The following is a 140,774-nucleotide window of genomic DNA, read 5'->3' on the forward strand; positions in this document are numbered from 1 at the left end:
AGCTGCTCCTGGAAGCCTGGCTGACCCAAGACACACCTTTGCCCCATTCAGAGCCAAAATCTGTTCCAAATCTGACCCCCAAAGACTGACTTTCTGGGTTTGCTTGTCACTGAGCAGCACTACACCACCCCTGCCATCTCCCAGATCTTTTTGTTTTACTGACCACATTCTGAAGAGGCTGGAGCAGCACCTCCAGCACAGCCAGGGGGGCTCTCTGCACCATGTTCTGTTACACAGAGCAGTTCTGTGGCTACAGGAGGGAGTTTCTGCTCCCAGATATCATTTATAGCACAAACACGGGCAAAATGCTGAAACACTCAGCACTGGTTTCTGCTAACTTGGTATTTTCCTTTCCCAGCTTGTTATTTATGTGACCTTGGTGAAGCACTTGTAAATACCTGCATGTTTTCATCCCTGGCTGGTGCTTTGTTACCTCTCCTTCCCAAAGCACAGTGCTAACAGCTGCCAAAGGGAGTAGAAAACCAGCCTGAGGTGAATAAAAACAGGTCTGTGAGAGACCATGAGTGGTTTTGTTATTTTATGGGGAGCAGGCAATTCATGATGTTTGTTACCTGACCACGACTTCAGGGACTGAGCTATGGCTCTGCCTGGGGCTTCTCACCCATGGGCAAACCCAAAAAGTGTGGCTTCACCGGCTTTGGGACAGAGCTGAGGCTGGTTATGGCCACCAAAAGGGGACCCTGAGCCCTGCACCAGGGACTGCTGGGGACAGAGAGCCTGGGGCAGTGCTGGCTCCTGTCTGGTGGGCACAGCTGGCCTGGGCACAAGGCAAACACGGTGCTGAACCTCACACTACCCATGGGCATTGCACAGGACATTCACCCAAATGCTTACTGCTGTTAACAGAGGGCTCGTTCTTCCAAATCTCTGTGCAAAACAGATATTCAATACTTGCATCAGAAATGCAAGCTCAGACCTTGAGAGAAGACATTCATCTCCCTGAAAACTGTGTAAGAACCTGCCTGTGACAGCATGTGCAATTCAGCAATTATTTACTGCTAACTCTACCTTTATTCTCACAATTTATCTGTGCTCTAGGTTTGCAGGGCAAAAAATAAAAACCAAAAAAACCCAAACGCAGGAGTGACAAAACCCTCATGCTAAAAGCAGTGGCTAGAATTAAAGGTTAAAATGTACCCTCTCTTTTTAGGCCAAATCTATATTTTCACTCCCAATCTTGCCTGGCAGCACTATCAATCAGAACAGCAATAACACAATGTCCAGGATTCTTCAAAAGGCAACAGCATAACCTCTGCAAGGAGCAATCACCTCCCCATTTATAAGAAACATTGAATTCAGCATAAGCAAATCAGATGAGAAACAGAGTCATCCTAGGAAACAATGTCACCCTTCACACTGAAATGGGGTGTATCTTTCTTTTACAGCATCCAAACCTTCCACAGCCCCACACCTTGTGTCCTCCTGCCACCAAAAGGTGCCCACAGGCAGCGATGCTGCAAAGGCCACGTGGCCACCTCCTCCTGTGCACATGGGGCACGTCCTCCCCTAACCTCAGGCTGGCAGCAGGTGCAAGGATTTCTTCTAGAGTTACTCCAGCTGAGCCCTGGCTGGCTGCAAACTCCTCTCCATCTGCAGCTCTTTGATGGCACTCTAATGATTAAATAGAAATTGAGACTCCTTCCTGCTGTGCTGGAACAGGGCAGGAGGTGCCCAGGGGGGCAGAGCACATCCCTCTGCAGCCAAGGACTTGCTGAAGGATTTATGGTGATCCCCTCCATCACAGGGGACAGACAGGGATAACCAAGGGGGATGGATGGCAAGGAGCTGCTCCTTGTCAGGAGTCTTGCTTCTCTGTCACTGAGGCCCTGACCTTTGAGTCGTGGGTCCTCCTGGGCTAGCAGCACTGACCACAACTCACACTGCCCCTTCTTCAAGGGGGAAATGTCACCTCACTTCATTTGCTCCAGCAGAGCACAGGGTAAAAACTGTGATGATAAATCCTGCCCTGGGAGAGATTCCACCAAGAAAGATTTCACTACTCAGCAGGTGAGGCCCTGTTATAAAACTGTCAGTTTTATAGCTTAGAAATTTATTAAATATGACCGAAAGGTACAAAGGAGATGGAAGAGCAGTGTAGAATGCAGAAATCTTCCCAGGAGTAGTGTGAACATACCCAGACAGCGCCAGGCAAGAGCAGGGAGCTTCTCCCCGGGCTCAGGAGCAACTCTCCTGCAATGATCCCAAAGCCCAGAAGATGGAGCAAACCTTCAGTGTTTATAGGATTTCCTACACACGTTTTGGGACGGGCTGGATCATGGTGGAGGCTTCTCCCACACCCAGGAGCTACAAACACTGCTGCTGCATTCTTCACACTTAGCTGAGCAAGTCCAAGATCATAAAGGAGAAGTCAGCAGAAACCTCTAAGAGCAACATACTGAGCCACCTTGGCCAAAAAGTTTCCTGTAAGTATAGTCAGGTGAATTTTAAAGATTAGTGATCTTAAAAGACTTTCCTGTGTTGGAGAAGGGGCTCCTGGTCTGAGCCTCGTCCCTGCTGGTCCCTTCACTGGAGGAATGTCCAACACAGCCTCCCACAGGGCTCATGGTAACTCCTATCAGTGCTTGTCCTCCCATAGCTCAGCATTTTTACTCAAAACAGCAGAAAAGAAGCAGACAGTAATTAAAAATATCAGGCACGGCTTATTTTAGCTCAGTGCCCAAATTCCTTTTTAAGGATTCCTGGCAAGGACTGGGTCTTCTTTTTAACTCAAAACACTCAAAACCACTCCACTACACACAGATTTAAGTGGGGTTTTATCTCCCCACCACACTCTCATCAGCAGCATCTACCTTCTGAAGAGAGAGATGTTTGTAAAATCAAACCCTGTGGGTCTGGTGTTTCACCTTGTTCACCTCCTGGCTTTGTTCTGATATTACCAAATAAGAATTTCTAGAAATTTCTTCACACTGGAAGGGCCAGGGAGGATTCCAGAGGAGCACAAGAGGCAGGACTGCTCCTCTCTTCAACTCTGCTGTCAGGCACTAGATGTCCTCAGTTACCCTGGTGAGGCAGGCTGTGGTTAAACAGCTACACACAGATGAGATAGGAATTCAAACAAAGCACAGGCAATTTGTATTTCAGCTGTGAACAAATAAGATAATGATTACAAGTATGTCTTTATTACCTCCTCAGCTGCAGTTGTTTCTGTGAACAGTTGTACATCTGCATCAAAACATCACTCCAGAAATGCAACAAAGCAAGCTGGGAATCTGCAAAGGGCAAAGTTAAAGGTCCTGGGGAACAACTGGCAACAACTGAGTGCAGCAGCAGCTCCCTTGATAGGCAGGAGATGCCACAGAGACATCGTGGTCTCCCTTTCCCTCCCACCCAAGACTGACCCTAAGCAACACCTGAGAAAAGTTGGATATTCTTATTCTCTTCTTTGGGGCTTCCTTCTTCACTTTGTATTTCCACCCTTCATAGAAGTTCCTAAAAACAAAACCCTTGTAGAGCCAGGCATGTGGAGAATGACAAGAGGGGCTTGAGAGCTACAACTCCACCCCCCCTTGCATTTCCAGCTCCTCTGCTCGGCTCTTGCTAACTGGAAACTGCAACCAGGCTCTGAACTCTGGCCCTAGAGGATTTATACACAATACTCCCAAATACAGCAGACCATCCTCAACCCAAACCCACCTCAAATCCCCATCTTCTCAACAACTTCATCCAAAATCACCCTGGTTCTGCCCCAGCAAGCCAGGAGGCCAGGCTGAGTGCCAGGGCTGTGCCAACACGGATGTGTTGGGCTGAGCTAAATCCTGAAAGCTGTCAGAAAAGCCAACACAGAACTCTGTGGGTGCAGCATTAAAACAAAGGATGGCAAACAAAGCTTCAAATGGGGAACAAGCCTTGTTACACATCTCCATTCCTTTTTGTAGGAAAAGCTTTGATAGTGCCGAATCCATGAGCCCTGGGTGAGGAACTGGACTTGGGACCACTCAGCTTCCTGCTCAAAGCACTGGGAGCAGCAGGGAGCAGTCAGTGCAGGAAGAACTTGCCAGCAGACAAACCTCAAATGCTGCTTGGAGAAATGCAAAAGTAACAGCATCATGGGGGTAATTTTAATAGGCACACCTGCAGGTTTTTTAAAACACCTATATTGGAAAAAAGAATAAAATTCAGTGGTGGTTGTAAAGTTTATGGACAACTCAAAAGGTAGGGAATGACAACTCTGAAGAGAGTAAAACTGAATAACTACTGGGTGACCAGGCTGCAGAAGCAGCTGTACACCTGAAGCCCAAGTCACTCTTACAGACAGGTGAGTGTCTCAGGGGGCACTAACTCCAAAGAGGACCCAGCACTCGAGCAACACAAACCCTAAAAGCCATGTTCCAAGTGAGAAAGGCCATGGCAATTCCTAAGTGCAAGGACAGATGAGCAAGAAGCATTTTCAACAACACAAGGACACCTCTGGCTCTGTATCACTGGAGGGATGCTGAGAGAGCCCAGCTCAGCTCCCTCAGTACAGCTGATGGAGAAGCAGAAATTCTGACCTGATATTCTGATGTTCTGGGATCTCTGACCTGCCTGGGGCCAACCTTCCTTTAGAGGAGACCACCGACCCTCTGCACCCCAGCCAACACACAGGCCAAAAGAAATCAGAGCACAGTGATTTACTTCAAAGCCCTGAAATAACACACACTGCACCTTCCCAAGCACTCAAGGAGAAACAGGAGGAATACTGAAGTGGTTTTGGTAGCACACTTTTCAGTTTATTGACCTATACAAAATAATAGGTCTAAAAAATTCAGGAGTAGTAAAAGAATAAGCAAAAAGAGCTTTCGCATTTCTAGAAGGCTATACAAATATGCAAAACCAAGGAAATAAGTTATTTTTTATTTCGTTTTTGTTTGTTTAATTCCAAATTGCGACTCTAATAATACAAACAACTAAGTACCAGCTTAACAAGTGTGTCCTTCTGTATATATTACATGCTCTGGAATACTGGTAAAAAACGTCAAAAAAGTTTATCAGAAACCTTTCTATTCACAATATGAACAAGGAGTAACTAATCTTCTGTATAAAAGAACAAAAGAGCACCATTTCTGGAATCCTGAAGCACAGTACAGCTGAGAAACGAGAGAGATTTTACCATATGCAGACGAGTCATCAGGAATCAGGCAGGATAACCCCGTGCCAGTTTGTTCCTACAGATGGATGACCTGAGGTAGGTTTATCCCTCTTGAATCAAGACTGCAGTCACGTGGTTTTTTTCCCTACACAAATGGTTCTGTGAAAACGCTGTTCTGTCACTCAGTGACTCCGCAACACACCTGGCAGTTCAGGTGACTCGCGGTACAATCCTAATGCCCCTCATTTTAAGGCACCCACTTGGCTGTTTGTGTTTGCATCCACCTTGAAATACTGGCCACTGCTACCAAATTGTTCCCTGGGGCTCCCCACTGTGGATCCTTGACCCACTGTGGCACAGCAACGTGTCACTGTCGCCTGCTGAACAGGGGTCACCGCGCAGCCATGGTGAAAATCTGCCTACTCCTCCACACAGTGAGGCTGTTCCATGGAAAGGTCATTAAATGGGCCATTATTAATTATGTTTTACCATGGAAAAGAGAATTCAAAGTTCACTGCTTCTGTTTCCAAATCCACAGCTAGCTATTAGTTTTACACCATGTATGTGTCAGCAAATTTTTTTTCTTTCCAGAACTTGCTTGTGGTGCTAACAAACACTCTTAACAACACCCCAAAAACTGGACAGACTCATTCAAACCTCCAAAATAAAAAAAACTCCAGCCTTCCTTCAAGTAATGTTCCAATACTGATTCAGTCACCCCTTGCCTCACTCACACACACAGATCTATCCTTCATAAGCCTATGAAACCTCTTCCAGGCCCTCATAAGCCATGGCAGAATAAATTTTCATTTTTTCTTCTTCTTTCAGACATCAGACTTGTGCTCTTGTAATTCCTGGTTTTTCCATAAGAGTCTCCTTTTCACATTTTTATTTTTTTTTCTCTGAGGTTTGCCTTCAACACCTTCCAATCTTCCCAAAAAGTGCTTGCTAAATATAAATATTTCAACCAAGTGCTGCATCTGGTCGTAGATGAACTGTGGCTTGCCCTGGGCTGTATGGATTCACAAAGAAACGCCATTCATGGTAGGACTCGGTCAGTTTGCTGCAGTCCCTCTTCATGCTGAATTCCACCTTTCCCAGCAGAACCAACAGCCTGCTTCCTCTTTTTGTTCCTTTTGCAAGTTCCCCCCGAGGCGGGCCCCGGAGCTCTGTGCAAGGCACGCAGGGGTAGGAGCGAGTGAGGGGCTGCACGGGGGCTACACCAGCGTCCCGGGCTTGGAGTCCTCGTGCCAGAACAGCCTCTGCTCACTGCTGGGCAGCTCTGCCTCCAGGCCATCCTGCTCGTCCCCTCCCAGCTGGCTCGGCTCCACGTAGGTCCTGCAACACAGACACGGCACCAGGGTCAGCTGAGGGTCCTCCCCAAATTCATGCACCTCAAATTCATGCACCTCAAATTCATGCACCTCCCTTGCGCTCAAAGTTTTGATGGTTATTTTGAGTTTGCCTCCAAGCACAAACACATTTTTTGTGCCGTAATCAGTGAAGTTGTGTGCAAGAGCAATCTCAGCTGCTCCAAACTGTCATACTATCACAGACTGGCTTGGCTTGGAGGGACCTTAAAGCTCACCTTGTTCCAACATCCCTCCCTGGGCAGGGACACCTTCCACTACATCAGATTGCTCCAAGCCCCATCCAACCTGGCCCTGAGCTCTGTCAAGACTGTTGGGTGTACTGTTTGCCATGATCATATTAAAGTAGAAAATACAGCAGATTAACAATCAGACAAGTGATTCAGAAAGTGGAAAATTAATAGCTAATGAACCTCAATTAGATAAATCTGCTAATACAAGCAGAATTTTCAAAGCTCAATTATGAGAAATGAAAAAATTAGTAGAAACAGTATTTTTAAACACTGTTGCCATAGATATTTTAAATCACTTCAGTAAAACAGCCCATAGCACTTAGCAAAAAAAAAAAAAAAAGGATCTAGCAGCAGCTTTTATGTATTCCCTTACACTTTCATTTATTTTAAAACAAACAGAATTAAAAATTCAGTATTTTCACACAAGTCGGTCTGGCAGCAAGCATAAACTGCAACCCACAAAGCAGGAGGCACACGTGGGGTACTTATTACACTGAGCATAAGTGTGTTTAAATGTGATGGCACTTGTGGGGGCAGAGCCATTCCCCAGGGCAGGAGCTTTCTGTCCTCACAGCCAAGTGCTCTGCAGCGGGGGGGACACATCCAAAGTGCCCTGCAGAAGCAGCCAGAGCTGCAGGATTTCCTGCAGGATTTCCTGCAAGGACCAAGCAGAGCCCGGGCTCTCTGCAGCCCTGGGGAGAGCCCCCAGGAGCAGGGGGTGTCTGCAAACAGCAGCACATCCCCCATGGCTCCCAGGTTCACTCTGCCAAGGGAGATGCACTTGGCAGGGGTGGTACCACCTCAGATATGAGGCTGGAGAGGTGTCTCCTCCCCTTGTTTTTTTCTAAACTTCACCAGCACAAGCACTACAGCTCCAGAAACCCAACAGGACTGTGTCCTGGGAAACTGCTGATGGGCTCAGGAGAGGCTCCCCAACCAGAGGGGCTGGGCTCACTGTGAGCTCTGCCTGCAACACTGCCCAGAGCATCACAGCTACCAGGGAGTGCAAGATGTTTCACTGTCCTGCACCAGCCACAGGAGAAAGTTGCGCAACCAACGAGTTCATCCTTCACTGTGAGGGCTCCCCACTTCCTCCAGTGCTGGGGTACAGTTAGTGGTGGCACAGCTCATCTGCTCCACACAGAAAACTGCCCTCACAACACCAATTTTATACATACTCTTCACCCTGGCTCTTTGAAATCAAGTTGATTTGCTCAGAATATTTAAGATCCTGTGACATGCAGGAGGAAGGGCAGAAAATCTTCATATATTCTACTCACCTGCTCTGCAAAGGAAGGTTGCCATAAACATTCCCATAACAGCTGGCATAGGAGGAATGAGACAACGTATCGTAGTCTGAAAGTCCCAGTGCAAGGGGGTTTCTCCAGTTCCCAGCAGTGTTTGTAGAAGATGCTGGAATTAAAAATAGGATTAAGAAGAAAGACTACACCTTTCTTCAGCTAAATCAGCTGAGGCAAACAAGACAATTCTCATCTCTGTGGGGTTTTGCAGGACGCAGGCAGACAATGCAAACACAAAATAAGATTTACGAGCCCTGTAGAGAGTCAAGCACTGTACAGGTGTATTCTGGAGCTCTTAAAGTGCTTTCTGACACATTCAGTGATTCTCACTGGACTGTATTTTGGAAGCCATCACAGCCACTGCATTTACATGGCATGAAGCTTTGTACACTGCTTCTAGCTGCTAAATATACCTGTCAAACTCAAATGCTCTTTGTCCTTTTCTGGGTTACTGTGCTTACACGAAGAGCAAAAGGCAGATTTACCCTTAGGAGAAGACAACAAGCAAAACCTTCCTTCCAAGAACAGAATAAGATCCTACTTGGCTCCTCATCCACACTTCAGGACTGACTGAGCTCTGCTGACTTGACTGGGGGCAGAGCTGACAGCACAGCGGGGACTCACAAAAACACTGGGCAGGGATGAAATCAGACATTACCCGAAGAGAAAGACGACACCCGACTGCTGGGCGAGCACGGCGTCTGCAGAGCAGCAAAGCCCAAACTCCTCTGAGATCCTCTGTCAGACTCAAAGCCCGCCTGCAGGCTGTGACCCTGCTCCTTCTGGCTGGAGGCACGCTGGTACCAGCCCCGGAGATGCTCTGCTACTAAGGCCTTGTGAATGTTTTTGGTTATGTGCTCCGTTTTAGCCACTTGCTTCCTGGGGAGCCTGAGGGTGGCGTAGGGGTTGTGTGGGACTCTGTCCACCTCGTCCTCGTGGCAGGAGCGGAATTCCCGGTACCGCTCGTACCCGTAGTGCGCCGATGAGCGGTACGAGGGGTTCACGCTGTACTGCCCCTCCGTGTCACTCTCGTAAACGTAGCCCCCGTTGTAATAAACATCAGGCTCAGCGTACGGGGAGTACCCAGGAATGTAGTAATTAGAGGAAGGCTGCTCCTGATTTTTGTGGAAGACACCAGTGCGGACGTCCTTATGGGCCAGGTTGGGCATGCTCCCCGAACTCGCAGCGGAAATGTTGTGTTTCTTGGAGCGCCTTCGGCCCCTGGTCCTGTTGTCGAGGGTCTGAGTGGTGTAATAGGGATTGGGAGTGGGTGTCACGCAGTAATACTCTGCACTCGACTGGCTGGTGTAGGATGATCCGTCGTCCAGGATCTCCGTGCTGCTGCTCCGCTGGGACTTGCAGAGGGAGAAGGCTGGCTTGTCAGCAGGAGCCTCGGACAGCAGGTGGGTCTGGGATTCCAGGCTCCCGCTGCGCTGCCGGCAGTGGTGTGGGGAAACATCTGGCCTAGAAGAACGCAGATGTTGGCCGGTTAAAGGCAAGTCTCACACAAATAAACACACAGAGCATGCAAGGACAGGTCAGCTGCCTCCCCAGCCCAAGCACAACACAAATCCTGCCTTATGTTTCCACACAGAGTATTTGCAACGCACAGAACTCGGTTTGGCTGAATTTTGTATTGGCTGCAACAGCAGGAGATCTGCCTTACAATAATCTGTCAGGCTGAGCAAGGTTAATCTGTGACAGGGACACACTGAGCTAAGGTCACAAACACAGTTTGGTAATGATTTACGGGAGGGCTCCCTCAATCACCTGCAAGTCTACTGCTAGTGATGTGCTCCATGGAGCTGTTCTAGCTCATAAAGTGCCCAAATGCCATAGATACACACAGCCAACACTAATGATGGAAGCTGTCTGAATCCCAGTAACTCTGCTTGTGAACAGAGAACCCTCCATCAGTAAGTATCAGAACTCTCCATCTCCATTCCTTTTTAAAAGGAAAAGCCTACACAAGTAACAATCTTGGAGCAGAACATGGGAAGATGAGCTTCCTTTGGATCTGTCTCTCAAGGCTGCATTACCGCACCAAACAAACCTTGAGCTAACATTCTAAGATTCTTAGCATCTCTCCTTCTCCACCATGGATTGGCTTCCCAAAGTAATATCTCTAACCAACATTCTGAAAGCAGTGGGAGTCCTTATGCTGGGTACAGCTGCTAGCAACAGATCTGACATGATCACACAGTCACCTGCAAGCCTACTGCTCTTGATGTGCTCCAGGGAGGTGCTGTAGCTCATAAAGTGCTCAAACCCCATAGATTTGGGCTGGACACACAGCTGACAATAATGCTTGTAAACGGAGAGCTCTCCACCAGGCCTCACATGAATTCTGCCTGCTTTGACAATGTACCCGCTGAAATACCAACACCCTGCTGTGGGAAAGCCGCACAGCCAACAACCCTCTGCCCTCCTAACACCATCTGCTTTCACTCTTGTGCTTCCCCAGCCAGGTGTGGCACCCAAAGCCCAGGTCTCTTACTGCAGGTGGCTGCTGCTGTAGGCGTTGCGGGTGAGCACGGGGGTGGTGGGCATGCTCCTGCCGCCCTGCGGCGGCGCCGGCCGCTCCAGCGTGCGGAACGGGCTGCTGTGCGTCGAGAGCACGTCCCTGCAGCAAAGGAGACAAACCCACTGAGGTTAAACGGCCCCCCACAAGTCACAGCACACCCACCACAGCCACCTGAAGTCTTGGAGATACAAAAGAAAGGGTGGACAAATGTAACTGGATGTGTGAGGAATAGAGCTGTTAAGCAGGAAGGAAAATTCAATCCCTTCCTGTGGGTAAAGGGAGGTATTCACAGGATGATCAGCAGGACAAGCTGCTGCCAAAGGACAGAACCATCGAGGAGAGAGAACAGGTAACAGAGAAGCAAATAAATTAGGCTTTCAAATTCAGCACATGGGTACGTATGGCTATAATTTGACTAGTGTTCCGCTAGTCTTGAGGGACAGATGAGAAAAAAAGCAAGATAAGGCATTGCTTAAAACTCTACAATGTTTTTAAGTGTGTCTTTAGCAGCCTGCTCACACACACAAGACAGTCCAAGAAATCTCAAAGTCACTGGGAATCCCTACATTAGGTACAGCTGCTAGTGACAGATCTGACATGACCACGCATGACATGATCACACAATCACCTGCTAACCTACTGCTCTTGATGTGGAAGCTGCTACAGCTCATAAAGTGCTCAAATCCCATAGATTTGGGCTGGACACACAGCTGACACTAATGATGGGAGCTGTCTGAATCCCAGTAACTCTGCTTGTAAACAGAGAATTCTCTATCAGGTCTCACATGAATTATGTTTGCTTTGATAATGTACCTGCTGAAATACTGATACCATCAGGAGCGATGGGTAGGGTTTGGTGCTGCCTGAATCCACTAAGCACAGTCATCAGGAAAATGACAAGTTGTTAAATGAAAACTGAAAAAAACCCAGAAACTGACACAAAGAATGACAGCACAAACAACTCCTTAAATGCAGCCCTTGCTATTATGTTTCTCACCCATCTCAAACCTCTTGACAAAAATTACACTACTCTTTGGTTTGAGATACTGTGTCAACTGCTTGTACACACTTTTGTTCCTAGCCAGGAAATTCAGCTCCCATCCCCAAACCCTCTGAGCTCTGCTGGAATGCTCAGCAGGGACAGGATGCAGCCCATGGCAGCAGGTGTAGCAGCAGTGGGATTTGCCTACCTGGAGTGCCTGCTTTCCAAGAGCTGCTCGTTTATGGATGACTTCCTGAGATGAATTCTCTCCACGCCAAGGGACTTTGGTGGGGGAAGTCTTGGAGAAAGCTGTGCAGAGCTGGGTCTCTGTGCTGCTGCAGGAAGTGATTCACTCACTGTTGGAAAGGAATATGCACTTTGTTAGAGCAAAACCTGTGATATTTTTGCCCTGTGTGCAAATCTGCGGCCCCCAAGGAGAAGCACTTTGCAGTGCAGAGACAATGCCAGGAGCTGAGGATCTAGAAAAGATTTCCTGCCTGCACTGAGCTCTCCCCACACAGACAGGACATGGTGGAGGCTCCTGCAGATCCCAGCAGCACCAACTCCTATGGAGACTACACCCAGCTTGGGCCCCTGCCAGATCACAGAATGGAACTTCCTGGGAAAACATCTGCTTGCAGAGCAATCCTTCCCAGAGCCAAGCAGACAAGCTCAGCCTCTGCAAAGGCCAGCTCCTCTCCCTCACCTTCCAGCTCTTGAAAATGACATTTTAAGAATTAATTTTGAAACACAACCTAAAAGAGACTGACTTCAAAAGCGACTGAATGAGCAAAGACAACTGACAGACACATTTGGCTGAAGGCAATTGGGAAGATGCTGGTTTGATCCTTGTTCTCACTTTGCTCAGGGCACAACCAGGTCCCGACAGAGCCAACAGGAAACTCCAACTAATACATATAAATGCAGGACAAGCATCACAGAAAACACATTCACAAGTCTGGCTCCACTTCTACTTGTAGAAGCAGGAATCAGGTGTAAATCCATTTTATAGCACCACCTGGTTTGTACAAGTCTAAAACTGGGACAAAGTGAGATCAGAATCAGGCCTGAACCGAAAAGTGAGTAATAATTTAGATAATGTTTGTCCCCAAATGATGATTATCTAGTTTAAGGGAGAGGCAGGCCAAGTCCTTTCCACCTTGTGGAACAGGGTGTGAGTGTGTCTGTGGGTGTGTGTGTGAAATGAGTAAGCTGAGCAAACACCAACCCATGCAAGATGCAAGCTCACTAGGGAACGGATAAACGTAAATAGAGCGTTAGTATCTGCGACTATTCCACCTTTCTCTAAGTTTTATGGTAGCTGTGAGGCCAGAAGGGCTGGGCTAATTCTCCCAATTTGTAAGTCCTTCAGTTCCAGGCCAGGCCCTAGGAACAACGAATTTGACACTCACAGTGTCCTCAGCTTCCAGGTTGCTCATGTTAGAACCAACTTCCTTCTCTAAAGATGACTCAGGTCAGCTCACAGAGCAGAAACTTCCAAAAACTAATCCATTAAGAGGAAGGACATTCCTGAGCAGCTTTTTTTTCTCCTCTGCTATAAAGCAATTTATCATCAAAAGCCACCAAAATTATAGAATCATATAATGACTTGTACTGGAAGGGACCTTAAAGCTCATCTCATTCCAACTCCCTGCCATGGGCAGGGACACCTTCCTCTAAAAGATTTTGCTCAAAGCCCTGTCCAGCCTGGCTTTGAGCACTTCCAGGGATGGGACATGCTGAAGGACATTAAGTCAAAGAAATATCTCTGAATGGACAAACTTATTGGGGAAAAAAAGGATAAGCATCATACCATCATCATAGGTGGTTGTGTCTGACAGGGAGCTGCTCTCGGATGGAATTATATCATCTGTGAATAAAAGCAAACACTTTAAGCATAAAAGAGCCAACATCAACTTACAAACATCTTAATACAGTTTATTTTCTAGTGTTTCAGAGCCAGCTGATACTTGTAACACTGCAATCCTTATTCTCTAGCCCCCACAGCCTGAAGACAGTCCTGGTGCATCATCATCACTCTGTGTGTTCACTGCAGTTCAGCAAGCGACCCAGGTAATTATCAAAGGAGATTTTTTTTTTCCTTTTTTTAATCTGCAGCAGGAATCAGGCCAAGATTTACAAAGGTGTTTTCCACCCCAATTCCAACAGATCTCACAGGGTGTTTTGGTGCTTCAGTAGGAGTCAGGAGCCTACACAGACATGTAGATCTTGGCTGTTAGCAGCTAATCTCCTCGAGGTACACCTGAAACCCCATCAGGTAGATACAAAAAGCCTTTTAAAATTTGGCACTCACTTTTGAATGTTTCATCAGTATCCAGATCCTGTTTCAATTAATTCAAGATCAATCCAGAGTAATTCCACTGATTTCTATCGAGGTATTGCAAATTCCAGCAACACAGAAAACAGGAACTGTTGCATGGGCATACTGATTTTTTATTTCTTTTACATTTTGTTGTTTACTCACAGCAGTTCACTGTACCTGCCTCGCCTTGATGCTGCACAATGAGAAACAGCCTGTCCCCACTCAGGTTTGGAGCAGACCACCAGCAGCAGAGAAATGAGGCTGAACTAGAGACAATTAACCCATAGACAGCTAAATTCCTAGGCTGTTTCTGGCACTGCTGGGGTAAAAAGCCTCCATGAATCTTCAAGCATGAGAGAAAGGAAGCAACAAAAAATGAGAGTGGCAGCCACTTTGTGCATGACACCTGCTTGTGCCCCAGCCACCAGGAGCACGTGCAGTGGACACTGCTCCTGCTGTCACACTTTGCTGCCAGGAAAGCTCTGGTTACAAGAATGCAGTAAACAGAGCAGCTGTTCAAAACCAGCAAAAACCAGGACTGGCCCCTGCCCTGGGGGGACCTGTCAGACCACCGAGGATGGGCTGCAGCTCTGCTTGCAACCTGACACTGGGAAAAAGCTCCAGGGGAGCCGATTAATGTGGATTTGACCACAGGGTGGTAAAACATGGAACTGGGCCCAGTGTGGGGAGGAACAAAGCCTGCTGAGGAAAAGAAAAAAGCCAGCCTAAAGCTACAGTGCTGGATTCAGGGGGGAGTGCAATGCTGACATATTCAGATATGGTGACATATCTGAATTTAAATCCCAGGTCAGTGCAACTCCCTGCAAAAGAGGAAGAAACTCTGGGCTAGAGAGAGAGGAAAGGGAAGAGAAAGTGGAACATGGAAAACAGTCCAGTATGTCCTTCACCTCCTATCCCTGGGGCTGGGATGGAAACAGCTATGGTTTGGTTCAATAAATCAGTGAGGCTATTTAACATAATACTTCCAACAAGTAATTCCCTGAATTCACAGACTCAAGTGACTCATCACTGCTCAGCTTCCTGAAACCCAGACCTGCAGCTCGAGAGCACCGCTGGTGATGGTGACAAGGTTACACATAAAATCAATTACTGGAGCAGGGCACAGCTCTGCTTCAGGTAAACAAACACATGCTGCAGGGTGAGAGCCTGGCACTGGGAGGGAATGCAGCTGCTTATTGCTGGCTTGGACAACAGAGAAATAAACTGCCAACAACAACAATGGCACCCATGGATGGATGGATCTCTCTGCTCACCAGCCTTCCTGGTCATTACCACACAGCAGGTGCCCCAGGTAATACAGGACCTTCCACAATCAGCATCCAGACTGGTGAGCAAGGGACTGCAAAGACAGATGTTTCCCTCCCCTCTGTCAATCAGGAACAAGCTGGGCCACATTAAATGCTGATCATCAGCCTTGCAGAATAATCATTTGTGATGATGGATGGCCCAGTGATGCCGTGGTGTGTCAGGGGTAAGGATCCAAAACTCCTTCAGCTGGCTTGGATACTAACAGGTTTTCACACATTACCTACAAAGCAGCAAGAATCTCACTTCCCTCAGGAGAAACACACTAAGAATGGAGGGACCAAGAGTATCTGCTTTTACTGTGCTCATCAGTGGCAAATGGACTTAGTCAAAAAAATCTGTTTGCTACTAATTGCATTCATAAACTCCTGAAGTTCATTTATGACTTCTGGGAAATCAGGAGTTTTGAATCAAGAAGCAATGCCCTCCATCCTGCAGAAAACCCTGCTTGCTCTGTTTCTGCTGGAACTGAAGCACCACAGGAGGGATGGGGGAGATGCTGCATGTGGCATCTCAGATGTACAACTGCACTCATCCCACCAGGAATTCAGGCATCAGAAAAGCTTCACCCAAGGTGTTGCTGCCAGTCTTTCTGTGCACAGCACCTTCAGCCCATACCTGGTGCTGAACTTGTCTGTGCTTGCTCCTAAAACTGTGACCTGCTCTGCCCCCAGCCTACACCAGTGCACTGAGTGTATCAGATGCAGCAGTTTCATCTTCTTTTTCTTATTTAACTGCCTTGGAGAAGATAAAACCCATAGAGAAGAGATGTAAACAAAGTTTCTAAGTCAGCCAAATTGCTCTTTTTCCCTCCTGTTTGCATCAGAACATGGGGAATTCTCTCACCTGGCAGAGCCAGAGTTGATTTCTGGGTTGGTTTTTTGCCACACTTGATTCTGTATTCATTTATGGAGTTTTCTATCTCTTGTAGCTTTTTTACAGCATCAGCATACTCTTGCTTTCTTTTCTTCTTCACGTTTTTGCAGAGGTCTGGCTCACTGGCAAGTTTCTTTGCAGCTTCCACCAGCTTTTGGTGTATCACAAAATTGCTCTCCAAGTCCTGCAAAGTAGGATCCTGCAAAATCATGAGAGGAGTTATTTCCCTGTACTCCAGAGAGAAATTATCAATGAAAATCATTAACAAAAATGGTGGTGATTAAGTGAAATTTTGAGCACAAAAATACCAAAGTTCATACACAAGACAATCTCAGCATATGAAAGTATTAGAGCTTATTTCTGACTAGGGTACAATTTTGAGATCTCTTGGGCAAGGTCCAAAGTTCTGAAGCCCAGAACATTAACACACACTCTTAAATTCAGGTTTAGGCTGCTAAACCTCCTGCTATGAGTCCAACCCTGAAAAGGGCACTCAAAATCCCTCCCTACTTCAGAGAATATAAAAATGGAAATTGGTATCACCATACCTACGTAAGAGGGAGTTTCAGGCTTTAATTAATTGTTTGCAAACTACTTTGAGAAGCTCAGATGAAAGGCACTGCAGAAGTGCTAAGCAACACGTTATTAAATCTGGTCAGCAGGATTTTGGTTTAATAGCATTTGAGCAGTCCACAAAATCACTTTGCTGCAGACAAGGAACACACCAGCCCTGTGAGCCAGGGCAGTGAGTTTCTGCTGAAAGACAGATGCCAAGTGCCCAACACCTACTTATTTGGATGATACAGCTTGTTAACAAATCTCACAAAGAATGAGGGGGAATGGAGTGTGTCCAGAAACTGCAACCATCTGAATTACTCTATCACTTCAGTCAGTCTCTGCCAGCAAAGTTCATTTTAGCTTCTTGAGCAATGCAGGGAGGTTTTACTCAGGTGGAACCTTCATTAAGCCACAGGTAAAACTCCTCCTCCTGTCACCTGTCACAAAACTATGCTCACAGATGATTTTGCAAGGGGGATAGAGCACACCCCTGCCATGTTCTGTGTTCAAACACCATCCCAACATGACACAAGTCATTGCTCCAGAAAAGCCATGGGCTGCCAAATGGCATTATGCACCTGACCTTCTCTAATTAGCAGCAAAACATCCATTAAAATTCATGCAGGGGTTCAGGCTGGGTGAACTTAAGTCCCATAGAAACAGCCAATTTCATGGTCAGTTCAAAGCGTGGCTGAAAGAAGGGCAGAACCCCCCAAACTTTCCCACTCCACACAAGCAACTGCCCCAGCTGCCTCCTCTTAAACCCCCCAGGGAAGAGCTGGATTATCCACAAGTGGCTTTGGCCACTGGCCTGGCCAGCCCAGCCCTCTGTGTGAACAAGCTGCCGTGCTCACCTCCTCGCTGGGGAGCAGGTTGTCATCCAGCTTGAACGCCGTGCCAACGCGCCTCCTCACCTGGGGAGGCTCCTCTCCAGCACCCAGGGGATACTCCTTGGGCATCTTGCCTGTCAGCTCCTGGGAACAACAGAGAGGGCTCCAGGTAAGGGCCAGTGGGAGAAGAGGGCTCCCACCTGCCCCAGCCCGGCGTGAGGTGCAGCTCTCACCGCCTCTCGCAGGCAGATCTTCTTCAGCTCCTCAACCTTCTGAAGCAGTTTTTCCTGAAGGAGTTTCTCTTTCTTCTTTAGTTCCATAATTTTCTCCTTCTTTTGCTCTTCACTGACCTCTGAATCCTGAGAGCCTGGAAAACACACTCTGTGATCAGAGGATTTCCAGGTAAAGGCCATTCTGTCTGGTAGTCTCGTTTCCCTTTTAACAAACAAGCCCCATTAAACTTGGCTACTCCACATTTATGGGCAGTATTACCTGATGAGATCAAACTGCCATTGCTGGCCATAATAAGCTGGTTCTTGGCCTCCAAAGTCACCAGCTTTGACACTTTTGGAGTTCCCATCTCTGTCAGATCCATGGCGATATCATCCAAACTTCTGGCCGACGGAATTTTTGCCTGAAGGAGTTAAAAAAAACCCCAAGAGCCTCACTGAGTTACCTCTAATTAACTTCAGAAGACAGCACAGAAGATGACATTTCACACATCATCTCCCACAAAATTAAGGGCTAAAGCAACAGCATCACACAGGTGCTTGTGGTACACAAGGGCTGTTTGGAGTTCCCTTCCCCTCTCCCCCAAAACCTGAACCATCTCCCAGCTCAAAATCTCTGCAGCTTTCAAAACAAACACAGGAATGGAGACAAAAGAAAAGGCAGATTAGACAGCCAGATATGGGAATTCCCTCTTCCATAATTACACTTCCATAGGCCTTAACTGCAGGCAAGCTAAAATGGATCAAATACCAATTCCACCACTAAGAGACTGCGCAAAAAGCTGACAAAAACAACTTGTAGTTTTTCTCTGGAGAGTAGTTCATCCATGGAAAAACACGTGCTGAAAGGTGTTGAAACCCATGCTTGCAGTAAAATGCCTCATAACTTACTTTGCTTTGCTTCCTGTCCAAGTAAAACTGGTGCTGACTGATTGCCATCACCCAGATGGACTTGATCAGGGAAGTGTTTGCATACCAGGTCTGCACCACCAGCCCACTCTGACCAAAGGTCCTTCTTGACACTGAAATTCTGAGGAGGTGAAAAGAAATGAAATTTCAAGACAGTTCTTTGAGATTTAAAGTCCACAAAGCCTCTCTCTTAACCAGGTGAGGCTCAGCCTTTATTTTCGGGATGCAAAAACTCAGATTTCCTTCATCCCATCACCCAGTGCTGCTGCAGATTTGGCCATGACAAACAGACTTTCCACTGCTCCAAGAACTCCCAGAATGGACACACAGGAATCTGAGAGGACACTCAGAGCTGTGACAGTCTGCCCCACCAAATGCTGGATCAGGATCAGTCCCAAAGCCCAGAATAAACTCAGGGTTTAGCTCTGAGGCAGCTCCCACCCCATCCACGAACAGGTGATGATGGGTCCCCACTGTGGGCAAAGATTAACCCCAATGGCAGAACCGCCTCCAGCCTCACCTGCGGGGATCGTGTACCTCCACAGCAAACTTCTTCTCACGGAAATACAGATTTTCCAGCTGTTTCCATTGAAAGAGCTGGGAGAATTGAAAGAGAGAAGCAGAACATGGTAACCAAATCCCCAAACCTCTCACCCCAAGGTGATAGAATTTTAGTGAATTACAATTCCTCTGTATCGTCAGCTATGGCATGGACTGAGCAATAACTACATTCATAACATCAATTAAAAGAAGCACATAAGTATAGGATGCCCCCTCCAGTAATTTCACACTCTTACAGACAATGTGTTGCAAATTGAGGATTTTGCCAGTGACAACATCTGCCTCCATCAATAGCACGTTTAATTTCACTGCTGGAAGTTCCCAGAGATCTTGGCAGGGCAGCTAAAGTAATTTTCTCTCTGATTAAACCCAAAAATCTCTTTACAAAGTAATTGTATAGACAACTATGGTCTACTTCCCTGAGTCAGAACATCCCCAGGGAATGGCAGCAGCTTGGAAAAAGCAAGACCTTCCTCTTGAGAAGACACTGTGTGAGACATCCAGTGTGACACTTTGGAGCAGAGGTACATCATGTACAGAACAGCAGCAGCTACAGGAGGAAGCCGCCCCCAGCACATCCTCCTGCTAGAAACTCACATATTTCCTGCAAAGTGCCAGCTGGGAGAAGAGATCAAAGTCAGCTGGGGCTTGGCAGCTGCACCCGTGGGATCAGAATTTCATCTGAATTCGCTCTCCTTTCGCAGCAGCATCAGCCCTGCTCACCCCCCTGGGGATGAGCCATCAGGGGCTGCATCTTCCCAGCCCAGCCTCGCAGGTTTGGGCAGCACCCCCTCCTGCCCCCTTCTCCAGCAGGGTCTGGATGCACATGGGGACCCCCATGGTGTCCCCAGGGATGTCCCCCTGACCATGATGGGGTGCACAGGTGCAGCAGCAGGCTGGAGTTTACATCAGCTCTTGCCAGAGCTGCAGCCCACATGGAGATACTGGGGGTGCTTCCACCCAGCTGGGCAGGCAGGGAAGGGTTCAGGGAGAGATCAGCCCTGGACCCCAGGGATCCAGCCAAGGCACCCAGGCCCTCACAGCAACTCCCTCCTTCCCCCACTGCAGCTCTTCCAAAGCCTCCAAGGGTGCAGCCACCACACCAGAAACCCCCAGGACACACAACATTCCCGCTGGCCTTGCCAAAACCTGACGTGCCAGGCTGCCTCCCAGTACAGAAACACTTCAGGTTTCGTAAAAAATGACGTATCAGGCTGTGATGCATCTGAAGCATTTAGAACACAACGAAACAGCCCAGCACATTTGTGTTTCAGGGGAAAAGTGGCTCTTTCAGCAGCCTCTGCCTCTGTTTAATTAAAACTTTCCGAGGACTACAACTGCCTATTAGAACCCGCCGTGGAAAAAGTGAAGCCAAGTGGAAATGCAATTTACTAGAATTAATAAATTATTTTCTCCGCGACTGTGGAACTTTCCCTTTGCTGCTTAAGTAACTTTACGTTTGTCTCACAGCCCTCCCGCCTCTTTACAACTCCGCACTGAACTTTGAAAATAAACACATTTACAGAAACACCAAAGGAAACAACCCGAGCAGTCTGTCAGGACATTGAGCAATAGGCGCTCCAGCAGCGATCCCAGCCGGGATCCCGGCACAGCCCCGGCTGCCTCCCCGCGTCCCGCACTCACCTGGCCGCAGCCCCGAGCCCGATGGCGGCTCCCCGGCCCCGCCGGGCAGTGTCAGGGCTGGCATGGGCAGGGCACAGCCGTGCCGTCCCTCTGTCCCTCCGTCCTGCCGCTCTGCTTCGGCAGCTTCGCCTCCCACTGCTGACACACGCCTGACATCACCACCCACCCGCTCCGCTGCGGCGCCTCCCACACCCCTTTCCCCAGATAATCAAAGGAAAACCCAACAGCGGAGCGAACGAGGAGGATTCTACCGAGGGGCTGCCCACCCTGGAGCCCCCCGGGTGCCTGTGCGGGCCAGGGGCGCGGGGTCCCCGCGGTGCCGGGTCCCGGCCCCGCCAGCCTTGACTCACACCCAGGGGCAGCAGGTTCGACCAGAAGCATCATCCCGGCGCTCCCGGCCGCCCGCTCCCACGCTCGTAAAAACCATGGGCGTGCTTCAAACATGACCTCTGGAAAAAAAAACTGCCTCGCTGCGCCTCTTATCGTGGCGGGGGATGATTCCCCGTCCCCTTTATCACTTCCTTTGGGTTTTTCCCCTCCGGATGCGCTCGGCATTCCTAAGGGTTGCGGGAAAACGGAGCATCTGTCCCAAGGTGAGGAGGGTCGCGTTTGGCAGGAGGGCAAAATGCAGCAGCCCCAGCACCTGGAGCAGCCTCCTGCTCTGGCAGAGGGACACGGGGTCTGTGCAAATCCGACACCAGGATCGCTTCCAGTGCCGGGAAAAGAAAAAAAAAAGGCGTTTGCATTTTTAAGAAAACCTGCATGGAACTGCCTCAGGATGTGGGTAGAGCTTTGCGCCATTTCCTCCCCACCCTGTGAGAGCCATCCCAGCCCAAAAGGAGCTGACGGGTGCCCCAAGCATTCACAGCTCGGTACATTCAGCACAAAGACATCTCTGCCTCCTTGCCCAAAGTCTGGGATAACTGCAGCTCCACAGCAGCAGAGATGGGAATTGGGGTTGTACCCAAGACACATCTTTGCTCTTGAGGACTAAAAAGTGCCCTGTCCTCAAACTATCTCACTGAAGAACAATATAAGCTCCTTAGCTATCACCTCATCTGACAAATCCTCCAAACTCAGGTCCTTGTAAAAAAGGCTGGTGATTAAATGAACAGCTTCAGAGTAAGTTGTGAGCCAGTAATATTTATACAGATGCAAATAAAAATAATCCTGAATGAAAGTATTACACTCTCCTGCCTAACACACTTGGATTCATGAAGAGGGAAAAAATGGACTCAATACAAACAAGGACAAAGCAATAAAGTAATCATTTTCCTCAACTGAAATTCTTCTAACTCGTAGTCAAAAGGCAACACTCAGGAAACAGTCAGTGCTCTAAAGATATCCTGCTCCCTTCAAATACTCTATCATGTACAGACATGTTCCTAAATAATTCCTAATTTCAATCTTACCTAAACTAAATGCATATTTAAAGACAAAAGAATGGTTAAAAAAAATCTGGAAATCTGGAACTGGTTTTTGAGGGCTGGAAGAACAATTAGGAATAATTAAAATGTTTTTGTGGAAGTTTTGCAATGTATGTTCCCTTTAACCAGATGATTAAGTCCACCTGAGCTAATTAATGTTTTCTTAATAGCCTTCCCCATCCATGTAGGTTGTCAGATCCTTAAATGCTCCTGAAAACTACTGAGCATCCCAGGGGCTGCCTGCCTGACTGAGCAGAACTTGGCCTGGTCAAGGTTGTTTTTCTGATTTTTTTTTTTTTTGGTAGAAGGCGGAGGTGCAGCTCTGATCACATCTCGTTACCCAGGCACCTCTGTGCACCAGCCAGACTCCTACCACCCAGCTGCTGCTTTTCCAGCCCACGAGTTTAGGCCCCCCTGTATTTCTGCTGTGATTCAATTCCGGATACCAGCACTGAACAAAAAAGGAATCGCCCTCTCTCCTGCTCAAAAAGAACCATAATGGTCTAAGGCAGCCCAAGGAGACATGGCATGCCTAAGTGCTGAAACACCTTAAAAGCAGCAGCTGGTTTTTCACCTGGCTGATCTTGCATCCAGTTTTGAATAAAATGCAAGTTTGTCCTGGTCTGACAGCAGGAGCAAACTGGCTCAGAAGAACGGCCCTGTCAGGATTGCAGGCAGGAGCTGGCAGAGACCCTGCCCAAAGGGACCTGCAGGAGAGCTGCTCAGGCTCCTGGCTCAGTATTGCTGGGAGCCTGAGGGATTTGGTTTAAAAAACGATATTTTAGTATTTTTTTTACAAAGTTTTCTATTTGCAACGAGGTGTAAATGTGGAGAGCAGCCGAGTGCAGGGGCTGTATGGCCACATGCTGCTGCACCAGCCCACCGTGGCCAGAACTGTTCCCAAGGTTAAGGACAAATTCTGACCGAGAGCTAAATTAGCCAAATCTCAGGCTTTCCACCCAGAGGGTGTTTGGTGAAGGTCAGCATGGAAGTGCAAGCCATGCCACAGCGTTTGCAGCAGCCTTTCCCTCGGGAAGCACTTCCAAAGCACCTCATGGTACGTGCAGTGCCTGCAAGGAGGCTCAGCAACCAGCACCTCAGGAACTGGCTGGGAACAGCGATCTGCAGACAAATCTGGCAATTCAGAGCAAGGAAACATAAAAGATTTCTGCCCACAGGAATGCACCCCACCCGAGGAGGGAAATTACCACCCTGGCAGCAGCGCTGGGAGCAGGCTGTGTTTCAGCCCCTCCGCTGCACTCAGCTGTCTGGCACGCTGCCCTCAGCTGGAATCCTGGGTTTCACTGCTGCTGTGCCTGCCCAAGGAGGGAGGCACCTGAGGAGATGGCAGCAGAGCCAAACTGCCCCACCTGCAGCAACTTCTGAGGGAAGGAGGCAGACAGCTCCCACCTGTGCCAGCATAACTGGCAGAGCTCACCTGCAGGCATCCTTCATCCCTTAAATATTAAACCAGTCCTCTAAAAACCTTCTCAATCATGTATTTTTTAAATACCTTAGGATGCTTTTGTGCCTGGTCCCCACTAGCACTGGCATCATAAGACTGAGAGATGTCTCAACATCAAAATACCCCAAAACATTTGTGCTTTGCAGCAGGTGACGTTCAAGCAACTTTTTGCACATCTGGAAAGATCTGAATTTCAGAGCAGCCTCATAAAAACTCTGTGTTTTTTTAAGTAATTATGTGAGCTTAGTATCTTCTATCTCAATCAATGGCTTGGTGAGAAATAAACACCATAAAAGAAATCTCTGCCTAATTAGAGCTGCCAGCTGAGAAGGCTGTTCCAATGCTGCTGTGTTCTGAACTATTCAGCAAAGCAGGATAGCAAATTTACATGAAATAAATGTTCTGCAAGGGAAAACTTTCAGCATATGTTGAATTAAGAAAGAAGTATCATAATACCTCCTCCTCACAGCTCAGGAACAACGCATCCCAACAAAGAGAAAGTAATGAAAAAGTGTCAGGACGCTTGCAAGGATCAACAAAGAGCTCCTGGACAAACTCAGTCACAAAAAGACCCCCTAAGAGGGCAGGAGAAATAAGAGAAATTGTCTGAGCAGCCAGGGGTCTGGTTTGGAAAGCTAAAGCCCTGAGAGTATTAAATTCAGCCAGTGGTACTGTGAGGGTGATGAGGCACTGGCACAAGGTACCCAGAGAAGCTGTGGCTGCCCCTGGATTCCTGGGAGTGCCCAAGGCCAGACTGGATGGGGCTTGGAGCAGCTGGGACAGTGGAAGGTGTTCCTGACATGGCAGGGGGTTGACATGAGATGATCTTTCAGGTTCCTTCCAGCCCACACCATCCTGTGATAAACACCCCCCATTTCAAAACGAGTACATGCTAACAAAAACACTTCTGAGAACACAATGCAGTCAAGACATCAAGCAGTAGAAACTATATTCTTGGACGTTTGAAACAATACCACAGCAAGATTAGTTCTTCTCTTCAGATAATAGAGTTAATTTATCACAAGGGAGTCGCCCACAGAAACACAATGAAGTGGGAGAACAAGTCAAAGAGCCAGCGAGCTGCCTTCTCCAGCTCTCAGAGGATCCTCACATACTGGCTGAACGCAGAATAAACTCAACTCATGCCTTAATACACCCTCCATTAACAAGACTTACATTGTTTATCTCACCAGTGAGAAGAATGGGGTAGAGATAAAGGGAGATCTATTCTGGCTTGAAATGACAAACAAAGTCCTGGGACCTGTTTTATACTTCTCCTAATTGATTCGGAGGATGCTGGGGACAGGATCTTGGCATGCCACCTCACAGCAAGCAGAGGCACTTCTCCAAGCAGGAGGTGACTCTCAATATTAACTGCAACTGAAAGAGAATATGTTTGCAAAGCAGCAGGACTGCAGAGCTAATCCCAGGTCTGAGCTCAATTCTGAACAAGAGTTGCCAAATCCAGTCTGTTTTAATGCCCTATGAGACTTCAGGATAATCAAGTGAGCTCAGTATGACCTCCAGCCAGTGTGGAGCCAGTGCTTTTATCTACAAAGACAATTTTCATAAATGATACACAAAATAATTCTCCCTTTTCAGTCTGTTACAGAGCTGGAGCACAGTGCTTCCCTCGGTGCCTCAGCTGGCAGTCCTGGGTGATGGGGAACACCTGGGCTTTTCTAGAAACTGCTCCCCAAGCAATACAAGCTCCCAGGAGTGACTTGGAGCAACAAAACTCCCTTGTCCAAACCATCTCAGGTCAACCAGCAAAATATTAATAGCTGGAGCCAAACCTCCCCAGCCAGCTCTGCACAGACAGACAGCCAGGGCAGGTTCTCCAGGTCCAGCCCCGAGTCACACACGGGCTCCCCTCAGCCCTGGCAGGGCTGGGTGATAGGGATCTGCAGATTGCTTCACCCAGGCCTCTCCTGCAAGTTCCTTCCTGTGAGGAGCTCTCAGCCTTGGACTCCATGCACTGCTGTTGATCCAATAACAAAATCTTGGGATAACCACTGCGCTCCAAGGCTCGGATTTAGGTGTCTTTGCCTGAAGACCTACTTGCATAAAGCCAAAAGATTTCACTTTTTTAAGAGGGTGTTCTATTTCTTTGGCTTTAACTGATCCTCCATTAATGGGTGCAACTAATGTAGATTTTATTTCTGTTATTAATAGTAAAATTTTATTGTAAATATGGACTTGGCTCTTGCAAGATGCCTGTGATTCTATGGTGAAGCAGACACACCTGAGAGCACTGGAGAAAAGACAGGGAGCAGAATAAATCCATAAATCCTCCTGATGTGAATTCACTGTGGTACAGACACGACTTCCTGTTAAAGCCTCCCATCCAAAATGCTGCAGCTTTCCCACCACAGCCAGTGTCAGAGAGGTTTGCACACTCAGACATCATTTGTAGCTTTAAAACTCAGGAAGGCCAACTTGGTTTTCATTGGACTCAGCCTTTCCCTCTTGTTATTCTTTATTTATCTATCAGCTGCATGTATATTTAAACATCACCAACTGGAGAAGTGGAGCACAATGATGATGCTCTTTCCCAGATGGCTGGGGATAAACACAACAGCAGTTTTGATCCATGGTATAAACAGCTGGATAACACCAGCACATGGCAGTTGTGGGTTTGGCTCCATTCCCAAAAAGCAAAGCAAGAAAATTCTGCTAAATCCAGCAAAACTAGCACTGCTGCTCCAAAAGACAAGAACAGTTTACATGCCTATTCCCCTCCTGCCTGCTGCTCCAGAGAGACTCCTGGGAGATTCAGGCAAGCTGTCCATACTCTTCTCTCTCTGAAATAAATTCTGATACGTTCATAAATATGAACAAACAACAACACTGATTAAAAGGAGCTTCTGCTTGCTGCATCACAGGCAGCAGGGCTGTAGGTACACTGAAATAAGCAGCAGTATCTCAGCATTTTAACTCCAGACCCAAGTCTGACTGTGGGTGCTCCTCTAGACCTGCTGTCTGCTTTTCCTCCCGAAAGTGATCTGATTCCAGTCCCTTACCCAAAGTGCTCTTTGTATTTCGAACCCTGAAACATTTTTCATATAAAGAAACTGTTTGTATATTTATTTGCCTTTGTTAAAGGCAATCATGGCTGAGGACAAGCTGTGGCTTGCATCATTTTTGTCCCTTTGCACCGACACCAGGAAAATCCTTAAGGATACCACAGCCATATCCATCCCCACAGTTTCAATGAGCTTACTGTAATTAAACCTTCCACCTGCATTTAGGCTCCTCTCTCTCACCTTCCCTTTAAATCTCTATCCTCTGTTGTTTAATTATAATTTCAGTGAAGCCAACAACTATTCTCATTCCCATTGTAATGCTTCCCCTGCAGAGATGACCCCTGGTTTTTATTTTATTTTTCTTAAACCCAACTCCTGCTGCATTCAAAGACAACGCCTCGTAACTAACTGTAGCAGGGTGTGACTTGGTATCTGGGCCCTGCTGACCTTAAAAAATTTTCTTAATCTGCCTGGTTGATGTTGTAAACTGAAATCCCACAAGCATAAAAAATGCTTGGCGAAGCAGAGCTTTCAGCCAGGCAGGCTCCCTTTTCTTGGAGAGCATTGCTGGTCACAGCTGGACATCTTGGCTGCAGAATGATCTTTTCCTGGCTGGAAAATCTTATAGATGTTGCCTAAAATCAGGGAAGTGCTTAAGGGCAAGAGGACCTCCTTGATGCTCTCCTTTGACATTAATAGCTTCATCAAGTTGACTTGATTTACAAAGGGTCCCTCCTGTGTTACTGTCTTTTAGTGCAGGCATGGGAAGAGACACCCTGGGATAAAACTCTGTATTTTACTAAACAAAGCAAAGGAAGGACATGGGAGCTCACTCTTGGACACACAGGTACATAAATACACCAAAAGAAACCAAATCATAGCCTGCTCTGGAAAAAGAGAAGATCAAGTTGGAAGCTGGAAGGGGGGGATTACTCTTTTACAAGGAAATTTTGGCACCAATACACTAAACAATATCACTTTGCAAATGTAAAAATTCCCTGGCAGGGAGCACAACTTCATGTGAACTCCTGCCCAGATCATTCCTGGGGAAAGAAGAACAGCAAACTCCCAGGTCTCCATCCCCTCACAGCTTAGATGTTTCAGTGAAGACACACTGGGAAACAGTGGATTGGAGAAGGAGAAGAATGAACTCCAGTACTTGGCATTTATTCTCAATTTCCCCTTAGAATTTATGGAAGCACACACTTCAACAAGCCTTCCATTTCATGCAGTTCCCCTCATATTCTGCCTGTATCAGTGGAGCCTTTTTTGTGCTTCGTGCACAAAAAAAACACCTACAAAAGTTAAGTGAAAACACTGCCTGAGTACAAGGCCTTGCAGAAACACAACAGCTATCCCTGGGGGCTGCCAAAAATCCCCATCCTGAGACCACCAAACTCCAGACACACGAGCCAAAGCTCCCAAAGGGAGTTTCCACTATCTAGGAGAGGGAGAGATTTACTGCCTCGATGCCAGCAGAAATCTCCTCCTGCCTCCAGCCTTTGGTCTTTTGCCCACCAGTCTAATAAGCAACAGCTTAAAAGAGTATATTGGGACATGCAACACCATACCAGGTTCCCCCCACAAAAAAAAAAAAAAAAATCAGATGCAAAAAAACTTACTTTTCTGGGCTTAACTTTGTCCTGTAAGTCGTACTGGCCGATTCCTTTGTAACTTATTCCAAGCCACCAGGGGATTCCTTGTTTATCCTGAAAAATGGGACGTCTACGTCAACCAAGAGCTACTTAAGAATGAGGCAATTCCAAGATTACAGCCCTTTTCACTCCGTGACAAGTACAAGTAGGTACAGAACAAGGATTTTCTGGCAAACAAATTGAGGTGAGGTGGATTGCTGGGTGGAAGGTGGAAATTTTCTCCCTCTGCCTTCTGAGGCAGAGGCTCAGACCCAGGTGGTGGCTGTGCAACGTGGGCAGAAAAGCAAGAGTGCTGCTGAAACAACCACGTGTCACTGCTGGAGGAGTGGCTGTGAAGGGGAAGGACAGGGGACAGGAAAAAACTGTGGCCAATGACTGCATCCACTAAATTCAGGCATGGACAGCCACGGGAGGAGACACCAGCACAAAACATCAGCTTCTCAGGTACCACAGTCATGGCCATGATTCAAAAGTAAGGAGACATCATCTCTGCTGGGCTCTTCTTGCATAAAACACTCTGGCCCCGGCTCTGCTCTACAAGTGGGAATAAATGGTGTATTTCCATCACTCTCCAGAAGCATTTCTCAGCACTTCCCCACTCCAAGCACGCACCACTAATCACCTGCCACTTAGGAGGAGCCTTTTCCACATTCTATTTTTCTAATCTTGATTAATGTCTCTGGGGAAACTATTAACTGCTTCAAGTCTAGAAGTGATATCCAGTTTAATTAAGATGATAGGAATTTAGCTCCTGATAGGATTACACAAGGTTTTACAAAAGATTCCTTTCTGCTGTCTGGAAACAATTTTTAAAGTACATTGAATGGGAAAAAATTACAGAGGTTGAAAAATGTGGGGTTCCATACTGATAGAAGGGCACTGAATCGTGCAACTGGTCCTTTAGGAATGCAATCCCTCATAATAAGCTCAGCAATCACATTATCTGTAGTCAGTTACTGACCTTTACTCCATAGTAATGAACTCCATATGTTGGCAAAGCTTCTACCACTTTCATGTACCTGCAGACAGATTTATAGCATATCAGATTATTTTCTCTGGAGGAAGTAATATCTATTAACATATTTTTTTCACACATACATCCAGGGCACGTCATTTATCATCTGCATATTTTGAGGGCCTTAATAGCTGAAGGCCCATATTTTCAGAAAAAACTTAACATCTTGGCTTGGGGAAAGATGGGGTATTTTGGCCCAGCTAAAGCAAAAGGAAAATCTCTCATACAACAGAAAATTCAATCTTTTATCAGAAGATCCTAGAACTGAAAGCAAAAATTCTGAACTGAACCCGTGAGCCTTTTGGGAAATGTTGGCAGTAAAGATCTGCCTATAATTATTCCATTATGAAACTCTGGTTACAAAGGACAGGCTCCAAATGAGTATGTTTATGCCATTGTAGAACTGTTTCATGAGGCAATTCAGAAAACCACTGAACAGACCATTTTTCCCTTGTTTCTACTGAAAAAAAGACCACAAATTATTGAGACAGATTTACAGGCACAGAGGTACGTGAGAAAAACTGCAAGGAGTCTGCACTGTGCAGTCATGGCCATCATCTCAAACATCTCATAACACATCCTACTGCATCTGCTTGTAGGAAGAACAGTAAACATTAATAGTAAATCAAAAATATAATTCCACTGGCTCAGTGGGAAGCTTGGAAGACCTTGATGTTTTGAAAGCCAAATTCTGAACATTTCAGAATTTCTTACAGGACTTAGGGTAACATGCATCCTTAAGAGTTTGGAGTGAAAATTAATTGATGGCAGGCAAGGTATGGAGAGGAGTCTTCCAATAAAGTAAATTCCAAACAATTTCTTTTGTATTTGAGGTACCCAAATGACTACACAAATGCTAAACTGCAAGCCTGTGAAATGTGAGACTTCAGATAATTCCACTTTGCAATGTAACTCAATAAAAAGAGAATCTGACAGATACAAACGACATCATTTGCAGGCAATAATGACCCAAAGAGTTGGCCTTGCCACTTCTCAAACAAAAAAAAGAACAGGAGAAAAGTAAAAATATCATCTTGACAAATTAACAAGTGTCATACTCACTGAACAATGGCTTGTCCTCTGGTCAGACCTTTAATTTGTGCATAATGCTCAATTACTCTGTCCTCGCTGCAAACCAAGCACAAAACCCAATTTAGAGGCTCAGTGACTTTGTTCATGTGTGAAGGCATCTGTCGAAGCTCAGCCACCTGCTCAGCATGCACACAAGGGTCACCCTGCCTGTTTCTTGCTCTAGTTTACATTCTGGTTCTTGCTGATTTCTTTCCCACCCTTCATTAGGCAGCGTGGAGCTGCCTGGCTGATCCCCACCATCACATCCTGCCTTCCAGACTCATTAACCAACCCTTTCGGATCAGCCTGTTCTGCTGCAGATGCTGCTGCAGAAGAATGGTGCTAATTGTGGAAATTCATCTTAATGTTCTAAAGGACCCAAACTTCAAAGGCTGGTTAATGCTCCATATGTGAGACAGAAGAAGTTCAACCAGAGCTGTTTTCATTCCCGTCTTTTTTCTCCCCCTGACATTTCATAGGTGAAAAAAAACCCCACACATTTGTCAGCAATGACCTTTTTGCATTTTTCCTGTTACATATTTCAACATTTTGTTTCGGAGGAATGTGAAATAAAATATGCATTTCTGTGTCAAACACTTGAAAGCAAAGAAAAACCCAGCAGTATTCATTCAGAGACAAACAAATAATAAGCAAGCATGGTATACTTGAAAATCCATCACGTACACATCAAGCCTAAAAAAACCAAAACAAATGAGGAGGTTGAATTTGCACAAAGGGCATAAATTCCAAGGAAACAATATCACTGATTCATCCTAAACGCTGTGCTCCTTTACAGCAAATCCAAGCCCCAGAATTGGAACTGTCTTTCTCTTTCCAGCCTTTCTAGATTATTTTCTTCCCCTGACCTGTGGAGAGGAGCTGGGTGGGCAGCTGGCAGCCAGCAAAGGTCAGCCCACCACAAAGGCTGCACTGTGTGACAGATGAAGACTGAGGTGCTCTCTGCAAACCCAGCCTGGCTGGAGTTCAGACTTCAGCTCCTTCTGTTGCAGGGTCCCCACAAACTCTGATCCAGCAGTTTCTGACACAGCAATTGAATTTGAGCAAACTTTCAAGGAGGAATTTGCATCAGATCTTGCATAATTTATAATCTTCTAAAAACTGGAAATGCTTGAACACGAGCAATTAACTCCATATCCTGGGCTGAAAACTTTTAGAGGAGTTTGCAAACTGCCCAAAAGTGATCTTCTTGTTATCATTCATAGCAATGATTTCCATTTTAAATTAAACAGCTCACCAGTAAGCAAGTGATGGATGCTCCTGCAGTGTCTTGGTAGGAAAGACGGGCAGTGTCTTCAAGTCTTTTCTAGTGTTCTCATCACTGAAAAAGCAAAAATGGCCCGGAGTCAGTGCTAGTGAATCAGAGATGGAGTCATTAGTTTGGGCAGGAGGAAGGGCTGTATTTGCTGCCCACAAACGTGGAGTGCTGCCCCATGTCAGGCTGTCATAGCAACGTAACTCTAGATGGCCTCTCACATGACAGTGATGGATATGGTGTCATGCTCATTATACACACACGTGATGCTCAGGCCACCACCGTATCAATATTTATCTTGCACACCCTCACTCTATTTGCTGAGTGCAGAATGAGCCCAGAAACAGCTGCAGGAAAGCCCAAAAGCAAGGCTTGCAGTGCTAAGTTCTGCTCCTTCTTTAACAAAACATTTCACGAAGCAGTGTGGTATTTGTTAAATGACAGAAGTTTTAACAGTGATCTGATTGAAAACAAAGGGTTTCGGTTCATCCACTTTCAAACATTTCCAGTGAAAATGGTTCTCCTGGACTGCTCAAATATTCTGGACTCTAGGCCCAACCTGAAATGAAATACAGGGGGGCTGATGTACGTGAATGCAATTTGTCACCACAAAACCCCGGCAGAATATTTAAAACCTATTTACAGGCATCAGTAAAATGGTTCATATTTTCTCCTCACATGGTCCATTAGTTAATCAGCTGAAACCTGCACGCCCCATCTGGGCAGGATTTCTGCATGCCTTCAGCGCCAGCAAGCACCAACACGACTTTTCTATGCAAAGAATGCACCAGTCACGTCCATCACCATCTGCCTCAACCTTGCCCAGGCTTTCCTTGAAGGCGTTCTTCTGCTCCCAGCCTCTCTTCTAGTCAGACTGAACTGTCAGGGTTTTCATCAGAGCTTTGTCCCCCTTTGCCACTGAGGATGGAGCTCTGCACATGGAGGACACAGCAACCCCCCCTGCCACGACTCCATCTCCCAGATGCCACATGGAAAAGGCAGGAGATGAAAGGTTTTTTTGTTTTGTTTTTTTGTTCCTCGGGAGCACAGGCTAATCGCTCTGCAAGGCTCTTCCCCAGCCCTGACAATGAGCCCCAGCCCTGAGTAAGGGGGACCACCTCTGGGGACAAGGGAACAGTTCAATCAACAGCTTATTTATTCTTCAAGGTCTTTGATGGAGCTGCCAAGAAGGGGTCAATTAGCACCGAGGAGTGCTGGCTGCTGCACTCTTCTGCCAGGAATATCCATTTTTCTTTGCAAGCTGGCCAGCACCCAAGTGCCACAAACGGGGACAGCTGGGTAGAAAATCAGGATCTCTCCTTACAGCACTCAAATACAGCCAATGCTCACAAAAGCTGAGTTTTATTCACCCCCTGCAAGCCCGTTTTGATGGGATCAAAAGGCTGCAGGACATCTCTTGCAGAGAGAAGGTAGATTACCGGGGGTCTGTAGGGTCACATGGAAATGCAGACAGAGGGCAGGTCTTCTGAAGCCTCAGAAACCAGAGCAAAGATTAAAAAACAAAACACAGAAAAACCAAACAACCAAAAAAGAAAAAAAAAAACCAAACAAAAAAACCCCAAACCAACCCCCACCACCACCAAAAAAAAAAAAACCCAACCCCCCACAAAAAAAAAAACCCAAAAACCAAAACAACAACCAAAAACAAAAAAATACAACATGGCCTGAACTCCGTCTTAAAGCTGGCTGGCTTGGCCCTCCAAGGTCCTGTCCAACCTTAATCATGGACTCACAGGATAATTGATAATTAAACCACAATTTTTTTCCTATTTTTAAACCTGATTTATCACTGCAATGGCTGCTCTAGCAGGCAGAGTTGGCAGGGAACTACAGTGAAGTAGGAGAGGTTTTGGAAGGAAGTACTAACAAAATAGCTCATTTTTACCAAACAGAAGGGCTGTTTCTGTAAATGTAGATTCTCAGCCTCGTATTCACAATCAGAGGTTTAATGGGTGGTCATTAAACCCTTATTTAGTGCCCTGGTTTTAAGGGCTAGGGCAGTAAGGAGGCTGATGCTGGGGAGCTGAACTCTGGAAGAACAGGGGACAGTTGACACCCAGCTGTCACCACTACACATGGCTGGAGAGCTGTCACCACTACACATGGCTGGAGAGCTCCCAAACTCTCCTTCCCCAACCATTACAGGGCCAGGAGCCTCCCCATCCCTGAGAGCCTGCAGAAATGCCACAAATCCTGGCAGCTGCATCTCCCATGCTCTGAAATGCCACCTTCTGCAACATTTGCAGCCTCCAAGAGCACTACTCGCCTTCCTGTTTGGTTTCTGGGCCCCTTGCCTCTCTAGATGTGGCTAAATAGGAACTTTATCCTCATCAATGCCAAAAGAAGGGTGCTGGTTAAGCCTGAGTGATGAGTAGCAGCTCATCAATATGAAAATGCCTACCACTGAATTTAAATTTTGAGGGCCAGCCAGCAAAGCTGCCTCCAAGCAGGGCCTGTGGGCTCTGAGCTGGGGCATGCAGTGATCAAAGGGCTGTCACCACGTCTGTGCCATGGCAGGGGGCACGTCCCTGCAGCACTGACCCAGAACCACAGCCCTGCTGCAGACTGCCACGGAGCTGGGACAGCTCACAGCAGAGCTGGGCCTTCTCTCTTCTTCTGCCAACCTACAAACCCATCCAATTTCTTGCAATAACACTGATTTTATGAGGCAAAATTGGCTCCTGGGACTAGTCTTCCTCACGGGACCCAAACTCACACCCTGAGGTTCGGACACCATCCCATCCACATGCACTGGGAGAGGTCCATCCAAATGCACTTATAAGGCCTGAAACTCTCTGAGAAGCAACAGGAGGATTTTTTTCACCCTGCATAATTGTAAGATCAAGCATGAAACAATCCTAGAAAAATGTAAAAGACCTGGGAGAGACAGGGCACAGCTCCGTGCAGGCTGGATGCCTTCAGACAGTGCAGGCTGGCACGCAGCAGCCTGGATCTGCTGACTGCACCCCCAGGATTAGCATTTGGGATGATTCACGGCTTCAGGGATAATAAAAGCCTCAAATGGTCCTCCCCCTCCTTCCACAGAGTCCACTATCACTTCATCTGCACCAAGCAAGTCTCCCCTTGACCTTCAGGATCACTTTCCCAAGCCCTCGGAGACCCAGCTGTTCCCCAGAGGTGACAACTCCCGATAGCAGGAGCGGGGTTTGAATTATGACCTGTTCCTGTTTGGTTTCACAAGGACCACGAGATGATAGAGCAATCCCAGGGCAGACAGCCCTGGCTCCAGATGTCCCACCATCCCCTTTATCTGCCAGCCAAACACCCAGTGCTGCATCTGGCACGTCCATGGTGGGTTCCCACCAGGAGGAGGACGTGGCTGTGGGGATGGGGAGGCCCAACTTGCATTTAATCCGACCCCTGCTGCAGGGGGGGTTTCTGGACTGGTGGTTTTTGGCATAATTTCAATACATAAACTGCCCAGAGTCAATGGGACTGAACATTTTTTGGCAAAAGGTTTGTTTATTCCCCAGGAGGAGAATATAGGAAACTCTCAACTCAAGTATTTTTCCACTATGGAGAAGAATTAAACAAAAGCAGCAGACAGACAGACCCTTTCCTTCCTATTCCATGCTCTAAACAGGAGTTTTCTCTCTGGCAGACACAAAGCAGAACTCGAATCAATCTGGGCAGTGCAAATGGAAATGAAAATCTGCATCAGAGCCTACTCACACTGAACCTCAACTGGCACTCCTGGTACTGCCCATAATTAATTCTCTGTCCCAACATGATCAAACATTGGGCAAGATGCTGTCCCCAGCACACCCTGCTCGTCAGTTCTAGCTCTATGGAGAGGGAGCTTGACTCTAAAATAACCAGATAACACGATTAAAAATATTTAATCGTGTATCATACTATCAGTAGGACTTCCCACTTGAAACTCCAGCAGCAAAACAGGACCAATCTCAGGAGCTTCCTACACCCTGCTGACGTTACAGTGAGATTTCAGGCATCTTGCTAAAACCCCCACCAGAAATCCACGAAGGAACCAAGCCAGACCATTGTGGCATGTTCTGCCTAGAGCACATTACTGAAAATTTAAAAAGAGTTACATATTTATGCCCCCAGAAAGTGCATCTTGACAGCTTGTAATGGAATGATACAACACTCCCTGCCAGGCAAAGATTTACAGAACTGTGCTAATTAGGACCATTTGTCAATAGGTTTCCCTGCACCTACTGTCAAAAACCAGCTTATGCCCCTTGCTAAAGCAGGTAAGAGCTTAGAGTAAGATGTGGTTAATGAGAGTAACGAAACACGAAGAGCAAGCAACACACCCAGCAGCAAAAGCCATATACTGGACTACAGCTCAGAGGCTTATCAGCCCACAGATTCTCTGTAAATATTAACAACTTGATGAGGACAGGACTTCAGACAACTTTTAACTGACTAAAGCAAGGGCAGGTGTGTCTGCCTCTGCTGAATTGTGTTTATAACACGTTATAAGGTACAAATTTATCACTAGGGAAAGTGCACTGTATAGCAACTTCTTGGAGTTCCTCGACCTCACACACTCATGTTGCTACAGGATCATTGGAATAAGTCACTCCCAGGTTCTCCTGAACATCATTATCTTAAGTTCAGTAAATTCTTGAAAGGAATTTTAGGCATAGCACAGGTAGAATTTAGAGTGACCTTGCCTGTAGAAAATGTTAATCAGCCTCTCAAAATTAACCTGAAAGTAATTTCATGGACACCTAAATATCAGCAAATTTGAGAATTACATATGAGATTCAGGGAAATGTGCAGCTGCACAGCAAAAGTATGGTACACTATTACCCTACATCATGAAGATGATTCAAAGCATTTCCATTAGGATTTGTCACCTCACTCTCTTCAAGATATTCAGAGCTAGCAAAATAAATACTCCAAAACAGTAAAAAATTAGAGCAGATGCTTGAAAGCTTGACAATCAAGGGTTTCAGAGGGTCAGATTATTCAGCTGATGTCAGTAACAGCCCTATTTCTTTAGAATGACCACCTTTGCACCAAGTTGTACAAGAACATCCCATGCTGTCCTCAAGTGACTTTCTCAAGTGACCAGACTCAGAGAAACGCCACCAAGGTCTCCAAGGTGCTCCCATTCCTTGCACTCAGAGATGAGAACCAGCAACATGGACCATCCCTTTCTAGCTGGGCTGCTTCAGCAACAGGTGCCTGCTCTGTAGGCTTTGGGTTTGCTGTGAAATAAAGAGCAAGGCAACCTCAGGGCCCCGTGGGGACTGCTCTGCCCTTCCAGGGACCACCAGAAACAGGTGTGAGGAGCAAGCAGAGAGGCAGTGGAGGGAAAAAATGAGCAGGGTTAAAAGTGCAGGAGAAAAGAGGGGAGGGGGAAGGAAGAGAGAGCAGGGGAGGTGCAGGGAGACACGATGGATTTAGCAGCTTTTGAGTATGCCAGAGCAGCAGGATCTTGGCAGCAGGATTTAGAAATGTGCTCTCCGACAAATCCTCCTTTGTGACAAATGCCAGACGTTTCCCATCATTTCCCAACCTTTCAGTTCATGGTCTGCTGGCCCACTCAGGAAAGTTATTTTGCTATTAAGGGGAGCCCAGGATGTGGAAAGGCCACGAACAAGGGGCTCCCATTGGTACAGGACTCTCAGAGCCCGACCCTCCCTGCAGCCCCAGGAGCTTTGCTGGGGGCAGGGCTGCCACTTGAGCAGCAGATAGCAGCCGCCTGCTCAGAGAGGTATTTGAAGGGGCATTTAAGAGCCTTCCAACCCCATCTGTGAGAAGGGCCCTGATAAGCAGTGCAGATGGCTTTTTCAACCCCAGCTCGTTGGACATTTAGGCTGAGGCTGCTCCCACCTTGTGCAGCTGCAACAGCTTTAGTTTCACAGCTCGAGGAGGAGCTGCACCAAACACAAAGTGTGGCTGGGACTGGACAACTATTCCCCACACTTGGACTCCCAGGCCTGACCTTGAGCTCCAGTCCTGTTTCCTGAGCCAAATTTCTCTGCTTCCCAAGCACTGTTCAACTCCTGGCAGAGCAGCAGCACCTCCTGATCTGCAGGTTTTGGTGACCCCATACGTGGGATTTTGGAGGACGTGCCAGGAGCACCAAGGAAAATGCAACATTTCTCCCATCAGTTGTATGCACACACCTCTCCATATGAGGAGTGGTGAGCAGACAAACAGGAGCGTGAGCTGCTCCCAGAGCCACCTTGGCAGAGGAGACAATGCCACAAGTTCCACTTTGCAGACAAGGAACAGGGTGCCGAGGAAGCAGCTCTTCATGGCTAGAGAAACTCTGTGACCTGGAGCTGCCCTAAATCCTCAGGTCTTCTCTTACAGCTCTTGATGTGAAACATAAATATTCTGAATATTGGTCCTTGGACCTACCACCTACAACAGGTGGTGGATCCCATCCCACAGACCTACTGTGACATATCCATGTTTAAGAGCTGCTTGCTCACACCCACAGCCCATGCTAGCAGTGCTCCCCTAGCAGACCAGACAAGAGCAGAATGGCTCAGCTTTACCTGGGGATTTACTGCCAAGCAAAGATGGATATTCACAGTTGATACAACGCTTGAAGGATCCCAAGCCCTTCCTCACAACAGCAGACTGTTATTTCTAACATTCACACTTTCTTCCTGCTCACACAAAGGTCAGCTTAGCCATATTAGCTGTGGGTTTTTAGCATGTCTGAGTACAGTAGCAAAGTTTAAAGTTTGTTATCACAGCCCGGCTGATACATGGAACCACAAGAAAAATAAAGTGTCCAAATAATGATAAAGACCTGACAAATCTGCAAAAGCAAAAAAGCTGACGTTGAAAAGCTGTCGCTCCATTTCCTCAAAGCACAAAGCACACCTCGTGTGATAGATCTCAGCACCATGGGAAGGAAAGGCAAAAGATTTACTTCTGCTTTTCTAGAGTGAAGATGTTGTTAGGACTCAGACCAGAGCCCAAACTCCTGCTCACAGCTGAGGGTTCTAGACTGGAAAAAATCCCTGTAGACCTCACAAACTTTTCCAGATATTGGACAAAATGGAGGTGAAATGTGATTTTTCACCATGAAATGTGATTTTTAGGATAGAAAAGGCCACATGATTTAATACTAAACCTGTACTTAAGGGGATTTCTAGGACAAGGGAAAAGCATCTTTTACCTATGGCTGTGGATGTCATGATGCTACCCCATGTGACAGCTTCTCCCCTGCATGGGGGACAAGCTGGGAGATGTTGAATTTTCTTGCACCTTGCTCGCCTTGTCTCTCATCTGTTTTGCATGCAGAGCACACACAAAAGACCTCTCTAGGTGGCTGGGTTGTACCCACTGAGTTAGAAATAATTAAAAAAAAAGGAAAAAAGAAAAACCAAAAAAAAGAAAGTACTGTGGAGGGACTATTAAGAGGACAAAACACAGTAACCCCTTTTCTGCCCCTATGGAAACTGTACAAACATCACGCTTATGAAATCTAAAAATCACTGTTCCTTACCAAACTGCCATAATTATGTGTGAATATTAAGAGTTACATTGCTATATACAAGTAGTAAATCCCAAGAGATCAGGTTATTAAATTACTGCAAACATCCTTTTTTTCCCCTCTTCATCTAATCCTTTTTGCTCATTTCCACCCACAGTGCTTCCACCTAATTAATCTGCTCCATAATAAGCATTCTATATGAATTCCCTGAGAGTCCTTACAGAACTGCTTTAAAATAGGAAATTGTAAAAAACCATTACAAGGACTTCATTGCAGACTGCATATGCTTTAGTCTGCCTTGAACTGGATGAATCTACAAGTAGCACCAGTGGAAAAAACCCTGTTGCTATGAAAAGTCTATACAAGAAATGGCATCTTAAGTACTTTTTCTTTGTATTTGCACCTGCTTCCCATGAAAAATAAAACACCAGGAGAAAACAATGTTTTCATTTCATAATTGCTGCCTTAGTGTTCAGGGAGATGGAGCTCAGCAGTTCCCTGCCTGGTTCCCCTCTGCCTGCTGCCTTCCCTCAGCTCCTGTTCCTCATGGCAGACCTGCAGGGATTCACCAAGGAAAGCAAAAATTTCACCCTGCTAGAGAAAAATTAGTGCAGTCTTCAAACAGCTTTCTTTGAAAAGGGTAAAAAATTCAATTAAGCTCCGGGGAAAGTGAGTATCTGATACCTGTCAGTAGGGTGATCATCATCATTGTATGAAATACACATGAAACATGACTTTCCCTAAACTTGCTTATTTACTACCTTGGTTCATCAGATGCTCCCATATAAAGCAAATAAATAATCAGCCCCCTCAACTAACAGGCTCTGAGTAAGCAGATCTTTGCTCATCTTGCCCTAAGTCAGCTGTTTATTGAAAAAGAGGGAGCTGAGGAAAGCACACAGCTGGGTTTGACCGAGAGAGAGTTAATGGTTCAGAGCCAGTGCCTCACCAGGTATTTAAAGAAAAAGTGCTGGGAGTCACAGCTGAAAGGCAAAGCACACAATGAGTCACTTGGCAAACAAGGGCCAGGAGCACAAGGGGCACCAGGCAGAGCCAGGGCTGAGCACTGATTTACAGCCAGGCAGACACAGCCCACAGGGAGCTGGGGGCAGCCTGCAAAAAGGGTCAGGATATCAGGGCACAGGCAGTTAAAAAGTGCATTTGCATGGAAAAGAACATCAGAAACTAAACTACAGTGCTGCTACAGGCAGCAGATGGACGTTCTGAGAGTGAATCCTCTGGTGACCCACCAGCTCTTTTGTACCCACTGACACAGGTGTGAGGAAATAGTTGAGGCTGAAACAGGATCCAGACTGGGCTCCAGTCTGTGGCTGCCAGATGAGATGTGCCCTTGTAACTCATCCCCAAACTTGTCTTCCTGCTCCAACCCCAGTCCTGGGGATGGCCACACCTGGCAAAATTCCCAGAAACAGGCTGGACAAGCCACCTCCAACAGACCTCAGGTGTGTCCTGTTCCTGAGGGTACCTTAATCTTGGGGTTAGCGGTAGAGTGAGCAGGTGCTTTGCTATCAGACAATTATTAACTTCTTCCCAACAGCTATTTTCTAGCACTGCCCACGTTATCTTTCCCACATTCTTTTCTACCAAGAGATCTTCCAGTATGCCTGGCAAAATATTCAGCTTCCCAACGAAATACTACCCAAAAATCTCACTCTGAGCATTCTTAATTAAGAGCAAATTGTTAATACTACTTTCTGCACCTAGATCGAGAACTTCACTTTTTTCCAAGTAGGATTTTAAAATTCAGGACTTTCTGAACGAATTACTCCGCAGCCTCAGTTGCAGGGCTCTCTCTCACCCAAACCTTTCCCTTTTACAAACTGCCTTTATCACTCCCATAACGATAAACCCCGGTGCCTCGCACATGTCAGCTATCAGGAATTCATTATTTTGTCTGTGTTATGTTATACCAGTCGGGAGTTATCTTTGCAGCCCACAGGCCAGAATCAAAAATGAATGTGTCAGCTATTTAAAGAAAATAGAAGCCCTCCTCCAGCAATTTAATTAACTTCCAGGGAGCATGGCTGGGTTTCAGTCCTGGAAATGGTACTGGGGAAAATATGGTCCAAGATTACCAGCCAGAAAATAAACTTCTTTTTTTTCCCCAAGTTGCTTTCCATATATAGTTGCTGGAGCTAATCTGATTTTGATAAACATTTTTCCAGTGCTAGGACGGCATTCAGGACTTCTCAGTTATAAACTGCCTCTCTCATCAAGCTACAAAGGAAAATAAAAGTATATAATATTTTACAGGATTTTTGAGGGCAGATGCTTAATTTGTAAACTAAATACAGCTAAATTGTTTATTTCCCAAGGAGGCCAGGCTTTATATGTTGCATATCTACAAGATGAATAATTAACAGACTGCCAAAACATTGTCTCTTTAAAATTCAAATAGAATTCCTAAAATAAACAGAATATGTATGTTTTTTCCCCCAAAACTGAGCCATGCCAGAAACTGCAATTTCAATCACATTACCTTTCTAAAAGCTTTGCATAGAGTTTAGAAACCAAGAATTCATAAAACCAGGCTTGCAGATTTTTCTGTTTCATTTGCAAATAGGAGAGTGGAGAAACGCAATTAACGCACGCAGAGTTTCAAAACTCCAATCAATGACTAATGCTTGCTTGGGCTTCCTATTGCAGGAGTTGGGCAAAAAGTGCTGGGAACTCAGCTGAAACACAGGAGCAGTCAACTGGAAGCCAGGCATGAGTCGTGAAAAGCAAACATGAGCCAGTGTTACATCCTTCCTCTTGAGCAAAGCACGCCCAGCGCTGCACGGGAAGGCAGAGGGGCTGGAATCTGCAGCATCCCAGCCCTCCTGGGGACAGCAGAGCTGCAGGACTGTCCAGCTCTGCTCAGGGCAGCCCTGACACCATCCCAGGTAAGAGGGACAGGGACAGCTTACTGAGCATCCCAGTGACATCATCACACACAGCAGGGAATTATCTTGGCTGGGCTCACCAGTTGGGTAAACAGGAAAAGGAAATGGGTACACGGTGGCCTCCTGCCACCTCTGCTCCTCATTCCTCCTGTGTCCCCAAGCCAGTCATGGCTGCTTTTGAGAATCTAGAGTTGTCCAAACCAGGACATGCTGGGGGTGCAATTTTGAAGCATGCACTCTAGTTTTATAAAGATGTCTTCAAAACCAGGGTCCTCTCAAAGCGGGACTTGGGTGTATCATCTTACAAAGTCTCTCCTCAAATAATAAGACACAAACTAAATGATCTTTAGGATCCCTTCCAACCCAAACCATTCCATGATTCTGTGAAACCCCTATCCTGTAAGAAGAGCCCAGCTCAGGACCTTGGGTACTACTGCAAAGCGCCTGCAAGGACCAAACCCCAAAGTTCCTGCTATTCCCACGCTGCCCATGCTACCAGACTGCAAAGCCCCTCCAGAGTGACCCTGGTGGTGCAGAAATCAAAAGTTTTTAACTTTCTCCAAGAGCCCACATGTCAGGTTTGCTCACTGAAAAGAAACAGATTTCCAAGGAATGCGCTCACCCACTCAGCATGAGGCAGGGGAGGGTGTTTCTCAGCAGGCTGCTGCTCCCTGCCATCAGGGTGTTATCTGGGAATTTGAGCAGAGGATTGGGAAAGAGGTTCCTGTAGAACCACAGGAGCGTGCCGTGTTCGGGCCCTGGTACGGAGCTGACGGCACTGGGAATGATCCCACCACAGGATGTGTCCCCATGGAAAAGCTGCCTGGGGGATGTGTGTGAAAAAAATCAGACAGGAAGAGATCCCCAGCATTGCCTGGGCTGGCCCAATCCTCACTTCCACAGAGCTAATCTCCAGGACTTGAGGCAATTCCTGTATTTACCCGCGTTCATTCAGCCCTAATCCAGTACTAAAAAATCAACCTGCACATTCTCACGGAAGCTGAGGTGGTGCAAGGGCCACATTCCAGAAGGTGATTCAAAGCAGAATGTCCATATGACAGCGAGCAGAGAGCACTCTAAACTCAAGGCACTGCCAAGGGAGGCAAATCCCACTGCACAGGGACACAGTCTGTGCAGCACAGCAAGCTGGGCAGCAGAGGCCAGCTCTTCGGGATCCTCGTTAAGATATGCTGGTAATTAAGCCAGTGCTTTATCAGCACTGGCCCAAAGGACCACTTGTGATATGTGACATGGAATTCCTTCACTCCTGGTGTGCTCACTGGGCCTGGGACAGCTGGCTGTGTTCATTTGCCACGGGGGCATAACATATGTTCAGTTTAACAGAGGGAACAATTGCTGCAGCTATTTCCATGCAACTCTCAGCTGCATTTGGAAATCAGTCTTGTAGCAGAGTGCTCTTCCCTACAATTTTCTTTAAATACTTCTGAAGGTAACCACGGGCAATCCACTCCTTGCAACATGTCCATGGAGAACAGCCACAGACACAGTTCCTGGGCTCGTGAAGACATACTTACAAACCTATTTATGGCATATGATAAGGAGGCTGTGTTAAGTTTAAACCACATAAGGGAGCTTTTCACCACTAAGGTGGTTTCTAACATTAACCTCTGTTCTTGAGAGTCAAGAAAATTGTGCCACCAGTTGCTACAGCTTAACGAGTTACTTATTGTGGAGTCAGCAGTGATTTTCTGGTTATCTGTGCCTAACTGAGCTAAGCTTAGTGTGTCCCTGTAGAGATCAGGCAAGATAAGGAGTCCTTCTGGAGAAAAATGCAGCGTACTGCAGGTATAAACAGTATACTGGGGGTCACAGAGCAGGTCTACAGCATGAACAGGAACAGGAATGGTCTGCACAGCCAGCCCACCCAGCTGATCAAAGACACCTTTTTCTCCCTGCAGGTGTGACAGCATGCCAACAAACAGGAGGAGGAGGTTTGATGGACTTCACAGAGCGTGTCCTTTGGCAGAGAACAGACAGGTCTTTGAAGGGAAGGGGTCTAGGGACTGGCACTGGCGTTTACTTGACAACTGCCCCCTCAAGGGAAAGCAGAGTCACTCTGGCAGTCAAACGTGACTTGCTCCCTGCATTTGGGCAGACAGCTCTGTACTGAAGGCTCTCCAAAGCTGCTGTAGCTAAAGTGTAAAACACACCTCTCCCCCCACATGGAAACTCAGCGAGCAGTAAAACATTAATGTGACCAAAGCCAATCTTCTGAATCTCTATTTGCTCAGTGAGCTGTTTCTAATGGAAGGTCTTTCCCCGTGGCTCCAGCAGGTCCAGGTGACCCCACCTGCTCCCCACAGCCTCTTACCACAATCAGAGCTGGGTAAGCAGCACTTCCAAGGGGAAGCCAGACCTGATGATGCAGCTTTAAGCAGCTCTAGCAGAGCAAGGGGGTCACACATCAGCCAGAACACAACTGTTGGGTCAGGTGTGGGGAGGGAGAGGCCCCGGGGCAGCTGCAGGAGAACATGGCTCATTGCTCCCAGGGCAGCTGGTGGCTGTCCCTGCACGTGCTGCCCCTGCACAGGCAGGGCTGTGGGCAAGGTCACCCACATGGACCCAAACACAGCTCAGCAGAAGCACAGGCAAGGGTTTGCTTGGCAAAAGTTTGGCAAAGCACGGGTTTTCCCAGCAGGGAAGTGTGGGAGCTTCCCTTTCTCCCACTGCGGCACCCACACTTGGGAGGGGAGCACAGCATGGTGGCCTCAAACACTGTTTTGACTCAGAGCTTGCTCACAAAAGGCATTACTCACCCTGCAGACTCAGATTTTATCCAGCCCAGCAGCACATTTCACTTTCTTCGGGCACTGCTCGCAGCTGGACTTTACCCCCATTTGTGATTGTTTGCAATACAATGCCAACACAGAAAAACACATCCATCAAGCACACCAGTATTAGAAAGGAAAATGTTATTACCTGGAATAGTCCCCTTTAGCTTCCTACAATTGAAAAACAGTGACAGAATTAAAACATGGTCTCTTCAAAACCCTCGGTTTTCCCAGCATTGTTCACTTCCCCACTCCCACAGCTCTGCAGGCAGATCCTGACCCCCACCACACTCCCTGCAAAACACAGAGCCTGCCTGCCTGTGCTCAGGAGCTGGACTTGGCCCCTCGTGCTCCCAGCTGTAGACAATCCACCCACAGCACAAATAAAACTGCTTCCAAAACAGGGATGAGTTTCACATTGCAAATCAAATGTCGCTTTTGCTGCACAAGAAGTGAAATACAATTCTCCCTCCTCTCCCATCCAGGCAAAGGTTGGCTGTACAGTCAGGTCAGCAGTTGGGAGGAATTGTGCTCACTCGAGATGAAAACAACTGTTCAGGCAGATCAAGCTGCTGCTGCTGCAGCTTTGCTGTGGCACTTTGTCAGTGACAATGCAACGGGGGAAAACCCGCAATTTTTTCAAGGTAGACTTTTGTTTCACAGAAAATGGTAAATAACTGGAGATTAAGTCTCAGTAGAACAAAACTAGATTAATGAGAGGGAAAACTGACACTGTATATTTTAACATAACAGAGCTATCAAAACCATATGCTCGGAAAAGAAGATTCACAGGCATAATATAGCTGACTTAGCTACAATATTTACACTTTTCTTCCCAGATCTCTGGAATGTATTTAAATTAGGGTTAAGTGATAAATTGAATGGAAACCTGCCCAGATAAATGACTTCCCTTGATTAGGGAAGTCTCTTTCAATCTAAAACTCCTCAAACAAATATTTCAAAATGAACTGCTATGTGTTCCAGCTTTCCCCTGCCCTCCCACAAACAACCCGTAAGGAGCGGGAAAAACCTCCCGTAAAGGAAACACACTGAGCCAAACCGAGCCGGGGGGAGACACTCACCTGGAGCACCAGGGCGGCCAACTTGAAGACGGTCTCGCTGTCCACCTCGATGTGTCCCTGTTGCGGAGAGAGCGGAGCGTCAGCGCGGCCGCGGCAGGCGGGAGGGGGGCGGCAGAGGCGGCGCCGGCCGCGCTCCGGAGCGGCGCTCCCGCCCCGTGTCCCCCGGGCCGCCGCCACTCCGCCCGTCCTCCCCAGCCCCAGCCCTGCCCTCCGTGCAAACCCGGCTCTTGCCGCAGCTCACGGGATGCTGGCCCGTGGTGCTGGAGCGGGGACGCGGTCCCGCACGCTGCCAGCCCGAATCTGCCGCGCAGTAAGCGAGGGATTTTAATGCACGCCGCATCCTCAGGGTGAGGTTCACAGGTGACAGGGGCAGGGACTGGGTTGGAATCATAGACTGGCTGGGTTTGGGACCTTAACAACCATCCTGAGCCCCCTGCCCTGGGCAGGGACACCTTCCACCAGACCAGGTTACATCCATCCATTGCAGGGATGGGGCATGGCAGCTACATGGTTGGATGGGACCCGGGACCCGGGAGCACAGACCAGCTCCACAAATAGCAGTATTTGACAAGATCTGCAAGAAAAGGTGTTTATTTCCCTGCTCATTTCTGTGCTCTGGAGATTTTGGGTGCATCTATCCACTGGGATAGCCCTGGCCCAGCCAAGAGAAAACCAAGGAACTATATCCATGTCTCAATACAGAGTTCTACTGCTTACAGTTTTAGGACCATTCCTTGTTTGTTGTGATTGTGGTACACAGCCCCCTGCTGCTAAACCAGCCATACTGATTAATCACAAGGGCAGCATAACTGAGTCCTTTGTCCTGCTCAGTCTGCATCCTACAGCTTTTGTGTCCTCTAACTCCACTGGAGCTCTAGAGCAATGTTCAGAAAAACTGCATGGACCCCATGCTGAAAATCTCCTGTGCTCTGAGCCCACCCCAGTTTTAACAGCACTATGTACTCAGAAACTCCACAGGTGCCAAAGCATCAAAATTACACGAGGATCCTTTTCTTTTTCTCCTGCTTACAAGCTTAAGTACAAACTTTCCAGGTTAGTTTCTTACCAGGAAAACCCCTGGCCTTGGTTCTACTCTGGGACCAGCAGTGACACTGGAAGAGTAAAGGAGATGAACTGACAGTTGCACTCTTTACTCCTTCTGCATCCTGCAAACAGTGGGCAAAGCACAAAACTGAGCCTGTGGAGCACAGGAACACAGGTTTTTCTTATTGACCTTCTGCAAATGCAGATAGTGGACATGATGCCTGCCTCATGTCACTGAGATCCCAACACATCCTTAGCCCCCAGGATCTGTTGGCTGAATGAGGAGACAAAGCAGACCCAAAGCTGAAATAATGCCAAAACCAGGGCAGCAGCAAGATCTAGAGAATTACATACAGATACAGGGAAATGACATCTCAAAATATATTAGGGCACATCTGGAGCTGAGCTAATTTACCACAGCTGCAGGTCTGGCCCGCAGAGACTAAATTCAAAAGTTGAACAAACAAATAATTCAATTTTCATGGAAAGGAAGTGTTTTTGCCAGCTTTGTCAATAAAACATTCCAGCAGCAGCACTCCCCCAGGCTTCTCTGACAGGCAGACCAAGAGGAATTTCCCTTTCCCAACAGGTGTGGCACCAGCTATGCAGGAGTAGCCCCCTAAGCATTCCCAGACATATTTTATTAGAAGAAGAGGAGGGGCACATCACAAGTTCAGAGAAAAAAAAAAAAAAAAGCTTGAAGTGCATCCTTCCTTCAGATCTCTTTCATGTTGGTGGCTTAAGAAAAGAGGCAAGACTGCAGCCCAAAAACTCTTCACGTAGGTGCAATTTTAAGGTACTTTGTTACTTCCAGGTCTGTATCAGGTTAGTCTTTGTCATGCACATCTGAGCTGGCTTTTTGAAAGCTTAAATTGCATCTGCCCAAGCAACCTCTGATGCCAGCTGTGGTGGTGAGAGGATTACAGGAGATCAGGTCACCCCAGCACCATGGTGTCCTTCACCAGCAGACAAAGAACTCAGATATGAGAAAATGCCATCACAGGGAGCCTCAGCTCAGCAGGAAAGGTGAGATCTGGCTCAGCAAAGCTGCCCCTGGATCACAAAATCAGGGAAGAGAAGGGGCTTTAAAAGCTGACCAAGACCATTGCCCTGCCCCAAGGCAGAGTCAGCTACATGGGGCTCATTGCCTTTTAAGCCTACAAGAAACTCCAGGAGATTTAACTCTCCAAAGCCCTCTTGATTTATTGCTGGCTCCCAGATAAGCTCAGCAGCACTCGATGAGCTGCTGCAGCAGTGTCTCAGCTGACCCACAGCAAGAGCTGCTGCTGGCCTTACAGGGGTGTTTGGGACTTAATAAACAAGCACCTCCTCACTTTTCATCTTCAAAGCACCTCACAGCCATTAACTAATTAGCAAGAGTAATTATGAGGCTGCTCTTCTGTGTTTATTTGCTTTTTCCTAGACACCAGCCTTAGAAACTCTGGTCACTTTACTGGCTGCTATGGCATGGCCACAAGCAGTAATAGTGATCCCACAAACCACTTCATTTAGGGTTTTGGGAGACCAAAGAGAGCACACAGGGGGACTGGCTTCTCCAGTGAGGAAGTTTCAATCTTTGCTTTCAGAGTGAGGCAGTTGCTGTGCCAGTGCTCTCAGTTTCAAATGCATTTGGGGTAGAAGCTGTAAAGAGTGAAGAGGCAAGAGGGTCCTCCCTAACTTCACCTCTTGGAGATGTTGCAGGTGTCTTGCCCAAGCAAAGGGGACAAACAGATCACCCCAGGGGCAGGGCTGCCATCATGTCTCTCCAGCAGCTGCAAACCTCAGAACAGGGTGGACCAGCCCTAGTTAGTTATTGCCACCATGCAGGAACAGTGGCAGGAGACTGGGGCCACTCTAAGCAAGGCTCAGGAGAAAAAAAAAATAAAAAAAGCCAACCAACCCTTTAAAGGGACTAAAACTCACAGAAAAGAAGGTGCAGGGAAGTGAAGGGACTGCCCTGAAGTCCTGCAGTAGCAAAGCAGCAGAGCAAGGATTTGAAGCAAAGGACGCCAAAGCCCAGCTCAGCCTGTATTTGACAGACTAATGCTCTCCAAGTGACAGTGTCTTGGGCAATTCCCTCTGAGCCTGGAAGTACTTTTTCATCATAATGTAACATTATTTGCCATCTGGCTTGCCAATTGGCCATTGCTGTAATGCAATCCAGCTCTGCCCTGGGCTGTCATGGAGTTTGGACAGCCCTTGGCTTGACACAAATCCAGACAGTGATATGTGCTGCTCTGAAGTGCAGGACCATGACTCTTCCCATTCACTCAGGCAATATTTTTATTTTATAATCATCCTTCAGCCTGGAGGTTGGCAGATGGGGGGTTCTGCCTTAGTATTGCTTTATCAGCAAGGTCAGATTTCAAAAATAGATGAGGAAAATGACTGTAAGAAGATTAATTTGCATTGCCTGCCATTGCCAGGGTAATTCCAGCAGAGACTTCAGTGAGCAAGTGGGGGGCCCTGAGAGCCAGGGCAGGCAGTGCTCCCACAGCCACATGTTGAAGATGAAGGTGGAAGGCTTTCCTAAATTTATCCAAGTGGGAACAAGGTCACGAGCACGAGGTTAAGTAGATGTATGTCATTCAGATAATGGAATCTGACTCTTCTACATTTGAGATGTAAATGAGTTTAAACAGACTGGTGACTGCAGCTCCAGGGAGGGGATGAAACTGATATTTTTCAATTAGAGTTTGCACAGGGGCTGATCATTTTAACCAGTGAGATAGATTCAACCAGGAGACCACTGGCTTATCTCAACACTGAACTTGGTCCAGCAGATTCAGGTGGTGGCTTTTGTCATCCTGATAAACATCAGAGTAATAAAAGGCTGCAGCAGGTGTCCAGACTGGTTGGGAATTACTGTAGAGGAGGAGTACATCACTATCTCAGCATCTGGTTAAGACCAACTCAACCTTCAGTGCCCATGGGCAGAATTTAGCCCCCAGTTCAGATAGGAGCTCAAGTCTTGCTGCACAGACATAGAATGTGATGAAAATCACAAGCTTGGTCATGAACAGAGCAGTGAACCCTCATTAGACACAGCAACAACACTAGAATTTACTGCCACAGAGATACAAGTCTGAAATCCTGATGGAAACTCAGATCAAGAGTGATGATAGTCAGATGAGCATTAACTGTGTTAAGCAAATCTTCAGGCTGTAAACTCAGATTAAAGCAGATTTAAAAAAATAGGCACACACAGGAACTGTCATGTTTAACTCTTTAGAGCCAGAGCAATAAGTGGAAATGGACATGGTTTGTTCAAACCTCATATAACCTCCAGAGGTTAAAGGCTGACAACAAAATCATTTCACCTGCAGATTTAAGAACTGAGATACCAACACACTTGTTCCCTCAAACGAATTCCTTAAAAATCTGTGTTAGCCAAAAACACCCCCAAAACTGCACACACCATGATTGAATAGCCTCGAGACAGCCACGAGAGTGAACATAATTACCAGTGATTACCAAAAGGTGATTTAAAAAAAGCTGAAAGAAGGGTGCAATTAGTCAGAGGGAAAGAAAGGACCCAAACATCTCCAAGACGTTCAAACCGAGGCAGGCAATTAGCTGGGTGTGGACGCAGCACAAGTGAACAAAGCAGCGCCAGCACCCCGATCCAGCAGCGCTGCGATTCCCACCAGGGATGCAGAATCCCTGCTCTGTGTCCTGGCAGCCACAGAGATGGGCTGGCAGGTCCCCGCAGTGCAGAAAGCTTAGCAGCTTTTCAGCGTTTAAGGCTTTTTTTTTGCCAGGCTGGGGAGGGCGGTGGGTGTTGGCCACAACCTGTTCCACCACACAAGCTGCGCAGGAGGAACTGGGTCAGGCAGCTCCTGTCACTCGCCCTGCCGGGGTGGCTGCGCTGGGGAATTAATGACTGCGCAGGGACAAACACCGGCAGCACACGGGCAGCTCCAGCTTTCAGCCGCCTGTCCCAATTAGCAGCACTCACACCCACGGCCGAGCCCCGGCGGTGTCACCTGCTGCTCGCTCTGCCCTGCTGCTGTCACTGCCGGCACCGTGCCGCTCCCTCCCGCATCGGCTGCGCCAGGCTTTGCTGAGCGCCTCAGCTGGCACTCAGCTCCCAGGGACAGAAACTGAGCTGAGGAAAAGCACAGCAAAGCAAGTGTCTGCCCCAGCACCTCAGGGAGGTGAAGCAAAGCACAAAAGCAGCAGAATACGAGATGCTGTCGGAGCAAATGGCAGTCTGCTCCTCCTGACCTTCCTCGGAGAAGCCCTTCAGATTTCCCCGTGCTCTGCATTTCCCCCACAGCCTGGGTGGCTCAGAAAGCCTCACAGCTGCTTCACAGCATTTAGATGGTCCATGATGTCTCTGTTTCATGCATGGAGCCCCACAGCCCCACACATCAAGCACAAGGGAGCACGGGCTGAGGCCAAACACAGCTCAGTGCATGTGCAGAGGCTGATGCAGCTCTTCCCTGGCCAGACCTGCTGCTTCCCACCTCAGGGGCTTGGGCCAGCCCAGCTCAAAAATAAAAGCTGCTAGTGCCTCGTGGTAAGGGACAGCTCCAGGTTTCCCTGTTACACCCTTTATTTTGCTGTCTCTGCCAGCCACTCTCATCCATTTCCCTCTGCCTTTTGTGCCTCAGCCAACACTTAGATGAAACTCCAGGGACAGGAGCAGCTATTCCAGGACTCACCTGCACAGTGTAACAGGAACACATTTACTGCTGCTTTCTGCTCATTAATACAAGAGCAAGAGCAGAGAATGGGGAAGGCATAACGACTTCCCTGGTTTGCAAGCCAGGGTACATAGCAAGTGTCATTAGCCTTAACATATAATCACAGCCTTTTGCTTTCCTACCCCACCATCACGGTGAGATATCAACACACACAACAACAGAACTGGCTGAGCTGTCACAGCATCTTTGCTCTGTGGCCAGGACATCAAAGGTGCAGGACTCTTCATGGCAATTAACCCAGTTGTTAGTGCCAGGAGGAGGTGACTACATCCAGAGATGTGAGGAACAGAACTCTGGCTGCAAATCAACTGAATCTTCATCTGCAATGGGCCAGCCCAGCTGGGACACAACCTGCACCACCCCAAGAGCCTCACAGGTCCCTGGGGCACGCTTCACAGCAGGACTTGGATCAACCTCAGCACTCTCAGGAGGCCCTGGACTGTCCCCACACCATGGCCAAGGCCCTCCCCAAAGCCACCAGCACAGCCCCATGTGAGGTCTCTGGGGGTACAGAGTGGGGGCCCATGGAGATCTGCCAAACTACATCAGCATGAGGTCCTGCCTCCCCCTCCTGCATTTATTCACAGACTCCATCCTCCTCATCTGCTGACATGAAGGCTGGGCCATGGAGGCGGCTGCCATGGCAGAATCCTCAGGAGAGAACAGCCCTGGAGGAGCAAAAAGCCAACTGCTCCTGCTGAACCTCAACCTGGGCTTCACACGTGCTGTCCTTGGGAGCAGAACAGCCAACTCAGGACAGAGGGTGTTTAACAGCCTTGGCTAGGATCAGACTACACAGTGCTACAAGGCTACATGGGAACGCTCCCCTCTCCCTGGAGGTGGGGGAGAATTAGGAAATATCCATTATAAAACTTTCGAGAGCTCTCTGATATATGACCACTTTGCTCCCCAGGAGCTGGGAACCAGCCAGACTTCATGCTCACACCAGGGGTCTGTTTCAACAGCTCTTCTTGGTAAGCACTGGTCTCCAGGCTGCCAAGTGCTCACAAGCATTGCTGTTCATGGAGCTATCGCAGACTCCTCTGAAAACTTACATTTCCTTTAGCTTTTCCCTGTTTTTTTCCCTTTTTAAAAGCAGTTCTTACAAGTCCTTGAAACAAATGGGAATTTAAATAAACCCCCCAACACCCAGAGATACAGAGGAAATGGGGAACACAGCCAACTTGACCAAGATCTTCGTTTACAGAACATATTTTAAGGCCTGGCAAAGACTCAACTGTATGGCTGCAGAGCTGTATGGAGGTTAGCCCTAATGCATAATAAACTTGACAGTGCTTTGCTAGCCAAGCAGGGTGTTATTTTTCCAAACTTGGCTGTTTCAAAAGAAGAAAAGACTAATTTATCTTTCCAAATTTATCATCAGCATGTGCGTGACCAGTTCTGACCCACCTCCCTGCAAGCATCCCAGCTATGGTCACGGGCTGTGCAATAACACACTGAGCACTCCACAGAGCTCCCTGTGCAAACACATCCCTTTCAGATACCCACTGCACCAGGCTGCCACTCTCCCAAATTCCAGCTGTACAGGGGGTTTCAGACAGCTATAAATCTTAACCCAGCTTCTTGAAGTCAGTGATGGGTGAGAAGGCTTTTAGACTGAAGTTGTCACCGCTGCAGGTTCTCAGGCAGCGATCCTCAAAGCCTTGGAAAAGAGAGGCACGTAAGAAACAAGAGCCCAGATGTACACAAAGCAACTGCAGCCTTTGCATTCTCCCAAAATACACATGGATAAACGAGTTTTTAACCAAGTCACTGGAAAGCACTTCCACAGACCTGGATATATAATTACCACCAGCTCCCACCTCCTGCTTGGTGGTCCAAGCTGTTCCTGGCAATGGATGTGACTTCTCCAAGCTCCAAGAGCGTGGATGCTGGAGAGCAGGAGCCAGGCAGCTGCTGGGACCACACAGCACTGAGAGGGCCTGCAGCACCAGGGCAGGGGGAAATGGGCAGCTTGACATGGCAGGAGGGCAGGGTGAGAGCTCTGGCAGCATTTGCTGTCTCAGCTGGATGCCAAGGTCCATGCAGTGAGGGGGCACCAACAGCACAGGTTCTGTTCTGTTCACATGCAAAGGAGGCTTCACAAAAGTGAAAATGAGGTCTCAGCCCTCTTGTGCCTCAGGCAAAGGGGTCTCCCCCAGCTCCCCACGGGCAGAGGAGACTGCACAGAGAACAGCACAGGTCACAGAGGATGCACAAACCTGGCACGTGCCAGAGGCACAAAGGAGCTTTGACTGTACAGAGGTGGGGGAGTGGGTGGGGAGTAGAAAGAAATAAAATTTTGGCAGCTGAGATTTTATTGTCTATCTTGTCCCTTCCTTGCCAAAATGTCTAGAGAGATTGCAAAATGCACAAGGCCCAGATTCCTCCAAGTCCTGGCAGGGTAAAGCAGTACCTGATTTGCAGAAAGGAGCAGAGAGATTTGCAAGAAGGAATGTGGGGTTGAAAGGTGAGGAAGAGAATCATGGCTGTGCACTGCAGAACGCCAAGCAAGGCTTCACCCTTTTCAGAGCTGTCATGCGGGCTTTGATTTCATTATTTATTACTCATAATCATATTTTGTAATATATTATGTAACTAAGACTATAACATGCCATAGTATTTACCCTAAATTTTTATTCACCTGTTACAAGACAGCCAGCACACACTGCCCAGCAGCTTCAGCCTGACCCCAGAGGTGCTGGACTTCTTTAGGGAGATTCCATTCTCTTTGATTAGAAACAGCCCCTTACAGGATTTCACGCACAGACATCTCAAAGAATACTGTAAACACATTTCTGATGCAGCCTCTGCACCGTGTAAGCCAAGGATAAATCCCCTCCATGGGAAGGGCTGGCACAGAGCTTTGCCATTGTGCTGGCTGGGCTTGCCCAAGCCTTTGCCTGGCTCTCCTGGTGTGCCCCACGTGCCAGCAGGAGCACTGGCATGCCCAGGGCACATGCAGGGCAGCATCACCCCCTCCCTGCTCAGAAAAACATCACTGTCCCCCAAAGACAGAAGCCAAGGGAGCAGAGGTACCCACACAGTGCTGTGCTGTCAGCACATGCCAGCGCTCAGGAATGTCACAAGAGCACTCAAGCATCAGGCATTTGCACCACCCTGGATTTGGATTTCCCCCATGGGGAAAAGCTGCAGTGAAAACTTTGGAAACACCTTTGTGAAAGCAAAGAAACACGGCTGACTTTGAAGCAATCTTAGGCACACAGGCCTTAGCACAGCCCAGGTATTGCAGCATCCATCCCAAACCACATTCCTGGCCCACACAGAGCACAGGCTTCATGCAGAGATCCTGGTTAGGATTTGCCCTGGCAGGCACCCTCTGGCACTGCCTGTGCACTGGGAGCTCTCCTGGGCACGTGGGCTGGCTGTGGGCTCCTGCTTTTGACACACTGGGGTTTCCTCACTCCAAGAATACAACAAGGAAAGGAAAGGGGAAAAAAGGCAAAAACAAAAAGCCAAGCTGAGGCAGGTTTAACCTCCTGGAGCTGGATTAAGGACTGAGAAATGCCAGGGAACATTCCTGGCTGTCATCAGTAAGCATCAGCCACCTCCCTCATGGAGCTGGGGATGCTCCTATTCAGACACCCCCTGGCTCCTTCCCTGCCCCACAAAGGAGCCAGCAGCGCCAGGGGAGAGGACAGGCTGTGGGAGCACATCTGGGGACCTTTGTGCATCCTCCTGTCCCCATCCCAGGGGCTCAGGATCAGGGTTGGCCCCACGTGCCCTTCACAACTACCTGAAGCCTGGAGACTGACCCCAAGCCTGTCACGTAGAACAGAATATTTTTACAAGAGTTAATTGGAAGGTTAAAAGCTACCTGGGAGTAGATGAACTGGCTCCTGCTGAAGGAGCCACAGGCTTGAGCTGGGCTGTGAAACTGCCAGCACAGAGAGGGCTGCAGGCTCAGCTTTCCCTGCGTGCTGAATCACCTGGTGCTGCCCAGAGAGCCTCCTCTCAGGAGGAAGTGATGCTCCTCATCCTCATCCCTGTGCTGCCCACAGAAACTGGACACAACAGACACCCCCTGCTTCTGGCAGTTTTGCTTGCAGGAACAGGGATGCCACACTTTGGGTTGCTACAAAGAGCACCCACTTTGCAAGCCATAGGGAAACAAAAAGAGCCAGCCTGCCTTCAAACTTTTTTAATGCTTCTCTTCTCCTCTGCTTTCCCACATGCTTTATACATACACATGAACACATATAGTGGCACCCAAAGGTGTTAATATTGGGTAGGGTTTGTTTCAACAGCAGTGGCATTTTCCATTTTTGGGATGGCATTTCCACATTCCATCCCAAAACCAGATCCATTTTCCAATTCCAAAATTATTTGTGCTGTCTTGTTAAACTGCTCCAGTTAAGGAGCAATTTAAGGATGGCTACAAGCTGCCAAGACCCTTCATTTTAAGTGGCAGATATGTCAAATGGAGACTTGCTTTTTAATAACCATAACCAGTGCGGCCCCAAGGTCTTGGAGCATCTTTCAAACTTCAGCATGTTGTAAAAATGCACCCATTTCCTTCACTCTTCCAGAAAGCAATTCCTGTACAAAGCACAGTCACAGCTCTGCCAGCAACCACTTTCAGGTTTCTATATGCTTTCATGAAACAATGAACACTGGATCCTCAATAAGAATCCTCCACAATCTGAAGCATGTTAAAGGTGAAAGCTTTGGCTGGCTACAGAGCTTCACCACCAAGGATTGTTTCCCAAGGAAAGGTTGTAAGAACCAAGTGACCCTCTCAGACTGATTGAACCATGAGTGAAAACAAAAGGCACCAGAGTTTGACATTAAGTGGAAAATCCCAGAAGCATCAGAGTAAAGTTCACTGAACAGCAAAGTTGGCTGTCACACCACTCTTATTTCAGAGCAAGAGGTACCTGCAGCAAATCAACCTTATTCTTTAAAATTTTCATTGCCACCTCCTGATGTGCCTTTTAAAAACATGTATTTTACCAACCTGAATATTTTAAGAAAACAGTGGAAGCTTTTCAACCAGAAAGTAAATACAGAAAATATTCCAACAACTGGTTGTGGTTGCTACTTTATAGGATTTGCTATTACTATTTACTGTTACATCTGTAATTCTCACTGAATTAAGTCACGAAGTAAAAGGATTAGGGACCAAATCCACAACACAGGACCTTCCTCACAAACCTTTTCTTCTTAAGACAAGTCTGGTTCAAAGTCAGTAAAGAGACACTTGCCTTGAGTGCTACACAGAGTGTGGGAGGATGCCACTGAGCAGAGCCTCCCTGGGAAGTTACAACCCAGATTTCAAGTAACTTAAAAGCTTTTGAGTATTTCAGACTCATTGTAGAGCACTGAGCACACAGCAGGGCTGGGAAACCATCATCAGCCTCATTCATGTGCATGAAGCATCAGCATTCAAGGCAAGGGGAGAGTCAGCACACTGAGATCTTGATACTTCAATTAGTTCTAGAAATCACACACAGCTCCTACCAAGTTCTCAGGACTGAGCATGTGGCAAAAGAGCAACAGAAGAAAGATGCACAAGAAGCTCCAAGTCTTACCTGGTGTACACAGGACTTGGCATTCAGAAAAAACAGCTCCACTGTAGTTTTGTCCTTGAGAAAGGAAATGCTTTCAATGTAGAACCTGAAAATTAAAAAAAGAACCAGAAACATGAGTTACTCTCTTGAATAGGTTTCATCTTCCTCCCAAGTCATTTTATTTCCTCAGTGTTTTGTTCTCCAGCAATAAAAAAGCACAGAGGAACTATGAGCTACTGCACTTAATTTCCTGCCTTTTAGGAGGGAACAAGCAGAAATCACAGCCTGACAGCACACAGGGAACAGGGACTCCTGGTTCAATAGACCCTGGATATCTGATGACTTTTCAAATGAGATGAAAACCTTGAATGCTACAGGAGCAAAGCCCATCTCTCCTCTGCAGGTGAAGTCACAGCAGTGGAAAAAGCCGCTCCAAACATGTGGCAGGTGGGGAAGCCTGTCCAACACTCTGCTGGAGGATGGCCCTGGGGGTGCTGGCAGCCCTGCAGGACCCCCTTCCCTCCAGGAGAGCAGAAATGTCAGTAAGAACCCCTAACTTCACGCCAGGTCCAATGCTCCCACTAAATACTAGGCAGGAGACAACTTTCTTCCAGCCAAGCAAAGACTTGGACCAGCAGTGCCTGAGCATTGCAGAGCACCCCAGGGCTTGCCCATGTCCTGTCCTTGAGAGCAGGGGGGCTGGATGACCCACACAGGGCAGTCAGGGCCAGACCAATCTCTCCCCCTGCCCTGTGCTGCCTCTGAGTCTCCTGACAAGCTCCATCCCCTGAATTTTGACTGAAGACCACCCTGGCATGGATGATCTGAAGGGCATTTGAACAGGCCCCCAGCAGCAGCACAGGGCACGTGCCAGGGAGCAGCGAGGCTGGGACTGCCACAGGTGTCAGGAATGCTTGCAGTGTTTATGCTGTGGCTTCAGAAAAGTGAGACATTAAACAGTAATTGCTTTAATATTTCACATTCCTGCAGCGTGTTCCATGGAATTAATGTTAAAGCACTCTCCAGAATGCCTCTGCAGATAATTTACCCATCTCACAGGCACGCAGCCTGTCCAAGGGGCAGCCCAGCAGCCTGCCCCAGACCTCTGGAAAGCTGTTCTACATTTCCATGACTCACCTTTCCCCATGAACTCTACAAGCCACAGGTATTTCCACCTTCTCTTGATCTCACCTTATATATTTTTTCCCCCAACAGCTTTGCTAAATTTTACTTTAAATACTCTTGAGTGTTTCTCTTCAGAATTGCAGAGCAGAGGGCAGGACCCACCCTCTGCATCCTTTCCCATCCTGCTGGAATATCTATTTTCTATGGATCAGACAGTTTCTATAGTGCTAATTATTTCTGTAACATCCTCCTCCTTCTCTGCATCTCACTGCCCACCTCCTTGGTTCTCTGTTTTGGATCTCATGACCCCAGAGTAGTCAGGCTTAAAATTCCCTTCTGAAAGTTGATCCTTCCAAGCCCACTCCTCACACATCAACTCCTGCCCAAGTCTTGCACACCCTGTCCTCCTGAGGACCATCTTGCAACAGAGAGGGCCAGAATGAACACCATGGGCAAGCAGAATAAATTCCAACCAGAAGAACGCTCAAGCTATAGGATTGCCTTCAGAGCTTTCTCAGGCAGCCACAGGTTTTGGCCTCCCAGATCCTGATCAAACACTGTAAACACAGTGAAGAGCCCATCACCCCTTCATAAATGGAGCTTTTTCTTTCTGCTAAGTGTGGAAGAGGAGCTCTGGACACCACCACACCCCAGCACGTATTCAGGCAGAACAAAGTGCCACTTGTTTGTCCCATTCCCCTGGTGACCAGTGGGGGCCATGGGGAGGCACCAGTGCCAGCTGACCCAGCTACACAAGAGGCTCTGCTTCTTTGGAAGTGCTTCAAATAATTAAGCACACCAGGCATAAATTTACCCAGATCTGAAAAGCAAATGAGGTCAGTCTGCTCTCACGTTCCCTCACAGACTGCAAGGAAAACAAAGACTCCAACAATATTAAGAATATGAGGCTTGATCTCTTCTGCCAGCACAGCTCTGTTTCGTAGGATGTGGGGTTTTTTCAGGCCCTTAACCAGCAGAGCTTTGCCAGCATCAGCCCTAAAGTAATGCAATTACATTGGCCAAAATCATCATTTTGTCAGGGATTTTATTCTTTCCTGGGGACTGATTAAGCTGTGAGCAAAACAGCCATCAGCAATCCCTTTAAAGTACAGACAGCCCTTAAGTAAACAGAAGGAAAAAAGTAAGTAAAATTGTTTGAATAAACTGTATTGATATTTGGCACACTCAACGTAAAGTCAGGCAAAGAAGATACTTAAAATACGAGGTTTTAAACAAAAAACAAAACCCAAACCCACCCTGGGAATCATGTCCTAATAAGAGTTTAAAAAGTAACAGGTTCCAACCTACTTTATTTCATAGTTACATACAAAAGAGAGCAGCACTTAGCCAGGGCCTAATCTCCTTCTAAAAATAACACATTGCTTTGACATTTATTTCCTTTATCAAATCTGTAATCAGCTCCTTTAAACAAAACCCCCTAGTGATAAATAAACCCAAGTGGTAATGTTTGCTTGGTGGAAACAATTACTCACCTAACGGCAAAGTACAAAGTTGCTGGCCCTGGTTTCTTGGGCAAGTCATGGTCCAGGACACGGTGATCCAGCTGCAGCCAGACACTCTGACCTCTATGGAAACAGGTTGGGGAGAAGGTTAAAAACTGGGATGGAAAATACAGAAATCGGCTCTTTTCAGTGCCCCCAATTACTCCAAGTGATACTATAAAAAGTTCAAGACTCAGCTCCAAGGCAGGCAAACACTCATGGAATGATTTTCTTTTTTTTTACCTCACCCTTAACCCTGCAAGGCTGAGCCATGGGTGCCCTCCAGAGGCCACACGCTCCCTCCAAGCACCCAGCCCTGCCATACACAGAGGCAGGCCCTGGAATCCCACTGCAGTCTCTGGGGAAGCCAACAGCTTTCAGATAATCCCCTGGCAGCACTTTCAGCCTCACCGTGACTCCGTGCCAGCAACCAAAAACATCCACAAGAATTTCGTGGCAGCTCTTCTGGGGGAAAGAACGAGCCAAGCACACACAGTATCCTCAAGGGATTTACAGAAGAGCTGGGGGAAAGTACTTTCCAGCCAGTGAAGGACAAGGATGTGGCAAAAACATTCCAGGGATAGCCCAAGATGTGAGTGGCTGGTAAAAATAACACAGTGCTGGGGTCAGGGCCCCAGAGGGAGCAGCTCCAGGGTGTCCCCAGGGCCACTCCTGCACCTGCAGGTGGGATGTGCCTCGGCAGGGTGGCCCCAAACACGGCTCTGATGGGATCTGTAGGTGCAGCCTTCCATCCAGGGCTGCATCAGAAGTGGCAGTGGAGAGCAGCAGGAAGCAATGCCATTCCCATTAGGCAAAAGGTTTATTTAGGGGCTGTTTCAGTGCTCCATGTCCCCACTGCCCTAAGCACCTCTGCTCCAGCTTTTTGGGGGAGATGAAGCTCCTCTGGAGAGGCTGGCCCTGCAGCCAGCAGATGTGGGGAAGCATTTCAGTGCCCTGCTGAGAGATGAGCCTAAGCACCAGGTGAGACTGCAGCTAATTAACCCAGCTGACTCTGGGTTAATGCCATGGAACAGATCTCCCACAGCATCACTGCCAGGCTCAGAGAGAGCAAAGTGGTTCTTGGGCAGAGAACCTCACAGCTCCCTCTGCTCGGGAAGTCTGGGGTTAAAAGGCTCAATAATATATTTGAGATTCAGGTGCAAAACAATTCATTTTGGAAATAAATGCAAAACCTTTTTGTTGTTACTAAAAGTGCAGAGCAGGAAAGCTGAGGGTGCTCACACGGGAAATTATCACTGAATCAGTTTTTTCACTGTGTGAGACAAATATGAAATGTGAAATCATCAGGAAAATATTTTACAAGGGTTCTCTGGTTTGGGCCCAGAAGATATTTTCCAAATATTTTCTGTTTTGTGCCTTCCCCTCTCCCCAGCCGAGCAGCACAAGCACAAGGTAGGAAAGCCTTTCTTCTTTGAAAGAAAAAGTCATTTTTCCATTATGCCAAGCTGCCACAGAGATAAGGTTTTACATTGCAATAATGACACAGCTGTTTAAATAAACACACTCACGTGTCATCGATAAATGTTATCCCAAAATACTCCTTTTCTTTCAGGTTGAAGTGTGAGGCCACCAGATCCAGTAACTCCCGAGACAAAAGTTTGGGCTGTTGAAAGAATAAAATTATTCATTTCAGTCCAGGCTTTTAATAAAAAATAAATTTTTTCTGTGCAAATACTGACATTTGAGTGCACATGGCCATGCTAAAACCCCGTTGTACAAGTGAATACAAAAGTGATATATCAGACTCAGGGTGTCTCAGTGGAGCTGTGTGGGATGTGTGGAGCATGGAGAGGCAATTCTGTGCTTAATCCATGACATTGAGCTGAAGGGCACAGCCTGAGTGCTGTTTTCCTCTTTCTGGGGGACAAGGCAGCATCCAGGCTTTCCTGCACTTCTAACAGGAAGGATTTTGCAATTAAGAAAAGATTGTGTAGTGGAGGATCTTGTGCTTTGAGTTCTGTTAGGGGAAAAACATCCTCATAACCACATAGTGTTCTTCCCATCTGAATGACAAAAACCACCACCACAAGGGGTGTGTTTAATATCCTGTATGAATTTTGGTGAAAGCAAAAAGTGAATGCAAAACTAACGGCAGATATTTTGCCCATGATGCATGGGGAAATCCTTCAGCAAATCCAGGTGTCAGGAGAAGCACACATTGCCTCAGCACACCTATTCCACTCTCCGAGTTTTTCTAGTATAACCTTTCTCCAACCCTCACTTCAGCCCCCAAAAGAAAACAAGCAGAGAAGCCTGGCACTGGCTGTCAGTCCCCAAAAGAGCAAGGTCTGTACCTGAACCAGCAGCTCCAAGTTCCTGTCATCGAGGAGATGCACCTGGCAGTGCCGGCCCTCGGTCATCTGCAAAGACAGCAGCACAGCCTGTCAGGAAGGGCAGATTCCTGCCCTGCACCAGGGCATGTGAGGCTTGGGGACAAGGGCAGGGTGAAGCCAGTGTCTGATTTTGATGGATAAGGGAATTGAGTCTGTACCCGAGCCGAGTCCTTCTCCAAGGACTCCATCTGGGCAGCTGCCTCAGCACTCGCAGTTCCTGTCAACTCCACGCTGGAATTAAGGGTGCTTAGCAGCACTCAGGATCAGGTAAAAACCCATAAGTGCTGTGAGAATTAAATGTGAGGATGAACCAGCCTGGCCAGTGCCACAGCCTTGGGCTTTTGCTCTGGTGAGGAGATGACCAGAGACCCAGAAAACCCAGATCCATCCAACCCTCCCTGCAGATGGGTCAGCCCAGCTCTGGTCCACTGACCTGTGTCCACCAGCACAGTCACATTTTCACTTGGGCAGCTGTTGAAAGTCATCACTTCCATGGGATTCTTACACAGGAGCTGCACACATCAAGAAGGTGCTTGAACTGCATCACTAAGAGTGGGATGAGCTTTGCAACCTCTGATGCTCTACCTGAACCACCTCTTTTCATGTCACATTTATCTCCTGCAAACTAAGTCTCTTCCTCCCTTCAGCAGGCAAGCAATTCAGAAATAGCTGCCCATTATGCCCTTTTAGTATCTGCCCTTTGAAATCTAATACATTTCAATGAAAGCTTTTACATTATTTAATATCTGTTCTAATTCTGGGCCTTTCAGCAGCTCCAGTGACGTCCAGCTTTGCAACACTCTCCGGGCGAGAGCTGGTGAAGGAAACCTGGCTTTCATATTTGTTCTCCCAGCCTCAAAGTAACTCATTTTCCTGACAGACAAGCTTCCAGCTGGCTATAAATTGTGAGCTGTGAGCAGAGGCCGGGGGTGTTTGCTTAGACAGCGGCTCCCAGAGGGATTAAACAGCAACATGCAATGGTTTCCCCTTTCACATCCCTCTGGCTCCGCAGGGACAGGGACAAGGACAGGGCTGAGCTGCAGTGCCATCAGCCCTTCTCATCACCTCCTGCCCCTGTGCACGCTGCACACCCGAGCCTTCAGAGACTTAAAAATAAACACAATTTCTAGGGGACCACAGCAGCACCGCAGAGAGCTCGCAGCTCTGCCCCCGTTTGCACAGGCAGGGCTGCCGAGACACAGCCACCTCTGTCCCCAGCCAGCCCCCTGCCCCCAGCACCCACAGCAACAAAGCTGCATTGTCCCGGCTCGCTGAGCTCATCTGGAGCAGGAGCTGAGGGAGTGCCCTCCCGAGGAGCTCTGCAGGCAGGGCAGAGATGAGTCTGCAGGCACAACTCCCTCAAGTGTCCCGGAAAACTGGGCTGCAGCACCATCAACTGTGGGCACTGCTGAGCATCACACCGCCCACCAAAACAGCAGTACTGCCACAAGGACTGCTCGCAGAGCGAGTCTAGGGGACAGAAATCCTTTCCTTTCCCCTGTCTTACTGCTGAAAAACGTGAATTTGTGCAGAAGTGGCAGATGAGCAGCGACACGCTGCACGCAGCGGCTCAGAGCGCCGGGCTGCTCGCCCCGGAGCCAGCAGCAATCTCAGAGCTGCATCCCCTGGTGCTGCACCCTGCAGAGCATCATCCCAGCACTCCCAGCAAGGTACCACCTCCAGCAATTCACCCCTTGGTTCTGGAAGCAGAGCTGCACCACCCCAACTCCAGCTTGCAGCACGCTCCCTGAGACTTCTCTGCTGCCCAAACTGTGCACCCAGAGCCCTTAAACCCATTGTGACCCACTCCCAGCTCCATTTGCTCCCCAGAGCTGAAGGGCTGCCATGGCAGGCTCCTAACTAAGTTGCCCATTACCATCAATTAATCATTTCATCAGCACACCCTTCAAGGTGGAGCAGATTTCTGGCTCTGGCACACTGTTACCAATCTGCCCCTGTTGTGAAGTGTCGGATCCAATTGTGTTTTTAAATCATTCCCCATCTGTTGCTCTGAGATAGCACGAGGGTTGCCATTATTTAATTGTGACTGCCTCAGCTTTCACCCAGTGAAATCACATCAATCACTTCTGTTTTAATTGCCTCAGTTGTCTGTTTTTAAGTAAGAAAGGTTTCTGATAGAGCAAACACAACCACAAAGCCTCGTGCTGAGGAGAAAGAAAGGTACCTGGAAGGATTAAAACAAAAGAAATACCAAGCATCATCTGTGCTTCAATTCAGCTATCCAAGGCAACTGCAAAACACCTTAAGAGTAAATAAAACTCATAACAGCCCTGAAGATAGGCAAGACAATTATCCCTGATTTTATTTATGAGACAACATAAGGAAACAGTTTAGAAGTCTCATTTACAAATATACACACAGAAAACATTTAAAACCTGAGGCACCAGGAATCCTTCCTCAGAAATCACACACCCACTCCCCAGAGCACTGGAAAGTTCAGTGAAGAGGTTGCAGAAAATGCCAAGGTGCCCAGTGACAAAGCAATGTGAAATGCCTTTGCTGGGACAAACCTGGCAGCCCCTACCTGCATCCCCAGAGCTCTGTGGCCACAGGCTCGTGTCACCCCAGGAACACTTGGGGACATAATCACAAAGCCACAGGACAGTGGTGCCCAGAGCCATGCAATGCCTGTGGCTGTAGCTCCAAGAAGAGCTGCTTGCACCCCTCTGCCCCTCCAGCCCACTCCTGAACACCTGAGGGCCACATTCCTGCTGAGACACCTCCTCCAGCCAGGATGAGACACAGGGATACTCACTGTGTGCCACCACAGCCTGCTCAAGGAACACAGATCTGCTGGTGTGACCATCAGCTTTGCATCTGCAGGCTCCAATCCCCAAACAAAGCCTGGACAGCCCGAGCCCTTCTCCTCCTCCTGTACACCCAAACTTCAGCCCCAGCACCCTGGATCCTGCAACTGTGCAGGAGCTCACTCCAAGCATCCCCACCCCATTCCTGATGGGGCAGAGAGCACAACACTTGGCTCACCCTCTCCTTACAATCTGAAGAAAATCACTCCAGATTACTACCAGAGGGAAGCACAAGCCCATCCTACATCAGGAATGTCGCCCACCAGAGGGGTCATCTCCAGGAGACAGCTCTCTCCTCGCATCCAGCTGCCTCCCTGTGCAGGCAGGGCGCTGAGGTACAGGGCAACACTCACATTTCACAGCCCTTTTCTGTACAGGAGGCAGAACCCAAAGCTTTGGAAGCTGTGGCAGCTGCAAGCTCGCCTCACAGGCTCTGGAGTGTCAATCCCCAGGTGTGACATGACTGTGGCACAGCAGTGCCACAGCACAGTCACAGCTACCAATAACCTGGTCCATGGAGAAAAGCTGGAGAGCTTCATGAAGAGGCTTCCATCACTTTCATCCATGGATTTTGGCAGGGAAAGGTGCCTCAAGCTCAGCAGCTGGAGACTCTGAGCTCCTGGAGCCAGAGCAGCAAAGGATTCCTTTTTAACTCCCCCAATGACACTGGTGTGATTTATTTGATTTATTCCCCACAGCACATCCGCTCGCAGGTCTGTTTCCTCAGGCTGTGGGAAGGGACTTGTGCTGTGTCCCAACTCCCAGGGCACCAGGCTCCTCAAAAACCCAAAGCCCTGCAGCCCTCACTGATACATTTTCTTTCATCTTTAATTCAGGACACCCTGCTAATCTGAACAATATAATTGATTTTCTGTGTGTTGGACCAATCCATCAGGAGATGAGCACAGCTGTCTGCCTCAGTCAAGAGCTGCTGTGAACAGTCTTGAGATATTTATACACACACACATCTGTTTTCAGCTAATTCTCATTGATTTGGCATTGTCTGTAAAATGAACAATTTTTGCAACATGCCCCCAAATTGGTCATCTTAGCAGTTATTTTTAAAAGCCTGCTAATATTTGAGCTATAATCCAGTAAAAGAAGTAGCAGCACAAAATTCATGAATCATCTCTGTGTCTCATCTCATTCCCGACAGGAAATTAGGAGAGAGACATTACACAGCCCTATTTTTGGCAAAACCATACTGGGAGACTGGGAAACAATAAAAATCCAGCATCCCAAATTCACTTGTATTTTCTATACACGAGTAAGCAGCAAAACCTCAAAAACTGAGAGGATTGAAAGCAGACAAACACTTTCCACTGTAGAAATACAGTTACACAAAATACTGCAGCTCTCCTAATTTACAGGCTCTCAGCAAGAATCTGATTCACCCAAATCTTTCAGTAAAAAAGGCAAACAATGAAGGGAAACAAACAATTCTCAGAATATTCATGTGTGGAAATTAAAGCATATGGTGAGATTGTAGCTCTACATAGAAAATTAGCATTATCATAAAGGTTTCATTAGCTGGGAGGAAACAACATGTTGTCCTCCCTTTTTGTCACCAAAAAATATGACAAATTCTCCACCTTAAATCATCAAAGCACATTTTCCAAAACATCCATCCTTTAAAAAGAAAATCAGCAAGGCAGAGAAAAAAACCTCTACTTTCTTGGCTACTTAGACCAATTCCCTACAATATCCTAAGCCTGAATGTTTATTTGGGAAAAAAGCACATGCAGGATATTTATGCTATTTCTCTTGGACAGAAACATCCTCCTTATGCAAAGCTGGTTGTTACATGCAATATTTTTAGACATCCATGTGTGTCATCCCGTTAGGGAAAAAATAAGAGTAATTAGACAGGGTGTAAACAGGAAATCTCAAAAAAAACCCCAAACCACCTTAAGCAAAAAAAAAAAAAAAAAAAATTGCTGTCAGAATAACACATCTCCTGAAGGGAAGCTTAGGAATGGAGAATTGTGGAGGGTCTGGGTCAGCAGCAAACCCCAATGTGCTGTATTCCCTCCAGGTCAGATCTCTCCCTCCCAGAACTGGGCAAGTTACAAAGAAGTCACTTGGTCTGTCACTGACTTCTATTTTTAAGCCTTTTTTGGTTTAAGGTCTAGAGAAAGAAAATAAAGGGAAAAAAAAAAAGAGCCAACAAAACCCAAACCCTACAAACTCTCTGGCCAAAGAAGAGAGGATTACACATAAGCTGCACGTAATTAAGACAAAACTGGGGGCTGTGTCTGCCAGTGATGGGCTCAGAGCCCTGTCCTGCATCCCAGCTGCTCTCCCGGGGGATGTGCCGTGGTTTGGGCTCAGCAGCCCATGTGTGCACACACAGTAAGTGCAGCCTGCCCAGGGACAGGGTGGCTGAGCCACGTAAATACTCATCAGCAGAGCTTTAAAACCACCCACATCCAGCAAGGCTTCACACCTCTAATGCTCTGAATTCCACAAGAAGTCTTTTGGACTCTCCCCCCGGTTCTCCTCCTTCCTTCCTCCCGAGATAAACCCCTTTGTTCAGGCCTGGGTGCTCCTGGAAACATCCCAGGGTGACACCAGGGATTTGGTCCCAAGTGCACTGAACTGTGCATGTTATTTCCATGAGCTCCTGGCAGGGTAACTATGTGAAATTAAACTTCACTGGCAGGTGAATAGCTCCAAAAGATATTTATAGGCAGGAAAAAATCACCTGTACTGATGCCTCCAGTGATGAGAGAGCAAGGGGAACCATTTTCACTACATAAATGGCCAGCACACAGCCTCAAACCTGCAGCTTGAAAAGTGAGAAATTGGACTGTGGCACATCATTAGTACATAGGTTATAAAAACTGGCTCATTTATTCCTGAAACAGGCACAGCACAGTGGCTCAGGCAGTCAGAGCACTGGAGAATAACACAGATAAAAAATGAAATTCCCTCTCCCAGAAGGCAATGCTGTCCCTTTGCACAGTGACTTCACAAAGCCTGTGCCAGGAGGGCATCCCAAAATGCTTCCATCCTGCTTTTGGCAGAGGCACAGAGGCAGCAGCTCTGCTTTCCAGGTGCACAAGCCTACAGCACCAGCCTGGATCTTTAAAGGATTCCATGTCCAAATCCTACCTGAGCTGCACTCTATCATCCATAAAAGCATCACCAGTAATTTCTTGTAAAGGCTCTGGTTTTTTAAATCTAAACTTCTCTTCTGTAACTCATAAGCCTGTAAGACATTTCAAAGCTTAATACTGAAGCCCCCACACTTCAGGTTTTTATTGGCATTGAGGTGGGTTTTTTCCTTTGGTTCTGAAGGCATTTAGGATCAGCTCCTCAGATCAGCACTGCTTCATTGACTTTGGTACAACCAGCCAGCTAATGTCTGGCCCTGAACGTGCACAGCCTGATCAAAATGTGAAATCACATGCAAGAATGTCTTGCCATAAGTAGCTGCCCCAGCCAGGCAGATCTCAGGAAAAGAAAAGCCTTTGCCTGTCCTTCTGGAAGGAAGGGGCCTGCATGCAGCTGGGGGGAAGAGGGAAAAAGTTATAATGGTTGAAATGACCTCAGAGTTTCCTGGTGTGTCTGTTGGGAGACCAAAGCTTCATCATGTTCCAGCACTTGGAGTCGCTCAGAGCTTGAAGGAATAAGCAGGAAAATAACAGACAGAAGTTTGGGGCTATCCCAGCATTGCTGTGGAAGCTTTTTAAACAATCTGCACAGATCTCCAAGAACACCATGATGCACATTCTGGGGAGCCTGTCTACAGCCCACAGGTCTGCCCTGACCAGCGTGGCTGCCACCACTCAGTGTCCCGTGGTGGGAGGTGCTCAGGGTGAAACTGATGGATGAGGATGGGAAACGCTCCACTCTCCCACGAGTGAAGATCTGAGGAGGGGAAGCACTGCTCCAAGCCACTGCCACATCCCACCCTGCTGTGTGCCTCTCCACCAGCTCCTCTGCCCCAGAGCAGTGCAGTGCCCTCCCCTCTGGGCTCACTGACACCTCCTGCAGTGCCCAGTGGGTCGGCTCTGGCTCCAAAACCTCGAGTTTCCCCAGCCAGTGGGTTCCTGCCATGGCACCATGTCTGGCTCACACAGACACAACAAACTGCAGTGATCCCTCCCAGGGCAGTGGCAGAGCTCCCACCAGCTTTATGGGGGCAGACCATGTCTCCAGACATACTGCCTCTCCTTCCTAATCTTCGAGTCATAAAGAAGCCTTTAGCTGAAGTCCTGTCTCCAGTGTAGTCAATTAATTTTGCCATTAATTTTAGTAGGGTCAGGGCTTTGCCTTAAATCATTTGTTATCTCACTATTAACCTTTAACAGAAGCCAGTATCTGCTTCATGTTAAATAGCCAGTGATGCTCCACCGTGGCTGGCTACACCTTTCATCCTCTGTGCCCTGGCAAACCATCCTGCAGGACCAACCAGGTGGCTCCAGGTGCCACCCCCATCCCTCCCAAGGGCTGCAGAGGCCACCTGGGCACTGCACACTCGTCAGATGTTTACCCACAGCAACTCAGGGACTGTGCAGAGCCATTCCCAGGCCTCAGGATATTCTCTTTCTCAGGACCAGCCAGGCAGGGACAGACACTTAAAGCCACAACTGAATGACAGGCAGAGAAATGTTTTAAGATGAGACAGGCAAGGGAAAAGTGCAAGCTTTGCACTTTGAAGCCCCTTTGATGATGCTCTACATGGAAACGTTGGCTCTGCTGAAGTTTGGCAATGAGCTGGAGATAAAACAGTGCCTGGAACAGGGGGCTGAGAGGCTGCCTGGGTTGCATGGCACCTTCCTAAAATAGCCATGAGAGCTGGAGATAGGATGAAAAAACTGGCTCCTGCAGAGCATCAACTGACTTTCATGTAAGCCCCACCAGCTGAGCCAGTGAAAAAGCCTGGCACAGGAACAGCCCAAGTGCTCTCCCTCACTGCAGGCACTGGGGCTTGGCAGGGCCACGTGCCAACTGACTTCTCTTTTCCCCATTTATTCTATTATTCCTCATCTCAGGGGATGGCAGATCTAAGGGACCCTTTCATTCACTCCATTGATGGTACAAAGTGACAGGCACAGTCTCTTGGGGTTGTTAGAAACATCCCACTCACCACAGCAGGTTGTGGGGCTCTAAATCTCATCCTTCTCCTCCAAAATCCTCAGAAATAATGATGAGCATGCTGTAATAACACCCCCAAAAACTGAACAAAACCAAAGAGCAGTGATAAATTAAAATCCAGGAAAGAAATAATTTCAATCTTCCTCAAAATGATAAATCCAGTAACCCAGCCAGGAGTTAAAGCCCTTTGCCAAGAGCAAAATATAAGCAGCAGAATTGCAGCTTCTTGCTCCCAACCAGGAGTGTGCAATGTAAAAAACTCACCCCTCTCCTCCCCATGAGGAAATCTTGCAGTGTGGCTGCCTTTCCTGATGGCTTTTTCCTGTTCTTGCCTTTGCTCCTTCCCACCTGGGGGTGCAGGGGCTGCTCACTGTGCACCAGCACAGGACAAAAGCACTCATGTGCACAGGCAGCAGGAGGCAGAGGGAAGAACTGCTGCTGCAGGCTGGCTCTGCTGGCCCCAGACCTTCCAGCTGCCCAGCAGTGCCCAGGCAGCATTTCACCTCTCCTGGCACTGCCCAAGGCCACGGGATCTCTCTGGCAGTGTTACCACAGATGCTGAGTCCCTCTGACACAGGGGAGAGGTTGGCCATCCTCTTGAAGGATCAGCACCTTTATTGCAGGAGAATTCTCCTTAAAGGTGCCTCAAGCTGAAAACTGAACAGGTCATGTCATTCCAAGGGTGCTGACATTCCATTCCTGCCACTCTGCAGTGTATTTAAAACAGCAGTGAGAAAAGAACAGGCAGGCAATGATACACTAATGCTATTAAAAAAAACTATCTGGAAAATTAATAGGAAATGATCAGTAGAAATCTGCCACAAATATCAAGTCAATGAAATCCAACATCTGCTTTCCTTGGCAGCACACAGCCAGCAAATTCGTGTCTGCTGGAGACAAACTTATCACCAGCAGTGCTGAGACACTGCAGGCAGGTCATTACTGCACACAGCCCACAGGGGTGGTTTGTTCCAGTGCAATCTCCTGGGAATTCAGGGGAAAAAGGTCTCCTGTGGGCTCAGAGTGCTTTCCTGCTGCTACCTGACACAACAAATGCAGGGGCTGCCCATGGCATCCTCTGTCCCTGAATAAGCAGTGCCCACAGTGGGGCAGGAGTGGCCACCTGCCCTCCTGTGACCTGTCCTGACCTTTGCTCCTCAGCCAGGAGGCAAAGCAGTTAAGCTCCAGCTTCTTTGCTTAAGTCTCCACAGCACCAATCTCAGGGTTTATTCTGTGCAGAGCTTCTGGTAACTCCTGAGTTTTACCTTACCCCAGAAGCCATCCCTGACCCACTCGAACAAACTCAGCTTTCCCTTTTACAGGAATAGATACAGAAGACGAAAAAAATACCCTTAGAGAAGAGTATTTTCACATCCCTGGAGACCCCCACCCTGCCCTTGATGCCTTTTTGCCTTTCTGCAGCCCTGAAGCTCTCCCCCCATTTCTGATGGCTTTTCACAGGATACTCCTCTGCCCCCTCCAGCCCCTCCCTGAGTTGGGTTTTTGAGGGAAGGCTCCCAAAGCAGGAGACACATGCAGAGCAAGCCCTGACCAAATAACTACCATCCCCTCCAAGCAGTATCTCATCCTCTGAGGTCATCTGGAATCTCTTCTTCTCCTGCCCCATCCAGGTCCCTGCACCCAGCATTCCCCCCTTGGACTTTTCCAGCCACTCAAGCTTGGCAACAGCCCCTCAGGAACAGCCAGCTTTGGACTGACATCAGGTAAGAAGGAGATGAAAAAGAATTTAAAAAGAAGGCTAAAGCACAAGTCCTTTAAATCTGCAACTCTTAAAAAAAATGCAGAGAGCAAATAATTAAAGCAAGAGAAGTCACAGTAGTGGGTATGGGCTGGAGCAGGCAGCAGGCAGTGTTTCTGTGGAGGCAAGGAGCCAACATCACCAGTGCCAGCAGCTCGCCAGGCACTCAGGGGGCTCATCCAGACGGTTCCACATTTCACTTTTAAAGCAAAACAAGTGCCTTGCATCAAAGGCTCTTTCTCAGCAGCCGTTACCCCCCAGCTCTGTGTGCACTGCTGCATCTCCAGCCACCTCTTCCCAAGGGTTTTTTAGGGGGGGAGAGAGGAGGGGACCTTATGAGGAGATATTTAACAGTTGCATGCTGAAAGGAGTTACTGTACCAGGCGCCGACCGCCTTTGCTCGAGACTCATGAATCTGTGCTTTGTTCAGGTTAAATCATATCTCCGAGCAGCCCATAGGGTAATCTCTGAAAAGGGGTTTCTCTCTAACCAGAAGTTAGAGATCTTTGCTCCAGCTGCAGCAAAGTTACCAGAATCCAGCTTGGATTCAGCCTTTTGCTGAAGTAGCCAAGGCAGCATTTCCAACAAAGGCAGGAAAAAGCAGCTGTAAATGCTGGGATAAACAAACAGCCCCTTATCTCCTCAATGGAGTGCAAGAGACGCAAAGAAATTTTTATGGACTGATCCTTTAAGGCGAAGGGAAGAGCAAGCAGAAAGGCTTCAACCTACCCCACCCCAAACTTTCTCTGCTCTGTGCTGCTTCCTGGCTCTCTGTGGCTCACAGCTCCGAGCTCTGCACGATGTTTAACTCGGGACACTCTGCAGGAGCACTAAATAACGTTATTTGTCACTGCTAAGCATCAGAAATTAAAATGCAGCCTCTTACCTCCACATTACACAGCCTGCTGGTTTAAATGGACTTGAGAAAGCCAAGAAGTAATCCCAGCGTGCATGCACTAAGCCTTCATGTTTTCTGTACATCTGAGCTGGGGGAAGAAGGGAGACACGATCCCGGACTTCTTCCGTTGCCATACAATCTGAAGGAAGTGACCTTAGTGTTTGTTGCTTTGATTACAGATTCAGAAACAAAAGCCCTTCCAGAGTGAGTCAGGGGACACAAGGGGTTGAAATGGGATTGTTAAAAATGGGAAAGCATTACAATCGTGGGTTGGTTTTGGGTTTTTTTCCCCTGTCTGTGAAATTAACCCCTTTATTATAAAACAAAACTGAATGAACAAGCAGGAGTTACTGACCAAAGGCACAGCACAGGTGCCAGTCCTAGGGCAGGGAGACACCTCGGTGTGGGATCATGGTCCCTGTGTCACACCAGTGGCTGAGGACCCCATGCTGGCAGCTCTGTGCCCTCTGGGAGCTGCCCTCACCCCTCCCAGCTCCTCCACCTGCACACTCCTATCCGGGGACAGGAGGGGCCTTTGAGTAAAAACTTGGCACAGCACTAAAACTTCAAGCCACCCCCAGCCTGAACCCTGTGGCAGCAGGGACCAGCCCATCTGAAGGGATGCAGGGACAGAGATAACCAGAGCTTTCTGCTCAGCACAGCCACCCTCACCCCATCAACTGATACCTCTCCAAAGCACAGGTCTGCTGCTCTGACCTGGGGGCTGCACTCAGAGATGGACACAGCTCACAGCCTTGGCCATCAATGTGAACTTGCTGCTGCCCCACAGGAGTGCACTTTGCTGCTGGCAGAGCAGTAAATCATCTACCTGCTGTCCTGCTGCTCCTCTGCAGGCTGCTCTCTGTGTGCCAAACACTGAGTTCTGCTTTGATTCCCTGATTCCTTCTCCATTGGCACATCAGCCCACCAGGCTGAACAAACTGTGTAAGTGTGTCAGGCAGAGCACAGGAGTCAAACAGCTCTCCTCAAAGAAAACTCAAACAACTGACAGTGCTTTCACTGAAAACGGGAAAACCAGAACAACCAAGAACTGTGCACCCAAATTCAGGAAGCTGGAACTTCCAGAACTCCAACCTGACCTTCAGGCAGGTACAGAGGAGGCACAAAGTCTCACATTTACACATGCAGTTACTTCAAAAATCTGAATGCAGTTATTTATGCTCTCAACTGAGCAGTCACTATGCACACAGAGGACAAACTATAAAGACTCTCCCAACCCAATTTTTAAAATACAGGGATCTATGTTAATAGAAAAAAAATTACGTTCAACGCCTGGAACAAACTGCCTCGCTTTTCCCAGGATAAAAACTGGTCAAACTTTGGACAGCAACACCTCAGAGATGTGGCTCCCTCTCCTGAGAGGTCCTGAGGCCCCTTGGCCCAGCTGAAGTCCCCCAAACAGGAGGCTGTGCCCAGTGTTTGAGGCCAACAGGTTCCACGAAGCTGCAGAGCACTGTGTAAGGACAGAGCCTTCCCAACAGTGCTGGGAGAGCATTCTCTCGCATTCTCCCTGAATAACCATCACTGCAGACACCTCCAGGGGGCAGCTGCCCCAGACACCAGGATGCAGTGAGGTGCCAGAGGTGTCTCACCCTCCTTGTTTAATTCAGGAGAACCAGCTTTGATCAAATAACCACCCCTTCAATAGCTGCAGACAAAAGAGTTGCCTTTTTTCCCGAAGTTACTTTGTAAAAGCCAACATTCTCATAGTCATGAGACTACAAAAGCTTTCCACTCTCTGCTCAATATCACAGGTTTCATGAAAAAACCATAAGCTGGCCCCACATCAGGCAGGAGGGTGCCAGGTCAGGTCCAGCCAGCTGGTCCAGACTGCACCAGCAACAAGAGACAGTTTTGGGAGGGGATTTCAGAGCAACCAACTCGCATTTGTCTCCAAAACAGACTCCAAAGCCCCAAAAATATGACAGAAAACAGACAGTGAGTCATGTTTCCTTAGAGAAACGATGTGAAGGTTACCTGGGTGGTGCCAGCTTCTGCCCTGCTGGGACAACCACAATGACAGGAATAGCTGGAGGAGGGAGAGCACAGCTCCTCAGAGGATCCCTGGCTTCCAAACAAACACAGACCAGAGCTGTTTTTTTTTTTAATTCAGCTGTACAGAGAACTTACTTTAACTGAGAAAAATTAGAGTTTAAAATAAATCCAGCACAATCTGTAAGAGGTAGGAAGCTGTTGGAATTGAGCAAGGGAAATTCTGCAATTCTGAGGCATGAATGAGCTGGGTTTGGGGACAGCAGTGCCACAACCCTTCACTGAAGGGTGACCCTACAGGGAATGCAGCACCCCCCAGCAAGGTGAACAGATGCACTGAGCTTGATACGAGAGAGGAATTACTGCCACTTTCACTATGGCTCAACAAACACCACCCTGCTCCCCACCTCACACCCTCTGCCCAGCCCACATCTCCCTGCCCAGAAACCACTGGCCCCAGCAGAGGTGGAGCCAGGATGCTCAGGAAGCAGCACAACACCAGCAGAGCCATGGGTGGAAGTGCAGTGACTTCTCTAGCCCCATTCCCAGCTCTGCTGGCACCACACTCCTGATGGCCAGCAGGGAGATGCACACTGGGCACCCATCCCCAGGGCAGCACCCACCCCACATCAGCTGGAAAAGGAGCAGGAACATCACAGTCTTAATCCTAGCACTGCTTGGACTGTCAAAGATGACTTTTAGTGGCTAAATCCAGCACATTCAAACTTTTCTCAGCTTTTTGATGACACTTGCTCTCCCCACCTCCTTCCCCAACACACCACTGCTGCATGTTTAAATGAATGACAGGTCAATTAGTAGGAAAAAGTGTACATGTGTATTTGTGTGTGGGAGGGTATTTAAGCTAATATATTCCAGCACTGATAGCTTTATCCTCTTTGCAGTCTCTGAGAATGAACTGGCCTCCATCTGTACAGAAGATTAGTAGAATTACTAATCACTAATTATGACTCAGAGGTTTTAAGAGCAATGCAGACTGTACGAGGGGTGGCCTGATTTTCAGAAAATGAGGGACAAAGATAGCACAGAGTTATTTTAAGCACATGGACAGTCCATCCAAGATCACAAAGCGCTGCCAGCAAAAGGGGTGACAGAGAGACAACCACGCAGGAGGATGAAAATGAAGCTTGGAAAAAACCAGCACGTGCCTGAAACACTTTTAATTTTCCTTTCCATACTGTTTGTGTCCAGTCAGAGCGAGCTGGCCACCCTCTCTGCAAGGGCCAGAAGGGAGATTTATCCAGGCAAGCTCATACAGTGACACCTTTGTGCAGGACCTGCTGCCTCTGAGGAGCGGCGCCAGCGACATTCGAAATCCAACGCACTCTGTGAGCTGCGTCACATCGAGGGGGAAAATATTTATACAGGCCCAAGTGGTTTGTGAATAGAAGGCACTGTTTGAAACTGGCAGCGTGACACCCCGAAGGAAATGAGATGAAGTTCACAGTCTGGTTGTGAAGTTTGTCAGTGAGGGAAGAGGGAGAAGCCATAAAAAAGAAATCATATTTTTGTTTGAATCGGCTGCCTCGAACAGAAAACGCTGTATCATGAGCTCAGATGGAAATGGATCTGGCAGAGAGCTCTGGAAAGCTGCTGTTGGGAGTGTGCAGAGCCAAGTTTAACTCTAAGCTGTCAGGAGGCAGTGCCCCAAAGTCCCAGCCATGGGGACATGCCAGCTTTGGACATGATGGGAGTCTCAGCAGCGCCAAAGCTCTGCAGGTGACACAGGAGCAGCATCACTGCATTAGATCAGATCCCTTCAAAAAGAAAAACAGCTGGATGAAAGCAGCCAGAGCAAAGCTTTTCCAGGGTAACCAGTGATCCCCAGTGCACAAGTTGAAATCTTTGAAGGAACACAGACACATATTCAGTGCCCTCTAAAAAGGTTTTCAAGCTCCCTTTGAAAAGCCCTGACCTGTAAGAACACCTGAGATGCTTCTGCTGAGCATCACTCCTGGGGGTCTGCCTGGTGTGGAACAAAGTCCTGCCCTGACAACACAGCCCCAGCTTTGTGCTCTCCCTCACCTCTCCAGCACTGCTTTTCATCATTGTGAAAGGAGAAAGGAAAAAAGGCATCTCTATTTGTTGTCAGCACTTTTCATAATGAAAAGTTAAGGTGTGGCAGCAGAGGAAGCATGGTGCTCACTATCCAAACCAACTACGTTAGCGCTGGAGGAAACAGAAGGCAGCCACTTCCTCTCCCACCCCAGGTACCATGGGCCAGACACACGGACAAAGCTGATTTCTTGTGCTTCATCAGCAACATTTTTCACTTCATGCAGAGGAAATGACCTTTCAGAGGTTAAAAAGCACTTTGTCCAAAAGACCCATATGAAAAGTTTACACTCCTGTGCCATAATTTATCAGCTAATTACCAGTGCAATTGGTCATTTCAGTTACTCCTAAGCTGCTTAATCACAGAGATGCTCCCATATGTGGCTGTACATCCAGCAAATCTATCACAACGTGCCATTGCATTCTGCAGGGAGTTTGGGAACAGTTTTCCCAATTTTTTTACCGCTTTGTGTGGAGCAGACTGACTGATACACATTCAACCCTGACCCTAAACCACTCACTTGACCAGTTTTTACTTTATAAGAGTTAGCTGCATCATTAAATAGACTTTGATGCCATGTCCCACTCCTGCTTAACCACACTGAGGAATCACTGTGTTGTGGGATGTACTGGTGGCAACTGGCATTGATATCTCAGAGGAAAACTGTACCCCAAGGAAAACCAGGCCAGTGGTAATGTAGGTAACTGAACACAGGATAAATGTTGATTCTAGAAGTCTTTGGCTTTGCAGCTGCTTATTAACCTCATTTATATAAAAATTTCACTTGGTTTTACTGCCCTATAATTAAATCCAAGACAGGTGGCCCATAAACCCAGCATGTGGAAGGTCCTGCAGAAAGCTTTCTTTGGGAATAGCATCAGGACACCTAGAAATGCCATGCTGTCCCATCTCAGGCATCAGGAGGGGCTCTGGGAAGACTCCCCAAAGCCACAGCACTATGTGCCAGAGCTCCACAACAAAACACAGCCCTCAGTCCTTTCTCTGGTAGGAAATGGGAACCCTTGAGTAAAAGTTCCTATGCAGAATTCTCCTCCAGGAACTTTCACAAGCCCTAAAAGCCCCAATAATTCATACTGACTTGCTGCTGTTGGAAAAACGACCTGTGCCAGCTCTTCCATCAGCTGTCTCTGCAAATCTGTTATTTCTAAGACAGGCTTTAAATGCTCCCTGCCATGGACAAGACAATGTTCCCTGGCACACAACCCAAGGGCTCAGAGAATCAGCTCACACTGTGCGGCCTCTCCCCTCCTGGGGGTCTGGGGTTATTTCAGAGTGAAATGGGAAACCCCAGCAGTGCTTTGGCTCACAGCCTCCTCCAGATGAATGGGCTCTGGGCAAGCAGGACCCCCCTTCTCTGCTGGCAGGTGGGACAGATGATGGGAAGCATCCTGGAGCAAGGATCAGCTTGGGGAAGTGCCTGGGTTGGGGTGAAGTCCCCGTGTCGGTGCCCAGGTGAAACAACAGGTAAAACCTTGGAAAAGCTTTCCCACATCCACGTGCCAGAAACACAAGGCTAAGGAGAAGGTGACTGACAAAAGCTGGTTTGTGCTTGTAGGGGTGGGTTTTAGTTGTGCTTAAAGCTGCTAAGGCAGGTAAGGGCTTTATGCTGGCAGAGAGGATTTGAGCCTGCCCCGTGACTACCTCTGCACCTGCCAGCTCCCAAACACAGCTGGGACCCTGCTCAGACACACAAAGGTGTTTGTGGCTTCTCTGCACTGCAGCTCGAGCTCAGCTCTCCCACCAGGCTACCAAACATTTTGTATTTTAAAAAGACTAAAAAATCCCCCTCACCACAACAACACATGTGCCACCCCAAGGAGAAGGAATCCTGCCTGCTTTCCTTTCTCTGTAAAAATGTACTGGTGATGAAATAGAGACTTACTGGCAGCATCCAACTCACACAAAAATAGCCACTGGCCCACAAAATGTGACACTCAAATACTGATCAGAGCAAACTGAGGCTTCCAGGGCTGATCAGCAGCACAAGTGTCTGTCCCCTCACCCTGCCCTGCTCGTCCCTTGCATGCAGCTCAGGGCACTGAGTTCTGCCTGGTGTCCTGGTCTGTCACAGCATGCACAGTCCAGGGAACCCTCAGAGAGGGGGAAAGCCCATGTTTAGCCAAAAGAACCTCTATATGAAACCCATGGTATTTTTCACATCTGGAATATGAATGCAAAGAAGCTACAGAAATGTGAGTGCTCTCCATGCAGCCAAGGTGGGAAATGTTAAGCACCTGTCCAGGAGTTAATTTTAATAAAAACACAGAGCAAAAAGGTGTTTTCATGTGGCTGCAATAACTACAGGACTTCTGGGGAAAAATCTGAGAGGACAAATAGCATCCCTGGTAGGCAGGAGTGCTGCTGTACCCTTTCCACAAAGAACAGGAGAACAGAGGAAAACAATTTGCTCAAGACAATGCATGATCTGTGATAATGATGAGGCACAAAATCTCACACCCACGATTAGAGTCCTGTCCCACAGCCACTGCAATATCCACTTCCTCAGAGAAACAAACCCATGGAGTACTCTGCACTGCTTCTGTTGCTCCTCTGTTGCTCCACTGAGCCTGAGGTGAAGAAATGTAACCCAGGGTGGCTCAGAGTTCCTCCCTGTATGCAGGGGTCACCCAGCCACTGTCTCTAGCTGTTTCCATAGCTTAAAGTGCTTAAAAAATTAAGAAAACCAATTTGATTCCTGCAAGGCTCTGATATCTGAGCAGCTGGGTGACCTTTAACACTGTGTGCTCAATTCTGCACTCACTGGACTCAGCTAGAGGCTTGAGCAGCTGAGAGCCAAGACTTCAGCACAAAAAGCAAAGTGTTACACAACCCAAGACGGAAGAGCTGCAGGGCATTCCTTCAGCCATCTCCCTTTAATACACCCCAAATTACCACTGGCAAATTCCTGATGTTAAAATGTGAGAGTTGCTTTGCTCCTGGCCGGGTTTCACCTCCCAGGGAAAGCTCTCAGAGCAGCAGGTGAGGAGCAACAGGTCCCTGCCTGTCCCCAGCAGGACAAGTTGTGGGCAGAGGGGAAGGGGCACTCCCTGTCCACTTCCCTGGCTCAAGGTGTGCCTGGAAGGATGAGAGAAGAACCAATCTCCTCTTTTCACATCCTCACTTTCAAACACTGGCACATGTCAGTGATGCTTTTCATAAAGAAAAGACAAGACAAAGCAACCACTAGGACACAGTAAGTTTGGGCAGAGATACAGCTACACTTTGTATGGAAAAAAATCTCTTTTCACCTCAAGCCAGCCATCAGAGTATGATGAACAGGCTGAATACAGCTGTTGTCTGAGCTGGTCCTCACTGAGTCCTTATTCCAGCCCTGCAGGAATTGGGGTTTTACCTCCATGGGGATGCAGTGGAGAGGGAAGGCAGTGTAGGCTGCATGCTCTGTATGTGAATGGACCTGAAAACAACACCCACACAGCACAGGTGTAGCTGGACTTTACTTAGAGAGGAAGAAGAGAGTCAGGGCTGCATCCCACCACATCCCTGCAGGTCAGGAAAGGTGGGCAAAGGAAGAGCAATGACACCTCTCCTCCTGCATTCCCTAACTAGCCACGATCCATATATGGATCCATGTGAACAGTGGCACCTGAGTCAGACACACCACACAGTGATTCCATAGGTGACCTGCCCAAGGTACATTCAGCACTGCAAAGCTGCTCTCCCACTCCTGAGCCCTCCCTAAAGCTAAATACCAACAGATCGCCTCAGGATTAAATAGGCACAGATGTCCTCTTAGCATGAGGACTTTCCCATGGAAGTTGCATCCTGGTGGCTCTGGAGAGCTGTTTGCTATGAGCTGTGTCATTCCCTGTGTCATTCCCACACCAGGGAGAGGGGAGAAACTGCTTTGAAACATTCACCCTGATCCACACACACAGTGAGGCTGAGAGCAGGCACGCTGCACAAGTTCACATGATGCAGGACAGAAATACAGACACACTGAAATAAATAACTGCCAGCAAAACCAGACTCGAGAAAGAGTGACACCACCCTCACTGCAACTGGATACCACAACGACTGCAAGTACAGGGCTGTGTTTGAGGGGAGCCCCCCCAATTGCCATGCCAGGACCCACTGCATCCCTCCCAGGCAGCAATCCCTCTGCCATGCACAGGACTATCACGTTACAAGCTGCCGCTATTCAGCGACACAAACACAGCCAAAAAAGCCACAGCCAGTCTCTCCCATGGGAGAGGGCACAGGCTAAGAGGAGCCCCGGAGCTCTCCCCCAAAATCCCGAGGGCAAGGACGGTGACAGCAGCAAGAGGGGCTCCCGGGGGGCAGCTGGCTGCCAAAACACTTGTGGATTGACTGACAAAACATACTTGGCACAGAAAACATCTCCCCCAAACCCTGAAGGCAGGCACAGAGCCGGCACTTCGAAAGCAACACGGGGACCAGCTCAGAGCCAGTTCGGGACCCTCGGAGCACCTTCCCAGCGCCGCCTCGATGCTCCTCTCCCCATCGCAGCCGCCTCGCACGGAGGAGCCAGCCCGGAGAGCAACCACGCACCGGGGCAGGTGCCGGGATGCTGTTGCAAGGAAAAGCCGGGACGCTGAGCTGGGTATTTTCTTTACCTGGTAGACATCGCGGAGGCCACACCAGGCTCGCAGCGCCTGCCGGCACGCCCGCAGCCGGGCCGCGTACCACCGCCGCAGCGCTGCCACCGTCACCGTCCAGAGCAGGCGGCTGCCGCTGAACAGCACATCCTCCACGCCGCACATCAGCACCGGAGCCATCGGCCGGGCACTCCGAGCCGCCGGCTGCTGGGGCTGCCTCGCTCAGACGCCTGGCATGAGGCGGCTGCCCGGCTTTATTCTGCTGCACAGAGCCAGGGTCAAGCCTCCAAACAAACTCCTCTTTCACGGCGCTTCCTGGGCAGATTCCCAGGCATGCCCCGGCTCCTGACGCCCAGCCAGCGGCTGCAGTAGCTCAGCCCGACCAGCAGCGCACACAGCAGCCTTGTCCTTAGCAGCTTATATAAAGCTCCGTTAAGCTCCACTAGCTACCACGATGTTTTCTAATTAAATGTTAACCCTTTTGCCATATGCCCCGACAACAAGCCCATTTAGATGCTGCGGGAGGAGAGGAAGGCGACCAGCGCTGCCGCACTTCAGTGAGCTGGGCAGGCGCTGCGCACACGAATCCCGAGCTATCTGCCTCCAACACCTCATTATCCGCTATACAGGGAACAAAGCTGTCATCGTTTTCTCGCGGCTGAGCCCGTGCTCAAATTATACAGCAGAAATCCTACTTGAAAAAGGCACTTCTGGGAACCAGCAAGCGGAGGGAAACAGGGGGGGTAGGAGGGGAGGGTGGCGAAGCAGTCCTGCAGAAATAGAACTGCTTGGAAGAGACTTTAAAGTGCATATTGTCCCAAACCCTCTGCTGCTATGGGCAGGGACACCTTCCACTAGATCAGGTTACTCAGAGCCTCATCCAGCCTGGCTCTGAACACAACTTGTGCCAGTGCCTCACAGTAAAACATGCACTGACTTCTCTTCCAGCTCTAACCGACAGCACAGAGCCACCCCTCTGTTCAATACTCCCTCCTTGGTGGTTGCATCATATGGGTAAAACACCCAAAACGTGCTTAAGAGATTATTAAACTCTACTCTTAACCTAACGCCATTAACACAGCACTTGCTGCATGAGAAAAACAATGATGGGCATTGTAGCCGAGCTCTTCACAACAGCCCGCAGCAAATAAACACTGCAATAATAACCCTCAAGAGACTTCAGCCTTGCCTCGAGCCAGTTTAAAATTAAACAGCACCCTGCACTTCTGGGGCTTAAAGTGTTAAAGCTCCCAAGCCGAACCTTCCATTTGAGCACTTTTCCCTATTACAAGCTAAGGGAAGGTGGAAGACAAAGGATGATTAATCCTTTTAAACCCCCTCTCAAAGGATTTGACACTTTCTAAGCTTTTAGGGACAGAAGCCGTGAGCTACCATCAGCACCTTGTTGAAGAAACTATTCAAGGAGCAGGTTTTTGGCTAAAATCATCAGCAAGGCAGCCCGGTAAGAGCAAACTCTTGTGCAGTGCAATGAATGGGAAGGGGCAGGAACAGCCTGCACACAAGCTGGGAGGGAGAGCTAAATCCCACCAAGCTTCCCCAAGGGCACTGCCTGCCCGTCCCAAACGTCCTCACGGGAGGAACACACCTGTGTGCCCACGGCAGGGTGGAAGCATTCACAAACCCCACTTCATTGCTTATTCATCAGCCGGCTCCCAACTGCAGGAGCTCGCTCGCTGTGAGCGCCGCCGTGGCAGCTGGGTGATGTAATTCTGCAGACAGATGCCTGCCTGCCTGTTTGAGGCAGGCTTTGGACCTGTCTCTCCAAGATCTCCCTCTTCCCTTCCATGAGTGAAAGCAGCCCTGGTCCTCTTGGTGCTGGTATCCCTTGGCTGTGCTGTTGCCAGGGAGTTCTGGTCACTCCAAGCCTTCCTTTCACATGGAGAAAAAAACAACAACCATATTTCAAAAGGGTAAGAGGCAGCTGCAAAGTAAGCCCAAGCAGAGGAGGATATGGCTTCTTGTAACAAGAGACAAGCAAAGATTTGGGTTCTACATGGAAATCCAGCATCCACAGTCCCACTCCAAGGGTTTTATCATCTCCTGGAATTACTTAGAGCCTGTAGCCAAAAGAAAAAAATCCTCCTCCAGTGCTGCCCACCATTGTGTTTGGAGGACTTGGACAGCAATCCACAGGTACTGAACAGAAAAGGTTTCCCTCTTCCACTGGGAGAGAGTGGTGACAAATATCCACGGGGTTATTTAACCTGAGCCAGTAGCAGTGCCAGGCTGGGCACTGGAATTGCCATTCTCTCACAGAACACTGCTTTGGAGAGGAATCAGCCAGGAAAATCTCCAGTGGCATCCGTTCACTGCGGTCAAGTCATATCCAAATTTAAACACAGAGATAAAAAAAAAGATCCAGTTTTCAAGTGCCATTTCTAAAAGAAAAGGACCTTTGTAGCTAAAGAAAGAGTGCAGGGAACCGTCCTGTGCCAGGAAAATCCAACCAACCCACTAGGAAAAGTTTACGTGGTTCTGTGCTGTGCCTGCTGCCCTCAGTGCCTTTTTGTTTTGCCTTTTTTTCCCCCTTTACCTAACTAGATTGAAAACTAAGGATGATGATTTTCTCTTTTACAGAGCACAGCAGATTTGTGCTAGATTTTTTGGTTTTGGGTTTCTTTGCATGTTTGTTTTTTTTCAATAGCTCTATGATCCATGGTATCTTTACACTGAACTTACATTTCTGCACAGTTACTCTTTATGCTTCACAAGCTCCTGTGAGCCTGAGCAATGGCCTCAGATGCTCCATCTCAGAAGGCAGAACCAGAGGTACTCAGGCCTTCCCCCTCACTGCTCCCAGCTGCTTTTCCCATCAATATTCCCATCACCTTGTGCAGGCTTTATGCTCCTACAGCAAAGTTACAGCTCCATGGGTAGGCTGGAGCAAGGCAAGAACCTTCTCTCCACCCTTATTCTCAGGGCACATGGACTTCAAGTCCAGTCTCATGAACAGAAACTTCACCCATTTTTTCATCCCTAGGTGATAAAACAAGAATTAAGTCCCATCTGGAGTTCACCTTCCCAGCTGACCCAAATACAGGAGTGCACTGTCCCTTGAACCTGGACAGTGTTAAACACACACAGAAATAAAAAGAGCAAAGGAAGTTTGTGATGCTAAGAGCAGCTAAATACAATTTAGGATAATTTGGGTGGAGTTATATGCAGCTGGTGAATTATCCATTCACATCAGTCTTAGCCTTTTATTGACTTCCACTCTAAGAACCTGACTGCATGTGGGTTAGTTTGAAATAAATAACACCCAGGCTCCTTAGAGCCAGAACAGAAAACAAAATTCAGCAGGATAAATACCCAGGTGGTTTCCAAAGGCTGTACCATCCAGATTTCTATTCTGTGAGGAGAAGGAGGGGGAGAGAGCTCTCAGAAAATGTCTTTGTAGATACATGTACCACTGTCAGGGGAGCACAGGAGACAGCTACTGCAGATCTGTTTGATGTGCAGTCATATGAACAACACAGCATTCATTGCTGATAAGGAATAAGCCTACACAACAGTGATCTAAGGAGAATGTCACTTGAAAAGGCAATAGAAAACTTGACGTGTGGCAGACTCATGCTTCTCCTCACATTGTTGACTGCAGATGCAGAATATTGAGTAATAAAAAGAACAAAGGTTTGCTACCAACATAATAGGAAAAGATGATCCCAAGTGGATTCTCAGGCTTCCTTGCATGTTATCTTCTATGCCAAAATTAATGGAGCCAGGCTTAGCTGAATTGCTGCTCCTCTTTTCAAAGTTGCTCATATGAAGTTCACATGAATAAAGAATTCATCTGCCTGTGAGGCCAGAGGACAGGAGCATCAATCTGCTTTTAAATCTACAATGCAGTATTGCTCCTAGACAGGACTTTTGATTAGGCATACAGGAAAGGACACACACACACACAAAGTCCCTGGTGACAGCAAATGAAATTAAAGCCTTGATCATTTTCAGTCTCTGAACCTTCCACCAAAAACGGTGAGTTATTGTGCAGATGCATAAAGTGTCTAATTCTGCAGGCTCACAGATGTCTGTCCTGAGCAGAGCTTTAAGACATGCTCTAATCCATACTCTGCACTCATATTGATTACCCCTGACTGCAGCCAATATTTGTAACATTCTGTACAGCGAGCAGTAAAGTTCAGGGAACACAAAAAAAAAACCCACAAGGAGCCCTCACAAAGTTATGAGAGACAATTCTGTTTCATGGCACACACCACTATTGACATCTGCTGTCACCTGCACTCCAAGGGCTGCAGCCCTGAAGCCCTGGGTGGGCTCAGGGCAATGAGAAGCATCACTGATCTGTGCTATAACCCGAAAACCTCCTTGTCCTCTGAATTCCCACCAGGAACCAGCTGTGGCCCCACTTCATCCTGCTTCACCCAGACATGCTTCTCCTTTCTGATCTGCATGAAAATCTTCCCATTTTGCTCAAGTTAGAAGCCAACAGCACACAATTACACTGCCTTTAAAAATAAACTTAAGCACTGCTCAAAGGTGCTGTTTTGTAGGTGGTTTCATGAGCATGAACAACAGGATTACTTGGGAATTAGGACTTTCAGACAATGCTGAAGGCTGTATATCCCTTACAACTTTATTTTTAAAATTCCTGTCATGAACCGAGCCTGTCAAGCTGTGAGCATTAATGCAATTGACCCCAAATAAAGATGAAGTGACTTTTCAAAAATCGGTTTTGCTACACTCTGGCCCTTAATTACCAACTTAAACATAAAGTGAAATGCAGACATTGGGCACCCTCTCTTTGATGTTCTAACCTCTCAGTGCATAAGATGCTTAAGCAGCAGCACCAGTGCACAGGATAAATCTGTAATCCAACCTGCCCTGATCGAGAGCTTCTGATGGAAGATTCAACTTCTGGTAAAAGTGTTTGCAAATCAATTTGGTTCTTTGAGATTATCAAAAAGAATTAATCATAATGTGCCCCTAACTAACCTACTTAATCCTTCATATAGCACAAATCTGGGGACCTCTCACAAATTAAGTCTACACTTCCACAATGATTTATTTACTGCCATTCCCATTATCAAAATTTAAATTTAGAAGAAAAGGGTCATGCCACTCTCCTTTAAGGCTAACAACAGCGTTCAGTGTAGCTATTCATTTATCAGGTTCTACACCAGGAATTTCAATTCTCAGCTTTTGCCCACTGAACTGCACCTGTGTCAAGTGCCTGATGGAGCTGAAAGCCACAACTACACCCAAAATGATCCACAGCTCCGGAGGGAGGCTGATACCTAATGCTCCCCTCTCTGGATGAGGCACAGCCCTCTAATAACCTTATTTAACAGCAGCCTCACATATTTCTAAAGGAGGTGCTGCTGTTTTCCCTCCTCTCACAGAGCCTGGGCTGTACTCTATTGCTCTACACTAATAATATAAACATAACACCGTGATGAACACATTTTTAAAGATGAACAGCCACTGTGCCAGAAACACAAATTTCCTGCAGTCTGGATTCCACAGTAAACTAATTAGCACTTCACATCAGAAATGAAGTGCCACAGTCTTTTAACTTTATAAATGATTAAGCAGCTGCTGTCTGATTCCTCAAACAGCAAATTTCATACCTGCCATACCCAGAACTACAAAATCAGGTCAGGTTCAAAACAAGTAGCAGATGCTCCAGTTTCACGAGTCATGGTTTATCATCTTGCACTACCACGCTATCACCAGCAGAACAACATCACCCAGTTTTCAGATCACAAACCCAGTTCCTCCATACCCTGTGGCCAGTGCAGCAGGGCTGTAATTTAGCACAGCTCCACTGGCTTCAGTGAAACCTCACGTGTCCAAACACACCATCAGGTGGGGATGCTCCAGGAGGCTACGTGACACCTGGCAGCAGGGAGCAGGACTTCTAATGCAGGTCACTGTTAACACATACCTACACACAAATTGTATTTAAATTTTTATAAACATCTCTAAGGTGGGAGAGTTTCACTGCCTCAGTCAGTTTGTAACAAAGAGATACCTAGTAGGGAGAAACACCAGATCTGTGGGGAAAGAAGGATGAGGAAATGGGAAAAGTGTTTGATCTCCAGCTGAAAGAGGTTTTGTCTCTCTGACACACAACAGAGCCTGTGAATGCTTTCTAAATACAGGTTTATGTCTTTTCTCAGCTGCATGGTGATGGCCAGCAGAGCAGGATGGGGACCAGCAGGAAGGCTGACACCTACCCAGCCACCAGCAGCACTGCCTGCACCTCTCTGGGCACAGAGACCTGCCCAGGGACACAGCACAGCAGCTCAGGATGTGACACTGCCTTCCCTGCTCCAGGATGGGGCAGGACCCTGGAAAAACCACCCTCTTGTTCTCTGCTTTGTGGGAAGGGCTTCCTTCTCAAGGAACACTCCTTCAGGAGGGGACAGTCATCACCAGTGAGATGGGAAACCATCCTGCTCTTGGTTCTGCTCCCAGGTCACATCTGGAGGAAACGAGGGATCAAATGGCACAGGGTGGAAACGTGGAGCATCCTCAGAGATTGGCACCACCAACAGACAGGGCTTCACCCAGAGCCTCCCTGAGACACAGCTGCCAGAGGAAATGATTCAGCCCCACCAGCCCTGTGAGAGGGAGGACACCCCAACCCCCAGCTCAGGGCTGTCCTGCTGGGAAGCACCCAGGGGAAGTGACAGCACAGGGGGGAGAGACTGTGGCTGCCTTTGCAAGCTGAGGCAGGAAAAGCAATTTCTCTCCAAGCTGCTGATTTCACCTACCTGGAGGTGCTGATTTCACCTCACTGTTTCCTAACTAGGTCCCAGCTCAGTAGCAGGTCACTCTCACTCCCATGCAGGCTGTGCCTCCTACCCAACACCAGCCCCAAGCCTGAGAGGGGACAGGAGCCTCCAAAGAGGGACTGAGACCCTGCAGAGCAAAGAGCAAGCAGTTATCACATCCCTTGAAAAGAGACAAACACCCTCTGCACCTCCAATCTCAGTGGTCTTGTACCTCCACCTCCCACAAACTGGCAGGGGTGAGTAATAAAGTGTAAAAAAATGCTTTAACACCCTAGTTTTGGAGGCAAAACTGTAACATCATCTGTGCACTCACACACCATGCTGACAAAATTTCTGCCTCCTGTGCCCAGTTATTCAGGTGAGTCAGTGCAGTCCCCTCCCCTCCCAGCCAGCCCTGCTGCAGCAGTGCCAGGTCCCTCTCTGGGCTGGACACTCCTCTGCCCATCACCTCACTGGAGCCATCAAGTGCTTCAGGGTCCTTATCAGAGATGTGGCTCCAAGTCTGGAGGGCCAAAGGGTTCCAGGAGGTGACACATCCAGCTCCACTGGTCTGTCCCTGGCTGCAGGAGGGGTTCCTCCCCAGCTCTGGTCACTCAGGTGGACACCGCGCTCCCTGACAGGTGCCACACCTGCCCAGCTTCCCTCAGGCACCCCCATGGATGCTGCCACTGCCCTGCTAATGTCCCAGACAAACATGGGGCAGCGTCTCCTTCATTTTGAGTTGCCAAGGAGTATTAAAGGGAGCTTGGGGAAGCCAGGTAATTACTTCTGGATGAAGTATTTCACAGCAGATAGAAGTACGTGAGGAGCGTGGAAAACCAGGGCTGCCCCAGCTTTATGATTATTTTATAGCCTCATTAATCTGTGGCAAATGGGGCAGAATTAGTACATAACCTAAATACTGGGCAGAGATCTACAGCTCTGGAAGAGGAAGCATAAATGAGACAGTAAAGTTTCAGTATTCTGCATGATATATATGGACAAAGAGACAAAAATAAGAACCCAAACCTACCAGCTTCCTGACAAGAATCTCTTAAAGAGTGAGCATAAGTGATATCTAACTCTTATAATTATATCCTCAGCGCATTCATTCTCTTAGGATGAGTAACTCAGGATGCTGTAGCCTCCAGAAAAATCATGACTCAGAGCAATGCCCTGCCCTTGATTAGACTTTATGGGTCATACCTGGCCCAGGGAAGGTGTACCCAGGAAAGGACTTGCCCTTCCCTATGTAGCAGATGACAGAGCTCAGATCACTGCATGAAGACAACATTTTGGATGCCTTTGTGCTTCTTCTCCCCATCCCCAGTTCCAGGTCACAAACCCAGCAGAGCAGGATTCACTTCTGTGTCCATTCAGCATCTGGCACAGCAGAGCACCCATACTGACACAAACAAAATCCTTATTTAAGGCAGCCCATCCCCACAGCTGCTGGCTGGCAGGGATGAGGGCAGAGCAGCTGATGCTCTCCCAGGGCCACCAGCACTCACCACACCTCCCCCAGGCCCAGCCCCACCACTCCAGCATGCCCAAGAGAATGGTGCTGGGACATTTTCATCTGGGACTTGATCCTGCACAACCCGGAGACAACAGATCTTGTTGCACCTGCTGCAGGTGAGGTCAGTCCAGATCCTTTGAGGCAGAGCTGTGCATTTTCCCAGCCAGGGGAGAATCACTAACCAGGGGAATTACCTACTTCTATTCATCACTTGTTAATAGAAGAGGCAAAAATAAATTGGTACTCTAAGTCCATATAGTAAATTGCCAGCACTTTTGGTGCTATGGACTGAAGTTTTCTGTGAGCACAGATCTGCTGCAATTGCACTTCCAGAGCTAGGAAACACAAAAACAACATTTCACAATGTCTCATCTGTTGCTACAACAATTAGTGCCTCATTTTATTAACAAAGTACCTGTACAGTGCTCATTTGCCAGCTCTGGGCAAATAAATGGGCAATAACCATCTAAAATTTGAAAGGAGGCAGGTTGGGATGTCTTGCTGCTGGAGCAGATGAGCTCTGGTGTAAAGCATCTCTTGAAGGTGAGCCCAGCTTCAGGGTGGCTGAATTTGGCTGTGGAGGAGGAAACAAGTTGAGCAGCTCATGGCATTTTCCCAAAGAGGGGTCACTCTGTGGCTGTGGGGTGCAAGGAGCAGCTGATCCAAAGGAGAAGGAGAAAGAGCAGCCATTGAAAGGATGTTTTCATCCTCACAAGGCTTCCAAAACAAACAAGCAGCATGCCATGGGCTCCATCCAAAGTCCATTGAGAGCAGTGAAAAGCCTCCAGCTGCCCTCAATAGGCTCAAGGGGAGGCTGGGCATGCCTTGGGAGCCCCATGAGCTGCCCCACCAACAACACACTGACCCCAGTGGGGACTCTTCACCTCCTGCAGTTCCTCCTGCCACTGCTGCTCTGTTCTCCTCAGCCCCAGCAGGCATTCTGCAGTCATTAGCTATTCAAGCCACCCAAGCTATTCAAGCCACCCTCATATTAAATATACTTACATAAAAAGAAATTTATTTTTCTACCCAGCCCCAGGAACTCATACAGGTCGTGAATCCATTGCTGACGTAGCTGTGGCCCACAAGATCTGCCCCAAAAACCTGAATTCTGCTCCTGTGCTTCACAAGGTTCCTTCTGGAGCCAGCACATAGCTCTGTCCTCCCCAGCTGCCACCCTCCTGTTTGCCCTGAAGCTTCCAGGAGCTGGACAAGAAATCTGCACTGATACTACAGAAATTCTACAAGTTCTTCTCACCAAGACAGGTGAAGTTTAGACAACACATTTTGCACGTTCAAGCTGAGCAAAGCTCCTCTGAAAGCCTCGAGTCCTGATGCAATTTTCCCTCTTTTTTTATGAAGAAATCCCCAAGAGAAGGGCCTGACGCCAGCAGCGCTATCAGACGCTGCAGGGTGGGAGCAGTGACGTGGGGAAATGTCAGAAACACAAACAATGAGAGAGGAAGAGGGAGGGAAAGGCAGAGGGGACAGCTGGGGTGGCCACGGGGGCTGTGGCAGCCTGTTGAGGTCAGCAGGACCTCGCCCCTGCAGGAAACAGGGTGAGGAGCTGGGCATGGAGCCCTGTCCCTGCCAGGTGAGGCACACACACACCTCAGCCCCTTCTCACAGCCCCACCAGACATGGGGCACAGTGAGTCCCCCCCTGCCAGCACATCTGTCCCCACAGCTGGTGGCCATGGGCAGATCCACAGGGAAAACTGGGATCCCTTATCCCAGCTCTCGAGGAGGGTGAGGATGAGGGTGCAGAGGCAGGGGTGTCACCTCAGCCCACAGTCACTCATTTTGTAGCTAACTGGGGAGAAGAGAAGGGGAGAGGCAATGGTAAAGCCCATTCTCCCATTCTGCCAAAGGACTGTTGATAAAACAGGCTCTTAAAACTCAATATACTTCGGATCCAGTGTTTCCAACTCCTTTTAGCTCTTCCCTCCTCACCTTGGCAAAAAGGGAAGCAGAGCAGACATGCTGAGTGGGGCTTTAGCCCAGCCAGGCTCCCCAGTTTCCTGATCTCTCTTCTGGCCATCCTGAGCTCCCCAATGGGGGTCAATCAGACCATTCATACACTTTTAAAGTTATTCCTGCTATAATGGGCACAAATGAGAATTCTGCATTTGTTAACAATTATCCCAGGCAATAACTTCAGTTGCCCCCTCTTCCAAGGGGAACAATGCAGACTGAGGACTGAGTAGTACCTGTTGGCAGTGAAATTTTTAAATGGATAGATAAGAGGGCTAAAATGGCTTCCTAAAAGAAGAAATCCCATTGCTTCACTCTCCCTGCCCCTTGGGATGTGAAAGCAGACTCGGAAACTGCCCTTGCTGTGATTCAATCAGCTTTTCATGGCCCTAATTAGCGGGTATTTGTTTTCACGGGTGTGATTCCTCACTTGCCAAGACTGCAGAATTATAATGTATTTTTCCCTTCCTCCTTGGAGAGGACATGAGACCTCAGCCAGGGAAAAAGGAAGCCATTTGGAGCAGGAAGAGGATGCTTGGAAGTAGGGCTGGGGTGCTTATATTAGGCCCTTTGGAGGTCAGAGGATCCAACTGACTTTTTTTTTTTAAAGAAGTCTGCTGTTCTCATTCACATGAACGGGCCAAACTGCAGCACAAAGGGCCCTGTGCCTGCCTGTCCGAGCAGGTCACTCTGTCCTGCCCAGCTGCTCCTGGGGGATGCTCCCAGAAACCCAACTCCCATCCTGTGCACGTGGCTGGAGGGGAACAGGGGACATCCAGAGCACCTGGTCCTCCCCTCCCTACAGTTCCACATCAGCAGGAAGGAGAACTTCCAGCTGCTTCTGACCAGACCCTGCTGCACCCAGTTTCATTCCCTCCTCCCCAAACAGCCGTTCCTCAAGGCAGGTAGGAGCTTTTGGGTGGGAACAACTCCAGGACTGGGGTTTTGGAGGGTAAGGAAAGCACAGCTGAAGCCTGAAAGGGGCTCAGATGCTGCACAGGCTGCCTGCAGAGACAGTGACACTGCTCCTTAGGGACACAGGGACTGTCCCCTCATCACAGCCCTGTCCTTCCCACCCTCCCCAGGCACTCAGGGGCCTTGGCAGGGACATGGGGATGCCTGTCCCTTCTACACAGAGACAGCAAGCTCCTTCAGCACACAACTGACTCACAGGAGGGGAAGATAAATTCTGGGGTTCAAAACCAAATCTAGCTGGTGCTACATTTTCAAATCCTCAGGGAGTTAAAAAAAATATATATAAAAAGAGTTACACTGAACATCCTTTCCCCCTTCCCCTGCTGCTGAATGTTAAATCAAATTATGCCTCCCCCTGCCAGGAACACAGCAGCCACGGGACTACAGCTCCTGCTTCTGTATTGCTAAGTGATGCACGGGCCTTACAGCAGGTAAAATTGTAGCACAGCACCATCTGTTTCCCAATATGCTTGCTGCCAGCTTCCATTGCAGGGATTTACTCCCACAGCCCTCCCAAGGCAGAGCTGAGCTGTGGCAGAGCATCTGTCACAAGAGAAAGGGATCTGTCACCTGCCCACTGCCCACTGGGGACACAACCTACTGAAAGGTGGGGACAGAACCTTTATTTTCTGTCACACAGCACAGGCTCACAGTGCCAGCTCCAGTGAATAGCCCTTGATGATGCTACACATCCTTAACATATTGCAGGGGAAGGCACATTTTCCAGCTGTTTGTGCCTTGTGCCAGAGCACATTTAGATCAGCAGTTTCTCTTCTAAATATTCCGGGGGTTGCTGCAAATTTTCCACTGTGATTAAGGAGAAGAGCAGCCAACAGTTCCACATCTTTAGAGTGAAATTCAAGGGACTTGTACGCAAGTACTTGTGAAAGGCTCAGGTGTCAGTCAGGCAGCCCCCAGTCTCCTGTGTGCCATGGTTTCAGATCTCCAGCAGTGACCAAAGCACCAGGGAGCTCAGCACAGAGCAGACCCCGAGGGTGACAGTCCCCAGGGGTGCCAAGCCCCAGAGCCCTCCCAGGGTTGCCCCATCTGCAGCTCCCTTGAGCTACTGCTGGACAGGCTGGCAGGCACCAGAGCAGAGCCCCCACTCCACCTGACCCAACCCTGCTGTTCTCCCTGCAGGGCAGCTGGTGGGGCTCTGTGCTCAGCCGGGGGAGCAGCAGCTCTGAGAGCTCTGGGGCTGTGAGCCTCCATCCCCTCAACACCCATGGTCATGTCCACACGGCCAGCTGACCCAGCAGCCAGCCCAGCATCAGCAACCACACCAGGAGCAGGTCTGTCATGAGCAACACCCAAAATAAACTTGGGAGAACCCTCTGAACACCCTTCATGCTCTGTCCCTTCTGCCCCAAGCTCCAGGAGCGCCTCCACCAACCACATCCCCAACTCCTCCAGTGGTAGCAGCCTCCCAGGTTCCACTGACATCAGCTCAAAGAAGTTGCTCTCACCTGAGCCTCAGGAGTCAGGCACCTCCTGGAAGGGAAAGCTGCTTGCACTGCTCACCCTCTGCCACACGCCATAAACTCTCCTGGATCCGGGTCCCGATGCTCTCGCAGTGCCCCCACCTCTGCCTGGCTCCTCTGCACGCCCTGCCCGGGTGGCTGTCACTGACCAGAGGCTGCTGGCCACGCACCAGGGCAGCCGCTGCAGGCAGGGGAATTCCTGCAGCACCGGGAGGAGCGGCCAAGCACCTCCCAGGGCACCGGGACAAGAGAGCGCCTGTCAGCACACAAAGCAATGAGCAAACTGGTTCAGCCTGTTGCTGCCTCTGCTGAGGGCCAGCTCGGCACGGGAGGTGTGGAAGTCATGTGTTCTCTCCTGCCCCAGCTTGGGGGGAAAACAAAAAAAAACAAAACAACAACCCCAAAAAATCGAGTGGTTTCATAGGATTTAAGACTTTCACCTAAATTACTTTCAAAGGGGTTATTTGATGACTGAAATAAGGCCAAAAAAACACCTAGAATTTCAATGCCAAAGTTGTAGCAAAACAACTCTTCCCAGATTTTGTTTTACATATAAGCACCTCCTCTTCTACAGCCCTAATTTTATTGTTCAGTCAGGAATGGGGAGTCTGGTTTCCACTTCTCTTCCCTTCAGCCCCATCTGTCACAGGCTGTAAGAAATCAACACAACAGCATCACTTTCCAAACAACCTGCCCTCATCTCCCACAGAAGGAAAGGAGAGGATCCATCAATGCTTCAAAAAGGTCCAGCTGATCAGGAAGTACAACCTGTTATACTCTCCTTATACCTTGAATATCTCGGCTCCCATGGCTGCAGGTTTCAGCAGCTGCTTTGTTGCCTAAGGGATGCACCACATAAATGCACCAGAACAGCTCTGAGGCAGCACAGAGCCGAGGGAAAGGCTGGTTCCATGCCAAGCCAGCCTGGCACAGGAGCCACTGGCCCACCTGTGCCTGTGGGACTCCCCTTGATGCCATCAGAGACACAATCTCACTTCAGCTCTCACAGAGAGCCACAATGAGCTCAGATCTTGGGATGCTTTTCCTCATTTCTCCCAATAAAATAACTTCCAAGGGAGAAGGCATTGGACCCCTCACCCTTCATCACTGCAGCACTGTTAGTGCCTGTGCTTTGCTGCATTTCAGCCCTCTGGTAGAGACCTGTGTGGAGAGATTCACCTGCTTCACTGTGCATGCCAGAGGTGTGTGTAACATCAGCACCCCCAAAGGAGCCACTGCCCTGCCTGCAGCATCCAGAGTGCTCCACCTGGATATTCTGACATTCAGGATTTAAAGCATCTGTGCCTGAGTGCACTTCTGGCACGTATGGATTTCATTATTTTCATTCATTATTTTTGTAGTGTCTTTATGGGACACTACAAGGCAGAATATCCATTTTCCCTTGCAAAAACCTCATGCATCCTAAATGGAAGCATTTTTCCAGATTTTTACCCACAGTCACACAGAACCAACCTCCATGTGCCAGCCTGTAACAGCAGACAGGGACTACAGAAAACACCAGGGACACAGCCAAGACCCCCTGGCACAGCCTGAACCACAGCACAGCTCCATGGTGACACTCCTGTGTCCCCCAGCCCAGCAGCCACTCCTGCTGCACGCCCTGGTTCAGCCCAATGCAAACCCCTCCTTGCCTTGCATCTTCTGGGTTCATCTCTGCATAATCCTCCCCTCCATTAGGCTAATGAATGAAATGTTTCCAAGGAGCAGAAACACACTTGTTACCAAATTACAAGAGTCAGGCTGAAGCAGATCCTTTAAACAAACACATCCTGACTAAGCCCTTCTAACTCTTACCCAATCTCCCTCCTGCAGCCCTTGGGTATCCCCAAAAAGCAGCAGCAGGACCGGTCCTTCCATGGCCCAGGGCACTGGTGAGTGTTTCAAGCCTGCCTTTATGCAAGGAATCCATCCAATTCCCCTCCTGGGTGAATTCTGCTGGGCTCCCCTCCTGCATCCACACACCTGCTCTTAGAGAGGGCAGATCCAGCATTAAAAGCATCCAACGCTGCCAAAATCTCCTGCTCTCCCTGGTTTCTCTCCTCAGCAGCTGCAGCATGCATGGCTTACAGTTTTGGGGGCCCTCACACATAAAGCTCAAGCCTAGGGGAGCAGCCCACACTTGGGCAGCTCCCAAGGACTCCAGGGTTGCCAAGCTCATCTCAAAAATTGCATTTTTAATCCCAATGATCACAGTGATGATGGTGGCAGGACTTGCACCCTTCCCCACACCACGATTACTACAATGCACAGAGAGCCAGGGAAATACAGGATTTTAAAAAAAGCCCACCCTGAGGTATTTCAGCCCTATGGACACGAAGCAAAACCTTTCCCAGTGGTGGGGCTGGCACAGAGAGATGCCAGCACACCGAGAGGAACAGGGGGCTCCCAGCACAGGCACACACTGCCCCAGCCGTCCAGAGCCTCCCCACAACTTTATTAAATTTATTATACAGGTACCACGTCCCCACAGAGGGTGGGGATGCTCTCGGTGGGGATGCTCTCGAGGAAAGGCGAAGGCGAATTTTCCCCTCATTTAACACCCACTAATGGGCCAAGAGGAGATTCCCACCGAGAGCAACACCAGGCTGAGGTCCCAGGGATGGGTCAAAAACTCGGGGATGCTGCGGATGGAGAGCGGCGATGGCCGGGCAGCGATCTCTGCATTCATTCATTCATTCATTTATTCATTTATTCATTTATTCCTGCCGGGCAGTGCCTCACTAGAGGGCAGCCAGCACCAAACCTCCGCAGCTCGGAGAGCTCCGCACAAGCGGCACGGAGCGATTTCAGGAGGGACAGTGGGATGAGGGAGGAATAAAACACTTTTTAAACACTTTTATAACGCTGTTGTGTGCCTTGGTGTGGCTCTGACAGGGACTCTCAGAGGTACATCCCTTGCTCCCAGCGCCCTGACTGCTCGAATCCCCTCACCAGCTCCAAGATTAAACCCAGCTTTTATGGTTTTCCCCATGAAAATGCTAATATTTACTGAACAATGCAGGTTTTTTAGCAGAACCTTTAAATTTGTCTCCACAACGCCAGGAGAGAGAGGCAGAGAGTTATTTGGCTACCTGCAGAGGGGAAACACAGCAATTCGTAAAGAATCCCAGCAATTCACACACACACACCAAAAACAACAACAACAACCAAAAAACACAAAAAACCCCACCCCCCCCCCCCAAAGAAAACCCCAAACAAACATAAAAAAAAAAATCCAGGCCCTAATTTTGTTTTATATACCAGACAGATATAAATCAATGAACCAACAGCGGCACAGGAAAGTTCCCCTTTCCCATGGGAATACCCAGGACCTCAGCAGCTGAATTCCTTCATGCCAGAAACAGTGAGATCAAACCCCAGTGCTGGGAGAGCTGCTCTGCATTTTAGGTATTTACAGTAAATGCTGGCCATGGTGTAATTGCCTTTGTATGGCAACAATGCCTTGTCCTATTAGGAAATATCATGGGAACAGGGATTTAAGGCAGATAGTGTAAGTTCTCACCAGGATTTAATAACCTCCACTGGGACTGATTTGCTTAGAACAACAGCTAAACAGATCAAATATTCCCAGGGGACCTTTTCTGATGGTGTGTGATTTCTGTGAGGGACCAGCAATCTGATCCAAAACTTCCTGGAGCCCTTCCAGGCTGGGTCAGCCCCTCCAGTGCCAACAGATGGTTCTGGAGGGGCTGGAACCCAGCACAGCCCTGTGGGTGACCCCATCTCAGCAGGGACTGCCCTTCAGTCAGTTCTGCTCCACGTTTTAACCAAGCAAAATCAGTTTTATTATAGATAAAAGTCTTCACAAGTTGATCTCTCTTAGAAGAAAACTGGTCTTGGACTAGAAAGGAACGTAATTTAGGATATACTGCCACAAAGAACATTGGTTTTTAAGGAAAGGACAATTTTCCTCCTTGTAAGTTGCTTTCAGCTCTTCAAGGCCATCATGGTCCCAATTCCATCCCCAGACCCCAAATGTCTCCTTGCTTCAAGGAGTGAAACAAACCATGTCCAAGAATTCCCCTGGGAGAAATCAGTCTTGCCCATAGCCACCATGTAATTAATGTTTTCCTGCTCTGTGTATTCTGAGAGCACATTGGCAAGCTGGAATTTGTTTCATACACATTTTTTCCACCTGAGCTCCTAGCAAGATGACAGGACAGAGGTTCACCCTCCACTCTGTTACTAGAAAGTGAGCCACTGTGGGAAAGGATCTGCAGGGCAGCACATGAAGTCACTGCCTGAGACACCTGCAGCAGCTTAGAAACTTGGACAGAATGAAGAATTAGCCCTTTTTTTTCCAGGACTGCTGAATATTATTACTCCTTTCCTTGAACAGGGATTTTCACTTATGGACATTTATGTATACACCAGAAATGAGAAAGCAAGATGGCTTGTATTAAAGACCATCCTAGGACTTTATAAGCCATACTTGCATGCCAAAACCTCATATTGGATTTATTTTTTTTATTTTATTCTCTAACTCCAGTAATTTAGCAGCACATATTGATTTTGAAAGACTGGGCAAAGCTAAATGAGCAGGATGCAGGGGCAGCCAGGAGTAACTGCTGAGCCAGAGAAAGGACTAAAAAGAATAGGAAAAAAAAATAATATCACTTAATCAAATAAGATTAAAGAGAGTCCACATTTCCCCCTGTTTGAATGGCAAACTTCCCATCAGATTAAAGAGACCACTTAAACCAGAATGCCTTCCATCAGAAGTCTGGGTGCAAAAAGGAAACCAGCTCATATATGTCCAGAGGCTCAAATATTCTTTCAGATTATTCCAAAAAGAGAAATGTAAAGAAAAAAAGATGATATATATTTTATTTTTCCTCAACTAAAATAATTTTCTGGCAGTGCCCAGTGCAGGAGCCCAGCACTGCTGGGACTGACAGGGGGCTCCTGACCCACTGTGGAGGGAAATTCCCTGCCAGCAGGGCCAGCTCCACTGGGATCCACAGGATCATCCCCTTCACCCTGCCCTGGGGGACTCACACCAGGAGAGGCTGCAGCTCGGGCTCAGGGCATCCTTTAAGGTGAATTTTAAGTTCTCCATGTTCTGGGTGGGCTCCTGGGAAAGCTCCCACCTCCCCAAAAGTGGGCTGCAGCACAGGGCTAGGGAAAAGGGAAAACCCCCCCAGCCCTGGGGACAGGGGGACAGCACAAGCTCCCCCCTCCTGTGACACAGCACAAGCTGCCCCTCCTCTCCTTGAGCAGAACTGCCTTCTACATTCTAAAACCAAGAGAAAAAGAAACAGTGTATGGGGAACAGGATTAGTGTTCCAAATTAATTAACAGATAATGCCCCAACAAATGAGTTCCATCCCAGTTTATTCCCTCCACCCCAGAGGGAGAACATCCTTCTTATCAGTGCAGCAGAGAAAGTGAGGACAAGCCTAATAAAAAGACAAGCTGTACTTCTGAGAGTTGTTATTTTTAACTAATTCTCCCCGTTTTGTTCCATGTTCCTTTAATTACAGAGCTGAGATTGTGGTAAGAGCCCAATCTTGCAGCAGCGCTAATCTGCAGTGCCCCACAAGGCACCGAGGGGCTTGGCCCGAGCTGCGGAGCACAATTCCTCAAGAGGCTGTTTTGATACACAGCACAGCTGGGAGCTGGGCCACACCACCCCAGGAGAGGGAGAATCCCTGTTCCTGCAGAGCTGGGACTCTGCTGTGTGCCAGGGGCTGTCACATTCTCCAGGTGATGCTCCTGACCAGGCACCTGTGCAGCAATGGCGAGGTTGACAGCTCTTCATTTTTAATTTCTTCCGGTCTGTGACACCTCCAGAGGTAGGGGTTGGGTAATTTATTTTGGGGTTTTGGCAGGGATGTTTTTTAAATTTTTTTTTAATATTTTTCCATCCAGAAGCGCACTAACCAAAGCATTGGTTAGCATCTGCTGTAGCTGAATAAAAGCTCAGGCTGTGCTCAAGATTAGATCTAGCAAAGACTCAGCAAGAGAAGCTGTGCCTGAAGGCCCATCAGACAAAGCCAGGACCAGGGATTGAGAGAAGATGTCAGTAGTGTCCCTGTCCAGCACACATCCATTTCTACCCTATGATGGGCCAGTTTGCAGGGTACCACACCCAAACTCGCAGTTACCGGGGCAAAAGGAAGGAAAACATTTTGAGAGGAGTGCAAAGGTTCAGCTGGCAGCACGCTCCACACCCAGGCACTTCAGGATTAGAGGCACTTCCCCTCCAAACACGAATCCAACAATTTCACCTCATCCCTGCACCAGCCGATGAATCCCTGATGCAATCCCACCTTGTGAGTTTCCAAGGAGCAGGGCTGGCAAGTCTCCAGCCCTGACAGCCTGCAGGACCCTTTGCAGCACTGAGGGTCCCCCTGCCAGAGCCCTGGAGCAAGAGTCAGGGGGACCTTGCTGGAGAAATGACCCTGTGCTAAGGGGTCTCAGGTTAGAGACTTGTGTCTCCAGTTTGGGTTCTGATGAACGATGTTCTCGGGCAATAATCACCAATTCTGCAAGAGGAGCCCTCGATGACAGCAGCAGTGAGTCATCCCCCTTGATACCAGCCCCCAGTGCCTTCCACTCCCCCTTCCAGGATTTGATTCAAAACAGCCCCATCTGTTTTCAAAGCTTCTTATCTGTTGGCTTGAGCCTGCAGCTCACAAGTTTGCTCTTTCCCCTTCCTTAGGGAAAGGCTAAGTCCCACAGCGTGGGCAGAGGGTTCAGGCAGCCTGAGGCATGAATGGATGTGGCTTCTGTAATCACTGGCCTGAGTGATCCCTGCACCCTGAATCACACTGCTGTCCTACACAGCTGCAGCTGAACCCAGCCTGGAAAAACATCTATTCCCTTCACCACCTATGAAAGTTTATTTTCCTTTAGTATGAACACGTAATACAACCTAGAAGATGATGACAAGCAAAAAAAAAAAATTGGACAGGTTTTAAATGGCCATTAAGTTCAAAATATCAAAAAAAATACCAGCTGTTGGTTCTGCTCATTTTCTGGGACAGGTATGGTAAAAGAAAAGGATCTTGGAGGAATGCATTCAAAGCTTAAGCTGAAAGGGAAGGTGTCAGGGGAAGCAACCCCTCCAGCAGTGAATTACTCAACCATATCACAAATGCAAATGTGGACAATCCTGCTAAACAGGCTCAAAGTAATTGAGTCTTGTAGTGAAGTTCACTCAAACTACAGGAATTTGCCCTGGAAACCTCCCTTCAAGTACCCATGTCTGCACTTAGAGATCATAGGAGGCATCTAATAGATAAAATTATCGACCTTTGGAAAGCTCACTTTAAGCTGCCTACAGGGAATCACATAATTATGGGATGAAAGATAAAGCTTTGTCTGGGATAAGACAGCACAAAGCAGTGAGAAATGCATTATACAGTTATCATCATCTGGGCTTCTTTCCATCTGCCTTCTGAGGTTCCTCTCTCCAGGATCTCCTCAGCTGCCCTGAGATTCACAAACCAACCAAAGGGAGAGCAGCTATTGCAATATCAACACTCCAGGAGTATGGACTTTAAGATTTAAGAAAAGAAATCTCAAGCAGAAGGCCAGAACCCTTTAAGAGCTGCAAAATCATGGAAATCATCATTGCCCATCATCTATGATTACCAGGAAGGGCTGGAGTTGCAGCAGCATCTAAAAACACCATGGGCAGACAGTAAGGGAGCACAAAACCTCATTCTTAGGGCACAGAACAACCACTAAATTCCAGGGGTTAGGGTAAAACTTCCTCCCAGGACTGGCTGGCCCATAGCTCAGAATCAAGATGCGACTGTCAGCTGGCTCCTGTCCCTTACAATTACTTCCATCTGCCTTCACCCAGCCAAGCTTCTGGCATAAACAAAACCCTCACAACCAAACATGCTCTCCCTCCACACCCCACTGTGCATTCCATTCTGGGAAGAGCAGATTCCATGCTGACCTGCAGCTCTGCAGACAAGCTTCAACACTCCTGGCCTGATTTCTTTTGGGAGAGACTGGGGGCAGCTGTCTCCCAAGAGAATCCTTCTTGTTGCAGGGGAACAAGTAGAGGCTGGCTGCTCCCTGTGTCCTTCCACCTTTACTAAGAGACAAAAGGACATCACCCACAGCAAAATTTACAGCAAAGCTACCAGCACCTAGCAAAGTCCCAGGCTTTTTCCATGTTGGACCTGCTTCCATCCCATCCCATGTTCCTGTGATCCCCTGGGAGAGGGGAGCTTTGCCCACAGGACCTCCCAATGCACCCCCAGGACTTGCTGTGTGTTTTGAAGCACTCAACAGTCAGATTCATAAGAACAGAATCCATTCTGCTCCAGGATGGCAGTGCTGGAGTGCTGGACTTGACATGTATTGGGCTGAACATAGTGATATTCACTGCTTCAATGCAGAAGACCACATTAAACTTGATAGATTTTGCCATCTTCTCACAGACCCCACTCCTTTATTATAAAGGAAGTGAAGCACAGACCTGGCTGCACACAAAAAGCCAGTTCCAGAGCCTGGAGCACAGCTACATCCCAGCCTCACCCAGAGCTGCATCCCCTCTAGCAAACAGTCCACTGCACTGTCCTCAGGCATATAAAAAATAAACCCTGCAGTAATCCTTCTTTTGCCTCTTTTTGTTTTTTTGTTTTGGTTTTGTTTTGTTACTGTATGCTCCAATTGCTGTTGGAAAGCAATTTCTGATTCAGGCTCTAGGTCCATTTAACAATTCAACTAATAATTGTATTTTATTTCTCAGACTATTAGCATGTAATGGAGCAGCAGCAGCCTTGGCTCCTGCTGTCTGGGAAGAGAGAGAATTTGTGCCAAGGGCTAAGTGCATTGCCTTGGGTCAGCTGGTCCCCCCAAATCCCAGAGTACTTTATCTTGGGAGTGGGAATTCACCCCACTCTGCTCTCAGCAGGAACTGGAGCTTCCAGCTGCTCTTTAAAAGATGAAGAAAAATCAGTATATTTCCTAGTATTGTCTCCCCTTCTGTACTCCTCCCAAATAATAGAAAGCTGCTTAAATGAGATGTGCACACTCACAGAACAAGTTAATTAATGGTCTCAGCCTGAATTGGTGAAACCAGCATGCCTTGAGCAGTGATTTAGCACTTCAACACTGGCTGCCAGACTTTCACCTTCCAAGCAGTCTTTAATCCCCAACATTAACATTTAGCTCCCTGCTGAGGGGCCTCTTCCAAAACCCAGCTTTCTGGGAGCCTGTTCTCCAGACAGCAGCATCCCAGCTTCCCACCGAGCTCAGGAGCTGGAGTGGGGCTGCAGAGCTGGGAGGGAACTGGCATTGCAAAGGGATGAACATCTGCAACATCTGCCCAGCCCCACAGCAACTGAGCTCCTCAACCCCAATCAGACCAGCCAGGAGCCTCAAAGTTAAAATTAAAATTCCTTCCTGCTGAATGAAACCTATTCTGATTCTGCTTCATCCTGCCAGCATCTTCTCTTACAAGATGTATTTTCTTTCTGATAGAAGAGGGCACAGAGAGGAGGAAACATTTCTAGGAGCTGCAGAGCTGTGTTCATGCAGCACCCTCAGGTTCTGGTTTGCAGCAATCACTGTACCCAGCACCTGCTGCACACACTGGAGTGGACTGGGACTGCTCTGAAGGTCCAGCCAGGGTCAGTGACAGCCTGGGACAGGCTCCACAGAGCAGAGGTGACAAGGACAGAGAGGTCTGAGCTGTGCACCAGTCTCAGGCTTTGCAGAGATCTTCCTCCTGCACGGGCTGGGCTCGTGGGCAGTAGGCAGAGAGAAAATCCAAGAAACTGGTGGAGTCCTCATGCCTGGCAATGTTCAGAAAACACGTGGGTGTGGTGCTTGGGGATGTGGTTCAGTGGTGGAGCTGGCAGTGCTGGGACAAGGGTGGGACTCAATGCTCCTAGAGGGCTTTTGCAGCCTCAGTGACTGAGCTCAGACTCAGGGAGCAGAGGAAGGACTGGACACTGCTCAGCCCATGAAGGGGTGAGCACCTTCCCCTCTTGCACAAGACTTGTCTGACTCCTGAAGATGCAGAAACAGGTGGGGAAGATGAAAACCAGGGCTCTCCCCGCTCACCCAGCCCATTCCCTCTCCAGGAAGAGCGGAGCAGGCACCACCCCTGCTCTCTGCCCAGCCAGAGCACAGCCCATCTCTGCTGGGACACAGCCAGCTAAAGCTGCCTCAGGCAGGGGACATGGGGACAGCAAAGCCCAGGTGGTGCAGCAGAGCATTTTGGCACCTCTGAGCAAAGCCAGCCAGGGAGGCAGGCACACACAGAAACCTACTCCAGCACTCCCCAGTTCTTATCCAATTATGACATAATTCTTTCCTTCTCCTAAAGGATTAAAGCAACAAGGAGGGAGCACAAAGGGAGAGGTGGGAGGACTGCAGCAGCATGAGGGAGATGGGAAACCAGGGGCTCCTGCCTTTGATGTTTGGACGATCACATCATGGCAATTACTGTGTCAAGGGCTCTGCAGTGTCGCTGGTAAATAAATCATCCACGAAAATGAAATGTGCAGGGAGCCTGCACCACTAGTTACAGCAGGTAAAAATGAGAACAGAGAAGTCAAAGCATTTCAAACAGAGGACAAACTCCAAAATGCTAGGAAAGCAAAGTAACAGTTCAGATTATTTCTATAACAGATATAAAATCTATTTAGGTGCCTGTACAGGGAAGATAGAGACTAGATTCATCTACTGTTCTTTGGGAAATGAAGCCATTATTTAATCATGTGTAGTCTTATTACAGACAGAGAGAGGATCAAGAACTCATTTGTCTTGAACAAGAAAGAATCTGGCACTCGATACCTGTCCTGATATAGCATTAAAAACTGTGCAATACACTCATTATTCTCCTTCATCACAAAAAACACCCAAGATCTCTCTTCCCCTCCCCTGCTGCCACAGTGAGGTGATTTGTGTCACAGAATTTCACACCCCACTCTATTTCAAGAATGATCCAAAGTAAAATCCCACCCCAAGCACTTGATGATCAGTTGATCTGAGTTCCCTGCTGTGGCTGATGCTCATTTCCCAGATGAGCAAACACATCCATACAAAGATGTTTGCTCAGGATCATTGGTGCCAGGAACAGGCAGAGCTTCCACCACCCTCCTGAGCCACAGCTCCTGACAGAGACACCCCAAACCCCCCTGAGCAAATGGAGCACTGCAAACATCACTGGCAGCACCTGAGAATGGATGGGATGGAGCAGGGGGCAAAGCCTGACTGGCAGAGACATTCAGCCATTCTCTTTCCTCTCATTCAGTCTCTCCAGGCTCAGCCAAGTCCAATTTCTTCTCAGCTGTTTGCCCTAAGCTGCCTCATCCTGCCCTCCATGCTCTCCCAGCCCAGAGGTGCAGCTCCAGAAATGCTTTCTAAATGCCTGGTTTGCAATTCAGAACATCCCTAAACGGTTCCATCAGCTCAGTATTTGCCTGTAATCCCCTTTGGATCTCAAGTGTTTATACAGTATTACTTGCAAGATTTAACTCAAAGATAATTAATTCAGTTTTGTGATTTTTGGCTTCATTTTGATTTTAGGGCACCAAAAGGAAACCTTTGCTTGAATCAAAGCACTTAGAAATGTGACAAACTGATTTACTGCCCTGAAGAGAACTTTTTTTAAAATACAAATCGATTCCACTTTTACCCACCCTCGTTTTTGTTTAAACTCACCTACCAATGGTGGGAGCACAAATTCTATCATCACATGCTTAACTGCTGTATCATGTTTATTTTAATCAGAGCCCATCCCATTCCAGTTGCAAGTATTTAAAGCCCTGAGCTGGAGTGGGAGAGCCAATTAAAACAAGAAAAGCAGCAGAAGTGATGGCACCCACCAACATGAGCAAGCACAGCACATGGCACTGCTCTGCAGCCTCCCAGGGCAGGGGATGCACAGGACAGGAGGGAATGGCTTCTGAGGGCTGGATGGCATATTGAGAAGAAATTCTTCCCTGTGAGGGTGCTGAGGCACAGGGTGCCCAGAGAAGCTGTGGCTGCCCCTGGATCCCTGGCAGTGCCCAAGGCCAGGCTGGGTCAGGTTTGGAGCAGCCTGGGACAGTGGAAGGTGTCCCTGTCCATTGGAACCAGATGATCTTAAATGTCCCTTCCAACCCAAACCATTCTATCACCACAAACCCACTATTTTTGGCTGAGGTTGTTCACAACACACAATAGAAACAGTTCCCTTTCATTTGAATTTGCCAGTTGAGCTTCTGATCAATAAAATGTTCCAAGTCTGAAAGCAGCCTTTAGCTCCTGCCAGGTTGAAGCACCTATTGCTGAGCTCCAACCTCCTCCACACCCCTGCTACCCTTTCACATGAAACCTGACACTTAAAATGTCATCTAAAGGGTCCCAAACTGCCCTTCAGCAAGAGCTACCTGCTAGGGCCACTCCTTCCCTGCAAGAACTGTTTAAAATTGCTGCACCTCTAATTTCTCAGACTGATGCAGCACCAGAGTTGTGAGTCTTCCCATCCACACGACCCCGTGTAACAGAATGCTCCTAAAAAGTAATTTATCCTCAGAACAGAGGGAGGAAAAGCTTGCCTGACAGAAGCCTTATTGCTTTTAAACTCAACACCAGTTCCATTTTCACAGCTATAAGAAAACATGATTTCATCTCAGTAACAGATCACAGACTGCTTTACAAACAATCAGTGAATCCTCACAGATCAAACTACAATAAGATAATGACCCATTCAAGTCTAAAAGAGTAAAACATACCTGACACAGGCAGAGGGAGGGTGTTTCAGATTACTGCTGCCCCACTGGGAGCAATGGGTGGGAAGCTGCTCAGGGATTTCTCCAGTCCTTAGCCCAAGATGTGACACAAACCAAACCCTCACCAACTTTACAGGGTGACCACAACTGAGAGCAGCACAGCTTGAGGACCAGCAGAGCACACAAAGCATCCCAGCTGGAAAACACTAAAAGCTCCAAAACCCTGCAAATGGCCTTGATCAGTTTTCCCCAATGGGACTGCTTTTGCAGCAAAAACCAGATCCATTATTTATAGCAGAAAAGAAGGTGGCTGGCTGCAGCTGAGGATGCCACTTTGGATTTAGCAGATATCCTGATATGGTGCATCATGTAAACAGCACCTACACACACCAGGCTCCTCTTCCCAGAGTAAGAAGTTTTCTGTTTTTTGTAAGGAACAAAAGCTTCTCCCTTTTAATTGCAATGGAATCAGGGTCTGGATTCTGAACTGTCTGAAAGTTTGATGGGTGACAGCCAACTTTGGTTCTCTCCATGTGAAGTTCTCCAAGCTCTGTGGCCCAGACTCCCCTGTCTGGCCACTTTCCAGTCAGTGACCATGACTTTAATTTCTCACACTGGGTGGCCAGCATCCTCAGATTTGCACTCCCCCACCACCTCCAGCCAAGGGACACAAATTTAGGGCACACACTGTGATAAGGGGCTGTCTGAAGTAGGGCTTTGCTGAATAGTTTAAAAAACTGGGCACTTCAACCTCTCCAGGACTTGACATGAGAGTTTGAGCTGTTTATTTGCCATTAGCAGGCACCAAGCCATGGTGCTTTGCTTGGCTGCTGTATTGCCTGTTCTGGTATTTTTAACACATTATTTGCTGGGTGACCAAAAGCAATTCCCTGTTCCCCAGGGATGCCTCACCTGATGTTGTTAAAGTTCCAACAACACAGCTCAAAGTCTTTGCAAAGCTTGTAAAGCAAAGGCACAAAAAAAAAAAACACCCAAAACTTTAATTTTTTGGTTTTAAAGTGTGCCACAATTAGGGTAACACAAATAGAATTGCAGTACAATGCTCCTGTGAGCAGTCTTTGGGAAGGGGATGCTCTGAGCTCAATCTCCATTTTCTGTCCTGAGTGGCTTCACAGAAATCAAACCAGGCACTCTGCAGAGCCAGACAACTGCAGTCAGGCTCAACACTTCCTCCCAAACGTTTTAGATCTTTGCCCCAGTGAGAAATATGGCACATGAATTCAACACAGGGTTTATCCTATTCCTCTGCCAGAGGCAGAGAACCAAGAGAAGAGCTCGCTCCCTGTATTGCTTTTATGCATCACTGTCAGCAATTGCATGGCGAGACAAAGTCCTTTCAAAAGAGAATAAAATTCAAATGTCTATTTTGGGAAATTCTCATCCATCACATAGCATTAGAGATACTCAAGGGACTCTGGCTTTATGTGATTTAACAGGGATATTTACACCCCACCCCACCTCCTCATTTTACAGTCTTTGGTGGCATTATGCTTTGAGGTTCAGTAGCTCCAACTGGGGCTTCTATTTAAAACCATCTTTACTGCAGGGAATTTTGTTACATGACCTTTTTTAAAAATAAGTTTTTGGGAAAAAAGGTATCAGATGACTTCCTGACTTCTGAGACATGCAGATGCAATGAGCAAGATGTACAAATCCTGCTGGTTTGACTCAGGAAAGGGCAGCCCCTTAAAGCTGAGAAATACAGAACATCAAATTGTAGACATGAAAGAATAGTTTAAATTAAAATATTAAAAATCCACCTATACTGGCAAAGGAGCAGGGGGGAAAAGACAAACTTGACATGTGGTAGCAAAAAGTAGGAAATTCTTCATTTTATCTTACGTGGGTAGCATTAGAACACACACACACAATTACTCAGATTTTCCCTTGGGACCCCCAAATTTATGCCTGGTCTGTACAAGAGGACAACACAGCTGTGACAGAGAACAGACCTGTAATTACATCTCTGTTGTGCCATCAACAAGCGCAGCACTCACACACACACATCCCCAGGGACACGAACCCCTGCAGACACAGCTGAAAGCTCGTGTACCTCCTGCTTCCACCTCACCTTCTCATGCATTTCATTTTGGGTTGGCTTATTAAATGCCCACAGGCACCTATTAAATAGACAGAAGAAATCCTGGCAGAGCAAATCCCAGCCCTGCTGTCAGACAGGTCCCATAACCCAGGAACAAAGAGCGAGGCAGCACTCGCTCCTGCTGAGGCATGCAGGGATCCTGCAGGGATCCAGGAGTAGGGATCCTGCAGGGATCCAGGAGCAGGGATCCTGCAGGAAGAGCCCTTGCAGGGATCCAGGAGCAGGGATGCTGCAGGAATAGCCCTTGCAGGGATCCAGGAGCAGGGATCCTGCAGGAAATGGCACTTGCAGGGATCCAGGAGCAGGGATCCTGCAGGAATAGCCCTTGCAGGGATCCAGGAGCAGGGATCCTGCAGGAAATGGCACTTGCAGGGATCCAGGAGCAGGGATCCTGCAGGAATAGCCCTTGCAGGAATCCAGGAGCAGGGATCCTGCAGGAAATGGAACTTGCAGGGATCCAGGAGCAGGGATCCTGCAGGAATAGCCCTTGCAGGGATCCAGGAGCAGGGATGCTACAGGAAATGGCATTTGCAGGGATCCAGGAGCAGGGATCCAGGAGCAGGGATCCTGCAGGAAATGGCACTTGCAGGGCTTAGGGATCCTGCAGGAAATGGCACTTGCAGGGATCCTGCAAACCAGTCCTGCTGAGGTCTCTTTGGAGGGGAAAACAAAACCCAGCCCTTTGCAAATCAGGGGCAGGAAAGCACAGCTGCCACAAGGAGCTGGAGGGCAGGTGCAGCAGCAAGGGAATGTGACAAGCTGCCCAAAGCAGAGGGGATTCCTGTTGTCCCCAGGAGCTCCTGTGGGAGCAGGAGTGGCCAACACCTGATGCCTGGCAAGTTGCTCATCCAGCTGGGCCAGGCACTCATCCCCAGGAAAAAGGGACTGTCCTGAAATCTTAAATCCCCAGGGCAGAGCACCACAGACATCAGAAGACACCACTAAAACAAGAAATACAATTTGTATTTTCTACAGCACCATCAAATTCCTCATTTCCTGCCACAGTGACTGACCTACCTGTGCAGGCAAAGCACCCCCACCACCACCAAATCACAGCAGTAATGAGCTTCTGTCCCAAAACCCACACCTAGCCACTCAAAAAAACACCCAGCTGCCACATTTCTCTGCTGCTTCTATTCCTTACCCTACCATAAATGAAGGAAAAGGCTATGAAATGCTTTTTTGACAAGCCCTGCAATATGCAGACACTGCTCCTGGGCCAAGGAGATGTCAGCAGAGGGCTGACCTGCTCTTCATACCCACTGACATGGGCAGAACACGTGCCACAAACATCCTCAAAAAACAAAACCCTTTTGGGAAAATCAGTGCTTGCTGCTCTTGTCTGCCAGCAGAATATATCTTACATACCCCTGCTGGTTCCCACTGCATGGCTATAAAGTTTCACATCCTGTAAATACACAGCTAGACATGAAAATATCAACTCATTTTGTGTATCTTCTCACTCCTCCCTTTACAGCCAGTGCCAGCACCATGGTAATTCAAACACTCTGACTTGGGATTCCTTCCTGGCAAGTGCCCACACTAAATTTAAATAAGGCAGGCTTGGCCTGAAGCCAGCCTACAGAAGGTGGGTTTTCCTTTGTCTCAGTAATGTAGGCAGCAAAACAGCCATAAAGAGAGCCAGAGACCACATCATGATGAGGATGAGGAGGTTGCAGGGGGGAGAAGAGAGAAAGATTAATTTGAAAATACCTTGTGACAGTTTCCAAAACAGAGAGCCTTAAACAAGGAGGGGAAGTTGGCTTGAGAGCAAAGATTGTGTGCAGCAAGTGAAATAAATGGGAAGATTTCCAGAGAGTGGATCACTGCAGAACAGCAGAGCCATTAAGGAATCTGTATCCCCAGAGCTGCACTCACCATGCCCAGCAGCACCAGGATAATGTGGTTGTAACTCAGAGGAGCATCAGCAAACAGCAGTTTCCCTGCTCCCTGTATAATTTAGCAAAGGCACAGACACTGCTCTGTCATATTTCTCCTCCCTCAAAGCAGCAGCATTACTTGTTCTGGGCTTATTTTGGTGCTGGTTTGGATTTTTTTTTTTTTTTTTCCTTTAAGAGAGATCTCTGGATGGAGCAACCTTTTTATCTAAATAGCAGCCCAGGTTCATTGGTTCAGAGCAACCCTAAAAGCCAGATAGCTCCAAACAGTGTCAGATTTCAGTAACAGCTTGAATGAGAACACCTTGGCACACATCCCTGCACAACAGCATCGATGTGCCTGGAAAGCCTTGAGAATTAACACCCCATTGAACACTACCAGGAATTTGGTGGTCAGTTTTCACAGATACAGGGGCATCAGAAGATGACAGTCTCCTACACACAAGGCTGTGCCACCAGCACAACCACCTGTAAAAGTAGCTGGATTTATGGGAATTCCTGGAGAGCAGCTGTGCAGTTATTCCTGCACACCCATGTGAGCTGTGCACCCTCACCTGGGACACACCAACAGCAGGTCTGTGCCTATTCGGAGAAATTGCTTTTAAAGCGAGGCAGTGAGAGACGTTGTCAGAAAGTTCAGGTTAAATCCTGGCTCAGGGCCTACATTCACACCCCCTTTTGGAAGGAGAGGACTGAGATCAGTGGGTCTGCAGCTACACAGCAGCACTGGACAAGTGTCTGCCTGTCAGCTCCCCACAGCCATGGGGATTCCTCCTCCTCCTCTGATATTTGTGTTTATTTCATGCAGCACCAATTCATGCAAACCTCCTGCTTTACCACACTGATCTGGGAGCTGCACCCATCCCATGGCCACCTTCTCCCCAGGCCAGGTAAGAGCTGCCAGCACCTCAGGAGTGCTGGGATGCCCCAGGAGAAGCAAGCCAAGGCTTGCCTGCCAGCTCAGAGCCACTGGAGGAGGCAGCACCTCTCCTCCAGGATTTGCCAGCTCCCATCTAACTCTGAGCAAGCAGGAGAGCTGCAGGAGTGAGCTCAGGGGCAGCATCACTGCCTGGCAGTGCCCATGTGGGCAGCCCAGGCTTTCACCCAGACACAGAAATGTGTTTTTACCCAGAAACACAACTGTCAGAACAAGGGGCAGCAGCTGTGTGCACTGCAGGGCTCTGCATGCATCCAGTACACAGGCAGCTGGATGGCAGCAGTTTTTCTTCTTTACATGGATCTTTGAGATCCACCTTTCTGCCCAGCTGTTGTTTTAAACCAGACCCTCACAACACAAAACCCAAATAACCTGCACGGCCAAAACGAGAAGGTACCCAAGGCTATTTTGCAGAAGTGGAGCCTCAAAGCCTTCCACAGACAGGCAGCTGCTTTCTGGGCAGGCATCCCAAATGAGCACCCCCCAACTCATGCAGAAGAGCTCCCCTTACCTCCTGTGCATGCACCAATTTCATCCTACTTGTGTGCACAGACAGAAATCAAAGTGGGAGATAAGAATGCCCTGGCAGGGATATTGCTTGCTTTAGCTATTCTATAGCTCTGTGAGCCAACTTGGGCTTTGTTTGCTAAGCAATGACAGAGTATTCAAATTATGCTGATTAAAACCATTCAGTCAAGACATCATGCCTTTAGAAATACTGTTTGTTTTATGTTACAGCTATTTTTTTACCCTCCCTGAATTCAGCAATTCAGATTGTTCCTCCAGCAAGCCAAACACACAGATGATTAAATTCTTGCACCTCCAAAGCATAAAGGCATGACAATATTTGGCCTTTTCCAGAGCAAGGTCTGAATAAATTGGAGTTTTACCAGGACTCAAAGCCTCTTGGATACTTTGGACACAAGCCAGTTTCTAACCAAGATGAGAAAAAGCTTCTTGGGAAAAACCATCCCAACACACAGAACTTTTGAAAACCAGCTCATGAAGGAGCTGGTGCTGCCAGGAGATGGGTATTAAACAACCCGATTTATTCAGATAATTTCTACAGCCTTCACTCGAAACTTTACATTCTGTATAAAGCTTTCATCAGCTTCACAGTGGCGAAGCTGAAAGGGTGTTTAACACAAGAATTTCAGGCTAGTGAATAGCAGCACAGGAGCACTAAATCACAAACATCACAAACCTGTTAACCCTCCCAGGCAATCGTACCCAGTTAAAGGCGCTTGTCACTCTCATGCAAACAACCCCTGTGGTTTTATTGTCTGGGAAGAGGAGCACCTTGCTGTGGGACAGCAGTTTCTTGGGAAGGAGTTTCTCTGGTTCTGTCCCACAGGTAAAGCACCCAATCCTTCTCAACAAGGCATCTTTGCTCTTCCACACTTGCCCTCCAGCCACCCCACTCCTGTTTCCAGCTAGCTGCTGGATTATATGCATTAATATACATTAATATACACCATAAATCCCGGGGGGACAATGTGCTCACCCCTCTGAGCAGCAGCTGGGGGGACACATTCATCAGCAGCCTCTAAAGCAGAGCACTGCCCTGACTGAGGGAAAGCCCCATTTGGGTTACTCCAGCACCAACAGAACCTGTCAGGGCTTTTTCTTGGGAAGAAAGTCAATTTAGCCCCAAACTAAGGAATTATCCACTGCTTCCCATTTCTATCACATCTATAACAGCTTCCCATTTTCTATCACCCAACCAGTTGTTAATAAGGGATGTGCAGCAATCCAGGACACAAGTAATTTAAAATATTTATAATATTTATAATGGAGTAACTGGCCTGGGACCTGTACAACCATGACAGGCACATCCTGCCTGCACCAGAGCCTCTGACCAGCTTGGAGGGGATTCCTGGAGACAGGAGGAGAAAAGCCAAACAGGAGCAGGGCAAAGAGCTTCTGGAAATGTTTTGACAACAGTTGAGAAGCACCACACTCTTGTTTTACCTTTAACAAGTTTCTCTGAGTCAGCTCCCTCCCTTCAGCCCCGAGCAATCCTCACAGCTTTTTTTCCTTAAATGCAGCATTCCCTATAGGCTGGGAGCTAATTTATGGCAATTCATTAGGCTGTTCTAACAACAATTCGTGCTGTAACTTTCTCAAATGAATTCCTCTCAAAAACACTACCCCACCCTGGCAAAAAGTTAATTAAGGATCCTTTTACCTGCTCTCTGAAGATCACAGGGTAGATGCTGTCAGACAGGTTTGCTTTCTGTTCTTACCAATTTCGGCAGCAATTCACCTCTCCTAATCCCATTCTGAGTATCAGGTACTCACACAGACATTAAAATGAAATTTAGAGGATTACTGTAACCACCCAGGTAGCAGCATTAGTTGGGACAGAGCTTGCAAGGCACAACTGAATGTGTGAGGATGAGCTGCCCTCCCTAAAATCTGGAGGATGTGCTGTTCCTCTGAAGCCCTCCTGCACTTCCAAATATTTGCTTGAGGTTTCCTTTAAATGCAGAGTTTCCTAGAGGAATGGTGAGCATGCAGAGCACATTCCTCTGCTAAGTGTCTTCTTCAAAACTGGGGTAAATACCAGCACATTCCTGCCCAGCTCACACAAACAGTTTGGATTCGAATGTCTGAAAGCACAGCCATGGCCTTGCTGCTGGTTTTTCACCAAAACCAAAGACACAACTGATTTTGTGCTGTTAATCAATATAATTAATCTCCCCCAGTGAACACATTTATCCCAGTAAATGGTTGCTCTAAACTGTATTGTTTAGAAAAAAGGGGAGTTGTAACCATGCCAGAAGGTTCTTAGAGGTAAAAAAAGTATCCTGCATGAAAAAAGCAATGATTTGTGGTAATGAAACCATTGGTAATGTTGTATTAGTGTCATATTAGAACTGAGAATTTACTGGACAGTGGTAAATTTGAATTTAATTAAATTTTTCTTCCTGTCTTTCCCCATCCTCCCTTTGGACATGGGTGTCACAGAGGCAGAGAAACTGCTGGCTTGAATTAATTGCCCAGTGAAAAGGCAAATGCAAAACTTTCAAAACCTTTTGTCCTTGAGAAGGGCACAAAGCACCATCAATAAATCCCATGGAATCCTTCCTCCCACCAGGTAAGGTGCTATGCCTTACCCAACATCCTGCTTAGGCACAAAAAAAAAAAAAAAAAAAACCAACAAAAAAACAGTTTCAAGCAAAAGAAAGTGACCATAGCCCAGAAGCTAAGTGACACAAGGACACTGTTACAAATACAAATACATTTCTTACAGCCCAAGACAGGCATTAGGACAGAGATGCCAGTGTTGAGGAATTGCATTACAATTACAAAAAAGGTTCACCCTTGGATCCTGTCAGTATGGCTGGCCCAACATTCATCTGCCTCAAAGCCTCTGCCCTGAACACCCTGCTGGTTTTTCAAGCCAAACCCATATTTATTTTCAGGCCATCCTGGGGCCTGGCAGGGATTTTTATCTACAAATTTCCCAGCACAGCATCCCCAAAGCTTGGACCTGCTTCCTCAGCTCCCTGTGCTGTCACTCCTCCTCAGCCCAGACCAAGGAGCTCTCCTGCCTGCAGCTTTGCCCCATCCAACTTTTGTCATGGGTTTTCTGCATTCCCCTGTGCAAGCCCCCTCTTTCTTTGATGTTCATCTGCAGCCCTGGCCTGTGCTGTGAAGAGCCCCTCAACTCAGAACTGCAGCCCTTAAACTCATTTCACAAGCTACAAGAACCTGCTCACAAAACCAAGGCAGCGTTTCAAGCAGATCTTTTCAACTCCTCAAAAACACTCCTCAAAAAGATTTTACTTTGTTTTTAATTTTCCATGATTTTGCTCCCTATGCACAAAAATCTTTCATATTCCATGCAGAATCAACCTCTGAATTTAAAGTCACCAGCCTTGGGGACCACCTCTCACACCCCACAATCAAAGGTAAGGCTTGCAAACTTGCAGAATTTCTCAGGATAAAAAAAAACCACCCCAGAATTAAGATGAGCTAATTCCAAAGGCCTTTCCTTCTTTTTCTGGAGAGTAAATGATGCTGAAGCAACATGATAACCAGCACCAGGACTGACCCTGGGAGCTCCAGAACCGAGGCAAAACCTGCCAAGAGCCAGCGCTGTCAGAGACTGAATGGGACATGAAAAGTCTCCCCAGCCTGAGGTGATGGGCACTGCTGCTGAAAGCAAATCTTCCACCTGTTTTAGCCCCAGAGGAAGAAAGCAGACTACACACAGGTGTTATCATACATCTACTACAAACTTCCTCATCAGACAGCACCTCCTCCTCCTCCCAAACCTTTCATTCTTTTCCAAAAGCATTATCAGCTGCTTTGGGCAGAGCAGTGCCTAGAGTGTTATCAGACATCTTTTTCTCTAAACAGGAATTTCCACTCCCCTGCTCTGGGAGGTGCAGCAGCCCTGAACCCCCTCCCCAGGCTTGGGAGGGGCCCTGTGGTTTGCTGGCCCCAGGGCAGGGGCTGGGAGGTGCTGGGTGGGACAGATGGAGGCGATGCCAGGCTGGGATCCCCCTCCCCTCCACCCAGAGCTCTCACACAGCACAACCTGGAGCACAAACCCTGCAGGAGCACAGCCCTGGCACCTCCTGAGGCTCAGCACTGCTCTCACACGGCACCCAGAGTGCTGCTTTCACCCCAAGGAGTTTTGCAGAGGGAGGCGACAGGCACAAGTGATAAATAGCCAGGAAAATCCATTTTAGCCACTTTAACCATTTTATGATCTTGGCACCCTGGTGAAGCAGCACTGACAGCCCTTCAGCACCAAATACCGCACAAGGACACGTGGTTGTAAAACACACCCTATGCTCTGCTGTCCTGTAGGATGCTCAGAGGAAACAAATATCCCATTTTCCCCTTATTCTCTCCAGTTAATTGCGTAAAACAATCTACTTGACTATTTCTTTCAGGAGGGTGAACAGGCTGCTGCAGGAACATCCCCACAGCAGATGCTGTGTTAGACCCACCAGTGTGTTCTAAATGGAGTTCACACCTTGGGCTCCATCTCCTCCTCCTGATTTCAAGACTATCCTGTGAGAAAGGAACCAGGATCTACATTTTTCCAAACAGCTTCTTGGCCATTTCCTCTTGACTTCTGGTGATTCTGCACAGCCCCACTTGGCAGCCTGAGCATACAAACCCACATGGGTAGAGGGGAGCTCTTACCTAAAATCTGGGGGTGTGAGGGCCAGACTCCACTGCTCTGCAGCTGGGCAGGTGTGGGGACAACACAGCTGGGTCAGGCTGTAGTTCCTGACCTTCCTCCCCTACTCTGCTTCCTCCCACCTCCCTGCTGTGCATTGAGGGCACTTACCTGCTCCACCACTGAGTAAAGTATGCCCACTGTTGTTTAAGATTAGCTGTTACAACACACCTGGCTAGGCCAGCACACCTCAGTCAGTCAGGGACTCCAAGCATCCAAGATTTAAAAGGCTGGAGTGCAACTTAGAAATTACTGACACATTGGAAAAAAAAAAAAATTAAATGCAACTTCTGGCACCTCAAAGCAGAGGTTTGAGCCTGCAACCTTCATAAGGCACATCTCTGAAAGACTCAACATGTAGGAGTTGTGTTGGTACACTCTCAGGAGCCAAGTCCCAGGCTGCAGCCTCCCACCCTGGGCAGACATCTCTCCCTGCAGCTTCCACAGCTGAAAACCTCTCCCAAGCCCATCTCCTGTTTTTGCACAAGAAAGGATGAGGAATGACACATCTTTCCTTGCTGATACAAAGAGCCATAAAAGCAAACACCTCTCTTCTCCCCAACCCTGCAGCAGGACTGCATCCACTCAGCACAGCAATGGCCAGACTGGAATCTCAGGTTACCTGTCTCACTCACCTGCACTCCCTGGGTGAGTTCCTAAGGGTGCAGTGCCAGGCAGCTCATTCCCTGGAGCATTTCCACCCTGCTGCTCCCCACTGAACACTGCTTGCTCTGCTCCCTCCTCTGCCTGCTCTCCCCAGCTCAGTCCCACCCATGGCTCTTCTCACTCCATTGGGTTTGGTTGTGCTCTTTCTTTTTTTTTCTTTTTTTTTTTTTTTTTCCTTCCACCACAATTTATTTTAGGAGGACAGGACTACAGAGCACCACCAGTATGCAAAAACAAAACCAAACAAGCACAGCTCTGCAGAGGAAGTGGCAGACACACAGTCTGGCACGCAGCACACCCTGCCACTCTGTACTCCAACAGCAGAGCTGGAGACAACAACTGCTACAGCAAGCTGGGAGTCTGACTCCTGGTGCCACTGACAGCCCACACAGCTCTGCTGGAGAGGAGAGCAAAGATGACACACTCCAATGTATCTGAATAAACATTTCTGTCTCAGCTGCTGCAAAGCCCAGGCTCCATTCAAGTATTATGGAGGAGTTTGGAGCAGGGAAAGGGATTTCTCAGGCAGGGAGAAGAGGTGTAGCTTGCCCCAACAGGCATGTGATGCTCTGACAGGGTGTAACTACTGAAAGACAAGATGTTAATGCACTGCTAACAGAACTTTCTGTCATTAAGCATCAAAGCTGCTCACACTGGGTTAAAAAAAGAGGTTCAGGCTGAGAATGAGGAGGTTAAAATTAGTCTAAGCACCAGCTCCCCTGTGTTTAAAGTGGAAAGAACCAAGTCTGCAGCCAAGTTAACTCCAGACAGCAAGAAACCTTGAAAGTTATCCAAGACAGGGTTAAAGATGGATTTATACACACACAGCAAAGACCCTTCTCCTGCCTTCCAAAGCCACCACACATCCACACAGCTTTGACCCACACCCTCCCTTGACTAGGGGTGGACAATCAAGACATCTCCATCCCTAAAGACCACTCCTGGTGCATCCAAAACCAACCCTCCTGTGTGCAGTACTAAAGCAGTGGTCACTAAACCCCTTACAGGTGAGCAAGGGTTGCACAGGAGAAGCCAGATCTTTTATCACCCCCCTCTCCCCTTCACTGTCAGGCTGACTTGATGAAGCTCAGGGTGTTCTCTCCTTCCCCAGTGATCATCAGGGATCATGTAAGGGATAAACTGAACAAGCCTTGACTCTGCTGTGTTTATCAGGTTCATGCCATCACCTACAGAAACAGCTGGCCAAGTTTCCTGGTGTCTCCTGAATGCCCCAAACTAACACAACATAATTACATCTCAACTTCATTTCACCCTCTGACTGATGGAAACCCACCATTAGCTGACTCCTCTCTCGTTTCCAGAGATGTGATTTTCTTGTGAGAGCAATGAAGGCAAAAACACAGAGGAGGAGTTCTGCTGCTGCCAAGAGAGGCAGGCTCACATGGCCAGCACCAGGAAATACTGACAGATAAGCACATACCTCTGTGCCAGATAATGCATCAGCCTCAAGGCCGCCAAGCTGACACCTCCTTGGAGCTCCCCACTTCTGCCTCCCCTGTAAGCTAAGTCAGGTGGGGCTGGAGGAGGGTTTGGGAAAGGTTACTTCTCCAAGCTTTCTCTTCTACACAACAGTACAGACCATTAAATCAGAAAAAGATGCAATCGATTTTCAAGGCGTTTGAGACAGCAGCAAAGTTAGGAGAAATTCTGTTGCCTTGGTTTAAATTTTTTTTTTTTTGGAAGTGAGGAGGATGAACCAAGTCCAGGCGTTCAGAATCTGCATTAGCTACACAATACATACACATCTCTCCAACCCACTAACAAGGATGCTTACAATCAATGCCAGTTGTGCTTTAGCTGCTAAAACGTTAGATTCTGTGAGCTCTCTGCTAAGCTTTTTTGACAGCGGAGGAGAAACAAGCAATTTGAAACACTTGGTTTATTTTACCATAAAATTGAGTAATATGGTCCCCATTAGAAGGATTCCTACTGCAGCACATCCCTGTACAGTTCCCACGCTTCTCAGTTCTGCTCCATGTGCAACTATCCTATGAGGTGTAGTCATGTTACTGGGAGAGTTTATTAAGATTTTGGTCATTTAAAATTTGCTTTTAGCCAGGCCCTGCTGTCAGGCAGCATTCCTGCAAACAAAGACACTTCCTTGGTATTATGCACAAGAGGGAACTCAGTGTCTGGGGAGTTAAATGTGCTTAAATTGCTGGATCTGCAATCCAGAGGGGTTTGCAGTTTGTTTTCTAAACGAGGAACAGAAGTCTAAGCTAAGACAGAGTAGGGATAAAGTGTGAGAAGAAAGGAAGAAGCACTCTCCATGCACTAGAGACAGACTGGAGATCCTCCTAAACTCCAGACACACATTTTTCCATCACTGTCACCTTCAGAAACAAACACCACGATAGAGCTTGTCAATGTTTACTCTTAAACATGCACACCCCTACTTCTGCCCCCTCCTCTTTTGAGATACAAGACATTTTACCTTTACAAGAACTGCTTTCTTCCCTGGCTGGACTCAGCCCCTTGCACAACAGCTACCAGATGTGTGCATCTGCTTTCCATAACATCCAGGCAGGACTGTGAGGATGGATGCAGGACCTGTGTTCCCATAACCTACACATTCAGCCCTGCAATGCCTCCAGAGGAATTCTGTCACACAAAACCCCTCAGTGTGCTGTGGTGGTCTCAGCCCAAGGCTGCATTTCAGATGGCAGCCTCCTTCTGTGCCATGCCCAGTCCATAACAATGACTCTGCCTAGCTATTGTATTTGCAGGGAAATGCCCCAACGAAGGCAGGAATGATGAATGCCATTCCATGTGCTCAGAAGGCTAATTTATTACTTTATAATACTATAGTATATTAAAGAATATTATTCTAAACTATACTAAAGATACAGAAAAGATACCTAGTGCTAAAAAGATAATAATGAAAACTGGTGACTCTCTCCAGAGTCCCAACACAGCTTGGCACTGATTGGCCAAAGAGTGAAAACAACTCACAGCAGAATCCAACAAACAATCTCCAGACACATTCCAAAGGAACAAAACACAGGAGAAGCAAATGAAATAAGAATTGTTTTTCTTTTCTCTGAGGCTTCTCAGCTTCACAGGAGAAAAATCCTGGGCAAAGGGATTTTTTCAGAGAATGTAAATGCTACACCTAGCTGTTCTCCTCTCCTTTCCTCCTGTTTGTCTAGACCCTTCTCCATCTTTCCAACCTGAGTTTTCCTCCTGTTCCAAAGCATCCTCCCACTATAGCTATCATCCTTACATTCAACCCAAGCAGAGTGCAATGAGCATGACCAGGCAAAATTATTCCACAGGTTCTGACTAGAAATCAACAGCCCCTGCTCTTGTGTTCTGTGTGTTGAGTTCTCAGGGCCAAGGCAGGCTGACTACAGTGAAAGCACTCCCCAAAATATCCAAATATTTTTATTACTTTCAGGCTTCTTTCTAAACTAGACAAAGTGGTCTCTGTCCCCAAATACTTTTAATGTCTCTCCAGGTGCTTCTGGGACTGGCTGGGAAAGAAGGGAAAGGATGTCCAACTTCTGCTGATCTGTTTAACATACTAGTTAAAAATAATTGAATATTCCAGGCATCTGTTTCCTAATCTTATCCTTCACTTCAAAGAGGGGGAAAAAATCAGCCAGATCATTTATTCATAAAGCTGGAACACCTGGCAAATGGTATTTCAGTAAAACTGCAATTTCATATCTCTAAAAGCACATTAAATGTAGTATTCCAGTGAGGTACTTCTTTAAAACTCCAGGCCAAATTCTGGTTTTAAGACTCTCATTCCCTTCAGGAGGGTCAAGATTTTGTCAGTTTTGCATCTTTTTTGCTTGATTCTCCATAGGAATTTTCAGGACTGAAAGCCTTGAAAGCAATCTCTTTCTTGGGAAGTTCTTTGCAGACAGAAATGTTCCATGAGATCTTTTGACACCACACAGCAATAATAACCAAGACCACGCAGAAAAATGTGTCTGTGTAGGTGCTTTGTTTCTGCTTTCAAGTACACTGGGTTTGTTTCCAATGCAACACAAGGTAAATGGATTTGTTTCTAAACCATCTCTTCCCTACACTGGGATCTGAAAAAAATAAAGGATTAATTGTATGAGAGAGATTTATATACAGGGAGATTAACCAACCCATGGAACTCTCTTTCAAAGGAACTAAAGATAGCTCAGACATTAGCATGAGAAAAACTGTAGGGCTACATTTCTTACATACATTAAAGGGTTTTACGTGCCCATCTCCCACTGGGGAGGCACGGCCACACAGCAGAGCCTGCCCAGGCTGTGGCCACTGAACTGATCACTGCTGATCAATAACTGCAGTAACTGATCACCTGCAATCTCCAAGGCCAACCAGCAGCAGCTGGAACGATTCTTTGGGCTCCATAACTCCAGCACACCACCTCAGCACATACCTAAAGGGTCTGAAAAAGTTCAGCTTCACTTGAAGAGTGTAGCAATGATCAATCCTGTCCTAGCAGGGGCCTGGCTGGTTCAAGCCTTCATACATTTGAGTTCTGGGGCATCTTGGCCAACACTCTGGGACAATAGTTTTTATAATAGTTTGTTAAATTGACAGATAACCCCAGTAGAACTGTATTTTCTTCTATCCCTTCAGCATCCCCCTTCTCCTGCACTGAAGTTTTGACAACTGCAGAAAATCTGAAGCTGTTTTCAGCTCTACATACAGCTGACCTACTGAGAGTTTAGGCTCTAAACAGAGAGGCCATCCCATGAAAGAATTTCCTTTCCTGACACTGCCCTGTAAATAGTCTACACAGAAAACAAAGGACCAAAATTACAGTTTGCATGCATTCAATGTGCACTCTATGTTTTTCAAAAATTACTAGAATTCTGAAGGAATTATGGTTTGAATGTTTATTGTGTTGCTCTAAATAGCAAAAGAAAACAAAAATCCCTCCTTTCTCTAACCTATATCATTTAAGCACAGAACAGTTAACCATTGCTGAGAGCACTGATGCATTATGACTTGGGGCAAGAGGAAAGCTTAATGCTTTGAAATGGCTGCAACCAAACAATAGCAGCTTTGCCCCAGGGTTTTCAGCATTACATTGGAGGCAAATTGCTCAGCCCGTTCAAAAAATAAGATATGCATGCTCCAAACTGGCCTACAAGGAACTGTTCCTACAACTAAGCACTGTCACACATTGTCACTACTGGTGGCATACACAAGATAAGGATGTGAAGGATGTCCAGTGACCTATTTCCTGCCCTCTACTCTTGACTGAGTCGTTCTCAAACAGTTTTAAGTATTGCCCAATCTTGCAGCATATGGCATGCGCTGGTTTATCTGAAGCCTGATTACAAATGTCAAGGTGCCAAGCCCAAGCCTCCCATCAGTCCTCCTTGTGATGATATGGTGGTCTAAAAACCTTGATCTTTCTTTATCTCCCTTGCAGTGGGGTGTGCTCTGCAGCTGTCCTCAGCTGCTCAGAAACCCTTAAATCAAAATACAGCTGCTTTATGAAAGCTGTTGTCTGCAGGCAACTCTTCACAGTCACTCTGCAATCAGTTCCCATGTTAAGCACTAAAACTGTTTCACTGAGATAATCCAGTTTGAAATAAACACAACAGGAGTCAAAACATAGTTATTAGCCCCTTAGAGAATTTGCTATTTTATTCTTTATGTTTTGGTATAGAATCCAAGAGGAAAGGTCTGAAATGTGATTTAACCACATGGATCTCACAACAAACAAATTCAGGAAGAGCTGTAACTTCTTTTGTCATGCAACCAAAATGCACAATGCCTTTCCTTCTCCATGGCACTCCTGGAAGGGGTGACCAGAGCTGGCTCCTGGTGTGCCACTCCTCTGGGCTGGCTGTGCCACCCAGCTCAGACCTCAGACAGGCAGAGCCTGGTGCTGCTCCTGAGCTGGACCTGTCCCTGAAACCAGCACAGACTGGAGGGGGCACTGGGCAGCACCAGCCCTGTCCAGCAGCCAAGTGAGCAGGAAGGATCTCTGCTCCTCTCATCCATGGAACTGGACTGGCTCCAGCCAGTAACCCAAATATATTCCCAACAGGAATGAAAATCTACACAGAAAAATCCAAAAATTAGTGGCCTGAGCATGATCTCATTGTTAAGTCAGGCACTTTCAATCAGATGAATAAAGTCAGCATCCCTTTCAGCTTTGTTCCTTGGGATATTACAGCCAGGCCAGGCTTACAGATAGTAGTGCCACCCTCTTGGGGATGCCACCTGACAATCTCAGGACCCAGAAATCATTTAACACAAATCATAGCTCCTCTTTTACTGGCTTTCCCAGGCTGGGCTGTTCAACACCACATCTAAATAAAAGTGTTCAGCTCTGCACCCTGGGATTGAGCAGCTCTGCAGGACAGCCAGGGCACTCTGCTGTGCAACGCCCAGTGATCACCAAGTCCGTGGTACCCAGTCCCAGAAGACACAGCAGTGCAGGGTGCTAATTCAGAGCTACCTCCCTGTGCCCAAAATCACACATCAGCCCACTCTGGGGAGTACATCCAAGGTTTCCTTGGTTTCCAAACAGCCACGACTCCCCCCCTCCCTTTTTGCTACTCTTCATATTCATGTAACTGCTGTAACACAGCATCCTGGGAGGGGAAAAAAGCAAACAAAAGACATTATAGCCAATTGGTATGGAAAATCAATTAAGTTCAGACATCTCATTAACCTTCTAACCTGCTTATCCCCCAGCTTTAATTTACACTACTGCTTGCAAATGGATTTGACACATTGGCCCACCACGTCCCTGGGAAGGTGCAACAGGCACGAACAGAGTTCTTGGATCCCAGAATACTCCATTTATCCAGGTCCTTCCCTCCCTCCTCCCTGCCATTCACTCCATGCTAAGAAGCACTGGAGGAAGAAAATAGGATACAGAAAATATGCAAGAGCCCATTCAGAATCATGTGAGCCCTGCAGTGGGCCTCCTTTTTTACCTTCTGTTGCTTTAATTACCAGAAACTACGAGCAGAATTGCCTGAACCAAGAATGCCCAACCATGGCCACAGCAGCAGAGTCCCACAGTGGTGGCAAAGCCACACTCACAGGAGTCTCCTCACACCACACTTCACTTCCACACTGTCACAAGACTGAGCCAGGTAACACACACTGGAAAACCAGTCACAGGTGGTGTGTGGAGTTCTGGTTTTTATGTTATGGCACAAAGTCTAGAAAAGAGCCACTATTTCTGTAGCTGAGATGCATTTACAGCCTTTACTCTGGGGACCTCTGTAGCAATTTCATCTCACTGCCCAGAAAACATCCAGCTTCAGAGAGCACAACCCAAGCATTCCCACAGGAAACCACAGAAAAATGGTCACCTGCATCTTAGACCTCAGTAATTCGTTCACTCCTGTCATGTTTTCATAATTATGGAATTCCAGGGCTTGTTAACACACTGAAAGGTTTCTGTACAATCTCTCTGGACTAAGATGGCATGCATACTTCCAATGGGCTGAGGAGCAAACTTAACAAGGCTTTTTACACGTTCAGTACAGCAGAATCGAACTGAAAGGATCAAGTCTGATGTGGCTGCACCCATTCAAGTCCAAGGGAATCAGCAAGATGAATCTCCCTGTAAAACAGACCAATCCTTGAAATCCATGCTGGTGCAGGAAAGAGAAATCTTTCCAAGGCAAGCACTGGTAACTTCTGCAAATAAGCTCTTCAAAAGGAGGAAAAGGGGCAGCTCCAAGAAAGTAATTTTTAAAAAGCAGAGAACACAAGTGAAAATATGTACGTTTTTCTAAACATATGTTCCTGCCTCTGTATGAGGCAGGCATAACTAAAGCACTGCAGTCTTCCCCAGCTCTCCAGCCAGTGCCCCTGCGGCTGCTCAAACATTTCCCAAGTTACAGCCAAGTAAAAATTGATTAAAGCCTTGACTGCTTCACTGCAGCTATTGGGAATCCAGCAAAAGTTACAAGAATGAGCTCAGCTGCTCTTTGCTTCCCATTAGGCAAAACTCTAAATAAAGGCAGTGCTTAAAGAACACAATCCCCTAAAGGAAAAATCAACAGCCCCCCTGGCAGCAGCTGTGCCCTGCCCTGTTCCAGCAGAGACACAAATACTTTCATATGGATCTGTGCCTGAAAACCAACACAGCACAGAAGGTGAGAGCTGGACCCTGTTGGAGACACTGTTCCAACAAGCTCCTAACCTGCTCTCTCCCTGCATCTCACCCTCTGGCACTCTCAAACTTGTTTCCAAGAGTGATGAGTTCAACATTAGCAGTTTTCAGCTGCATTCAGCAAGGCTCTGCTCATTTAGCCAAGGACCCACCTAGTCCCATCTATATAAAAAAAGGCAGCAGTGAGGTTAAAGGTGAAGTATTGTCTTATTCTGTATCATAGCAATGATAGGTTAGAAAGCCCAGTCTGAAAGCACACAGTGCTCAGTGTAATTGAAACTGATACGAAGTGCCAGGCAGCCAGAAATCTCATCCTTGTTATGCAGCAGGTCCTAAGTGAAGTTAATTTCAATTTAGTTCAAACCCGTGGAATGCAAGCCAAATTTAGACACTCAAGGAAAAAAAAAAAAAAAGAGGAGAACTCTCAAAGTGGGTAGATCTGGAGTTAAAAATGCCATGGGGAGAGAGAAGATGCCTGTCAGGGTATCAGGTCTGCAGAGAACCCGCGGGCGGAAGGAGGAGGCGAGAGGAAACACACGGAGAACAATACTGGGAAAGGGGCTATTCTGGGCAAGAGGGAGAATGCGAGGCCAAGCCGGGCAGGGAAACAAGTGTAACAAAGGCAGAGGAAAGGCTTCCTCGCCCCGCAGGCAGGGATTTCTGTCCGACTGCCTGCCCGCATCCCTGGCGGACCCTGTGCCGGCGCTGAGCCCAGCGCTGCTCGACTCCTTTCTCCAGAGGAATAAAGGGGCAGATGCCCAGACCGGTGTGTCTGCCCTGCCTGGCAGAGTGAAAGAGGCCGGGGATGCCCCACGGAACGAGGCCGGGGATGCTCTCAGCCCCCACCGCCAGGTGCTGGTCATCGCCCCAGCGAGAGCAGCTCCCCTCGGCGATTCTCAGCCATCACAGAATCCCATTGGGAATTTCACCCTCCCTGAGAGACTCCGGCTTGGCTTTCCTGGCGGTGCCGAGCTCCTCCAGAGCCCGAACTTGAACCAGGCGGTCCGCACAGGGATGCGCCCGCTCGCACCGCCACGGCGGGGGGACCCTGTGACATCGCTCCCCGTCCATCCATCCATCCCCCGCCGGACCCGCATCCCGCTCGGAGAACAATGCCAGCCTGGGTATTCCTGCACCGCCCTTCCCGGCCTTACCTTGGCGGGGGCTCCGCGCTGCGGGCAGCCCGGGAGGGGGCTGCCGGCCGAGCCCAGCCCGGCCCCGCCGCCTCTCCCCCGCGCATCCACCCGCGGCGGCCCCGGCCGCGGCTCCGCAGCGCCCGCCCGGCGGGGCAGGGCTTAGCGCCGGCCCCGCTGCCCCCCGAGCAGGGGGAGGGCGAGGGCAGCTCCGCCCCGGCCGCGGGGGGACCGGGCAGGGCGGCCGCTCCCCGCCGGGGTGTCCCTGTGCCCCCCGCTCTCACCCCTCGGAGCGCCGCAGCGCGGGGGACAGCGCAGGGGACGCGGCAACTTAGAGCATCCCGGTCCTCAACTTCGGCAGGAGCCCGCACGGGAGGGACGGTCCAGCCCCGCTCGCCACGAACGCGAGTGGTCACCAGCGGCGGTTCCCTGGGAAAGCTCCCCCTGAGCCGCCGCGGATCCTCCCCTGCCTTTGTTTTGCTCCCAGCCGCAAGCCACAATACCGACACAAGCCGTGTGTCATGTCCTCCGAGGTGATGGATGGTGATTTCTCCAGGGCAATGCCAAAGGGCTGGATTTGCCTAAACGCGGCTACCTCTGCTCATAAGGAGCCTTTGTCATCCTCGCGATGTGAAGCAGAACAATAAGATGAGTTCAGGAATACCCATGCTGGTATGTTACAAACGGGCTCCTAATTACCATATGGAAATGAGCTGCCTAAAGTAATGAATCGCAGCCTGGCTATTGTTTGGGGGGTGTCAGATCAACTGGAGGTGCTGGCAAGCGGTGCTATAAACCAGGCTCGCCGTTTGCAATAAACAGCAGCATAGCGAGTTCTGTATATGCCACAAAACAAATCACTGCAGCTGAAACAGCACTTGTGTAGCAAAGAAATTCACTCTTAACATTTTGCAATGAATGAGTATTCTACTATTCGTGGAGAAATCACACAAGTCTTTGTTCATTCATTTGACCAAAATTAGGAGGCTTACAATAGCCTCCTAGAAAAACGAGATCTTTTTTTTTTCATGGCAATTGAATTATATCAAATAATGGTTATTAGCCCCAGAAACACGGGGTCTTCCTATTTATCACATCTACAGACTGCAGTGCCAGACTACCTGGTGCTTTTCTGAAAGCAGAGCAATAAACACAGCTTGACTCTCGAACGTATTTTGCATTCATCTCCATCTCCGCGGCACAGCACTCCCTGGCTGTGTCTCACCCATGCCATTTTACAGCAATGATCTCTCCGTGCTCCGCTGCTACTCGCTGCATCAATCATGCTAATGATGCTCATTCTCCTGCCTCTCCTCCCTCATCACTGCTTGCACCCCAGGGCCTGGGTTTTGCTGCCATCTGACTTTTCAGGGGTTTTCCTTCCCTTGAGCTCCTCTGGGGTTGTGGTTTGGGCACTGAGAAGTGATCCTAGCCATCTCCCGCTGCCAGGAAGGTGATGCTCCAAACTGGCACAAGTCAAGAGCAATGCACGAACAGCTTTAGGTCATCAGGTATTGGACATCAACACCCACAGCTTTCTCCTGTATTTTCTGCACATTGCAGCTCCCTTCTGCCTGTTTTACTACAAGTTTCCTGCACATTCATGTGACAGAAAGTTTATCATCTTCTCCCTAGAAATACCAAACAGATTATTTTAGCTATGTTTAGCTATGTATACCTCTGTATCAGTAGTCTCATCCCTGTCTGATTTCCAGATACCATCAACCACCAACTCCCAGCTGGCTCTGTACTGCAGAAGATGAACAACTACTATGCAATATCCCTAAAAAGATTGTTCTATATCACAAGAAATCACTGCCTACTACTTCAGCCATCCCTTCCTTCCTGCATCTAATACTTCGTTAGGGGAAATTACACTGACAGATATTTTGATGTGATGTATGCATCCATTTGTGCCCTCCACAAATAATGCTAAATCAAAATCTAGAGGCAGAGGAGCAAGCTTCCTCTGAGCAGAAAAGGTTAGCCAGTATTTATAGTGGCTGAAATAAATGCTCTTTATCTGGTTTACAGCTGTATTATAATAAAATCAAGAGCTTGTAGAAAATACAGCTACTGCACCTGAACGAAGTACGTGCAGAAAATGAGTGATAGCAGTGCACAACAGCAGAGAAGACCTTCCAGTGTGATTGATGAAGGAATGCAGGGAGAAATTCTCCAGCTGAGTAACCTCTGCTGGCTTTGCACTTGACCCTGAGACACCAACCCACACCAGGACCTCGCTGTGGGAGGTGTCTGACAAACCTGCAGCAGCTCCTGCCCTCAGGAGCAGAGAGCCAGAGACATGAAGGACAGAGAGAGAGAGAGAAACCTGAAGATGGGGTTTGCCTGGGGGCCTCACAGCAAGGCACAAAAAATTTCTTCTTCTCTCAAGCAAGCTAGCTCAGACTACAGCTCACAACAGATGCCTCAGGTTTGGTGAGAAATAATTCCACTTCTGGAATAATGGGGAGCAGAACTCACAGTGAGACTCAACAACAAAGTCCTTTTGCCTTCCTTGTCCGACAGCTATTTACAGAGTTCAGAACTCCAGGGACTGAGTGCTTTGCAGCACAATTAGTCAACACATGTATGTATCTGTTTCCTGAGGGTTTGCAGTCTGAAACAGAATCCCTGCATTCCTAGCCCTGAAACATTATTTTTTTGGATATCAACTCCCTTAGCAAATCTCTAAAGGCTGTGGACATGAGTCAGATTGGGGAAAATGGCTGAATTTATGTTGCCTTCCTTATGTGAAAGGCAGAGCCAGCTCTGACCTTACCTCTTTCCAGAATCCCTTAACAGCAAGGAAGGAATATTAATGTTTTTAAAGGTACTTTGCCTCTCTGCTGAGATCCTCCACTGCTGCTAATCTGTACAAACTGCCAGAGTGGGTATCATTTATTATTTAGGATGAACAGTGCAATGCCAGGCTAAATGAACAGCTAGTCCAGCCCATCACAGCACTCTTCTGGGAGACCCCAGTAAAGACAAGCTGTTTATGTAGCCTGGCACTGACATTCACAGATCCTAAAGTGAGGAATCACTCGAGCAATGGTGAGGCACAAACTTGCTGTGTTTCATGGCCTCTGCACAGCCAACATTCAGCCAGCAGGTACCCAGTTTTTGGGGGATGTAGGAGGAAGAATTGCTGTTTTGCTGACGCCAAAAATCATCTTTCAAGTTCCTCTGGAGCTCGAAGAATGTCATGATGATAGTCACTCCAGCAATAAACCACTTTCCATGACTGGAGGCCCCTCTTTGCAGCCCAACTGAAAAACCAGGATATACTCACAGACAAAATCATCCTGCCTAGCTCCAAATGCTGTTATTGCTGATTTCAGCTAAGCTGGCTGATTTTATCCTAACACCAAGATGAGCACTCACATGCTGGAGCTGTGCTGAGGTGCAGCACAAACCTCCAGAAGAGGATGAGAGCAAACAGCTTGGATGGGATATGGGATCCAAGTGGTGGCATTTTAAATATGTTCATAAACCTTTACAGTATGGGCACAAAATAGGTTAGAAACAACTCAAGGTAGACTGTGGTCAGCTCCAAATTCCCCCAGCCACTTCACAGGAGCTCCAGGAATGCCACAGGCCACCTGTTGTGTTACAAATCTAAACCAGAATGTGAAGATCCTAAAAGCTGCTCAAGCCTAATAAAAAATTTGGATTCTCTCATCTAAGATTTTTTTCCAGTTATAAGGTCTTTCCCTCCCTGCCTTTCAGAACAGGTCTGCTGAGCTGGTCAGTGAAGTCTTAGTTTTACATATTTCACTTTCCCATTTTTCTGCCCCCAGGACTGGAGTAAGAGCTTCAGGTGGCTGTACAGAGCTCGGTGAGGATGACAGCCTGGTCACTCCTGAGCACAACCCTCCCTCCAGAACAAAAGGAGATTAAAGGAAAGCAGGAAGGATAGGAGGGGATTTCCTCTGCTTCTCCAAAATATCTTTGGGTCTGTTCCTCATCAAGACCTTTTGCAAGCAGAATCTTCTTGTGGGGTGTGATGTGGTTTAAGTGAACACTGTAGGAGACAAGGGGCTGCTGGCTTTTCTCTGTTTTCAGATTATTATCACTGAGTAGTCAAATTTGGGTATTTTTAGAACAGGAAATGAGGTAAATAAAATGCAGAAAGATAGAGTAAAATGATGTCATTTACCTTAACTGCCAAAGCACACAAAGTGGTGGTACAAAAATACACCAGCAGCTCCAAGTCCTGAGAAGCTCTTTGTAAAGCCAACTTTGGATGTCATGATTCAAGTCCAAGGTCCAAATTCAGCAAACACATTTGTTAGATGCTTAATCTCAGCTTTCACTGGGGCACCAGTGCACTCCTGATATGTGCACCAGCCAGGTTTACAGAGCCTGGCACAGCTGAAGTGCTGGCCTTCTCGTGCCAAGGGGATCTAGAGACATCACCAAGTATTAAAAAAAAAAAAAGAAGCACTACTCATTTTCTCCTCAGGAGATCCAGAAGCACATTACTAACATTATACATTAGTATTAGCAAATTCCCTTATATTTTATAAATGGAAATAGCCAAAAGTAAGAAATGGGAACAGTCTGACGAGCCAGAAATTTGCACCCCTGAGTCCCCCTCCTCCTCACAAATCCATCCTCCCACAGAGATCCCCTCTGTGTGTCTCCAGCCCAAAACACCTCCAGGACTTCCCTTAGTTTCCTTTTCAGCCCTTGCTAAGCTTCATGTTGTGAACATCACCTGAGACCCAAACACCAATCACCCTCAGCAAGGACTACAGCAGTAGAGGAGGCTCATCAAAGGAGAGTCTGGTGGGCTCTCCATCAGTCCTGAAGCCCTGGTGTGCTGGAGGCTCAGCTCTCAAGGCTGGGCAGGATGCAGGACAGCCACCCCACACAGGCCCAGAGCTGGTTCTGGGGTGCAGGGCAGAAAGGCTGCTTCCAAAATGCTCTTTATGCCCTCAGCACTTCATCTCTCAACTTCTCTTCCTACAGAATATTTTAAAATGTGCACAGCCCTGTTCTCCACCACTTTATTGTCCTGTCATTTTGTTTGATCACCAGGAAAGGGCTGTCAGGTTTTTTCCTGGTGCTTCCAGAAAAGAATTGTTTTACCCTTATTTTGGCTTTCATATATCAGAGACAGAGCTTGAAGCTTCTGCAGAAGGGACATTTGAACTTGTATCTCCAGGCACATTTGCCAGCCATAAACCAGAAGCACAGCCACTCTGCTGAGTGTCAGACACATCTTGATGGCTACATGGAGGCTTTATGTGAGGGCTTTTGTTTTGCCTTTCCACCAGCCAGTCTAGGAAGACACATTAAGATGGAAAACAGCGTAACACTAGAGGCATTTAACCAGCTAAAAATATCACCAGAGGTCAATGGACATAATTCTGACAAAGAGAGTCCTGCTTGTTGGATCCTGTTTATTTGATCATAAGAGCTGAAGCTGCTCCAAAGGGTTTTGTTATGGTGGTGTCAAGGAGAAATAATGACATTGAGCCCATGAGATTTGCTCTGTCTCTTCAGTAATGCAACCTAGCTCAGACTGTGACCCATTGAAAATGAACTTGCTGACCTTCCATTAGCTCTCCCAGCCTCCAGAGCACTCTTCAGGGCTGCTCTGAAATGACTTCTGGTGAATGAGTGAACTATACAATTACACTCACACAGTCTCAGCCTCTCCACATATCAAGGGACAGAGCCCATAGACATGGCCATCATGCTCAGCTGATTCTATGACTCTGTTGTGTAGCTCCATGAAGATAAAGCCATACATTAAGGGTTAAAAAAAAAAAAAAGTAAAAATTACTATAGAAAAGCTCTCATAACCCCCAAAAAACCTCAGTAAAAATTACTATGGTAAAGCTCCCATAAGCCACACTTCAGCAGCATGTTTATCCTCTGGTTCAAATGCCACCCACATAACCCACACAACCTCAACAAACAACCAAGGCTTGCCAAAGAAGCTGAGCTCCTTGATGTCTCCAGACACTGCATCAGGAAGACATAATCAAAATTTCACTTCTGCACTGCAGTGGTGGCAAAAACACTCTACAGAGGCTAAAGAATAAGTTAGGAAAGTGTTTGCCATGGAAGAACACAGTACAACAGGTGATCTTACCTTTGGCAGAGAGAACATCAGGGAGCAGAGGGGGCCAGCAGGTCCCTAAGGATGGTGCAGAGCATCACAGCGCCGGAGCAGGGATGCTGCCAGCCAGGGCTCTGCCCTCGGGTACCTGAGCAGGGCAGGGCCACAGCTGGAGCTCAGGCAGCCCGTTCACAGAGGAGGTGGAACCATGGTCACACAGGGAGGTGGCTCCTGTGGCAGACTCCTGGCACTGCTTTGCTCCTCCGACATGAGTGAAGAGGAAACCTGAACCCCCTGGCTGAGTTTAAATGGGCTCCTGGCCCATGGGAATGGCTGGAGCACTGGGTGGGGCTGCTCAGGGAGGTTAAGGCCAATCAGAGCTCTGCCAGAGACCCTTTAAACCAGTTCTGTATGACTTCCCAAGGCAATTTTAAAGCTTGTTCCCCAGCAGGAGTAGAGTCTGAGCTTTGTGCAAATATTCATCTCCGCTTCATGCTGGTGTAGGCATCCCCAGGTCCAGCAGGTTGGCAGAAGAGGTCAGAACAGTGCTTGGCAGGGAGGATTTAGACAATAGAGAAGGTGTCTGTGTATGGGAAAGGCAGGGGGACAGGAGACTGCATCAGGCAAAAACTTACAGCCAGCTCTGATTCTTAACCTCTGACTTGAGGGCACTGTGAGTGCTTCACAGAGCTGGGAGGCACCACAGTGAGGCCACTTGAGTCAGTCAGCCTTCTCTTCTTCTCTTCTGGCAATTGAGAATAGTGCTTAAAGCCAGAGGGAAGTCTCTGATGTTTTCTGGCTTGTGCAAGTTAGCACAGAAGAGTGGTTTTGATAGATTTTTATGTCTGCATTTACACCTGTACACCTTTTACTGTGTAAACAAACAAAATCTGTGATTAGACCACAACATGTCAGGGCATCCAGAAATTACCCACAAGCATCTGCCTCATTAAAACTTGAGTTACCTGGGCTCCTACACCTGTAAATTGTAAATTTTGTAAATCCCACCCTGCAAATTCAGAACACTTTTTCTGCTACAAGTATTAAATTTGTCTGGGAAGGTACAGAAGGTACACAGAATCTCACAGCAGCAAGCCTTTAATTACCACCTGGTAATCACCACAGTGATTAAATTGTCATCAGTTCTTTGCTGGTTCTTCTTTAACCTCCTTTATCTGCACCCATCATGGAAGGAACCTGGATCAAAGGACTAAAAGTGAGGTGGTGACTCACTGTCCTTCATTTCAGGGCAACAGTTGTATTAAATCAGCTTTAATTCTTAGGTGAACTTAACGCTTTACAGTTTAGAAAACGACAATTTCATGTGAAAGCATTAGAACAGTTTGGGTTGTGTTTAGTGAATGCCATCTTAGTTCTACATTTCCTGCATTCTTGGGCCATGAAAGTTCCCAAATCCTGTGTTCTTCACCTGTGTGCCACTTGGCTACTTTTTTTCCATTAATAACCGTTCATCTCCAGATATGGAAATTATTGCATCTTGATCTTAACTGCAACTTGATTTGTATTCACCAGAGCAAGTGGATAATCCACAGGAGCCTGTGTTTAAAAATTGCTGCTAAAATCAGGGCAGCCAATGCAGAGGGCTACAGAGCAAGGGTAATCTCTGGGAGGGTTTCATCCATTGCCCAGCTACAGAGCATCCATTCCCACAGGAACCAACAGGCCAAGAGAGGCATAAACAAACAAACAAACACAATAAATTGGATACCCAGCCCTCCAGCAGATTAAGTCAAGAAGGAGTATTAAGTTGTTTGGGTTCTCATTTAAAAATAAATAAATCGACTCTCCCAGTCAATCTGCTTAATGTCTGATTGACATTAAGTAGATAAGCAGTGATTTAACCTTATGGGGTAGATTTCTTCCCATGATGCAGAGGTCGTGCCACGCTTGGAAGATGACAAAGTGAATTTTTTAATTTCCTGTCCTATCACAGGCCAGCTCTGTCTGTGTTTGCTGGGAGATGAGGGTGCTCCTTGTTTTTATGTTTCGGATGCTCCTGGGGCATTCTGACAGGGACCAGCCGAGTGGAAACAATGCTGTGAAATGGCACAGCAGTGCTGTAAATAATTCCATGCAGGGAAAAATTGCCTCATCTCAGGCAACATAGAAAGGTTTAATGTGGGATGTATTCATCTGGTCCTTCAGGATTTCCCATTCCTGGGAGCCACTCCCCACAGCTGCTTGTACTGCACACCCTCAGTGGCTCCAGGAGTGCCAGCAGAGCCCAGAATGCCAAATGATCCAATGCCCCAGGAGCCCCCAGGTTTTCTGCACCGTGTTTTATTGTGTTGATTTATCTCTCAATTTCTTACAGAGTGATTGAGCTCAAATTGGCTCGCACAGCTGAGCTTCCCCAGCCCCTTGCCAAGGGGTCTGCAAGAGGTGATTTTTCATGTTGTGTTCAGATGTCAGTGCAGGTCCCTGCACCCGCTCCTGCCTTCACCCCTGCTCCCAGGGGATGTCCACTCTCAATTCCTGCCAGGACTGGGCATCTCCTCTACCATCCCCTTGCTCCTCCATGCAAGATTAACCCATGCAGCACCCTTTTCTCATTAGTTTTGCCCTCTTACCTCTCCCCTCACTCCTGAAATAAATAAGTGCTAAGCCCAAACAACCATTCCAGTTTGGGCTTGGCACTTATTTATATGAGAGGTTGGAATGGTTGTCATGGCCTTTGAGCATTTTGTTTCTTGGGGCACAGTTTTCTAATTTTGTGACAGAAGGTGTTTTTTTAGTGCTGTTGACAGCTCTGCCCACAAAATCAAAGCACCTTAAATACATTAAGATTTCCCTTTGTTGACAGCTGATGGCCCACGATGCCAATGTAAAGGGATCAGCACAATCCAGTTCAATCCATTAACTTCTTTAAATCGTCTCTGGGGCGGATGTCAGGCAGGCCAGGCACCCTCAGTGCCTGCTGAGGGAACTGCCAGGACACTTGTGCCATCCAGCTGTGCCAATAATTCCATGAATTATTGAGATTGAAGCAGCTTGGTATTTCCATACCTTCCAAAGTTTGAGCCAAACTAGTCAGACCAAGGCTGCTGATGCCCCTGCCTGTGCTGGGAACTGAGCTGCAGCAGCTCCCTCCTCCTGCACCATCACTGACACCATGGCAGCAGGCTGAATCATATGGCACAACTCCACTAAAAGCATTGGAGTTAGGTTACCTTACAGCAGAGAAACATCTCTGTGTTTCTCCCCCAGCTCCTTGGAAAGCATTCCTGCAGGAATCCCCAGTGTGGCCTCTGCTGTGCTGCTATCTTTCCTCCACAGAGCAGTTTTTCATGGCATTGAGGAGCCCTCCTACTCTCAGCATCCCCCAAGCTTTGCTGGCTGATGTAAACACCCTTCCACTTCCATCCTGCCTTCCTGGCTCAGCTGCCACTTTCCATCTTATCTTAAAGCCTTTTAATTCCAGTGTTATTCCCTCACTCTCTCCTGTAATTCATTTAGCACGCAGCTGCAGAGATATGAGTCCCTGCTCTCCCCTCTCACTCGGCTCTGCAGATAGTAAAGGTGTTTTACATCCTCACCAGGGAATGTCTCTGATTCACTGCCAGGTCACCTCTGCAGCCCCCCAAGGTCCCCCTGCTGCAGGCTGCTCACAGCTCCTGGGAGGCTGTGGCTGCTAACACAGCACTGGGCAAACCCAGGGCACCCAGGGAATATTTCTGTGTCTGCTCTGGGGTGTCCTGACCCCCAGGGGGGCACTGACTCTGACCCTCACTCATGGAGAAAGTTTCCCAGACTTCAAGATAGACTGGAACCCACAAAAGTGTGAAATAGATTATAGAGAGCAGTGTAGATGTGGCACTTGGTGAGAAATTGAGGGTTTGGGATTTTTAGTGTGTTGTGGATGGCAGCAAGATGGAGGGCACAGGGTGTGGTCCTGGGTTTCTTCTTCATGCTTCTTCTTCCTCTTCTCCATGGGTTTGGGTGGCATTTTGTAATTGGGCAGCAAAGTCCCCATTGCAGCTCTGTGGGATCAGTTATTGGGGTAAAAAGGAAAATAATCCAGGTGTCAGCTCTTAATTGGATAGTTTAGTCTGAAAAGCCCTTGGAACAAGAGATTGTTGGCCATTTTGTGCCTTCTAATGAAAAGCTGCCCAACTCACACAGTGAGACTGTTTTAGTGATGAGAAATAATAAACACCTGAGTGTGGACATGAACTGCTGTCTCCAGTGCCTTCAATCCAGACCCAGAGAAACCCACAGCTGGAACTGCCCCACAGCACCTCAGGGTGCATCAGCAGCCTTTGGGCTGCCTCAAAAGGGGTGATTTAGGCACTGGCTAAGAGATCTTCTGCCCCTACACTGCAAAGGGAAGCAGGATGTTGGAGAATGCTGTTGTTTCTCATCCCAAGGAGCCCTAAAAATCCTCTCTGTGCCATTTGGTGCCTCTCTGTGCCATTTCTCATGGAGCAGGGATTGCAATTCCCAGCCCTCCAAACACCACACATTTGGATCAGTGAGGTTCTGAACCTCACACAGCCTGTAAATGACTCCTAAACCCTCCAGCCTACACACATGGGGAAGCAGGCACATAAAGTGACAGGGGACAAGGAGCTCTGGGGTGTGGAGGGCACAGGAGACACTGGGGACCTGCTTTGCTTTAAGAGGCAGTGATGGAAAATCTGGGAGAGGGCAAAAGAAAAGCTGTTGTAAAAGGAGTTCATTCAGGCCTCATAGGAGCAAAAGTCATAAAACACAGAATCATTGAGGACCAGAAGTGCCTAATTTGGAGAGGGACAGCAGTGTACATGCCTGCAGCATCAGCTGGATTCCTTTGGAATGGTTAGGGTTCCATCAGGACAACTGCAGCAGGAACCTGAGGTGTGCTCAGCCAGCAGAGCACAGGTCTGCTCCTGCCATCTGTGAATCCCCTCAGAAGGACTTGGAATTTGAATTTCAAATGTCTACAGTGACTGGGTCACCAGGAAATTACCAAGCAAGAAACATTTGTGAAAATAATTTTGTAATGTTTTAACAATCACCATAACATTTAGGTAAGAACTCAACCTGTTGTCAGGCAATTTGCAGGTGGAAATTTGCAGGATGAATAAATTATTCCCAGTATTTTTTTTTTTCCCAGACTATTTCACAGCTGTTAGCTGAAATTCCAAACCACTTATTTTTGTTTAACATCCTAACGAAAGAAATATAATTCAGACTTAATGCCTCTAGGAAATGTGTCCTGTGATGAACCTCTTTTGATGAAAAGCATGTGATGAGTCTTCAATCACCAAGTCTTTGAATGAAGAACTTTTGCTTCCCAGTAACTGCAAATATCAAGAGGAGAATTTACTCCGGATAAATTTAGCGAATCAGGGATGAATTTCTTTTTCTACAACAAAAAAAACCCCTTTATTTCTGTAAAAGTTCAGTTGTTTACAATGTCTTGAAGGCAGCAAAGCCACAATAAAGAGCAAGAAAGAAAGCAAGGCAAGTGTGGAAATTTCCATCATAGAGACAGGTTCCCTTGGACAGCCAAGGACATGATTTGTGGCTGGTTGAAAAAAAATACTTTGAGAGGCATCACAAAAGCTCTCGACTTGCATGCTTGAGGAGCTGAAATTGCCCCTTTCTCCTCCCTCTTCTCCACACTGTACTTCATACAGTGTTTAATTTCAAAGGTCCTCCGGGGCCTGGCCTCTGGCACCGTGACTAAAATGAAATGTTCTGGCTGGGAGCTGGGGAGGGGGAGCTGGGAGGGCTGGGGAACAAAGCCCATGGGGAGAGGCTCCCAGGCTGTCACAGGACCGGCTGCAGACAGCTAATTAACAGTAGACATGAGTAATTAACAGCTGGGAAGCCAGACAGCATTGCCTGGGGAGCTCTAAGAAGCTCTGAGTGGGGTCTGTGGGTGCGTGGCAAATGCTCATCCCAAATGATCCAGCCTCTGTCTTACAGGGCAGAGCTGCAGCAAAGGCCACTGTGGCTTTTGTGGACCCCAAAGCTGGTGGAGATGGCAAAATCTGTGCTGCCTTCTCGTGGTTTTTCTATTAGGTCCCTGCACAGGTTTAAGAGGTAGAAATTCCTTCACTGATGCAAGCAGGCAGTGGGTTTTGCTTGTGTGGTGTAATGCTTTGGTGGGAAATTTAAATAAATCACAGCCCTGTAACACAGATGATGTTTAGTTTTGATGCTCCATAATGGGAAGTTGTGTCCTTAAAGCTTTGTTCATCCAGATGGAAGGAAGCTCTGTCCCTGGGAGGGCACCCAGCGGGTTCAGCCCTCATCAAACTGCTCATCCTCAAATCTCAACGCGGGGCAGTGCTTTTCCCTTCGCTCTCCAGTGAGCAGGACAGGACTGTGACAAAGCCACATTTGCTGCCTGATCACCTGGCATGACTAACAAGGGTGCCTGGCTGGAGCAATTTACCCAGAGCTGAAGGAGCTGAGAACCTCCTGGTTCACATCCCTGTGCTTGGCTGGCCCTGGTGGACAGCAGAGACACACAAGGTGTGTGTTCAGCATCCTCAGAGACAGACAGACAGACTTCAAAGCCACAGCTTTACCCTGCAGACTAGCTACAAAACAGGGACAGCTCATCAATGTAGACAGTTCAGCTAGGGAAGGGAATGCTACCTTTAAAATTCCCTTGGGACTGACTAAAAATGCAGCCTTCCTCCAGAAATCTTCATATATTCATTTATCTCTTTGCCAGGGGCAGCACAGCTCGGGGTGGGACTAAACATGGACTCTGCAAATCACACAGGGCTGCTGAGCCCTGGCACAGCCAGCAGGGCTGATAAAACAGACCCTGAGATCAGAAATCCACAGTATCCCCATTGAAGTACAAATTGCTCTTTACATGCTCCGTGATCATATAATGCAGAAAAGTTCATTTTCATTAGTTTGCAAATAGCTTGTAAGAGCAGACATTTCCTCTTGCATACTGAATACTTGGAATATTTGCATATTTAGGTAATGACAATATTTTTTTATGCTGTATGGTCATAAATCCATAAATCCATAATCCACTTCAAGGCTTTATTGTCCCCCAAAATGTGATGTACTTCAGTTTTTCCAAGTTATGAGCATGCATCTGCAATTCATTAAGCAACTGAACAATGCATTTTCCATTTCACAGTCACTATCTTTGTATGACCTCTTTGGTCTGATGACTCAAACATATTTCATAAATTATTAACGGAGATTACATTATTGAGAGAGGAGCAGTGTAATTAGTTGAAAGAGTGCTCAGAATTGGGGTTGTGGGGATCTTCTGAAATCAGAGAGGGAAGGCTGTCAGGAAGACTTCACAGGAGGAAGAAAAAGAGCACAGGAAATTTAAACCCAGCATATTTTCAGATAACTCCCCTCACATTTTCATTAAAAAAAATGAACCTTGCTTGCAGCTCATGACTCTTCCTGTGAATTTTAGCTGTCAGATGCCTTAGAGTCACAAACCTCCATCTCTCTCTGGCCCTCTACAGGAAATACAAGTTTTGAGGGAACTGGGACTTCTCTGTCCAATGCTGTGAGGATGCTCCCTGTGCATGGGTGCAAAGGTGCAGATGGACTGGCAGGTGACTCTGAAGGACAGGTACCCCAGTTTGGGATTAGCTGGTCCAGAGTGGACCTGCTGTCTCTGCCCTGGTGTCTGCAGTTTCAGAGTTATCTCAGTAGCTGATTTTCTTTCTTGCAGTTTTCATACACGTTGCCTTGCC

General features: G+C 47.8%; 1 protein-coding gene across 1 annotated transcript; it reads right to left on the reverse strand.

Annotated features, from left to right (window-relative positions):
- Positions 1 to 4,798: 4,798 nt before the first annotated feature.
- Positions 4,799 to 81,693, reverse strand: FRMD4B (FERM domain containing 4B). The gene is made up of 23 exons (XM_084214183.1): positions 81,520 to 81,693; positions 62,190 to 62,255; positions 61,404 to 61,498; positions 59,866 to 59,958; positions 57,269 to 57,353; positions 45,964 to 46,020; positions 45,030 to 45,052; positions 31,692 to 31,775; positions 30,428 to 30,493; positions 29,312 to 29,369; positions 28,318 to 28,404; positions 19,093 to 19,169; positions 18,555 to 18,693; positions 17,926 to 18,067; positions 17,667 to 17,800; positions 17,458 to 17,577; positions 16,016 to 16,244; positions 13,334 to 13,390; positions 11,729 to 11,876; positions 10,512 to 10,637; positions 8,673 to 9,478; positions 7,994 to 8,126; positions 4,799 to 6,448 (listed from the first exon to the last, which is right to left on the reverse strand). Exons 1-23 carry the CDS (start codon positions 81,679 to 81,681, stop codon positions 6,328 to 6,330), a joined length of 3,108 nt encoding a protein of 1,035 aa, XP_084070309.1. The 5' UTR covers positions 81,682 to 81,693; the 3' UTR covers positions 4,799 to 6,327.
- Between the last annotated feature and the right edge of the window lie 59,081 nt (positions 81,694 to 140,774).

The sequence above is a fragment of the Fringilla coelebs genome, assembly GCF_963513975.1.
Source record: "Fringilla coelebs genome assembly, chromosome: 13".
Classification (NCBI taxonomy): domain Eukaryota; kingdom Metazoa; phylum Chordata; class Aves; order Passeriformes; family Fringillidae; genus Fringilla; species Fringilla coelebs.

Excerpts from the sequence above, each read along its gene's own strand:
- FRMD4B (XM_084214183.1), bottom strand. The coding sequence starts at position 81,681 with ATGGCTCCGGTGCTGATGTGCGGCGTGGAGGATGTGCTGTTCAGCGGC. Across the intron at positions 17,578-17,666 it reads AGATCTGCCTGCGAGAGGCG|GAGCTGACAGGCAAGATGCC; the intron begins GTGAGAGCTGCA and ends TGTTGTTCCCAG. Across the intron at positions 11,877-13,333 it reads CACAACCACCTATGATGATG|TGAGTGAATCACTTCCTGCA; the intron begins GTATGATGCTTA and ends CCTTTCCAACAG.